Here is a 143,354-nt window from a genome sequence, read left to right as displayed (position 1 = left end):
AGAACCACTGGAATGTTTAACAGTTATTTGTTTTGAGACCTCCCCACTTTAAGAAACCATACAACACATACAAGGGTAAAATTAAAATCTGAAGTCTGTAAGCATGACTTACACAAAAAAGGACACACTGACAAAAGTCAAAAGCTACCACCACTTATTCTTTCCATGTACCATACAAACTATTACAATCACAAAATTTAAAAACAATGATTTTTTGTTTTGTTAGGGATTTAATTCCCAAGTAACCGAGATGAAGATGTTCCATAATTAAATTCATGCTAAAAAAACCTGCATTTATAAAATAGTTGATAAAAATATTCCTCTCTGTTAACAATACAGCATGGAGGTACGGATACCAAATGATGGAGATATAGGGCAGGGTTAACATTACTCGGACTTGGCTTCCTTATCATCAGATGCTTCAGCAGCTGGTGCCTATGAAAGCATTTGGGAAGAACAGAAATATTACATTTTAACTAATAATACCCCAATCTAAACTGCATCATGGAAAGGTTAGTTGGCAAATACACAAACATAAACCCTTTTAAGTGACTAGACAACAATACAAAATTACTAAGGAAGACACGAGCATGCTAGAATTCTTGTAAACAAATTAAAAAAAAAAAGAATTGATGAAGTCAACACTTTACTAAGGTAAATTTAGAGAAGTGGAGGTTTGGAATATTTCACATAAAAGTCTTCACATACATGGGCTAGAAGGGAAGTTTAATTATTTGTGTGTAAAATATGGTAATCCTCTATAGTTTCATCTTTTAAAAAACAGATCTTAGCAACATTTGTTTAATGTTCCTATGATTGGAACAAGTATAGCTACAAAGAGATTCCACTCTCCTTCTACAAAGTTACTCAAAGCCTACAGTCTCTAGCACAGTGCTTCCCAAACTTTTCTTCAGTGTGACCTCATTTATGGCCCCATTTCCTCAGCATGGCCCTCACTCCCAACTTCCAGCCCCTAACCCCCACAACTCCATCTGCTGATGTTGTGACCCCATTTGGGGTCACAACCCAGTTTGGGAACCACTGCTCTAGCAGATGCATCCATTAATGCAATATTCAATTTTCAACAAGCAAACTTTTTGAGTCTCGGAGGGTTTCCATCCCCAGACCTCCCCCACCATTAAACTCCCACCCACAAAAAACCCACAGAAATCTAACACCAGAAGCAAGACCTTTCTGAACTGAAAACTTGTTTATTGCAACTTGGATACCACGATAATAAAATCCTAGCACCTATCAAATCTATACCCATATCCCTCCTCCTTCTCTACTCCAAGCACCATGTTAAAATATTTCCTTCACATATACAAGCATGCCCCTTCCTATGTAACAGGCTCAAAATAGCACAACAGAAACTCCACACTGTCACAAAATTATTTCCCCTTCAAGGATACATGTGGGACCAAGGCTAGACACAACTGTTCAGTTATCAGACCCAGCTGGAATGGTAGTGACAAAGACGTTTCAGGTGGTTCTTACAAAAGGTTGGGAGAGCGCCTAGGAAAAGTCTACAGGAAACAAATCAGTGTCTAGCAAATCCTGGTGTAGGCCGATTCTTAGGTAAATGGCTGCTGGAGTAGAAACACACAGGGAACAGAAGACGCTCAGTCAAGGGATGAGGCTAGGTTTGCATGCAGAATGCATGCTGGATTTTTTTTTATTATTATTATTATGAACCAAAAGGTGTGCCCTGAAAAAGAAGATCTGAATCAAAGTGTGTGTGTGTGTGTGTGCGCGCGCGCACGCGAGAGAGAGTGTGCGCGCGTGCGGTGTCAGCCCTCCCTGGGCTGTGGAAGCAAACCACCAGCCTACAGATGGTGGTCAAGGCCCAGTTCAGGGTAAAACAGGAAGCATGTCATGGGGGTCTGTGGCTACCTAGGCTTTCTAGTCCTTCTGTATGCCAATGCAGGGAGCAATGCTATGAGACCAGCTGTGAGTTTCACTACCCACAATAGAAAGATGGAGGTCTTCCTCAGCTTCCTCAGAAGCCCCAACTTTCAGCATGGCTACTTCAGTTGGCCTTCATATAAGCATCTGAACTGGGCTACCCTCAAAAAGGTAAGGTGGAATATTTGTCCCTACGGTGGCTTTAAATATTGAATAGTTTAAGACTCCACTTCCTCATGTACGCACTGTTGTTAAGTACCTCATTAGTTTTGGTATCTCCATTTTCAGAGTGGTTTTCTTCTTTAGTGTCCTCTTGCTTAGCTTCATCTTTGCCTTTGGCTCCCTTCTTCCCTTTTGTTGCTGCTTTTTTGTCCTCCTTCTTATCATTTGCTGCTTTCTCTTTCTGATAAATTACATGAACAAGAATGCATGATAAATACAATCCCCAGTTTCGACGTACATCTGTATGTCAGTATTCTGACATATTCTGACAGAAGTTTTGTCTAAAAAACCCACAAAAAAACAAAACCAAAAAATCTTACTGCTACTTATTGGAAATAAAATTAACACAAGTGGGTGCACATCATGGAAGTTTCTATCACAAAGTTCTTTGTTCTCTAGTCTGTCCTTCATGTGCTACTATCACAACATATGGACAAAGTTAAAAGCATGCTCTTTACTTGGGGTTAAAAAAAAATCCTATTTTAAATACACATTTAATTAAATTAGCTACAATGTTTGATTAGGACTAAATGGCAATTTTGCTGTGCAGCCACCCATCAAGGCATGTGAAAGAAATGAATAACTTGAGTATGTGCATCCAACAGAAACACAGAAATTCTTTGGGTATTATAATATGATGCCTTTTGGCTCAGATCAAGTGTATTTCCTATTCAGAGAATTATAAAAAACTGAAATCAAAGACCACTTTCAGAAGTAGTCCTTGCAATGACAGCAGTATATCTATATTATATACAACTCAGTACCACTGCAGTTAAAAAGAAAAAGAAATCTTAAGTGTGGAGGTGTAAAACTTCCTTAAACAGGAATCAGCAACTAAGTAGGAAACCATACCTGACACTAATTTTACAGTAACAGCTTTTTGCACTTTTGAATCAAATGCAGGCTATGCTACATAAATAGTAAGATTATTAACTTTGATTCTGAGGATCTACATCTTAGTCCCAAAAACTCCACTTACACTAAACTGAATATTCTCAACCACTCAGAGATAGAAGTATGTGTACTTGCAAAATGTAATATTCCTAAGTATACAGAGGTAAACAGGTAATTATAAAGAAATTTTGCATAACATGGAATGAATATCCTGGCTAGAAATCAAGAAAATTTTGCTAGCACGGAGACCAAAAAAAAGACTTTGGGGTCTTGACTGACCACAAGATTAACATGAGCCACCAATGCGATGCTATGGCCGGCAAAGCAAACCAAACTGTGGCATGCATCCACCGATGCATCTGAAGCAAAACCAGGGATGTCATCCTTCTGCTTTACTCGGTTTTAGTGAGGCCGCAGCTGGAGTACTGCAATGTTTTGGGCCCCCCACTTCAAGAGGGATGTGGATAAGCTCGGGAGTCCAGAAGAGAGCCACCCGTATGATCAAAGGCCAAGAGCAAGCCTTACAAAGAGAGGCTGAGGGACATGGGACTCTTCAGCCTGGCAAAGAGAAGGCTCAGGGGGGATTTGGTGGCTGCCTATAAATATATAAGAGGGGTGCATTAGGATCTGGGAGAACAGTTATTCACCAGGGCTCCCCAAGGGATAACTAGGTCCAACAGACACAAACTTATAGAAGGCCGATTCTATAAACTTTACAGTCTGAGTGTCCAAGGTCTGGAACAGATTTCCCCCCAGAGGTGGTACAAGCACCTACCCTGGACTCATTCAAAAGGCATTTGGATGTGTATCTTGTTGGGATCATATGATCCCTGCAGACCTCCTGCCTCTGGCAGGGGGCTGGACTCGATCTCACAAGGTCCCTTCCAGCCCCTAATGTCTATGAAAAATGTACCTGTTTCTTTAAACACTTAGCTTAACAGCATATGGCAATTACTTCATACTAAATCTATGCAACTCAAAACTGGGAACACTTGTACAAGGCCTAAAACACAGCTTCAAAGACTATACCTAAAGTTAATGGGTCAGGCTATTTGTCCATTACAAAGGGTAGGAAGATTTCCTTTTGGGTAACCTTTCTAATCAGTAGAGTGGTAGTTATCTTCCTTAGAGGTAGCACTCCAGTTGAGAAAGGCATCCTATCCTCCACCCTATAGAAATTCCAAGACAGAGCTAACAAAACAATATTAACTCTTCTGTTTCTCACTTTTCATGGATGGTGTCACCAAACCAATACTGTTTTTTTACTAATTTTTCTTGTATTGTTAATAACAAGAACAAAATAAGGTGCGTTTGTGTAGCACTTTTTGTCAGCCCTGATATTTAATTTATGGATAATTTTTGAAGTTAGGAAATATTCTTCCTGTTTTTCCCCTCCAAATAAAAATGCTGTTCACAAGGACATAAAAGTTGTAAAGTTAAGCACTGTGGGGAAAAGGCCAAACTTAGGGTAACTGGTTACACATTTTTATTCCATTCCAGTTGTGTATACATTCTGATAACCTTGCTTAGCATCACATAGGAACCTGTGATGAAACTAAGAATAAAATTCAGTTTTCCTCACTTGAAATCCACTGCCTTAAATGCAAGAAAAGTATTTTTCTTCCTGCAACCCACTGTGCAAACACTAAGGCACTGCTCCTACATAACAATATGTGAACAAATCATTACAGAGTTCATCGTAATGCAAATGCACTAGAGGACCAAATTAAGTTTGGATCGTATTTTGCAACATTAACAACCTATTAACACAGCTTTTACGTGTGGTGTCTGCAAAAGCTATGAAAAAAGCAAGGTGCATCATGTGGAACTGTATTGACCTGTGCAAGGTCATGAGCGGAGGATGAACCCAAGACCTCTAGATCCCCCAAGCACATCTACACCACTTGCCCTAAAAGAATCACTACCAGCCACTAGAGGGAGATATAATACACACTTTGCCAAAAGCTTACACAACAGAAGAATGTTGAGTACAGGGACTTCCAGGTTCTTCGACTGGCCCTGGAATGTTTTTGGATGGTTAAACTGCACAATCCAGTCTGCAAATATGAAACACTTGCTCTAAAAGATATAATAAGCCCATATGGATAAAACATGGGTCTACCATAAGAGAGAGCTAGGTTCTACAACCTGCCAACTCTGGAGACCCTGGGCTGTCTTTTAGATCATTCATGGGTAAATCAGAGAAATAGAAGACAATGGGTCCTCTTGGGGCAATGATGCCATCTTCAAGCAGAAGGACCACTAAATATATACAATTGTTTGATACCAACCAAAAAAACCTGGAATTCCTGTTTTTCTAGGCCTCACCCACATACTACTCCCTCCCTTTGCCAGGGCCACCAAGGGACTTCAAGCAGGCTCAGGGCAGCTGAAATATTCAGCTATTGTAGCAGCAAACACCTAGCAAAGCCTGCTGCATGCATGTCATCAAGCACCTGAAAAAAAAAAAAATCACTCTAATTGGATATAATCTGAGTGAAATTTTTTTTTTGGGGGGGGGCAACAAAACATTCTTGTCTCAAGAGCCTTCTAAATTTCAAGGTTTTTTTTGCCAAGGAGCTTTAAATGGTTGGATTAAAACAAAACAAAAAAACCCCAAAAACACTACTTTAACTGTGGTCTCAGAAATGGATGAACTACTCTGGCTAACCTTTCCAACAAACACCCAGCCTTAGTTTAATGAACGAGCTTTAAAGTGCCCCGCCTCCATTTTTCAATGCGGGGATGCAGATACACATGATGCTGGAGTCGGCTAGAGTGCAGTAATTCCTACACTTAAATTGAGTCTGCTCTGACACGCTGGAATTACAGAGCAGCCTCCCCTGCACGTGTATAGAAGCCCTAAGAAACTAAGTATAGAAAAATTTTAGCCCTAACAGTTAGTCTGACAACTGAAGACAGGGCTTTAAAATCAAAGGTCAGAGGCAACTGGAATGACAGGCCACCTATTGCTCTAGTTCTCCGATTTCTATTCAAAGTATAAATGCCCCAAGTTCTATCCAATTGTGGAACAGTCTCCTGAGGCAAGTAATGTAAACCTCATTACAAGTGACTTAAAATTGAATACAGATAAATCACTCAAGAATTTACCACAGGAAATGTTCCTGCACTTGCGGCAGGATGAAAAAGCTCACCATTTTAGGATTCTGTTAAAAGATGCCTCTAAATAAGCAAAAAAGCCTTAATACAACACTGATATGTTTAAAAGGATAAACAAGCCCATTACCTGCAAACTTTTCTATTACTACATTTTGGAAAGAAAACCCTTCTTTCAATTGAAGATGTCTTGATACTTACCTTAGGTGCTGCCTTTTTGGGCTTTGGCTCCGGTTTCGGTGGAGCAGGTTTCTGTACCAAAAGGAAATAAAGATAAAGTGTCAGATGAGCACCAGGACCTCAGTATGCTTATTTCTTATGCTAGATTTAAAACACAAGCAGAGACTTTGAGCCACGTGTTCCCTCTGTTGTGGTACAAAAAACTGGAACAGACTTAAAACAACTCAGTATTCCAGTAAATGTTCAATATGTTTATTCCACCCAGTTGTTTGTTTAAAATAATATATAAAGTACTCTGCATGGTGCAGAGCACTCTGCACTACTACAGATGTTCATTAAAAGACAGCAAATGTATCTAAGCTTCTTGCAGTCTAGGATGAAGCTTACCCCTGTCATTAGCAGACTGCTTTCTGTATGCACAGGGAGCTTGTTTTTACTAAGAGGAGCATTTCTTTGAAACTTAATGTACTTTCAACTTCCTTTCTAACATCAGCTGGACCCAATCTTTTGTGTTGAGGACTCCCAAACATGGAACACTTACAGGAGTGTCCTGCTTTGCCTTTGCTCTGAACCTTCCTGTACACTTTCAGATTACAAACACACTCTTTGGGGTGTACAGCAGCTCTTGGTTCCTCAGTTTTGTGACTTTTGTGCCTAGAAGCCACCTGTAAAAATGACTGGACTTATTGCATGAGTAAAGACTGCAAAGTCAGGCTCTTTCTGTATACGAGTGACCAAGAGTTTTTAAACTAGCATAGTGGTTTCATCTTCTGTGCATAAAATGTAGGAGCTGCCTCTGTAGTACACTGATACACAAGCCTTGGGACCATGTGGTACATGACTTGTTTCTAAGTATTAAGTTATAACCCTATGCAATTATATTATGCCCTTCAAAACGTTGCCTGAGAGCTACTCACAAAACTTTTTTTTTTTACCACTGACCTGAATTTTTAATATACAAATGTAATGTGTTTTGCTTTTAGAAAAAGATGATGATACTCACAGCAGATAATCTAGCTGACCTCCTCTTTGGCTGCATAAAAGAAAGATGAATGAATACAATTCAAGAAGCACATGCAGCTGTAAATTCTCAGAATTATAAAATCAGAAGTTGCAGCTAGTACTGAATGAAGCGTTAAACAAATGCTAAGAATAACCAGTCATTTCCTCCTGGGTATGTATTTCTTTCACTGCTTGCTCTCCTTCTAAACATACTCTGGGAAAGTGACAAGACCCCAGTACTATCAACTGCTGTGCAGTGGGGAATCTCCATTGCTATGAATGGAGCACAGTCTTACAGAAGACTAAGACATGTTTACCCTGAAACTGATGTTCCTCAGCCCTGAAACTGTAAATTCTCAGAGAAGAGGCTGTTTCTGTCTCAGTGTGTTAGTCCAGTAAAACTCCCAGTTACACAAAGCTTAGCAGCTGGGACACCAGTAAATTCTCCCACCAGTCTTGTGCAAAAGCCCCACTCACTGGACCCCAGCACTGCAGAGGGGCTCTTATGTCATCCTTTTAAGCCCTGAGCCTGCCTCAAACACCTGTCTCAACTCCTGTATGGTACCAAGGGCCCTGCTTAGTGCTTTTATTGAGAACTTCTGAAAACCCACTGCATTTTATTAATGACTCTGAAACAAGCCTACCTCCTCCTTTGCCTCGCCTTCAGCTGCAGCCTACAAGAGAAAGGAAAAAAAAAAAAAAGAGCAAACAAGGTTTGCAATGTTGCACTACACTGGGGTAAGGAGGCCAAATGCTGTTGAGAGACAGATGATCTCAGCAGTGACCAGATAAGAGGGGCTATGAAAAAAGGTTACCAGAATTCATGCTGGGGGAATTATTTTATTCCCCCCAGTGCGAGGCGGGAGCAAGTAACCAGCATGCAACATGCATGCGACTTTAAAGGCCCTTCCAAAACTTTAGGCAGCTCCTGGCCAGCTTTGGAGAGGACAGTCCTGGTCCCCAAAATGTTAGGCAGCTCCTGGCCAGCTTTAGAGAGGACCGTCCTGGTTCCACAGTGGAAGTGCATCCCCCCTCAGGTTGCAGATCTATTCCCAGCTCTACCCCTGGCTACTCCTCAGTCCCTCTGACCCCTGCAACCCTTCTCCACTCGCTGGAAGTCTGCTCTGCCCCTAGGCAGGCCTTCGTGCTACTCCCAGCCCCACGACTACAACTCCCACAATGCCTCGGGACCTCCCCCCTCGATTTTTTTCCCCCCTTCGGGTGTTCAACGTCATGACGTCACAGCGTCCCAACATTTAAAAAGTTCCCGCCAAATCACCTGCACCGACAAGGTCGCCGCCCGCCCTCGCAAGGACAAGCCCCGAGCGCGGGGGCGCCCCCTCCCCCACCCCCTCCCCGCCGCGCCTGCGAGCTGCGGCCGGGCCCCGCGTCAGCGCAGCGCCCCCTGCCCGGCGGGCGCGGGACCGGACCCCGCTGTGCGCCGGGGGCTGCCGAGTGACCCCACGCCTGCCCGCCCCCTCCCGCCGGCCGACGGGGGGAGCCGCTCCCGCGGCGGCCCCGGGGAAGGAGCAGCAAAGTTCCTCATGATGGTCGCCGACCGCCCCCCCACCGCTCCTCCTCGAGGACAGTTTCAAACTCTGCGCCGCCTAACGGCCCGGGCTCTCACTGCACAGCCATCTGCTCGCGGCCGCGCGGAGCGGGGGGAGGAAGGGAAGGGAGGGGGGGGGAGAAAAAAAAAAGGGAGAACAAAGGCAAACGCGGGAGCAAGAGGCGCCGCTCGGACCCCGACCGCCCCCGGGGGGTGGGGGAGGGCAGAGCCGCGCCCAGCGCTCCCCCGGGCCGGGCGGCAGGGCCCGGGGCCGAGCGGGCGAGCGCCACCGGCCGGCCTGCCTTCGCCGCCGGGCATCGCGATGGCTGTTTGCAATCCAGCATGGAGACGCGGCTCCGCCGCCTCCTCGCCCGCCAAACGGCCCGAAGTGAACTCCGAGCGCCCTCCCCGCCGCACGCCGGGACGCACCGGGGAGCGGGGAAGAAAACGCAAAACAACTCCGCACACGCTCACGCGCCGCCCGGAGCCGGGCACACGCTCCTCCAGCGCCCCGCGCCCCCGCCTCCCTCCCCCCGCTCCGGCTCTCCGCTTACCTTTCTTTTGGGCATAGTTGCACCTTAATAGTTGATTGCAAAAGCTACGGGGAGAGAGATTTAAAAAACAAAAAACCACCCCCCGAAATTAAAGACAAGCCTTCCCCCCTCCCGGAAAAAAAAAACCCCAAAAACTGTTTCAACCGCTCTGCAAGAATAATACAAATAAAAAGAAGAAGTGCCAAGGGACCAAGAGTTAATTGCAGCAGAAACTGAACAAAAAAAAAAAATCCCCCCCCCCCCTCTTTATTGCAAACAGTAAAATACACCAACACGCAACCAAACTGCATGAATGGGGAGCGCGAGACGGGTCCGGGCGGAGAGTGATGCGCGCGCCGGCCAATGGGAGGCTCGGGCGAGAGTGCGGGAGGCGGGCCGGGGCGGGGCGGCAGAGACGCTGGCTTTACGCTGTCTGCGCAGGGGACCGGCCTAGGGCGCGCGGTGAATACGGCTCCGCGGCCGAGCGGGGAGGAGAGTGCGATGGTGCCCCCCCCTGCCTGTGCTGCTGTGGAGCCTGCCCGACACCCCCTTCGCTGCGAGGCTCCCTGGAGGGAGGGGGTTGCCAGGCTGGGCCCCCAGCCCCGAACGCCCCGGCGTACACGCAACTGCACAGCCCCTGCAGCTGCAGAGCCCTCCTCCTTCTCGACATCCCCCCAGAGGCTGGGAAAGAAACTTCCCTGAAAGTTACCACAGGCAGCAGGACTGTGTCTGCTCTTCCCTGAGCCCGACAACATGGCTGCCTCGCCAGCTGCGCCTTCCCTCCCACAGCCGCAGCAGGGGCTGGAGCCCGGCAAGGGGCAAGGGCCCCGCTGCGGCCTGTGCGAGCCGTGGGGGTGCAGGGCCGCGCAGCGCGGGGAAGCCTGGGCCCGTCATTTCTAGACCGGGCTCGGCTGCCCCGGGCTCCCAGGGGGCTTCTGCTCCAGAGCTCCGGGACAACGCAGCAGGGCTCCCCTGTGGGGTGAAATGCTGACAGCCTGGCTGTGCCACACGGCTCTCCTATTTAATATTATTTATGGCAACAGAGCCCCCGTTAATGGCCTTTGCACATGGTACTTAACGGGATGTAGGAACCGCAATGCCAGTTGTGGCAACCGAATAATGTCATCTTGTTCTACCTGTTGGAAAGCATCACCGGGCATTGCTGTGTTATGCAGTATAGCCTCTCCCCCAGGTATACTGCATGTTTTTCAGGCTTGGCACCAGTCATGTTAGGAAGCTGGGAAGAAGGTGGTTCTAGTGTTGTTTGTTTGTTTTTAAATTGCATGTTAAATAGGCTTTCTGGATGTGAAAAAATTGCGTGTTAGGTTAATATGCACACTTGGAGTGGTGTTAGGTCCTTACAAGAAAAGTGGTTGTTTGCTTTAAGAAATATAAAATGTTTCTTAAATGCTGTAGTATGCGGTGTCATCACTTATCAGATATTCTGTCCGGTTTTTGTTTAAGAAATAGTTTGAGCAAGGTCAGAACTCGGGTCTCCTTGCCAGGCGAATGGCCTAACCGCTAGCTTATAGAGTCATGCTGCCTCCTATGTACTGTCCTGCTTTCAAGCCCTATAAATCTTTTAATAGTTTTTGCACAGTTACAGAGCTTCAACAGGTTGGAATAGTCTCTACTCTTGTGATTAGGGCAAAGATTGTGGGCAATCGAAGATGAGGGTTTGAATCCCGTCAGGCAGAGAAGGGACTTGAACTAAAAGAGAGTGGCCTGTGTCAGCTACAGCTATGTTTTGCAAGGATCCAGTCCTGTTGGTATATGTTAACCATGATTTTAGATTGCCTACTAGACAGGCAGAGGAATACCTTGTTTTTGGCTTCTGCAGGGGCTTGGGTATAAGCAGTCAAGATTGAGGCAGTTTTAGGCTCATGCTGAGGCATAACTAGGTGTGGATTTTAAATGTAAAAAAGTAAGGTGTCCCTGAAGGTTGGGTGCATCCAGGATTAGGTGGCAACTGAGCAATGGTTTTTTGGATTGCAATTTTAGACCTATGCACCTATATTTTCCCTAAACCTAAGTCCTTTATTAGATCTGGCCCTGAATGTTTAAGGATGTTTAAAGTCCTGGGGTCACATATATAGGCCAGTACTGTGATTAAATAGGATTTACTGTTGGTTCCATCATCATTCAGTTCAGGAATTATGCACCCTTTCTGTACCTTGTATCTTTCCTTCAATAGTAGACACACATAATTAGGACCTGAGGATCAATGGAGAATCCTTGTCAATCATGAACACTGCAACAGAGGCCTAAAATATATGAGGTCCTCTGAATATCAGAATCAACACTGAAACCACCTTGTACACATAATAATATCAAACTGAGACCTGAGGCCCTGTGAATGTTGTGGAATGGACAAAATACTGTAGCTGGTGGGAGAACTGCTACCCTTCACTTAAATAGGTAAAAAGCAGTTAATGTTCTTCTGTGAAACAACAGTAGCCTCCAAGTCAAGTCACATGTCACCACCCAAGGAATAGGAAAGGCCACTCAGGAATTTGACGTTTGAGAGTAAAGAGCAATTGCTGATTGTTATTTTTTGGTACTGATGTGGGTGAGGAAAGAGAGTCAGGAGAACTGCAGAAACATACATAGGAAAAAATTAAGGGAGCGCCTGATGTAGGAGCATGCACTTGGGAGTAAAAGTCTAAACAAAAGAGAGTTTTGGGTATAGTGCAATCTGAAAATGGCTTTGAAATTAAACCAAAAAGGTACCTTTTGGTCACAGAATCATAGTCGCGTACAGCCAGGAGGGGACTTCAAGAGATCAGCCAATCCATTCCCTGCTCTGAGGTAGAATTGGTTGTTCTTGTAAACCTCCAACAAAGGAGATTCCAAAACCTTACCAGGTAGCCTGTTTCTGTTTGAAAGCTTTTTCTAATATCTAACTTTTCTTTGATGCAAATTAAACCAGTATCTCCTTGTCCTTCCTCCAGTGGACATGGGGAGCAATTAATCACTGTCCTCTTTATAACTTTTTTTTACTTACAGGAAGACTCTTATTGTTTCCTCCCCTTTTATTCTCTTTTCTACATTAAACAAAACTAGTGCCTTCACTCTTTTTTTTTTCCATAGATCGTATTTTTTTTTTTAATCTTCTTGTTCACCTCTAGATTCTTTCCAAGTTCTTTCTATATTTTTCGTCTGGTGCCCAAACCAGATACAATGCTGAAGATTCACCAGCATCAAACAAACCAGAATAATTACCTTACACATCTTGTATATCATGCCTGTTTGTACATCCAAGAATGCAATTTCCCTGCTTTCTGCAACATCATCACGTTGTTGATTCATCCTCAGTGTGGCCCCACTCTAAGCCCTAGATCCTTTTCTGCAATACTGCAGCACCAGTGGTTCTTAACTTTTTCAGACTTGAGGCACCCCCTGATAGAGTCAAGGCGTTCCTCCTTAGACTCAAGTCACCCCTAGGAAAATGCCAGCTCTTAGTTTTCGCTTGTTTTTTTTTACTACAGATAGAAATTAGAGCAATTTCTTCTGATGCAAAGAACTCAGAAAGACCACAGCAGATCAGAATATTTTAACATTGTGGATTCCTTGAAATCTTTGTGTCTTGTGAATCATGTTTGCACACCTAACACTATGTGGCACCCTGCAGTGCCCCTGGAAGGATCTCAGCATCCTGGTTGAGAATCGGTGGACCTAGACAGTTTTTCCTATGTTCTTTTCCATTCCATTTAACTGTTCTTATAATCTTATCATGATTTAGGTGCTTATAAATTGGTAGTTTAATAATTTGTTCTAGTATCTTTCTGGCTCTTGAAGTCAGACTAACTTGTCTATAGTTCTCTGGGTCTTCCAATTTTCTTTTTTCAATAAAGGTGTTATGTTTGGCTTTCTCCAGGCCTCTGGGATATCTTGCCTCCTCTATGAGTTCTTGAAGATAACTGATAATATTTCAGAGATTACTTTGACTGGTTCCGTAAGTATTCTAAGTCAAATTCCATCATGCCCTGCCAACTTGAATAATTCTCATTTATGTAAATATTAACCTGCTTTTTTTCCCTATTCTGGTCTGCACTCCTGTTCCTTTGCTAAAATTAATTGCATTAACTGCCTACTCATAATTATTTTTTTTAAAGACTGAAGCAAAGAATTTAACATTTCAGGCTTCCTTTTGTCATTCAATATTTGTTCTTCTCCATTAAGTAATGGAATTAGACATTCCTTTGTCTTCCTCTTTCTTTGATTTAGTCATAGAACATGGTGCATGCCCCTTGCTAGTTGTAACTCATTTTGTACAGTATCTAACCTTTTCTAATTTTATCCCTGCATGCTTGTGCTATTCCTTTATACTTTAGTTATTTATCCTTGTTTCTACTTTCTGCACAATTGATTTTTTTATTTTTCAGGTTCTAGAAGAGCTCATGGTGCAGCCATACTTGTCTCCTATGCTTTAAATCTTTTCCACATTGGGATAATTTGCTATTGTGGCTTTCATATAATCTCTTTAAGTAACTGCCTGTTATACATTTGTTCATTCCATATCTTATCTTCTTAACTAGTTGCCAGAGCTGAAGCCCATCATTCTTTTTCTGATGCTCTGAATTATTCCTTTTTTTGAAATGAACTCATTTTTGATCACATTTGTCCAAATTACCTTCCATCAAATTATTTTCAACAAGTTCATCTCTCTTGGAGGCAGTTACATCTAAAATTGCTGCTCCCCCAGTAACTTTCTTTACCTTCTGAAACAATGTTTTTTTTTTAAAGAGTTGGATCAATAGTCTATCATACAGTATTGCTTTTCCAACTGATATTCAAGTAATTAAAGTCCCCCATTACCAAAGGTCCTGTCCTTTGGAGGCTTCTGTTAGTTGCTCCAAAAAGTCTCCTGCTCCTCCTGGTTACTGTTTGATTCTTCCTTTGTTCAGAGAAAGAGGACTTTGTAAATAAAAGGACCGCATAAAAGGGGCAGTGGGTTTCATCACCACTTTCTCCTAGCTGGAACAACCTGCAAGATCATTTTTTGGCTAACTACTTGAATCAAAAGGAAGTACAATATCTTCATGTAGCTGACTCTTTAAATTATATATTAAAGTGTAATACCACAACTAAATTTTACATTATGTTTGCTTTCCCTTTCCTTGATGCCTTTGTATTTTTACAAAATCTTCTGACCCCTCTAAAAATGTTCATTAAACAAGAAATTTCCCTTAATAATCATTAGATTACCCTATTGAAAGAGAAGCAAACTTTTGTATTATTATGCTGAGAAGTGTTAGTGGCTACCATTAAATAGGTCCTTGATCTATAGATGATTACAGACCTCATTAAAGCTGATGGATATGCTAAGTACCCTTCCTTCAGGCTAAATGGAGGGAGCAATTAAAATCTTCCTTTATATAGGGATGGCTAGGAACAGTAGGAAGCTACTGTCTAAGGATATTGGCCATATGACAAGGCCAATAAGTTAAACCACATGGGATGAACAGTTTCCCGATGGTTACAAATGCTGGACTAGTTGCAGCTGTGCATGTGTTAAAGACAAAAAACTAACAGAAAACAAGAGAAGTAGTTATGAATATAGCTGTGAGAGAGACTCTTTTGGCACAGAACTTCCTGGAAAGGCAGCTTTGGATTTCTGAGTAAGGAAATTGACTGTTGTTATTTGGGTTTAGGGAAGAGGAACTTTGTATACACAATTTTTAAATAAACAGGATTGCGTATGAGTGCCGTGCTGCCCCCCCCCCCCCCCCCCCCCAAATCGTCATTCCTGTCATCAATTCTTTCTGATAAAAGGAAATAACTCAGAAAGATGTCAGATCACTCGGGCCAAAAGGGAACAAAGATATAGCTATATGCATGTATTCTGTCAGGTATTGAACAAAAACAATTTCAGATTAATGAGGCTTGGTGCTGAGGCTGTCTCTTTGGCTATGAACAGGTATCAGCACTTTTTCTCCAAGACAAGGGTTTCTCCCAGGACAAAGCACGAGTGTTCAAATGTCTTTGTCAGTTGTTGCAGGACAAAGCCCCAGAATGGTTTGTGGGTTAAGAGTTTGTCCCATGCTATCACTAAGGATACCTGAACGGTTGTCCTGCAATATGGTTGTGGGACAAGCAGGCTGGTTGGTCTTCCAGGCATCCTATGGTGCATCATTTTAGCCCCAATCCCTGCTCCTCTTGAACTCTGTGGGTGTCACCCCACAAGCGGGAAGGAGAGCGGGAAGGGAGCGCATGTGCGTATGTTTCCCTGTCGACAAATAGCAGCAACACAATATGTGCTGCTGCTACTTGTTGTCCCCAGGGAATATCCGTGCACGCACGCTCTGGTACACAGCCCATTGCCCCGGGTGGGGTAGGGTAGGCTGGGAGCAGCCTTACCCGGGATCCTGGAGGCTTCCTGGGAGTCCAGCAGTGGTGATCTGGTGCATGGAGCCTGGCTAGCAGCCTGTGTGTGGTTTCAGCTGGCCAGGCTCTGGTTTTGGGTACTGCATGCTGCTGCCATGTGCACTGCATTTCTTGGGCATGTTTTTTTGACACCTGGTTCTCCTGGTCTCAACTCCGCCCACCCACGCTGCACCTTAGCAGCACAAAAGGAACACTTGCATGTGCAGCACATATCGTGTGTGGCACCACAGACAAGCACAGCAGCAGCTGAAACAGGGAGAAGGTAGTAACTGCCCATCACTATCTGGGATGAGATACAGTACCAGCAGGCACTCTAGTCCAGCCACAGAAACAAGGCAGTCTGTAAGTGGATCGCAAAGGAAATGGTGGCCTAGGGAGATGAGATGTCCAGGACTGGGTCTGATCATGGTCCAAATGCAAGGTACTGAGGTAATTGTCCATGTAACCCAGGTGTCCACAAGTGAGCACCCCCTCTCACCAATAGAAAGGGAAAGCTGGCAAGGCACCTGTCCTGGGGGTGGGAACTGCAGTCTACTCACAGTTCCCTCCTACTATCATGTCTCAGTAGAGGAGGAACAGAAAACAATGTCTTAACCAGGTACAAGTTTAATATATAAGAAATTAGGTGAATATTCACAGGTTACATATATATATAGAACTACAGCTGTGTACATACCCATATACAAGCAGGTAAAAATAATGATCCAACTGATATGAACAGGTAAGTACAACAAGTGACATGCTAAAAGACAAGGCACAGAGTTAATAGTTAATAAACACTCCAAAGATACACATGTGCTTCAAACAATCAATAAAACACTGCAAAATATGAGGTGAAAGAGTTCTGTAGGGGTCCCCCTCCTTCAGAGGGTCCCTTCCTCCTGCCTGTCCTAGTTAGGCTATCTCCTTATGAGTGTCACTCCCCGGTGAGAGACCTGTTGCCTACTGACGCACGGGGTTGTCCATAAGCTGCCCTGGCCTGGCTAATGTTTCTCCAAGGGAGGGCTCAGTTCCAGGCCTCAGGGGAGCAGTGTAACTTGCACACGTGTCCCAGTAAGAGGGCGTTTTGGGCCTGAGCCGCCTTGTGCATGCCTAGGGCCATGCCACTCTGAATACTGCTTCCCACGCTCAGGGACTGCTCTGTATCTGGGGCCCTTGCAGACCCACTGCAGGGAACAGGTCCCAAACTGCCCAGCCCTTCCTTCTCCAGGGTGTTATGCCCCATAATAACTCACCCTGCAGTAGTGCTGGCTCCCGTGCCCAGCCTCATTCCATGGTTGGAGACCCAAGCCACCTCGCCACGGGTCTCAGGGCACTAGTCCCTCAGGGACCCTTCAGGTAGCGATGCCTGCATCACAGCCTGGCCGTGTGCTGGGTTGGAGACCTGAGCTGCCTCGCTGCGGCTCCCAGGGTCCTGATCCCTCATGGACCCTGTGCAACGATGCCTGCACCACAGCCCGGCCTCGTGACAGGGTTAGAGACCTGAGCTGCCTTGCTGTAGCTCCCAGGGTCCTGGTCCCTCATGGAACCTCTGTGCAGTGATGCCTGCACTGCAGCCTGGCCTCGTGCCAGGGTTGGACAAGACCTGAGCCACCTTGCTGCGGCTCCCAGGGTCCTAGTCCTTCGCAGACCCTCTGTGTAGCGATGCCTGCATCACCCACCACCTCCATCCAGCAGCGGAATCATTCTGGCTCCTCTGGGCAGCTGGATACACCTGCTGGGCAGCTCTTCCAGTTCTGCTTGGCCCCGGGACCTCTTGCTGCTTCTCTGTCCCTCACCAACTGCGCTACATGCTTAGCATGCAGCTCCTTATATCCCCTTCTGTGTCTCTGCCCCCAGATTGAAAATGAACCAATCAGGGCTGCAACTGCAGTTCCCAATTAAGTCCTCTCCTGCCCCCCACCCCTTTGGAGTAGAGGTGGAGCAGACAATCTTCCTGGCTCCTCCCTTCGCTGTCTCTGATTGGTGGGTTTTGTCCCACCAATCATATTTGTGATTTCCTAAGCCCACCCACACCCACTTAACATCTCATCTAGCCCCCTACCAAAAACACAATAGCACAGCGACAAGGACCCTGCCTGGTTCCCCTAGTAAGGCACTATTCCTGGCTTCAGGCCCAGATGTTAGGACAATACACCACTTTCCTCCCCCTTTTGCCAGCCCTTGGCTTTTTGCCTTAAATACTGCACTTAGAAAGTAGCTGTGATGGCTTTCACTCCCATGCAAACAACTCATTAGTAGATAAAGGCACTTTGTTACAAGCAGTGCATTGCAAGCCAGCCAACTAGGAAGGGAGAAAGCAAGCAGCTTTCAAAGCATCAGGTCAGCCACTTGGCCTGTTTGTGCAGACTACCATGGCAGTTCAGGTTTCCCTCCAAGCAGCCACAGCATTGCTTGTCCTGTCGCAGACTTCTAAAAATGTTGATGCCAGCCCCAAAAGTCAGTCCAGGCTCCCTCTGGTCCTCCATTGTAGTGAACTCAATTAATAAAATCATAGAAAATTAGGACTGGAAGGGACCTCAGGAGGTTACCTAGTCCAACCTCCTGCTCAAAGCAGGACCATCCCCAACTAGATCAATCCTACCCAAGGCTTTGTGTAACCGAGTCTTAAAAACCTCCAAGGATGGAGAGTCCGCAACTTCTCTGGATAACATGTTCCAGTGTTTTATTACCCTCCTAGTGAGAAAATTCTTCCTAATATCTAACCCAGGTCTGGGCAAAATACAGCCCACCAGACCATTCTGTCTGGCCCATGTAGCCCCTCTTCAATTTAGACAATTATTAACTGACAAGCGCTGGTAGCAGGAGCCACTGGCTGTAGCACCAAGCAGTTCTGGATCTGGTTGTGACATGACCAAACCCAATCCCAACCCGACCCACCCAGCCTCACCCTACCTTGCCACACACCCCACCTGTGCTTAGCAGAGCCTTCTTCCCTGGCACCCCTGTGGCTGTTCTCTAGCCCTCTCTATGTCCAAGAGTGGAAATTCAGGTAAGAATGGGCCAGGAGGGAAGGAGGTGGACCACCAGTGATTGCCCCACTCCATGGGGTTCATGGGACTCTGGTTCTGTGCCTCCATGTGCCACTCCTGACTAGAGTGCCAGGAGCACCATGTGGAGGCATGGAGCTGGCCCAGCCTGATGGTACGGGACTTCCCGTGGCTCCTGGCACTCTAGCACACTACCGGGCCAGGTTGGTCCTGTGCCATGCGGTGTGGGTCCTGGCCAGGTAGCCAGAACTGTGTTCTGCTGGGATGGGCTGGGCTGGTCCTATGCCACATCATGTGGGTCCCATCCTTGCAGCTGAGGAATGCACACCACAGCCAGGATGGGATGGACAGGACTGGCTCCATGCCACGCTGTGCAGATCCCAGCCTTGCAGCTGGAATCATATTCTCCAGGGCCGAGCCAGGCTGGCTTCATGCTGCACTGTGCAGGTTCCAGCCTTGAAGCCAGTAACCATGTGCTCTTGGGCCGGGCCAGGCCAAGCCAAGCTGGCTGTGTGCCGCACCATGTGAGTCCTGGCCTTGCAGCCAGGAACTGTGCGCTGCAGCCAGGATGGAATGGGCAGCACTGGTTCTGTGACTGTGCCATGCAGGTCCTAGCTTTGCAGCGGAGAACTGCATGCTGCCAGGATGGGACAGGCCAGGCTGGGCTGGCTTCATGCCCTGCCACGTGGGTCCCAGCCTTGTAGCCAGGAACTGCTTGCTGCAACCTGGATGGGGAAGGCTGGGCCAGCTCTGTGCTGTGCTATGCTGTGTGGGTCCCAGCCCTGCAGCTGGAACCACATTGTGGCGGGACAAGCTGGGCTGGCCCTGTGCCTCGCCGTATGGGTCCTGGCCTTGCAGCTGGGAACTGCGCACTGCAGCTGGAACAGGACGGGCAGGGCTGGCTCCCCACCTCCCACCATACCCCCAAACACACACCCACACTCTCCCACGACCCTACATACACTCCCACCACCCCACCATAACCCCACACAAAGCCACACATACTCCCACACCCTCCACCATATATATCCACACACACTGATACCCTCCCACACACACCTACACTCCACCGTACCCCCAAATACACCCACACCCTTCCAAAACCCCCACACACTCCTAACCCCTACTATACTCACACCCACATCCTCCCACACACCCCTATATTAACCACATACCCCACACCTACACCCCTCCACACCCACCCCCAACACTCACCCACACACTGCACCCACCATACCCATACCTCCCGCACACCCCCAACATCCCACTACACCTTTACACTCACTCTCCAACCACACAGCCCCCACATACAACTCTTTACCTCCCCACACAATATACAAAAGTAAGGCTGTGTTTGAGCTATTATGCAATTGCCTCCAGATACACTATGGAAACACACATAAATCAGGCCAAAATGACCACACATTACGACGAGGGACATGCTCAGCTGGGATGGGCTTCACCTGTCCCCCAAAGGTAAGCGTGTGTTTTCTTCTAGGCTGGCGGATCTCCTCTGGCGGGCTTTAAACTAGGCTCGTCGGGGGGAGGGGAATATGAGGGCGGGGGAAGCTGTGGACCACCAAACCATGTGGCACCCACAAGGACAGCCCAGCCTGAAGAAAGAGAGCATTGGGAACCTGAAAGCCATGGGGAGACCAGCACTACAGCACAGGTAAGAAACGAGAAGGTAAGAAATAAGGGGCCCCTTGGGACTCAGAGCAGGGGGGCAGCAAAGGCACCAGTCGCAGGGCTCAAGTGCCTATATACTAATGCTAGGAGCATGGGAAACAAGCAGGATGAACTAGCGCTCCTGCTTGCACTAAACACCTATGACTTAGTGGGGCTAACAGAAACCTGGTGGGATTCATCCCATGACTGGGCGGTACATATTGAGGGCTACAGATTGTACAGAAAGGACAGGGTGGGGAAGAAAGGGGGAGGGGTTGTGCTCTATGTCAGTGAGCAATATACATCAACCCTCATCAAGACAGAATCCAAGGATGAGGAAGTAGAAGGATTGTGGGTTAGGCTACATGGGGGGCAAGGAGAAAGGGATTTGGTGGTAGGGTTCTGCTACAGACCCCCACATCAAGGGGAAGAAAGAGATTCGGGGCTCCTGAGGCAACTCTCGGAGACCATAAAAGCTAAAGAGGCAGTAGTCATGGGGGACCTAAACTACCTGGAAATCTGCTGGGAGTCACAGACAGCAAAGTCCCACCGCTCACAAAGGTTCCTAACCTGTGTACAGGACCTCCACCTGACACAGGAGGTACACGGTCCCACTAGGGGGAATGCCATACTGGATCTGGTATTGGCAACGGGGGATGACATGGTAGGGGACCTCCAGATCGGTAGCCATCTGGGGGACAGTGATCACCTAATAATAGAATTCACCATAAGACGTTGAGCGGGTAAGGTAACTAGTAGGGTGAAAGTGCTAGACTTTAGGAAAGCTGATCTCAATGAACTCAGGCGAAGAGTAGGAGTTTTGAAGGGATGGGAGCCCAAGAAGGGTGGCTGTGCCTTAAGGAAATGATCCTTCGGGCACAAAGCAAGACGATCCCCGAGCAAGGCAAAAGAGGGAGAGGGGCCAGGAGGCTTCCCTGGCTGACCAGAGAAATCCAGGGCAGCCTAAGGGCCAAAAGGGGAGCACATAAAAAGTGGAAACAGGGAGAGATCACCAAAGACGAATATACCTCCTCTGCTCGTGCTTGTAGGGAGGCAGTTAGACAGGCCAAAGCTACCATGGAGCTGAGGATGGCATCCCAAGTAAAAGACAACAAGAAATTGTTTTTTAGATATATAGGGAGTAAAAGGAAGACTCAGGGAGGAATAGGACCCCTGCTAAATGGGCAGAAACAATTGGTGACGGACAGGGGGGACAAGGCTGAACTCCTCAAAGAGTTCTTTGCCTCAGTGTTCCTAAGCGAGGGACACGACAAGTCTCTCACTGGGGTTGTAGAGAGGCAGCAGCAAGGTGCCAGACTTCCATGTGTAGACCCTGAGATGGTGCAGAGTCACTTGGAAGAACTGGATGCCTTTAAGTCGGCAGGCCCGGATGAGCTCCATCCGAGGGTGCTGAAGGCACTGGCCGACATCATTGCAGAGCCACTGGCGGGAATATTTGAACGCTCGTGGCGCACGGGCCAAGTCCCGGAGGACTGGAAAAGGGCCAACGTGGTCCCCATTTTCAAAAAGGGGAGGAAGGAGGACCCGGGCAACTATAGGCCAGTCAGTCTCACCTCCATCCTTGGCAAAGTCTTTGAAAAAATTATCAAGGCTCACATTTGTGAGAGCCCGGCAGGACAAATTATGCTGAGGGGAAACCAGCACGGGTTCGTGGCAGGCAGATCGTGCCTGACCAATCTAGTCTCTTTTTATGACCAGGTTACGAAACACCTGGACACAGGAGGAGGGGTGGATGTCGTATACTTAGACTTCAGGAAGGCCTTCGATACGGTATCCCACCCCATACTGGTGAACAAGTTAAGAGGCTGTGACTTGGATGACTACACAGTCCGGTGGGTGGCGAATTGGCTGGAGGGTCGCACCCAGAGAGTCGTGGTAGATGGGTTGGTTTCGACCTGGAAGGGTGTGGGCAGTGGGGTCCCGCAGGGCTCGGTCCTTGGACCGATACTCTTTAACATCTTCATCAGTGACTTGGACGAGGGAGTGAAATGTACTCTGTCCAAGTTTGCAGATGACACAAAGCTATGGGGAGATGTGGACACACCGGAGGGCAGGGAACAGCTGCAGGCAGACCTGGATAGGTTGGACAAGTGGGCAGAAAACAACAGAATGCAGTTCAACAAGGAGAAATACAAAGTGCTGCACCTAGGGAGGAAAAATGTCCAGCACACCTACAGCCTAGGAAATGACCTGCTGGGTGGCACAGAGGTGGAAAGGGATCTTGGAGTCCTAGTGGACTCCAAGATGAACACGAGTCGGCAGTGTGACGAAGCCATCAAAAAAGCCAATGGCACTTTATTGTGCATCAGCAGATGCATGACGAATAGGTCCAAGGAGGTAATACTTCCCCTCTATTGGGTGCTGTCAGACCGCAGTTGGAGTACTGCGTGCAATTCTGGGCGCCACACTTCAAGAAGGATGCGGATAACCTGGAGAGGGTCCAGAGAAAGGCCACTTGTATGGTCAAGGGCCTGCAGACCAAGCCCTACGAGGAGAGACTAGAGAAACTGGACCTTTTCAGCCTCCGCAAGAGAAGGTTGAGAGGCGACGTTGCGGCTGCCTATAAGTTCATCACGGGGGCACAGAAGGGAATTGGTGAGTATTTATTCACCAAGGCGCCCCCGGGGGTTACAAGAAACAATGGCCACAAGCTAGCAGAGAGCAGATTTAGATTGGACATTAGGAAGAACTTCTTCACAGTTCGAGTGGCCAAGGTCTGAAACGGGCTCCCAAGGGAGGTGGTGCTCTCCCCTACCCTGGGGGTCTTCAAGAGGAGGTTAGATGAGTATCTAGCTGGGGTCATCTAGACCCAGCACTCTTTCCTGCTTATGCAGGGGGTCGGACTCGATGATCTATTGAGGTCCCTTCCAACCCTAACATCTATGAATCTATGAAAAATATTTTTAAAATAAAATAAGTTGCAGTGGCTGTTTGATTTTTTTAGTATATGATTTTTTTTTTTTCCAGTTTCAAGATGGTAATCTCCCCACCCCCCGCAAAGGAGTACTTCCAGGGCAAGGAGAGGGACCTTAGGTGGAAAAGGTGAGGGGTTAAGGGCAGGACTGCCTATCCTAAGATGCCTGTCAAGGGGTGGAGCTACCCATGTGGCCCTCAACAGCTCACCAAAATCATTAAGCCCTCCAGCCAAAATAATTGCCCACCCCTGATCTAACCCAGTGGTCACCAACCGGTCAATTGGGATCGACCGGTGGATCCCAGAGCCTCTTGCAGTTGATCCTGGGCTGGGGAGGCAGAGCACATGTGCATGTGCGTGCACACTCCCACCCCCAGCCCTGCAGGTCAGTTGTGGGGGGTGGGGGAGGGAAGGGGCAGGGGCCTGATCAAGGCCCCTACAGTGAGGGACAGAGTGCAGGAGCAGCCCGGTGAGTGGGGCCCCGGCTAGGCATGTGGTGTGAGGATCGAGCCCAGGCAGCTCATCCAGGGGTGGGAGGTAGGGGGTGCCTCTTGCCATGGTGTGCACCCCAGTGGAGGCCCCAGGGGGCACGTGCCCCCCAGTCTGTGCCCAGTGGAAGTGGCTCCCGCTGTGGGCTGGGCTTTGCGCTGCGAGCCCCACTGCAGCTGGCCCAGGAGAGGCCTGACGCCATATGCATCCTTCCCTGGGCTGAGTCTTGTCCCCTGCCTGCCTGCAATCCAATGCACATGGCCAGGGCAGGACACAGCCGCAAGCAACTTGTCCGGAGACGGGGGGGGGGGATGGGAATGCAGCCCAGAAGGGCAAGGGGAGTGGGAGGGGGTGCATGCCCTTCTTGTTATCCTTCATATCCCTTGCTAGCTGCAATTCCAATTGCACTTTGGTCTTCCTGACAATTCATATATTCCAGGGTTGTTTTACAGCAGAAGATGATGAAGTGTAGAATGGATGCAGGGAGGAGGTAGTGTGACTTGTACATACTGGAAGGCCCCCTGTACCCCAAAAGGTTTTTGGGCCCCCCAGCATGATCCTTTAGTACACCATGTACAGCTTGTAGAGTTGTGGGCTCTTTCAAAGTACAATACTGGCTGGCTGATCCCCTCAAGACAGAAGAGGTAGGGGAAGGATGCTTGTTCCCTTTGTATTTTGGGTGGTGCAGTGGTCACCTCTGCAGCATTTAGAAGTTTGTCTGACTGTTATCAATCACACCCCTTATAGAGTCCCAGTTGAACTGTGCAAGGTGGTTGTAGCAGGTTGTGAGGTACACCATTACATGTTCCTTGACATTCTAGGGAAGAGCCAAATGCACTGTTGAGCCATTGTAGTATGCCTGCCCTCTCTATAAAAAAAAGTCATCAGGAACCATCATCTCTTGCTGTAAGGGGCAAGCAAAGACCATTGGACCACCTTGCACAGCAATGAACAGGCACCACCTCCACTTTGGGATCAGATGGATGAGGGTGACATTAGTCAGGTGCCAATGCAATTATAAGCAAGAGGCATTAGGGTGTCTCAAGGCAACAGACCATGATCAGTGCTAGCCTAAAGAAGCAGCACGTACCCAAACCCATCTGCCTCAACTGGTGTGCTGTGTTTCAAGGCTTCTGTGGGAGTTAAGGGCTCTGGCCCCTTCCTGTATCCAATGACTTGTGGTTGCCCAAGAATGCCTCCCTTTTCTCCAGGTACCTAGGAGCAAAGGGTAGACCAAAATTATGTTCAGAGTCAGCAGAGTGAATGAGGTTTCCCACTGGCCAGATGACTTTGTAAGATGCAACTTTTCTTAGGGAGTTATTCATGGTATCGGGGCTGTGGCAAGGAAAGCAATGAAGTTCTGTTCATCTTCCTCTACTTTCAGGCCTGACACCTTTAAATGCCAGTGATGGCACCTCAGGACCAAATAATGAGCCAAGGATGCAATCAGAGCCCTGTGTCAAAAAAGCTTCCAGAAAAAAATAAAAAAAGCGTCCAAAAAACCCATGCCCACACAAAAATGGATCTGATTGTATTTCTGGTGGAGCCCACATTATCCTGGGTCACAGGCAAGGCTTAACCATGGCCAGGCAAAGGATCAAGAAGTCATGGTCCTCTGTTATGAGGCATGTCAGGTGGTATGCAGAGACCTCAGTGTTTCCTTAGCTTGTTGCTTTATAGTCAGGTTACAGCACCAGGATTGCTGTTGCTTCCAAGAGCCATTTAGGTCCCACCACATGGTGATTCAAAGAAGCATGCAGCTATTCAGGGTTAGGGTTAGGGTTTAGGTAGTGTAACCTTTATTCTTACTATCAGTAAGATTATCAGACTAGTTGACAGCAGGGATATTGCAGCATTAAACACACATCTAAAGTGTGTTTTTATTTTACCCTTTCTATTTTACTTGCTTTTACAGGTGCTTACATAAAGCTCACATCACTGGTCACATACAACCAATCTTGTATGATGTCATGCACCTTACAATTTGCTTCTGATGATGACTTATTTAATTACAACATTCCTACATACCTTTTGTATGTATTCTTCTGAGCTTGTTTGTACCATTTTCCATGCTTTCCTTATCTATGATATCAGTTTGTACTGATGCTGTCCATCTTCGGATGTTCCAAATGTCTTGGTGCTTTTCACCAAACTTCTGCCCTGTAGGCTTTTAACTCCTACTGCTGCAGACCTGCCCTTTGATGTACAAGGATGAACATGAACTTTATTGGGAACCATTTTGGATCTGCAAAGTCACGGTAAGCTGCCAGTGTTGGGTTGCATATTTACTTCTTGAGAAGCTGATCAGGGGAATGTGCCCTGCCCTTTACTTTGCTGGACAGTGTCTTCTTCTCTAGGTTGTTGTTTAGACCAAACCCCAATATTCTAGTGTAATAATAGTTAATTGTTAGTTAGTGCTATCTACATGACATATAGGGGTGTACCCAACTTGAGCAGCCAGCTGGCAATTTGTGGGGCTGCCATTTTCAAGGGGTTATCTTGGTGGGACCCTCCCCTCCCTCTGATTGGCTGAGGGGCCCTAGTGGCACCACCCCCACCACTGATTGGTGGAAAGGGGTGCCTGTTGTATGGTCCCACCTCTTGCTGATTGGCTGAGAGGGTTGTTTGTCATACGCCTTCCCACCTCTGATTGGTGGAGAGGGGCAGAGCTGCACAACAGATAGCCCTCTCAGCCAGTCAGTGTTGGTGGGCTGCAGCCATCTTCCTTGCTTTTATGCCAGCAGCTTCCTTTGTGTCAGGATGCATGACTAGGAGGACTACACTTTATTTTTAGTAAGTTTTTTTCCCTGCAGATTTTGTGGAGATTGCCTAATTTCATGATTTCTGTGAAATCCCTGCAATCATGATTTGGGTAGTTCCCTGATGATACACAATGATATTTAAGTATTTGTCAGTTCATTATACCAAGTAACCAGGACAAAGACACATCTCAATTTTTGCTCAAGATACCTCAGAAAATCTGGAAACAATCATTGGTTCCAGCTCTGATAGTGCTTGATGCCAGTCTTGAAACAATTACAGTGGTGTGCATAGAAATACTGAGAAGCTGGATTCTCACTTGCATTGCAGTTTTTACTATCGGCTGGTCTTATCAGGAAAATGTAGTGACCACTACAGTGTTTAGATCTGGTGTTATGCCAAATAACAGCACCAGCTTATTGTGATAAGAGATGAAGGAAACTACTGTAGGGCCATTCAGATGCCACAATTTCTATATAGCTACCAAGTTAGATAATTTCAGGTCTATGATTTAAATATTCAGTAAAAAAATGGCTAAGATTATGAAGACCATGTAGTGCAACTGGAACTTATACATTTTTCTTCTGTATTTTCATTCTTTCTAACACATTGTCTAGGTAGAAGAAAACAAGACCTATGCTTTTCTCAATTCCATATTTCAAAACCGCTGCTTTGGAGCTTCAGGTAGGATGTGTAGTTTGTCCACCAGAGAAAACTAGATCTCTAGCATAGCAACTTCTCCAGGAACAGCTTTCTATTTGCAAAAAGTGTCAGAAATTCAGTAATCATATCCCACACAATCTGAGGAAAATCATTTTTTGAGGCCTTGATATACAGATATTACCACTTCAATTCCTTCTTAGTTTTTAATGAAGGGTAAATTTCATTCAGACACTGTGATTTGCTCCAGGTTTCAGTTTCCATTAGATGAACCAAAATCATGTTCAGATTAGCTGGTTGAACCTTTTAGGTAAGGCACTAGCTATATAGCCACTCAGTGGTGCATAGCTTGGGCTACATTCACAAAAAGAAGCAGCTCCCTCTACTTGTTATGCTTAAAAGAATTCGGTTGATTGTAAACTATAAAGAAGGGAGTATTCCAGGCCAGCATGGCACACCTGGCTTCCAGCTGTTTATTTTTTTTTCAAATTTAAATTATTGAGCTCCAGGCTAATTGCAAAAAAAGCCTCACACTTAATAATGCATTCAAGGTATGCACCATCAATTTATTAATTCATGCCAGGACCTGTTCAGCAAATATCTCTAAACATATTCCTGCGAAGAAAATCAACATTACAAAAAAAAGGCAAGACATGTCAAATGTAAGGAAAAAAAAACATTATTAAAGTATTGTCTCATGTACAACACAGTAACGTCCACTTTTTAGCTAATGTGAAAGCTGTCATTAAACTACTGCAGTAAGGTAATAGTGTTGTTGGTACAGACCCATGATGGTACAAGGAATATGCAAGAAACAAGGTTTATTTGGTAGTAACTTTTATTGCACCAATTGTATAGTTGGGAGAGATATTAAACAAGCTTTCAGGCACAAATGGCCTTCCTCAAGTCTGGGGAAAAAAGCAGGTACTTTATCTGGTATTCAGGTTAGGCTGTATCTAAGACATTTTAGCATCTCTCCTAGCTATGCAGTTAATCCAATAAAAGATATTAACAAATAAGCCTTGTTATCAATTTACAGGGTCATCTATCAAACAAGGCATCACACTAATCAAGCAGTGGTGATAAAGACACAGATTAAAATCTCTGTATCGTTTTTAGTGAACAGAAAGATATACTCTAAAATTGGAAAAAAAGTCTTTCTACAATTTTTATGTACTCTGATAGTCATCCTTGAATCTAGTCTAAAATACAAGTTCTTAATAGAAACAGCTAATGTAATGACCATCAGAAAACAGGGGCACTGAGTGTAGTGATTATTTGAGACCAAGAAGAAGCACTTGAGATCCAGTTGTCTCTATTTTTTTTAATTCAGTGACAATTACAAATTCATAAGTGTAAGATGGAAAGCTGTATCTCAAAGCACTGGAAAGTGAAATAAGTTGCCACTGGTTGGCAAATCTTTCCAGACACAAATGGTTGATAGTCTAGGGAAGGTGGCCTAGTCTAAAGACTGACTCTGAAGGGAGACTAGTAGGATAAATGAAGCAGGGACTCTGTCATTGCCTTGTGAAACCTGTACACTTTTTTAAGGAAAGTATTTTTATAAGAAATAATAAGGATACTGTGGTGAGTCAGGGAATGAGAAACTGACATCCCCTTTCCACTAAGTCTGTAACCTAAACCAACCTGAACCAAGCTTAAAGTTTTATAAATCATAAAAAATAATTAGTTGAATATAATTCACAAGTACTGTAATACTGTTTTTATGCATTTATTTTCATATTTGTATATGTGAACATTAATTTTTTGACATCCGTAGAACTGGAAAAACAATTTTTATTCAATTATTAATTTAAATAATTTTGTCTTGTGATCTCAAATAGTCTATTTGCTTACAATTTTTGCAGATGTAGTCAACATTTGGTCTTTTGCTCAAGGATTCTGACATAAAATGCTTGGGCCACAGATTATGTATGAACAGTTTCTTTTGAGTATTTAGATCTTGAGCAGTTTTTACTGAAGTCACACAACACCATATTTTCTCGCATACCACATGCTCCCAAATAAGATGTGTACCTTGTTTTGGGAAGGCAGAATTGAAAGGAAAAAAAATATTTTTTTTTCATAATCTTGACTGCCACAGCATGGGCTCGGCATGGCTTAGTACTAGCTGAAGGCAGGAGGGGCAGAGTTGACTGCCAGTGTCACTCACTCTCTAGCTGCACTTTCAGAGCTACAAGCTTAACCTAGTCACAGCCACTGCCAAATTGGTAGTGGCATTTGCCTGTTCAGCCAAAAGCTATTGCCAATTTAGTACTGGTTGTGACAGGGTTAAAACTAACTGTGATGTAGTGCAGGCCCACAGGGCTCCCCATGGATCTGGAAATTTGGCAATGGGGGAGCTATGGCACTGCTCTCCTGCTGACAAATCTCTGCACTCATGGGAAGCCCCAAGCCCTAAGTGCTGGATCCAGTGCTCAGTCCCAACACACAGGGCTGGACTAGGGCAGCGCTGGGCCCCAGGGCCCAATCCTGGCATGTGGGGGCAGGAAGAAGCAGTGCCAGACCCCAGGATCCAATTGTGATGTGAAGGGAGTGGGAGGGGGCAGTGCTAGCTCTCTGGGACCCAATCCCAACACATGGAGGGGAGGAGGTGGTGGTGCTAGGCCCCAAGGGACCAATCCCAGTGCACAGGGCAGGGAGGGGGCAGCACTTGGCCTCAGGGCCCAATCCGGCTTGTGGGGCCGCAAGGTTGAGCACCATTGCTGTAGTGTACTGTGACCTTCCTTCCACGTGGCTTGGAAAGGACAGCCCATGGCAGTTATATTATAGCATCCCAAAGCTTTAGTTCTGGGGAAAAAAAACATCTTTTTTGGTAAAGACAGGGAATTTTGGAGGGCTGATTTTGTGGAGAAAGGCAGCATGGTATGCGAGTAAATACATTGTGTTTCTTTCCCCAGACTTGGGAAGCACAGAGAGTTTTGTTGAATCCACTGAATTAGACAGGCACAAAATACTCCATTCATAGTTCCCTCGTCCTGAAAGCTTTAAGAGTTTTAAGTTCACATGGTATCCTAATTTCCCTTGTCTCTCTTGATCCTTAATCTGGGCTTTTCCCCTCCAGACCCTTTTTGTATGTTTGGAGACACCCTATACAGGCATCAAGTGAGAGGGGTTTATTTGGCCGAAGTAACAAAACAACACAAGAACCACCGACAATTCTGCCTCCTGAGAAGTCCATAAGTGATTGTAGTGTACAGGAGAGGATGGAGGAACAGGGGCTTGAACTGACGGAGTTGCCTGATTAAGACTTGATATTGTAAGAGACATGGACACTCAGACTTGTGCCAGAAGCTGTGCAGAGACCTGGACAGGACACTGCCTAATACGGCTGTGCGAAATTTTGCCGGCAGTTCCGTTTCAACGCTGTTTTGACTTGTTTCGAGCTCAAAACAGCAAAATCAAAATGAAACAGAGCTTCGAAACAGCCTCAAAACAAAAGGAGGTAAGTTGAAACGTTTCGTAATTTTCGAAACATTTCAAGTTTTGAAGCTCAAGCTGGGCTTGCCAGCAGGGAAACAGAAACTAAAGTAAGGAGAGGGAGGGGGAAGATGGAGGAAGGGGGGCAAGGAGCTGACCAGTGAATGTGGTCCTTCCCTGAGGTCCCTTCCAATCCCAGTGCTCTGGGGGAGGGATGGAAAAACTGCAAAGCAGGCAGCATTGTTTGAACTGCCCTGCTTTCCGCCTTGGCGTCAGTTGAGTGAGGGTGCACCTTAACACACACAGGGGGTCACCCACCCATGTCACAAGTTTTGCCTGTCAGCAGCTAGAGATGCAGGGCCCCAGAACCCAGTCTCCCCCTGCACCTATCTCCTTGACAGCTGGCAGGCTTTGTGGCCGCAGCAGGGCCTAGCAGGCCTACAATTGTCACCCCCCTGTGCCTCAAGACAGACACAGTCCCACAAGCACCCATGTCACGAGTTTTGCCTGTCAGCAGGCAGAGGTGTGGGGCCCCAGAACCCAGAAGCCCCTGTACCTATCTTCTTGAAAGCTGGCAGGCTTTGTGGCCTCAGCAGGGGCTAGCAATCCTGCAGCTTTCACCCTGCTGCGCCTTAACACACACAGTATCATCCATGTCACGAGTTTTGCTTGTCTGCAGTTTGAGGTGCAGTTTCCCCCAAACCCCTCCACCTAACTCCTTGACACTTGGCAGGCTTCGTGGCCTCAGCAGGGCCTAGCAAGCCTGCAGTTTTGACTACTGTGGCTTAACGCGTACGTGTGACATGAGTTCTTTGCTTTCAAGACTTTGAGGTGCAGTTTCCCTGAAACCCCTGCACCTATCTTCTTGAATCTTGGCAGACTTCATGCCCTCAGAAGGGGCTACCAGTCCTGCAAGTTTCATCCAAATCAGGGTATTAATGACAAAAGGGTATAGGCTGTTTTGAGCTTCCCCATTATAGCCTATGGGCGAAACGTCGAAACAGCATTGAAACAGCAAAACTGTTTTGACAAAACAAAACGGAACAGCAGTTTCAAATCAAAATGAAATTCGAAATGAAACACTGTTCCATCAAAACGTTGAAATGCAAGTCGAAACGGAACGGCGCTGTTTCGCACATCCCTACTGCCTAAGGACCTGCTCTTAAGTCTTCATTGAGTCATATGACCGCAAAGGGACTTGTTGTTGCTCAGACCTCATTGTTACCATTCTAAATAAGTGCACCATGTGCTTTCACTCCCATTCCCTTTCCGTGGCCTTTCTTACCATTATTTTCTCTAAGATTCTCCGCTCCCATCCTTCTCGTGGTAGTAACAGCTGACATTCCATCTGTCTCTCTCTCTCGCATCTCTGTGACAATGTTGTCCAAAGTACACTTTCCTTTTCCCTCCAGTTTGGTGTCCATGTGCTCAAGGACCTGGGCAGACTGGCTCTCCCTTCTGGTATAGGAGTCCCAGCAAAAAGAGAAGAAAAGAGTACATTCATTACATGATTTTAAAATATACAAAATTAAATCCTTACACACTGCTACTTTATCACAAAGCCAGGTTTGTCACTTTCACCATTTTTTACGTCATCCTTTCACATTTTCAAACGTGGCCGTCTTGAAGTTGCAGGTTGAAATTTAGTAAAACAACTAATCACATCGTAGTAATTCTTTTCACCTCTCTGTTTTAGATTTTTAAAAATAGTCACTAACTTGAAACAGATAGCACAGAGTTGGGGATGAATGATGAAGAACCTCTTTTGCCCTAAGTTCCCTGCTTATTTTAGGCTGGCTACACACTGAGAACATAAACATGTTGGAAAACAGAGATGACTTTCCAGGCCAATTCCCCCAACTACATGCAGGAGCATGATAACTGAAAAGCATGTAAGAGCATGACAATGGCAAGGCATATAAGAAAACAGGGATCTAGGAAGTCAGGGATGTCAAATGTAAGACCCATGGGCCAGATCTGGCCTGAGCTGCTGTTCTCTTTGGCCTGGGTGATGGGGCTAGTGGGTGTGGCCTGTCATAGAATTTGGGGCCTCTGGGCCCTGATGGACATAGTGGCAGGTAAGGGGGAGGGGGGGGGGGACGGACGAGTGAGGGCTGTACAGATAGAGCCCTCGCTCGTCCTGTAGCTGCCAGACTCCCACTGCTGCCTGTGGATCCCTGTTGCCACTGGACCCCTGTCACCACCATTTGGCCGTGCCACTGTACTTAGACCCCTGCCACCACTGCTAGAACCCCAGCACTGCCCCTGGAGCATTGCCACTGCCACCAGATGTACTGTAACTGCCACTGGGTCTGTGGATCCAGCTCAGGAGGAGCCTTAGGATTTGCATGGTTTGATACTCCTATAGTAAGTTATAGAGATTGACCAGCAAAGTCTGCCTTACCAATTCACGTAACTGACCAAGTAACATTTCCAGTGCATGACAAATTCATGTAACAATTACAAATTCATAAATGGAAGACAGAAAGCAAAGCAAAGCTGCAAGCATCATGTCCTAGAAGTGGGGATCCAGAAGAATATTCATAAGCCACTGAAGTGAGTGCTGTTTGAATGAGAGCCTCATACCATCCACCATTCCTTCCCTTCCTGAAAAGAGAACCACCAAAGGAGAAGAACAATAAAAAGGAATAGTTTTGGCTTTGCCAGTGAGGGCATCAGTGATTTAACTCTGCAGAAACGAAAAATCTTCCAAGGACATTTCCAAAAAATATTAGTTGTAGCTTCCTTCTGCTGGTGGGATAGCTTCTGTAGAAGCAGACAAGCAAGGACAAAACAGTCCTCAGATGACTTTTGACACTGACAAATGTCATCCACTGAAGATGCAATGTAGCTCACTGGCAGAGCCACAATTTCAATGTTATGAGTTTTCTTCAATTCTAATCCACAATGTGCTTATCGAGATTGTGACACATCATTAGGAAAATATCTTTAGTCTTTTATAACAAACCCCAAAAGGACTGTGACCAAGTAAGCATAGCTGAAGTTAATATGAGCATAGTAAGAAATACGTAGTGCTTGGGCTTGTGCATCTACAATTCTTCCTTGCTCCCTATCCTCTCCACTGTCCCCCCACTTCAGCTCTTCAGACACACACACGAGTCACCTTGGGATGTATGAGATACTGGGAGGAGGAAGATGAGAAAGAAGGACACCAAGCAGGTGCATAAACCCCTTATGTGGTTTCCCCCCTTTAACCAAAGATGATTATACCCTAGGGAACCTACATTCTCCTTAACTGAATTCATCGGTCATTCACCAGGTAATCCTTTCCCTTTTATACAAAATTTCCTTAAAACACAAAAAACATGATAAACTGTACTTTTTGACCTGAGTCTCTAGTTGCTCTGTTCCTTCCTGAGCAGTGATGCATATGACTTCTCTGTCAAATAATCAGAGAAGTCTCCTAGGTTGTCCAGCAGGAGAAGCATGCTGTTATAGGTTTTCTGTGGGGTGAGCTGCTGTATTTGTGGTCACATCCTAAAGATTCCTGATGAATCTCATCTCTCTTTTCATCTATGTAAGGAAGGTATCTGTCTTGAAAATTGAGGGCTGACGAGGTTACAGATCTCGCAGCACATCACTGATATGTGAGTAGAGGGGGTAATGAAACAGGGACATTTCCAAACCCTTGATTTGCATCTTGGTTTTTTGGTACGGGTGCCTGAGGTGCTTGATATGCTCTTGGCACTATGATCCAGTCCTGTGAATGCAACTGCTGAGAAAGCTGACTCAAGATGGCATTTTAACAATGAACATTCTTGTTCCTTTGGATAACCAGCTGCATTTTGGGAACACGTCATTGGCTTGGCAGAGCAGAAATTAGCCAGCAACCTGGAGCTTGGTAGAGGCTATTTTGGCAGTCTGCAAGAAATATGAGGGTTTAAATGCTGAACAAAGAGTTATAAAGTGCCATCCAGCCTCCAAGATGTAAAGTGTAAAGGAGATGTCTAGAAGTGTTGGAACATAGAGAGACAGGGAACTGGAGGAATGCCAGTGGAGGACTGTGTTTATTCAAGCCCTCTATCTTGCAGTTATGCTGCTACTAGGCTGCAGATTGGCCAAGTAGAAAGATACACCTGGAACTTGAGCAAAACCTGTGGGCTGGGGACATAGTAGCATAGGGAAATGACTCTATGGACTTTCAGTGTGGATGATTAGGTGGTTTGTCAAAAACATGAATTCTAGAGCATTTTTACCTAGCTTTGTGATGTAGCCGTTGAGTAACTCCATTACACATAGTAGTGTTACACCAGGGAATATATTGGCTCTACAAATGCTCAGTTATGACTATTATAATTTTGAGAAAAATGAAAAAAATTAATTTTTGTTTTACTTACCTGCCATTAAGTGAGATCCAGATCTTGTGTATATCCTTCAGGCAGTCATGGCATCAGAACCTCCTCACAAAGCATTTCCTGCACTCTTTGGTAGTAGTGAGTTAACTAACTGTTCCAGAGGAAATACAGCTCTGTTCCGAAGTTTTGGTAAGTGAAAAAGAAAATGCTTCATAAGTACTTTTTAATTTGACAAGTATATTCTGGGTGCATCTACGGGCTCCATTAATGTAACACAATAAACTCCAGAGCTGTTTGCACCAGAGTCAACTGCTCCCAGGCACAGCATCTGCACATGTGCCTGGGACAGCAGCAGGTTCATCCAGTACAGAGTAATCCCAGGCTGGCAGCAGGCTCATGGAGGTCAGTCCCAGGCTCTGTGTGGCAGTGTCAGGTGGCAGAGGGGCTAGCTGGGGCATGAGTGCACTAAAGTACAGAGCTGTGCAGCAGGCAGCCCATGCACTTTAGTACCCTTGTGCCCCAGTCAGCCTGTCCCTGACAGTACTATCTTACGGCAGAATTAATTAATTTATTGCACCTCAATATCAGTGCACGTGTAGACAGTGATGCATTACTGTGGAGCTAATTAGTCAACTGCAGTAAAGCGCACATGTAGATGCACCCTCTAGTAATTTCATTGGATTCCTTTCCCCCGCTCTGCCCCCATAGTTGTTATACTTTTCCTTTATAGGACTTTGTGGCCCATTTACACTTGGAATTCTTTGTCTGAAACCCTGTGCAGCATGCTGAAAATATTTTCACATGCATTTGTATTTCATTCCAATGGACATCCAGGTTTAGACAATGGTAGTTCTATGTTGATTGATTCTACTGTTAAGTTTCAATGGAGACATATATGTTTTTAAGTTACGCTACTTACTGTAATTTTTAATTACAGCGTAATTAAACTTCCTCGCTTGGAATCCTTGAAAGTCTCTAGCTATTCCAGTAGGTGTCTCTGTTTAGTTGTAAAGTTATTCTTCAACTGTACCCATCAATTCACAAATTTCTGACTTCTGTATTCAGAATTTTATTTCTCTCTATATTAGATTACGTTGGCTGATTCACTCCTTGGATGGCAATGGCCCATTAATCTCTCTCTAGACCCAAATCACTTAAAGAAGAAGTAGAACTACCTTTCTCCAGCTATCAACCAGTAAGCTCAGAGTCTAATAGCTATTCCTCCTTGTTATAGAAAGGGGATAGAGTGGGCCAGATCTTGAGCTGGTACAATCAGTGTTGCTCCTCCATCTTCTCTGAAACTATGTTGGTATGCACAAGATTTCCGGCCAGCTTCCCATATTAGTTTCTTACACTAGTGACTATGGTGAAATCACTTTTTACAACATTTAATATACTTTTCAACAGCTTTAGAATTCACCTTTATTCAAATGGTCTCTAAATTTTCTGAGTCCTGCTGTACTTTAGATTGGGCTTTTGCTCAGAAGTCTGTTGAGGGACGATTAACATTCATAGATATCTAAGACCATGACCAAGATATTTCAAGACTGTTTTGAAAAAAATAATTTTAACACATACTTATGTTTATTTAATAAATACTTTATGTATCCACAATGGGTCACTAAGGTTTTCATAATTTTTGGAATGGACACATTCTGTGAGGAAAACAGAATGATCACAAAAACAACACAAAACTGTGTTCCTACATTTCTCCTTTTGTGGCCTTCTTATTTTTAGACATTTCACTATTTCTTTCATTCCTGGATGTAAGCTTTGAGCAAAGGTATCAAATTCTGGTCTTCCTCCAACATTCTTAGAGCAAATTTCTCTGCCTTCAGTGGTTATGCTACAGACAAGCTTAGTAAAATAAATTGTTATATTACTTAATACTAGTTCAAGCTGTAACATAAGTAGGTATTGCTTTAGGATACCTTTGTTTGTTTTAGGTCATATCTAAATATAGATTTATATTCTGAGCAACTGACTTCAAATCCATCATCAGTAGATTCAACTCATTTAGCTCTGTGACAGTAAAGCAAAACAGCAGGGGCAAGGTCAAGGATATACAAAGTGCATCATACTACTCTATTCTTCATGGTTCTCCTTCTCATATAGACATAGGCTTTCATAAGAAACAGCTAACTACCTCTCTCCACTCATATAGGAATAAATTATGGCCTGTTTTACAAAATCAGATAAGATTAATTTGCTATTCATTCATTTACTTCAGGGACAGAGGCAGCAGCTTGTTGGGAAGGAATGGCCTCTACCTCACCCTGAAAGGGAAGAAGCTCTTCTCAGCCAGAAGGGCTGATCTGTTTGACAGGGCTTTAAACTAGGATTGCTGGGGGATGGCCAGTCAATTAACAGTTCTAGCCCAGGTCATGTCAAATACAGTATTAACAGGTTAGGTAGCCCAAGGGAACCTATTCTGATGACAGCCCAAGGAATGATCACGTCCCAGCCCACAGGGAAGCCCAGGGCTTCCCATGGCAGGTTCAACTGCCTGCACACAAATGCCAGGAGTTTGAGAAACAAGCAAGAGGAATTGGCCCTTCTCCTGAGTGTCAAAGATCATGATCTTGTAGGGATAACAGAGACCTGCTGGGACTCCACCTATGACTGGTCCATAGGTATACAAGGCTATACCTTGTACAGGAGAGACCATGTTAGGAAGGGGGGTGGGGGTTTAGCTTTCTACATGAAGGAACAGTACACTTCCCTTCAAACTGAGTTTAGCAACCAAGGAGGGCATCTTGAAACCCTCTGGGTTAAAATACAGGGAGAGCATGGGGAAGGGAATCTAATTGTAGGAGTCTATTACAGACTTCCTGAGCAAGAGGAAGAGCTGGATCATGAATTCAATAGGGAACTGGCTGAGGCTGCATGCTCCCAATGCATGGTCATCATGGGGGACTTTAACCTCCCCGACATCTCATGAAACAAGCACACGGCCAAATCTGACCGGTCGCGTAGCTTCCTCACTTGCATTGATGAGTTCTACCTAATGCAAGAGGTCTATGGGCCAACCAGGGGAGAGGCACTTCTGGATCTGGTTTTGGCCAGAGGGGATGATCTGGTGAGCGATCTGAGGATCAAGGGGAAGCTTGGTAACAGCAACCATGAACTGATCACCTCCTCTGTCCAACGCAGGATGGACAAATCTCTCAGTAAAACAGAAATCCTCAACTTTGGGAAGGTTGATTTTCCACAAATTCAGGAGACTGGTCAGTCAGGCACTAAAAGACCATGGCCCCTTAGAAAGGGAGTCCATGAGGAATGATTGTTCCTTAGGAACACAATCCTGAAAGTACAAGGAAAGTCCATTCTGTCCCACAGGAATTGCAGTCAGCAGGCTGGGGTACCCCCTTGACTCAATAGGAAACTTTTGGACCTCCTGAAACTAAAAAGAGATGCTTACACTAGACGGAAAATGGGAATCATCATCAAGGAGGACTACATAACACTAGCCCACATCTGTAGAGAGCAGACCAGAAAAGCCAAGGCAGAAACTGAACTCAGGCTAGCCACAGGAATCAAGGACAACAAAAAGTCCTTCTTCAGATATGTGGGAAGTTGGAGAAAGAACAAAGGCAGCATAGGACCCCTGCTAAATCAAATGGGGCAGCTGACATCTGACACTTAAAAAAGGCCAGTCTCCTAAATGATTACTTTGCATAGGTCTTCCACTCACCGAAGGCAGTCACCCTATCAGACAGGACACAAAGCATCCAGGGGTGGGAGATGGGCCCACAATTGATGTAGATCAAGTGAAGAAACATCTTGAAAGGCTCAACCTTCATAAGTCTGCGGGCCTGGATGGAATGCATCCGAGAGTCTTGAAGGAGCTGGCAGACATCATAGCACACCCCATGGCAAAGATATTTGAGAACTCATGTTGCTTGGGAGAGGTACGATAAGACTGGAAAACAGCCAACTTTGTCTCCTTCTATGACCAGGTGATGCATTGCCTGGACAAGAGAGATGAGGTTGATATCATATATCTGGATTTCAATAAAGCCTTTGACTTGGTCTCCCATGATGTCCTTATGGTTAAGTTGGAGAACTGTGACCTCGACCATCCCATGGTCCAGTGGCTGGGGAACTGGCTTTGGGGTCAGACCCAAGGAGTATTAGTCAATGGGAGCAAACTAACATGGCACAAGGCGACCAGTGGCATCACTCAGGGCTCAGTACTCAGGCCAGTACTCTTCAACATCTTCATTAATCATCTGGATTTGGGCATCAGATGAGGACTGGCAAAGTTCGTGGACGACACTAAACTGTGGGAGAAGGTTGTCACACTGGAGGACAGGCTGGGGATACAAGCTGAGCTGGCTAGGCTCGCAAGGTGGGTGAGCCAAAACCTGATGGCATTCAGCACAGACAAGTGCAGGGTGCTCCACCTTGGGAAGAAAAACCAGCATCATACTTGTAGGCTTGGCAGTGCTACGCTCACTAGCATGATGACCGAAAGAGAATTGAGGGTGACTTGATTGACTACAAGATGAACATGAGCCACCAATGCAATGCTGTAGCTGGCAAAGCAAATGAAACTCTGGCATGCATCCACTGATGTATCTCAAGCAAAACTAGGGATGTCATTCTCCTGCTTTACTCAGCCTTAGTGAGGCCACAGCTGGAGTACTGCATCCAGTTTGGGGCCCTCCACTTCAGGAGAGATGTGGATAAGCTTGAGAGAATCCAAAGGAGAGCCACCCACATGATCAAAGGCAAAGAGAGCAAGTCTTACAAGGAAAGGCTGAGGGATATGGGACTCTTCAGCATGGAGAAGAGAAGGCTCAGGGGGAACTTGGCAGCAGCCTAAGTATAGGGCACCAGGATCTGGGAGAACAGTTGGTCACCAGGGCTCCCCAAGGGATAACGAGGTCTAACGGTCACAAACTTCTAGAAGGCTGATTTAGACTGGACATAAGGAAAAACTTCTTTACAGTCTGAGTGTCCAGGGTCTGGAACAGACTCCCCCCAGTAGGTGCAAGCACCTACTCTGAACTCATTCAAAAAGACCTTTGGATGCTTATCTTGCTGGGATCATTTGACCGCAGCAGACTTCCTGCCTATGGCAGGGGAGGCTGGACTCAATGATCTCACATAGTCCCTTCCAGCCCCTAATGTCTATGAAATCTATTTATTCATTTACTATAGCTACCTGAATTGCAAGTGGCAGTCCAGCTAGGAGAGCAGCCTCCATGGGGCTGTTGTGCCCCAGTGTTTTATATGGGTGGAATGGGATAAGAGATCATGAAGTCCCCATTTGTGCAATCACCAGCTAATGTAGCTGCGCTGGGGGAAAACGTGCTGCACCAGGTATAGATCTTGTGCACAGTGCCTCTTCCATTGAGCAAAAGGCAACTGAAACAGCATATTATGATTTACCATTTGCCTTTTGGGTCAAAGGAGAGGCTAACGCAACAATTTTGGAATGGATTTTAAGAAGAACAGATCTTCTCTTCCTGACTGAGAAGGTTAAGGGGGCATCAAGTGTCCCCTGAATTACAGGGCTGTCCAACTTCCTAGTGACCAACAGCCACACCAGCATGGGCCTTGTGCTGCAGGGGGCACTCCAGCAGGATCTATGGCCCTCCTTGCCTCCCCATCTGCAATCTCTCCTGGCATTACATGGATGGATAGTTCCCCCCACAACCACTGCACATGTAGGTAGCTGGCCCCTCCAGCCTTTCCTGTGGGGTCCCCCGCTGCACTCTGCTGCAGGCACCCCTGGCACTACAGGCTGCTCTTCCCCATGCCATGATACCTGCCCTCCTCTAACCCTTGCCTCCGTTGGAGTAAGAGGGAGCAGCAGCCAGGAGTCTGGGGCTACAGATTAACTCTTTGTAGGCTGCATTAAGCCTGCAGTTTGACAGCCCTACTCTCAGCACGTTTTAACAATTCAGAGACCTATTATTATTTTTCTAGTAATATCAAAGACAAAATAAGGGAATGAAACTTGACCTGCTTTTACATTACTTGCCAAAAAAATTAAAGATCAAATACTGGAATTATTTCCATCGGCAATTCCAAGAAGTTCTAAAGCACCTGGCATATAGGCACTTTCTGATCTTTTGTGCAAGATGGATTCCACTCTTTAGTCAGATATTTTGTTACTATATTTCAGCATGTCTGTTTGTAACCCGGGTGCACCCAAATAATGTGCTCCCCTCTCCAGATAGAAGGAATGGGTGGCAGGCAGGAGTACTGCAATAGGGATCTGCAATATGCAAGCCAGATCATTCTACTCCCTATAGAAGTTAGGCCAGGAGAAAGAGATGCATATCTAAAAAAAGAATTCAAAGGAATGGATATTAACAAATCATATGCCCTACAGATAAAGGCTGAAAGATTACACTTTTGTAGGTAGCCCAAGCAATGCATTGATAATCAGTTTATTTAAACTAGATAAATAGGTAGGTACAGGTGAGCACATATAAATACCATTAAACACCAGTCAAAAACACAAATATACACCGGCAAGTACAGATAACTATCAGGGAAGTGGTCCCAGAAGAGTCCCTTTGCAAGTTTATATTTAACACTCTATTGAACTATCAAATACAAAGATAAAAAATGTTCACAACATACAAGGCAATCTCTCACATAATATAAAGACACTTCAATAACAGGTCAACCTCAATTCTATAATTGCCCCATGGCCCAGACTGAACATGGGGCATAGGCTGCACTCTGGCCTGCAGGGGGAGGGGAAACCCTGTGGTTCCCAGGCCCATGGCAGGCCCCAGGGATGCATCCCCAAGGTAATTCCAGATCCTGGGAGCTCCCTTCAGCTCAAGCTTCCCCAAGGATAACTGCTTCACAGCTGACGTAGCTCCCCTCCCCTGTGGGAATCCATTCCTCAACAACTCACGACTCTGTGGGCATGCATGGGTGGTACTCGTCCCCTCGACTGAGGCGCTCCTCCCAGGCCACGGGCTCTCTTTGGGCCGATTCCCACAGGTGGCCCCGTGCACTGAGAGCTCCGCCTTCTGCTCTCAGCTGGGGGCTAGGGCTGCCTTCTGTGGCTCCCAGGCCCAGGTCCCTGCCTGGGAGCAGCCGTGCACAAGTGTGCCCGGGAGTCCTGGCCGTGTGCCAGGAAAGGGTGGACCCAAGCCACCTCGAGAGGTCAGGGTCCCTCTGGACTGTGCCACACTACATCATGCTGCTGGCTCTGGATTTCCAGCCTCACACTGGGGGGGTTGCAGACCTAAGCCGCCTCAGATGGCTCCGAGGGTCTGGGCTCCATGCACCGAGCTGTGCGCTGACACCATGTTCCCCGCGGTGGAGCTGGGCATGCTGCTGCTTGCTGCTCCCACTCACAAAGAGGCATCTTCAGGCTCTTCAGGGTGCTGGTTCCACCTGCTGCCAGCTGTTCTTTGCCCATCCTCTTCTGTCCCTCCATGCATCTGCTGCATGCCGAGTACGCTGTTCCTTTTATTCGCTCTGGAGGCAAAGTGCAGCCTATACTCAAGTCGGAGGCTCTTTGTCCTCACCCCCCCCCCCCGGCAGGGGCGGGGCAAGCCCCTTCCTAGCCTTTACCCGATTGGTGGATGGGTAACACCAATCACAACAAAGATTCTCCAAGCCCAGCATGCTGGGCTGTATTGGTAAGTCCATGTGACAGGGGTAAGCTTGCATGCCCAATATAATTGAGAGAATTGGGTGGGAGGCTGCTCGTTATACACCCCAGTATTGGGGGGGGCGCTATCTGCAGCTCCATTCCACCCCTATACCATGGCCCAAGCCCCACAGATGGCATCTCAGGCAGTCAACTCAACCATCCCCTTCACCCATTAGCTGTGGGCCCTTCCCAGGGACTTTCAGCTTCCTTTTAAGCCCTGGCCCCATCTCGGGCCAGTCAGGACCCCGAGCTTCTCTGCTCTATATGGGCATCCCCTGTAGTGGGCCCCTGGCCCTATCTGGTTCCTGGCCCCAGCATTAACCAGTTGATCCCTGAGTGCAAGCATGAGCCTTAGACCTAACCTGAGGGACCCAAGGTCCCCCATTCCTGGCTCAGGTGCTTCACAAAGCATGCCTGGCCCCGTGGGGTCACTCCCCCCAGTGGGCTCAGGCACTTCAATAAACTTGGCCTTCCCTGGATTAGATGGATCATATCAAAGGCAGGGGCTGGGGTTAAGGCACCCCTACCCACCTTTCACCAGGGTGGTAACAGGTCTGGCATTTTCTTGGGGTTCCCATACCACTAGGAGCCCCACCAGACCACCCACTGCTAGCAGGGTGCAGTTTTAGGTCATACCTAGGACTAAAGCCTTCTGCTCTTACCTGCAAGATGTTCCCACGCAGTAACTCAGCCAAGCAATGTTGCCTGCCTGCCTGCCCGCCCACAGCAAAATGTTCTCCTCTCTAAGGGCAGCCAGAGTTCTAAAATGGCCACAGCAATCAAACACCTGCTGGGTGTTTGATCTAGCCCTTAAAGTGGCAGGCACCACTGGTGCCCTGCCACAGTCTGCCACATTTTACAGGCTAAAAGTCAGCTTAATTTGTCTGTGCTCAAAGACCCTAAGCAGGCTTCTGGCTTCAGAAATGGGAAGTGTTTTTTCTTTCACTAGATATAAAATTGCTATCTTAGATAGTCATGGAATAACACTCAGCCAACAAGTCTAACAGGACTTCTGGCCTTGTCAAAAAAAGGTCAAATGCCTGCTGAGCCAGGAGACCACCATCCTAGCATGGTGTGGCTCACCGGTTATCTCCAGCTAACAGCTCACCTAGCTAATAGCACATTTAGCTCTCCAGCTTGACTGACCATGTACCCCTGTGCTGTCAAGTTAGCTGACTAGGGAAGCAATCGACAATCTTTTAAGTCTGTAGGTCTGATTGATCCAGTTTGGGTCAGTTTGGGTAGGTAGGGGGATGGGCTGTGACCCAACTGCCACTGCTGCTTTTCTCTGGAGCCACAAGGGGAAAAAGCCAATGATTTTTCTTCATCCCAGCATGGGAAAGCGACTGCTGCTGAAGCCCTCTGCAAACAAATACCACCGAAGCCCTATGTCAGTGGATCAAATGGCCCCTATCCCACAAGCCATAGGTTGTTGACCCCTGGAGTAGGGGTAGGCTTTAGCACAAGCTTGGAACAAGGTTCAAATTCAAACCTTTGAAATCACAGAAATACACCTTAATCACTCTTTGCTACCACATCCCTCTGCCTTACAGGAAGATCAAGTTACTGAAGTAGAATTCACGACATACTTGGGTTACAATTTTGCTTTCCCTTAAAGCAATGGGAGTATTGCTACTAGGTTTAAGAGGGAGTAGCATCAGGCCCTTATTTCAAAATTGTATATATAATATAAACTAAACATCTACTAAATTTTCCTTTACTTGCATCTTCTGGTTATAGTGAAATGGGCTGTATTATAAGACAGGGAAGTAGCCTAATCCAATAACCCTATATTATATATACATTATATATACATATGTATACATTACAGTACCAAAGCTGTGGAATCGGGGAGCTGACGTACTCTGAATACTTTATACAAATGAAATAAATGTTTGGTGATAGTAGGAAACATTTAGAAGTATAATGTCAAAATAATATCACTTGACTAGCATAAGAAAGGTAATTAAACACTTCAACAACTGTTTAATAGGGAAAGCAAAAATAGCATGGGTTTTAGATGGATAACATGGGACTAGAAAATACATAATATTCTGCCATAATGCTGAAAATGTACTATTATGATTCAGGAGCACCTAGCTACCATAATAGGCAGTTCATTCATTGCTGTTCACTTAATACATCTTCTTTCATGAAGATAAAATGTCTGTTAAAGTACACTTTTGAGACTGATGATCATAGCAGGTTTCTAGTAGGCAAGAAAGAGAAGGTACATCCCAATTCACTGGCATCTCAGGATAGAAAAAGAGTCAATATGAGGGACAGAACTCATTAGAAAATAGTTCTAATTCTGTTCCCACTTCTACAGTAGTGCTACTTTGTCACAATTTAACTACCTCAGACTTTATTTTTTTCTTTTTTATTAATTAGGACGTCTTTGTGCTAGACAAATATAAAATAAAAGACAATCACTACTGAAAAGAGCTCCCAACTGGTATTTGTATATGGATGCATTATTTCATGGTATTTGTACTCATCCTGTTCCTTCCACTCATATCTGTGAAAACATACCCTCCAAGTTATTCCATACCATCTGGAATATATTTTATTGTGAGCTTTGGTAGAAACTTCCTACTTAACGTGAGACAATTACTATTATGAACAACATGAGCCAGAATTTTCCTTCTCCTTGAAGAAATCTCTTATTTCTGCCTGAAATTTTATATATGAGGGATGTCTTTTGGCAAAGAACATTTTTGGGGGGATGGGAAAAAGCATTTCAGAATCATGAGAATTTGAAACTGAGAAGTTTATTATGTTTGGAAAAGTTTCCTAAGGTTTTTTTTTTTTTTTTTTTTTGGAACAGTATATGTGATCTTAAAAACTTCTGGAACTAAAATCTCCATATTCATTTTAATCCTGCCCCCATAATAAGAGTGCATAAAACTATTTAGATAGTTATGTGTTTAATTTTGAGGTTACTCATGATGCCTATGTGAACCTTGGAAAGTGCCTTGAGGGCTTATGTAGATTTTAAAATTTCATATACCAAACATCTTATTCAGAATAATAACAAATCACACAAGAACATTCTGTGTAGTCTGTATATTTTATAAGCCAAGAGAGCTGGTTCTAGGAATTTAGAAGCTTAACAAAAAACTACTGCAGTAGTTTCTGGCCTCTGTAAACCTATTTAGTTCCAAATTAGAACATAAATTCTTCACAGTGTGTTTTTGTCAGATGTATTTGTACCTTTGCAATGGGGCCGTGATGCTGACTGGGGCTTTGGTTAGTTCAGAAATACAAATAATAATACATAAGAATTATAATTCGTACAAACCTCTGTTTAAGCACCATGGTATTATGTACACTGAATAAGAAGGAATAAGCAATCATAGAAAGATCAGCAGCCATCTCTCAGAAAGACTAAATAAGCACAAGTAGAAAACCTATGAGATGCGTTTTATTTTCTCGAGCTCTCTGATTCCACAGTTGCCTTTAATTCTGCACAAAGCAAATGTTGCCTAAGAGGGCTTAAGGGCTGCTATAAAGAAGAGTATACTTACTATGGTGAAACTGTTTAGAATGATGTTCTATCATTCTTCAACTGTGAACTTTCCACTGAACTTTTAAAATTTGTTTAGGGCAATTTACCAGAGGGCAACTGTTTTAGTGGCACTGTAATGTAATCTGTGGACCTTTTATTTGGATATAAACTGCAACCATGTAACCATGAATAGCCACAGGATGATCCATTTTAACTCTTTATGAAATATGCAGGTAGTTCTGTGTTTTGACTAGGGTCAACATTTGCTCTCTGAAAGAGGAACTATTGCATTTGGATACATTTTAGGAGAAAGCACTGAAATCTGAATACTGTTGCTCCTTCTGTGACAGCAGCTGTAAAGTCCATGTCTTTCTTTCTATCCTCAGCATCTGTAGCCTCTTGTCTGACTTTCCAGTTCTTTCCCCTACAGTCTAACCAAGAACAGCTTTCTGTGTTTTTGCCCTCCCTGCCGGGTTTTTTTTTCATTCTTCAGTGCCCATCATGTTACCTTCTTTCTTCTCTCCCCTCCTTTCTTTGAAACTTCACCCTGGTTTCTGCTCTCAATTAATATTAACCCGTAGCATTTTTCTTACCTTGTAGGATCTGCCCCACCCATTCAGGTTAGAGAAGTGACATGTTAGAGAGAGACCTATACCCTCTCCCCCTGGGGCCTGATCCTGCCCCAGAGTTTTGCTAGAGATTCATATGGAAATGGAATCCTTTATCTCTGTCATCCGCTCCTGACTTTGAGCCTTGTTTCATGCCACCCTTTATGACTGAAAAATCTCTCCCCCCCCCCCCCCATTCAGCATTGCCTAGCTTCCATCCTCACTCTCCTCCTTCAAGAAGTTCTGGAGATCCATCTGTTCCGTGAGAGATTCAGATGTAGAGATGAACTCTCTATTGAGCTTGTTGTGTATTTCATTCTCTTCTCTTTGCACCTGTGCTTTTACAATCTAAGCTGCTTGGAAAAGGGACTCCAGTTTGAATAGCATGTTTAATTATTTGAATAGCACTTTGTAAGCAAATCTCTTCCGCAACAGCAAGGGGAAGACAGAAAATTACAGGCAGTACACAAAAGCGGTGCAATTCAAAAGCAATGGCAGCATTGAAAAGCAATGCAGTGCAGTGTGAGGACAGCATACAAAAGCATTGCACACTGCCCCCTCCCTGTTGTGGAACATAGGGTCCCTGTGCCTGAGGAACAGCCATTGCTGCGAGGTGCTGAGCCTCCTGGGGCCTACCGCCTTCCATGTGAAGCTGAAGGGAGGGGACTCAGCTTCTCCCAGGAGGAGCTTTTGTCGCACAGGACCCGGCTGTTGAATGTTTCTGTTCTCACAGCTCATTTTGCAAACGAATGCTGCAAGAAAATTTTAATCCGGTGTTTGTGATACCGTGGGAAAGGGGGTGCAACGATCATCACTAACAAATCCTGATTTTACTTCATGAGCAAACAGGACTGACCTGACTGACTATGGGGAAAAGCCCAGAGCAGGGGTTGTGGGGGCATCTGTAAAGATGCCTGGTGAGTTATGCTAATAAAAGGATACCGCAAACTAGGTGTGTTGCATTTCAGGGTTTGGTCTTTAATTGGCTGAAGGAATTCACCAGACTATTACTAACCTTTTTTTTTTAAAGGACATTATGGGGGCATCTTCAAGGATACCTGCCCAGTTCAACAGATAAGAAAAGGATACTATACACTGGATGAATTGGGTTTCACGATTTCATTCAGATTTCTTTAACTGTCTAGAAGAATTCATTGGGCTGTTACTAAATAAAAAAAAGCCTTACGGGGCATCTTCAAAGATGTCTGCCCAGTTCAACCCGTAAGAAATGGATGGGGCAGACTAGGTGTGCCGAGTTGCAGGATTTGGCTTTGGTGCTTAATTGGCTTTGGATTTAACCGGCAAGTGAATTTGGACTGTGATGGCATTAAAAAAAAAAGGAAGCTTATTTAAATAAACCCACAGGTCTTAAAAGCGAACGAGTCAAGGGCTCCGTTTGATTTCTGTTGCCTCCACGGGCGTCCGGAGCAGCCTGGGAAGAAACCCCCGGCGCTGAGGGCAGCCATTGCCGGGAACGGCAGCGAGCGGGGTGCGCGGCATCTCCCCCCCCCCCCGTGTGCGTGTGTGCGCACGCTGCCCGCGGCTTGGCCGTGCTACGGGCCGCAGCTGCCGACGCAGCTCTGCGCTTCCCCCCGCGGGGAAGGCTCCCGCCAGGCGGCGGCGGCGACCACATCACTCCCGCGGACGCTTCGCGGCCCGGCCGCCTGCTCCATGTTGGAGTCCGCGGGCCGGGGCGCTCCCGCCGCCGGGGGGCGCTCAGGGTCGGGGCGGGGCTCTGCGCGGCGGGGCAGAACCGCAGCCCCCGCCCGCCCCTCGGCCCCGCCCCCCGCGGCCACGCGCCCTTCCGGGGGTCGGAGCCAGCCCGAGCCAGCGGTGCCGCCTCGCGCCCCACCCCGCATCTTCAGCCGCCGCCAGAGCTGCTCAGGCAACGTGCGCCGCGCTCCCCACCATGGTCATCAAGGTCTACATCGCCTCCTCGTCCGGCTCCACGGCGGTAAGGCGCCCTCAGCCGAGGGGGCTCGGGCTGGGGTCCCTCCCGCGGGGGGGAACGGAGCGGTCCCTCTGCCTCGGGCGGGCTCCGTCCTCCGGCTGTTTCCTTTGCCCCGCTAGAGCGGGGAGCCGCACCGCTCCCCCCGTGCGGGTGGGTGGAAGCCCCCTGATGCCGCCGAGGTGCTGGGCTGGTTCCCTGCGCGCCCTCAGCTGCCGGGCTGGAAAGCTGAGGAGGAGGGGGACTTGCAGGGGTCTGTGTCCAGCAGGCGCCCACCTCCTCTGTGAGTCCGAGGTGCGAGTCTGGTCTCGGAGCCGAGGGAAACGCCGACTCCCCTCTCTGCTTTGTGGCACCCTCTCCCCCCCATGCCTGCTGCCATTTCCCCCATCGCCCTGTGTCTCTGGACTTCTGCTCCCAAAGGCAGGGCAGTGCCAGCCCTGCCTCACGTACGTGGACTGCAGTAGCCAGTGAAGCTGGTGTCTCTTTTGGCTCTGAAAGTGATGTTCGTTCCCGCCACAACATCCCTTCCCCCTGGAAAGGGGAAATCTAGCTCTTCTTTCATTTATGGCAAAAGGGAGAGATGTTGGAGGGAATCAGAAAGGTCTGTAGTCCCCCCCTCCCCCGTATTTTAAGGAGGTCCCATTGTATCAGTTCAGCAGTACTTTCCCCTTTCTTTGTCTCCCTAAGGAGTCCAAATAGCTGCATCTTGCTCTGTCCCACAGCCATTTCGCATTGTTGAAATTCCTCTAATGCTGTCCTGGTGGAGTCTAAGTCCTTTTTAAGTATTACAGCAAATGCAGTGTGAGGTGGAGATGAGGGGATCAGGGAGTTGGGTTTTGTTTTATTTTGGCCATGAAGCAGAATACCCTTGCCACTTTCCTCCTTCATTTCTAGCTTGTCCCCACGAGAAGCTCCATTATTTGTAACTGGGGGATCTGCCGCAAGTTTTTACTTCGCCAGCCAAGGCTCCCCTCCCTCCCACTGCCTGGGAGTAGGGAATGCCTGATTAACAACTGGAGAAAAATCTACAGATAAACCTCCTGGCCTGATCCTGTTCTAAATCTTCTCACTTGTGCTTGCAGGTGGTCCTGGTTGCTGCTTCTGGTCATCAGAAAGAAGCATTATTCCCTTTCTGATGTAGAGGCTTGCAATTTATCATGTCCATAGTTTTTTTTCAATGACTTCCTTTTCTATCAGATGATTAATGATGACTTCAGAAATTCTCTCTGGCCGCTTGGGATAGTAGTTGCTGTATCTTTCTGTACCATTATGGAAATACTGTTGATTCTTAGAGATGAGTCTTGTTTCTCATCCAGGGCTGCATAAACAAATTCAGTTTTTAAAAACAATTGAGTGAACATACTTTTTGGGCTTATGGCTAGGTAGTCAGTTATTAAAATTGATTTCGAGCTGGTAGTGAGCCTAATAGATTTTGCACAGACTTCCAGCATGCATAGGCCAGGTCTCCATTTGGCAGGCTCTGGCAAAATAGCTGTATCATGTCCTTTATCAGAGAAGGATGTGTTTAGGACATTATATGTAGACAGACATGGAGAAGTTGTAGTTAGTTGGTAAAACTGTGGTTTTGCTTGTATAATGTGTCCCAGCTCCCCACCACTGGCTTTTTAAAAAATTTCTAGACTCTTAGACTCTTAATATTACTTTTCTGCAAAAGCATCTTGTGCTTGTGAATTTAGGGTTGCTTATCATTTTGAGATGCACCTTTAATTGCCTTTGCATCTGTCTTTGCCTTTTTGCCTAGCATTTGAATAGCTGTGCTAGCATAGTCAACTTTTATAGGTGAAATGTAATGTGTTCATCCTACACAATAATTGCATCTGATTTCAGACACAAGCATGTGTATTCCTACATACTATAGTAACACTGGCGCTTCAGTAAGGTCTAATCTTACAGCAGTTAATATTACTTGTATATACATTCTCTGCTGACTGTAGGAAAGGTGTTTGCATTGGCATGAATCAGTTGAGTACCTCATCCCTTGGCCACTTTCTAGAGTAAGAATTTCAATAGGCATTTAACTCTGACATAAAGCAAATGGATAGCAGCCACGTGTAAAATGGTTCTGCAGGGACACTGTTCTTTATGGAATGTGTATTTAGTAACTGTGCCACGTATGTAAGTGTAATAAAACATGATGTGAGATTTGTGATATAGTTATCACCTCTAAGCATCTTAAAGATGCCTTTTTATGCCTGCCTGTCGACTTGTTAGTTTAAGATAGAGTGCACTTTAAACATGTGACTTGCACTCTGTGGGTTGGTACATATGTTATCCATGGCCTGGTGGGTGGTGGTGCATTTACTGATGAACAGTGCTGTTATAAACTTCATTTATCTAGTCTCAGTGACTAAGCCAGGGGTGGCCAACCTGTAACACTCTGGCACATGTGCTACTGGAAGTCTCTGTGTGGTTCAGAGGAAGGGGACTGAAGTGGCACTCAGGGAAGATACAGGGCTTAATTTGTAGCATGCCTGATAGAAAGGTTGGCCCTCACTGAGTTGGGCATTGATAACTATTGATATCTTGCATTGCTGGTGGACCACCTTTGTGTGGCTGTTTTAACAACGCCTAGTGAGCCAATGACTTAAACCTTGTATATCAGTAGTTTTCAACCTTTTTCATTTGTGGACCCCTACAACATTTTGAATGGAGGTGCAAACCCTTTTGAATGGCAAGTGTGGGCATTCATGTACTTCTGATTAATCATAGTCATCTTCTGTGGACTCCCAAGAGTCCATGGACCACAGGTTGGAAACAGCTGTTCTATATAGTGTAGATGACTTTGCTAGTACTGACTTATTGCTGGAGTTCTCCCAAGCAAATCTGATGAGACCCTATCATTACTGTAGGGTCTGATATTAAGTCAGACTAACATCATTCAGAGTCTTGGAGTCTGGCCACGCATTATGGTTTCCTGAGTGTAATCCAAATCTAAGAGATGTAAAGTACAAATTTCCTGTTGAATGTGGAAGACTTGTACCAAAAGGAGGTGACTTCTCTACTTCTCTCAAGGTTTCTCCCCCAAAGAAAATTAAGCACTTGTAATGCATGAACAGGGCTGGACGGTTGACCAGAGAAAAGAATGGTAAATGATGATGGCTATGAAGATAAACTGTAGATCTACAATTCTCCAATCTTCTACAGATAGAATTCTCCAACATGCTCTATCCCATGTAGAGGTTAGCTCATATTTAGGGGTTTCTTTAAACTGTTATACAGTGTTATAGCACATCAGACTATTGTTCTTTGGTGATGAAAGGGGCAATGAGAAATGACGACTGGAGCAACAATGGGTTGGTAAGGTTATTTATTTAGGATAATGAGGATTGGAAAGAAGGCAATAGGTGTATTTGATGGTGGTCATTAGTGATAAACAGACAGCCCTTTCTAATGTATTCTTTTTCACATCTTAAGGCTGTGATAGAGGCTAATGGGATGGTACCAGACTACTCCAGCCCAGAAGGTAGTGAGAAGAGGGGTGGACAGTAGTGTCCTGCTAAGTAACTTTAATTTTTGTTTTCTACTTCTATAAGAAAAAAATGAAAAACATGCATTTCTCATGAATTTGAAAGAAGTTAACTTAAATGTTAACTTTGTTTTAAAAACTTGAATAAAGGGTGTATTTTTGTCTTGTATTGTTTCATTTGAGGTTTTTGGTTTGGGTGGCTTTGTATGTTCTGGCACTACAGCAGTACAGAGTAGCATAGGAGAAGATGCCATAATGCTGAAAGCAGATGGTACTTAGCTTTGCAGGTACAGTGGTGTGAACATTTGCTTGTAGATTTGTGTGATTTTTATGGGTTGCTGTGTTGACAGTAGAGGTATAAGTACCGATTTTAAAAACTATCTGTTTCACCTGTTGTAATTACAATGATTAAGCGAATAATCAGTATGGCAACCCTGGCTTGGTCCATGTGGGGCTACTCAGGCATGGCCTGCGGGGTGTACCAGCAGGGTGTTTCCAGTCCCCTGAGATGCAGTGAGTACTCAGCAGCTTTCTGGGGCCCCAGGGCTGCACCTCACAGTGAGCCTGGTGGGCAGGTCCCCTCTGAGCCCAGGTGTAAATGTTGTTCGTAGGTGGGATGTGTTGTGTGGCTGAGCCACAGGTGGGGTGGGGGGGAGCTGCCCTGCGCTCCATTATCTCCATCTTGTCCCTGCACAAGCTGCTTTCTCTGTGGACAGCAGGGGAGTGGGAAGGGGGACTAGCTCCTAATAGCTAGCCACAGATGCCAGTGAAGCCGTTTGCAGCCTCCACATTAGCTAGGCTGCTTGCAGCAGACATAGGTACTAGTCCCCCCTTTCCCTTCCCCCCCCCCCCTCCCTGCCATGCTTCCCCCCCCTCCTGCCTGCCATGCTTCCTTCAGGTTCCTACTGGGACACTGCATGGCTTCCCTTCCTCACCTTCCCTGCCAGACTGTGCCCTGTGCCATGCTATCTAATTGGTAATCTATAATTGGTAAAACGATTAATCATTTAACTGTTCACATCCCTAGTTGCAAGCTATTCACAATGCACTTGTGTTGATAAGCATTAGGAGTCAACGGCTTGTCATTCCAAAGGTCTTAAATAGCTGAAGCATCTTTGTTGGAAATGCTTATATTCTTTTCTGGGTGTTTAGTACAAACAAGGATAGCTGATTGTTGTGAAGAAGAAAATACTGATGTATGTTTAGTTCTGATCATACTCTGACTAATCTGGCACAAGTTTTGTGTGGGAGGAAAACATCTGCATTTATAGTTTAAACATGATTACTGAAAATAGATGCATTTAATATTCATCTTGTTGAACACTGACTTAATGGCCATGTTAGTGAATTTAGACACATGCTTTATGTAAATATTATTTGCATGAGCTATTCCTTTTTATCTTTTATGTCTACTAAACTAAATATCGCTCTTGAAGGAATGCTGTTAATTGCTCTGGGGTTTTTGCATAGCAGAAACCAGAATATGTGGCATGAACATACCTGAACAATAACTTGGGACATGTTCTCTTTTCCACTATTCATTAATGGCTTATCTGACTTCTTTAAAAAAAAAGTTTTTCAAAACTCTGGGCAGGGGAAAGAAATTGAATTCAGACATTACATTCCCATTTTTTAAGTGCCAAAGATCAAATAGGTTACAGTTGTTGCAAGACAAATTAAAGTAAAAAAAACAGAGTGGTAAGCATTTTCTTAGGCTAGGGACAGAAATTGGTTCACATCTGTAATGCAACAGAAGTTCAGTGCACATAAACCACCCTCAAAATGGCTAAAACTAGTTTAAGATGAACCTTGATGGATGTAGTATCAGACTTAATTGATTTAGGTTAAATCAGTTTGAATTTCTGTCCCAGATCCCCTCCAGATTAAAGTTTAACTCGCAAAGCATCCTGGGATGTTGGGAACTGTATCTCCCCCTCTCACTGGGTGGGCAGACTAGCCTTGCCCCAGCTGTTTGCTCCAGCTGAGCAAGAAGGCATGCTGTAGTGCCCCCTGGCGTCTGGCTGGGTCACTGCAGGCATGTGGCTGCATTTCTGGAATCAAAAGTGAATGCATGCTCACTTGCTTTTTGGTTCAATTTATGCAGTTTAGACTGACCTGTGAAGATTGAATCAATTCAGCCTTGGGCTTTCTGACTAGCTGTACTTAACTTTGTCAGGTCAGGTTTGTTTGCTATCATGACTTGCAATAGACAATACTACCTGCAACTGTTAATGCTGAGTGCTGACCAGCAGTTAAATAACCTGGCTACATCAAGGCGCATGTCCAGATGAGAGTGCACATGCATTTCCCTGGGAACAAATAGCAGCAGCACATAGTTGTGTCGCTGGTACTTATTCCTGGGGAATGCTCATACGTATGTGCTCTGGCATGTGACAAGTTGCCCCAGGTGGGGTAGGGGAGGCTGGGGCCAGTACCTGAACCTCCTGGGACTCCAGTGGCAGCAGTCCGGCTCGCGGAGCTTGGCTGGCAGTCGGAGCATGGCTCCAGCTGGACAGGCTCCAGTTTTGGGTGGTACACGTTGCCATGATGTGTGCTGCCCCACTTTTTTCAGGTGTGGTCTTTTTGACACCAGGATGTCTGCGTCTGTCTTGTCTGGATGTGCCCTAGGGTGCCACTGAAGTCTACTCCATGACAGAGTAGACTGGGCTCTAACTCTGGTCTGCAGTCAGTCTAGGAGTGGAGCCCTGACAGGCAAATGGATGATCTCGTGCAGCCAAGCTGGTGCCAAATGTATTGGCACCTACCTTTCCTTTGGATTAAACCAGCAAGGCCAAGGAGTGGACAATGGTGTGTGGACAACCTAGCGTCTCCGTAAACACTGCTCAGGCTTTTGCAACCTGGAGAGGTTGCTCCAGTTTTGCTTTGCTCCAAGGATGATTCTGCCACAGGCAGGGGGTTAGACTAGATGACCTATGGAGGTCCCTTCCAGCCCTACTTCTCTATGATCTGGATTCAGCTTCAGATGCTCTGCTCTGCTCAAACGTAAATAGTTTACCAAAAACATGAGTCATGTAATTTCCCATATATGCATATATAAGGTTAGGAGGGGCTTTCTGATTAGAGTATTTGTATACTGTATATGTAAGTATGGGAAATGCCTACAGTGTTTTGAGGTGGGGCCCATTCCTGCAAAGTGCTGAATGCTCATAACTCTTTTACTTTGGTCGGAAGGAAATGCTCAGCAGTTTGCAAGACCTTATCCATGCGGTGTCTGTAAGTGCTTAATTTTTATTTTTAGGAATATTTGCAGAGGTAAGCATGGGCCTCTTCATTTTCCTTGAGGCACTGAGGAGAGCTTATGGCTACACTTGCCAAATTCCCATAGAAGTCATTGGAACTGGTTATATGTAATGAGGATGGAGGATGCCAGAAACAAAATTACCTGCAAGGGTGATCTCATAATTTACCAGGTTGCTAGCCCCCATTTCTCCTTTGTGGAAGGAGAAAGTTGCAGAAAGTCTTGATTGAAACCAGCTGCTTAAACAAAACAACAGAACTAGCATAAATGTTTCCCTGTGTAATAAATAGGAGATCCAAGGCTTTGACATTATTTATAGCAGGGATATATATTGCCTCTACCATAGCCTTATGTGGTTGATGTCATGGTTCCAGAAACACTGTGTAGTTCTGTGACATTGACTAGTTCAGTCGCTCCAGAAAGCAATGACTTGGAAAATTTAATTGTTTGTAGAAGATTGTCACTTTTAAAAAAGTTTATTTTGAAAATGAAGATTTAAACATTAAGAGTGTTTGCACATCAATTCAAATTATGTACATTTAGGACAGGTCTTCAGCATATGTTTAAACTGCACTGACTTCAGTAAAATGTTTTGCTTCTTGGCCCCTTCCAGGCTAAGAACAAGAGCCGCCCCAAATAAAGATGCATTCTTAGATTGATGCCCTTGCACTAGAAGAGTTAGTGATAAGTATTACGAGTAGAAACTTTTTCAGAATTGCTTACCATGATAATGAGAGTTCATTGACTTACTCCAATTTGTCTTATTATATTGGCAATTTTAATCTGAATATTAGCTGTATAAATAAATAAATACGGCTTTGCATTTATTTATATCACTATGTAAATTTGTTTATAAATTACAGGTAGAATGAGGAAATGTTTTACACTACCGGGGGGGGGGGGGGGGGACTTGAAAAGTCTAAATATTATATTGCCGTAATTGTAATGTATTTTGGCTAAGAAGTGATTCTTTTTCTTCAACCTCTTCAAAGCAGGGAAGCTTTTAGCAAGAGATTCTGGACACTGCAATGGACCACATTTGGACTGTTGTAGAGATGTTTGCAAATGTGACTTTCTGCAGAGCTACTGTTTTTCTTGAAAGATTTTTTTTTTTCTGCAGACATGCTCCAATTGTAAGAACAGTTAAGAATGTAAAATATGTAGCTGGAATTAATTTGCTTTGATAGTGTCACTCAGATGTCTTCCTATGAGTAATAATTCTGTCTATAAGTGGGTGTATTAGTGTTCCTTTAGCCATTTGAAGTGTTTGGATTTAATGGGGTCCTTTTTCTTTAAGTTAAATGATTAGCCACTCTCCCAAAATTGTATTGCCAGTCAGTTGAACTTTTTCTTAAGGAGGTTTTGACCAGAAACAAGCAAAATAAATTCCATAACTCTCACAAGATATTTAAAGTGTGTATAACAAATGGGACATTTTCTTGATGGGAGTGAACTTTGATTGCAGTTCTAATCAGCTATATAAAATGGACTTTTCTGAGAAGGTTCCATCTACAAGTTGGAATATTATAAAACATGGAAGCAGGAATGCTTTTATCTTGTTTACTCTATTTTTAGCTATTGACCGAGTTTCCCACTAATGAATCAAATGTGAATTCTATTAGGGCTGTACCCCGCAAATTTTTCCCCCTTTTCTTTGCAAACCACACAAGGTTCTGAGAGAAGTAGCAGGGGGTGGAGAAGCAGTTGACTCTGCTTGTTCGTTGCATCTTCGGAACCAGAAATAGAAAATAACAGTTAATAATACTATCTCCTCGTGGTTTCCATCCCAACAACTGTTCAGATCTGGAGGTGAAGACCAGATTAAATTAGATGTTGTGTGGAAGCTGCTTATTAAGTAATAGGAACAGATGAACCCCCAGATAGATCCTCAGTACTTGTATTGGCAGACAGGCTCTGAAATCTCAGCATGAGGAAGCCTAAGTAATCTCTGCTAAAAGCACAGCAGTCCATAGAGCTTTTATTTCAGGCTTTATAATTCAGTATTGCCCATGCGGGTCAGAGTGTGACTTCATCTGCTGAGTCCAGGATGGGGACAGTGCAAAGAAGGAATGCTTGTGGTCTAAGCTCTGCTCGTGTGTCCTATAAGGGTCTATTTTAGCCAGACTCACAGTTTGGGTTCTTGGCCTGTAATGTTTGAAACGTTGCTGGCAAGGAAGAGCTGTCTGCTTTCTGAAGCTAAAATTTCAGCTTCAGACTCTTTTTGCCCTTGGTTGGCGGTGAGATGTGTACTTTATCTACTGGAACTGAAGGGGAAGAAATAACAACTCTTCACAGATCTGACCAGTAGCAAAACTATCTACTCTGAATTTAATTTACCCTTTCCCTGCCTTAAACTTCTCCTTTATCAATGGATTAAGCTCACATACAGAGGCTGGGATTAGTTTTGTAGCTCACTTGCATTATTTACAGAAGTGGTATCATTTAGATTTAAACAATTCAGTGTAAGTACTGTGGTTATTGATAACATCCATTGCCCTAGCTACATGTCAAAATAAATTGACAAAACTCTGTGGGCAGCCTCCAGAAGAAAAATACTAGTTTTCATTTACTACCACACATTTAGAGTAGTCTGATTTCCTGGAAGTTTGTAATGCAATTTTTTTGTTCTGTTCAGGGCATGAACTCTTAGCTGTGTTGTAGTCATTCAGAATGTTGCCTTTTACTTCAGTGAGACCAGGAGTTTACCAATAGTAAGTGGACTTAGTAGTTTTTCTAATGATCTTTACATAAGATCGTTCCTATATACATATGTAGGTGTGTGTTGAATAGAGACAGTAGCCCCTGGGCCAGAGAATTGTAACTCTTAGGTAGAAGAGCATAGTAAATAAAAGGGAAAAACACAAACTTCCTTGGTTGTCTTAGATATCAGTGAAGGGTGGGTTATACTTGTTTCTTCATAAATAATTAATGCACCCTTTCTTTCGGTAGGGAGAAAAGGAGGCAGTCTCTTTGACTATAAATAAATATGGGGACCAAGCTACTTTGCAAATGTTTTGTGTTCATTCTTTCTTAATGTGTATTGATAATCTTAGTTACGTGCTGGAGTTGACCTATAAGACAGATAAGTTCAAGTGGTACTAAACGTGAGGGGTGCACTGATAGAGATTTTGAGGGCTGATACCGATAGCTGATTTTTAAGGAGGCGTATAGGCCAATACCGATCTGATTTCCGATACAGCTGTGTCCAGCTGGTAAGTCTTTGGTGGTGGAAGGGGAGAGGGGAGGGAAGAGGTGGGGGGGGCCAGACCAGTGCCCCCCACAGTGAGGGAGGGAGTGGGGCTGGGGGTAGGTACTGCCCAGCTGAGGCAGGGTGGGGTGCAGCTCAGCCATAGTGCATCTGGGGGGCATGCGGGGTGGGGGGGGGGGTGAGTGGCTCCTGCCACTGCATGCACTCCAGGAGGGCACAGGAAAGGGGGTATGCCCCATGATCTGCGTGGGGCAGGGCAGGCTACAGCTGCAGGTTAGGGTTGGGCCAGGCCATGCTGGGCTTTTTTCCCAGTTGCAGCCTGCCCCGCCCCACGCAGATCTGGGGGCACATGCCCCCATCCCCCATGCCTTCCCAAGGTGCACACAGTGGTGGGAGCTGGTCCCTGCCCCCCCTTCCTCTGATAAGCTGCACCTCTGTCCCTTGTCTGCCCCGCACCAGCTGGGTAATGCCTGCCCCAGCCCCGCTCCCTCCTTCACTGTGGGGGTGGGCCTTGATCTGTCCTCCCATGCCCTTTCCTTCTTCCCTCCCCTTCCACCACAGCAGGCTTACCAGCTGCTCCCAGCTCTCCAAGCTGCAGGGGCCTTTATCAGCTAAATTATCAGTCACATCAGGCCAATTTCCAATATAGTCAATTTGCTTTATATTGGTGCTGATCTTATATTGGACTGATGTATCGGTGCACCTCTACTAAAAGGCAAATTCATTATAACCTTTGTACTTGGCCAGTTTTTCTTTGTATCTCTACTGACAGCCATACCTTTGTTTTACTCGCAGAAGATAAAATTTTAAGTTGCAGGGCTGTATAAAGATCAAAGGAATCTTGCAAAGCCATTTCACTGTCTGTTTTAAGGAACTTACACCACTGTAAATAGAGAAGGTACAAATTGTGCATATTATATGAGGATTTGGGGCTATAATTACCTGTTTGGAAAACCTTAGAGTACTTTTCAGTAAAACACCAGGTTGAGACACAAGCTTGAGGAAGGAAAAAGGTTGCCTAAACCATACTGAAGAACTCTCTTGCAACATATAAAGGTTGCTGTGGAGCTTAATTATTATAATTAAAATCTAAATGCAGAAATCCTCTTGCTTACGTGCTTAGCATGCAGGCTATTTCAGTTCTGTGGGGCAGGAGAAAACCATGTTTAAAAATGAAACCAGGTATTTGGACACCATAGTGACAAACGTCAAAAAGGTTATGAGGAATGCGCACTTCAAAAGTGACCTTTAGGTAGTTGCACTGTCCATGATCTTGCCTGTAAGTTGAATCACCATGGCACACCAATAATGAGCCTGATTAGTTGATTTCTACCTTGTATAGAATGTTTTCCTGAAATTAAAAAGACGTACAGATTTCCCTCGCTTTATGCGGTACATGTGTCCCTTGGAAAACAGCATATAACTCAAATTCACATAAAGGAACCCCACTTTACAATGTATCAAATAGGGATACGTTCCAAGACCTCAACTGTACTGAGCCCCAGCCCAACTTCTATCACTTCTACAAGACAATTTTTGTACTCATCAACAGCAGACAGTACACACAAGCACAGGGCACTATCATAATGGTACAGAAAGATCATTATGGTACAAGGTACAAAATGGTACACAACTACAGTAAAATGTGTTGCAGACAACGAGAGAGGAGCACAGATCCACACGGGACTACATTTTGGTGCACGTCACTCCCACAATGCACCGTACAAAGCAGCTGACTGTGGGCTTCCACCACTGATCGCATAAGACTGAATTTACCTCGCATATACCAAATTTTTGGTATAAAAGGGTCATTTCATAAAAGTACTTTTGCACATACAGAGTCTGCGTAAAGTGAGGGAAACCTGCAGTGAATTAGACTACAGTTCTTGGTTTATTACCGAAGAAGACTTTATGTATGGAACAATTCTCCTTGATTCATTCAAGAAGAGTAATGGTTTCAGTAGGATGGCTTTGGCCTGCAAGTTGTCCTACTGAAACCAAGTCCATGAGTGGTTGTGTCCTTTTGAGTGGGCAAAGTCTATTTGGTCTCAATCCCCTGCCTCAGGCAGGGGGCTGGATTAGATGACCACCAGAGGTCCCTTCCAGCCCTTTTCTGTGAGCATTTATAGATGTGCTCCAGGAGGCATTGAATGAGTTTTAGTTTAAAGTGCCCCACTGCCATTTTTCAGTGCAAGATGCTGATACATGTGACACTGGAGGCTGCTGGAGCGCATTCATTTACATGCTCCAGCAGCCTTGATTAATCGAGTTTGCTCAGAGAGGCTTGAACTGCAGCATGTTGGAGCAGCCTCCCTGCCCGTGTATAGGAGCCCTATGATTCTAAGCAGGATTTGTCCATATGTCACTGGCTCCTGAAAAAAGCCTGCAACTTCCAGTGCTTCCAGTTCTTGCAAGGCTGGTAACAAACATCTTTTTCATGAAATATAGTCTTAACTTCTACCAAATCTCTGCTTTGATTTAAAAGAAAAACAAAGTGTCTAGCACTCATGATTATATAGGGTAAATCAGAGTATGAGTCGTATATTTCTGACAGGTTCAAAAACCAGGAGGCAAGTACAGAAATTGGACCAAAAAAGCCTCTTGTCTTTTTGAATTCTCTTGGAGTGGCTATATTGACCTTGAAATCTCAACTACCCTGTTCAGGAAGACACTATATATATTTTTATGGCCTTCTTTTCAAACCTCTTGCTCTTAATAGATTTAGTAGAACTCTATCTGTATTTAAAACCAAAACTAAAATAAAGGAAGCTTCCTTTCCTGGATATCTCTGTTTATTTATAGGGACAAATTATTAGTACAAGCTCATGTAACAGACTTTGCAGTATTGGAGATACTGTTTTAATTCTGTAAAATATGAATCCTTTATAGATTAAATGTAACTTGCAGAAACAATGTAATTTACTGTAGATCCCTAAGTACATTTTTCTTAAAGTAGATGTTCAATTTTGAAATGACTTCTATATAAAATATGTTCAGTAAAGCAATGACTAATACTATAAATGCAAGATCTTTCAGTCTTGTCAGTGAGTTTAGCTTCTTTATTGGCTCCAAGACCTACAGGAAATACCCCTCCCCCACTTTTTCTTGCATGGTTCTTGTGGGAAGTAAACTTACTATATTTTTTAGCTCTGTTGGTAATAGGAGTAAAGCAGTCCAGTTCACCAAAATACCTTACTTTTCTACCCCGCTGCCCAGGATACAGAGTTACTTATTACTTGCATAAATTTACAGATCCTGAAAAATAGCCTGGTTCTCTGAAGCTGTTTTAGGGGTTTACTGACCATATATTGACAGAGGCTGTTGGTTTTAGAACATGAGGAAATGGAATGCCTTTTCTCAAGCAAATAATTTGATACCACAGTCTGAACAGGTATTGGCTGAAATATCAGTGTAGAGTGAATTTGACTTCCTCCAACATCTTTATTTTTGCCTTCGGTATCTTGTAATTATCCCTCTCCAGGACTTTAGCTGCTACCAATTCTGTATGTGCTACAGGGGTCCTTTGCAAAATATAGATTCATGGAAAGAGAGAAATAATTATGACATTCGGGGTCTAAAAACACGATGTGCAGAAGTACTCAACAACTGGGACCAGATCTTTAGAAGCACAGTTCTTATTTAATCTCAAAGCAGTATCTGGGTCAGTGATTTTTTTTCTTTTTTTTTTTTTTCTTTCAGTTGGAGCTCTGAGATGCTGTAAAGCAGGGGCGGGCAATTATTTTGGGTGGAGGGCCGCTTACTGAGTCTCGGCAAGCCATCGAGGGCTGCATGACAGGTAGCCTGGGGCAGATCAATATTAATTTTCTAAATACTTTAGGGGCCCCGCGGGCCAGATAGAATGGCCTGGCGGGCTGCAAATGGCCCACGGGCCGCATTTTGCCCACCCCTGCTTTAAAGGGTGTCTTGGGATGCTGTGTAATGTTAGCGCTGTGCGATGTACACAATTCGCAAAATAAACCCAGAGATTTCACAAGGAATCCATCCGGTCAAAAACATTCTGAGCTTTTGTGGTCTTACTGAGTTCTTTGAAATAGAATAATAGAAGCTATTATTTTCCCATTGTCAGAAAAATAAATGAAAGCTAAGAGTTAGCATTTTCTGAAGGAGTCCCTTGAGGCTAAGGTTGAGAACCACTGAGCTAGGTTTTCAGTAGGGCACAGTATCTAGCCTAGTGATTCTCAGCCAAAGTGCTGGGGCACACTGGGGTGCCACCATCTAAGATCCTTTGGAGGCTCCCTCCAGGTGTGAAGAGTTAAGCAGATAAACAAGCCAGGCTTTTGCCCTGTCTGGACAATCCCCTACCTTATTGCCTGGCCTCTCTGCAAGGAGGTCAGCATTTTAATACATAAATTAGTTGTTGAAATTGCATGCCACTCATTTCACAGAAGTTATGGAGGGGTGCCTCGAATCTAATGAGGGGGTATCTCAGGTCCAAAATGTTTGAGAACTACTGATCCAGCCGCTTCTGTTGTTTTCATAAATAGCATCTGTGCACTGAGCATTTTTGATCATTTAAACCTGTTGTTGTTGTTTTTTTTTTTTTTGTCATCGCTCAAGAGTTTGTCTTGTCCAGGATTGTTCATATAAATTTGAGCCAGATCCTTTCTGAAGACCATTCCCATGTATTTATTTATCTTACAGTTATGGTTAAAAGTTGCAGGGGAGATCGGGCTTCAACGTGTTAGATGTAGGTCTGCATGCATAAATAGCAAGAATCAGTCTCTGTTCCAGGAAGTTTAGTTGCAAACCACAAAGGGTTTGAGAGAAGAAATATCCTTACTACCAACTGCAAGTTGGGGAAAGGAAACTCGGAAAAACTGCATGACTTGCCTGAAGTTACGGAGAAAATTTGTGGCTAGATTTACAATTCAGGAGGTCTTTGTCTTGTATTCAGTACATAAGACTGTTTCCGCCTTTCTTGCTTATCGCACATGGGTCTCAGTCTTGCAGTCTGTAGCTAGAACTGTACACCCTTAACTTGGGGCAACATTTTTAAGTATCAGGGCCCCCTTGTTCTCTTGGGCACTCTACCAAGATCTGGCAGAGTTGGGAACATGGCAGTATCTGAACAGCAATGTATATTTATTTGGATACACTTGTGCGTTGTCCCCGGCATTCTAATGGCTTAATATAGTCCGACTTGCAGTAATGATAGTAATTTATTCTGTTCTTTGTGGGGAAGCTGGCATAATTAGGTTTTAATTTTAATACCATATAGTACTTGGATACTATGCCCTAAAATATTTTAACAATAAATTAAATAAAATACACCTAGCTAACATCAAAGCAGATCCATAGGAATCTAACACAAAGAGAACTGGAAGTATAGAATGAAAAGTTTGTGTTCTTCTGTGGACTGTTTTGTTAATGGATAACTAAGATAATGGAGTTTTGTACTCTGAAAATGAGGAGACTTCCCTTTTGTTAATTTTGGACTAGACAAAAGCAGTTTCTGGGTTTTGTAAACATAAAATGTCATTCAGCTGATTTATGACTGCCAGGGGACAGGCTCCTTCATACTATTATATACACATTTTGCTATGGCTGTAGTAATTAGGGTGGTGTTCTGATCTGTGTTTTAAAAAAAAGAAAAAAAAAAGCATATGCTGAAAGGCAGTGGTTTTGCCATCTGGTATTTTCGGCTTGCAAATCCTGTTTGTTTAAAAATCGCGTGCAAATAGAAATATTTGGAATAATTTACATACAAAGGTTTTTTTATATTTGGATTTCTATGCAGAGCTCCAGGTATCTATGTGGGAGAAGAACACAGGTGGAGGAAGAGTCTTTACTTATGTCAGAAAGCAGCTTTTAAGGATTACTTACAGTAACAGTAGGTAAATACATTAGGGAGGAGTCTTTGTGGGGGTTTTTGTTCAGTTTATACATTTATTTTCAGTCACATATGCAGGGGTGGGGAGCCTAACTGACACGAGCTCTCAAGAACCAGGGGATAGGCAGTTCACAGGGATAATTAGATTTCATTATCTTGTTGATATTAGAAATTTTGAAATTTAGAAATACCCAGGCTTCTCAAACAGTTGCTATTGATGGATACCAGGAAACAATAGGCTACATTCACGTGTAAAGTTCAGCTTAATTAAACAGTCTTGTTGGAGTCATCTGTGCAAGTCACAAGACTGGGAGGAAGCAACAGTGCTGCCAAACCCTTTTTATAAAGTGATACTTCAAGTCCAATGTTAATAGAGATAGTGAACAATAGCACAGGGTGCATACTTCTCTGTATAAAATGCTGAGGTTTTAAAAGGTGTCATGCTGCACAAAATGCTGTGTCTGGCCTCTTTGTTGAACTGTGCTTAGGTTGTGTAATGCTGCATTAAAGTTGTAACCTACCTGATTAGTTCAAGCAATGTTTGTTTTCCTTGTATTCATGTATTCTTGTTCATTCTGTCTGGAGTAGAATACAGCTCATTTTGTTGATTTAATTTACATTACTCCAAATTGTGTGAGTTAGTCCCTAAATTAAGATCTATGGAAATGTATAGTTGTGTTGTGTTACCCTGGTACCTTCCTGAATGAAATTCAAGCCTTGCCCAAGATCATCACCTCAACCCTTGATAAAGTAATATGGACCCAAGAATAAGATTTTATTAGTCTATAGGAGAACGTTGTGGTTTCTTAATTTTATAACCACCTTTATTGACCTTCATTGCTCAGTGAGGTCCTTTGCTTTTTATCTCATCAGTTTTGCAGCTCTTAATTATACACGTTTATTTAAATTTTGCTGCTAGTGTGAAAAGTGTGTAAGAAACTGTTCCGTGCAGCACCTTGCTTGGGAGGCTGAATAATTGTTTTATCTTTCCACAGTCCACAGGACTGTTGGATGAGTGTTTGAAACTCTTGCATTTCTTCTTTTCTTTGTTTAGGTTTAGATGTGCTATAAAAAGTATACATGGAATGGGATTCAGTGTCGTCTCTAGTAGCATCTCTGATATTGAAATACTTGGGTTTTTTGGAGTGACATTTTTATTTTGGTTTCTCCTTCCCCCTTCTTGCTTTTGTTTTACTCTGAGGCTTTTTTTTTTTTTTAAGCCAAGCCTAAAGCATAGCAGACCTCCTGTGCACTGCTGTCATAATCTGCATGGCTGGAAAAGATAATACCTTGAAATATGGAAGCTCTAAATGTAGAAGCCTATGACTGATGGTCCTCTTTTGCAGTGGTTGATATACAGTGCATTAAGGTATATGGGAATATTGATGTTCCAGGAACAACAGTGACTAAAAATTCAAATAATTTACTGTGGCTGTTCATATTGTATATACATTGTGGCTTAAACTATGCTTTTCGGGATGTGTGTACATATTCAAACGCATAGTGGGAATGGGATTACTTAATGTTTTTTAGATTAATATCTGCTCTTAGCTGCCCTAGATCCTATAGCCTGAATTCTGTTTAAAAAATCAGTTGTAGAATTGTCTGATGCAGGCTTTTGGTCATCCTGCATTCCCACTGGCTGGAATGAGGCACTCATTACCAGGCAGTACTGTGTGAACAAGGCTGCTGAAACTCTCACAGGCCTGACAGAGGTTTTCTGAGCTGTTGCTGATGCTACTTCTCTCTGTTTCACTTAATTTTATTCTTGGGAGCAGGCCTTCCTCTTCTTCTTCCCATCCCTCCGCAAAGTCTGGGTCATACCTTTTTTGGCTTCCCAACTACCCTAAGGGGCTTGATTCTGAGCTTGAAAGTACATGAAGCTGTGAAGCAACATTAATCATGACTCTCAGGTGGCATCTCTTCCTCCCTTTAAGGGAACAAACTTTTTAAAATTTTGTCTATCAGTTGAGTGTCAGAAAAGACATGATAGTTTGGTCTGTGGTCAACAGAGTAAACTAGATTCCTAAGTTTTGTTTTTTTTTTTTTTTCTGTTTCTTGCATCAAGAAAAAAGTTGCACTTAATGTCTAATATTTAATGTGTCCACATTTAATAACATTAGTAAATGAAGAACAAGCCATTCAACATAATGTTAACCACTGCTTGAAGGGCTAAGAAGACTAGCACAATTGCAGTGAAGTGGGATTTGAGCCCCTTGATTGTTTAGCCCAGGGGTGGGAAAAATATGACCCACAGGTCAGATCCAGCCTGCCAGGCCATTCTATCCAGTTTGCGGGGCCCCTAAATTTAGAAAATATTCATGTGCTCCTGGCTGCCTGTCAAAGATGACAGGAGAATGGGGGCAGTAGTTCCCCGGGGAAGCAGTCAGCAGGACACGGGCAGCCCAGCCCAGCCCTGCCTCCAGCCATTTCCCTGCCTTCTTGCCCCTGCACAGCTCCAGCACCATGTGGCGCTCAGCTGCATCACCAGACCGTGGGAGCATGGGACCCATACCGGTATGGGGACAAGGAAGATAGGGAGGGATTGTATCTGTGTCTGTTTGTAGGGTTAGTCCCACATGTACACCCTGCCATACGCATGCACCCACAACCCCCCCACACACACCCCCTCACACACACCAGCCAGCCTCCACCCACAACCCCCCCCCACAATATATGTGCGTAAGACTTCATTTTAAGCTACTGTGCGATCACCTCTATGTACACTACACAAACACAGGTAAACCAGGACAAAAAAAAAAAAAAGATCAAATTAATGAATGTTTTAGATATTTGCTTTTTAGAATATAATTTAGTATTTTTCTGGTTCGGAGATGTCAAAACCCCTTGCTGAAAGGAATACTTCTGGGGGCAAGGGGAGGGACTTCTGGTGGCACAGGTCAAGGGTTAGTGGGTAGAATTTCTAGTCACAAGATGGCAACCAGGGGGCGGGGCACCTGTCAAGAGGTAGGGCTACCCATGAGGCCCTCAGCAGCTTGCCAAAACTCAGTAAGCGGCCCTCCACTTAAAATAATTGCCCACACCTTGTTTTCCCCAAATTAATTCCTTGGTTACGTCTCCTTTAACAATTCATTTCTGCAAAGGAAGCTATGACATCACTGGTTTGCCAGTCTTGACACAAGGAGGACACTTTATTTTTTTATTTTTTTTTTTTTTAACCCTGGGTACCTGGGGAAAAAAAATGTACGTTAATTGTATTCATCTGTCTCTCTTTAGTAGGAAAGCACAGAAACCATGTGTATTTTTATACTAGTGATCTGTTTTTTAAACTAAAACTTTTAGAGAAGTTGTGAAGAAGAGATCTTCTGTAATTAAAATTGTAATGAATACATAGTACTAGTGGTTTGGCATTGGAGAAGAGCCAAAATCCATGTTTAGTTTTATAATTGTGCGCTGTAGAATTTGATTTCTGTGCCTCCAACTTCTTGCCACCATTTTGGTTATTGATAGCTATTTAATTCTCTTTTAAGCAGGTTTGTTTTTAGAGAGAGATTCCCATTGAAGAGAAGAGTTTGGAATTAACATGTATGCTACATCTAGTTTGCAAGGCTATATGTACAGCTGTCTTGGGTTTTGTGCATCTTCCTAATCCAAGTCTCAAGATGAGCAAATAGAATTCTAGTCATGTGATGACTATGAATTGATGGTCTGGGGGATTTTGAGCAAGACAACTGGAGCATGGGAGATCTGCCTGGATGCTTACATGGGAGGTGGCAGGCAAAGGGAATCAGGGACAGGGTTCAGTAGAAAGGTGGAAAATATTCTCTTCAGCTGTGTTGCTTGAGTGAGGAGCTTGATTTTGAGTTTTCAGAGTGCTTCAATGTCATAGATCAGCAAAATTAGTGGTGTATTAGATAACATCTTGTTAGTAATGCAGCTCTGCTTATGGAGACAAAAAATTCTTCCAGGTGTTAAAAATCACATACTGCTTCAGTGCCTTCTAAAGGAAAAACATGAAAGGGCAAATGCTTTTCTTAGTTGGACTGGTATAACTACTGTTGACTTTCATGGTATTTCATCCTTCTGTGTTAAGAGCAGAATTTGACTTGAGCTTTAATAGTTCCCTCAGTCTGAAGAAAGATGTCTTCATATAGAGAAGATTTAAAAATGAATCTAATCTTAGTGCTGCCACTATTCATAATTTCAGTTCTCGTTTGCAAATTAAGAATTGTGTAAATAAAAATACTGTCTGATTATGGAGTTTTTTGAGTTTGAAACTGTACCAGGGTTTTCAGCATCAGTAATTTAGCTATACACCATACTAACACATGTACATTAGATATGTGTATATACACACAGACTGCTGCCACTGGAAGGTCCTGCAACAATCTTAAACCCAAATTATATAAATATTTGAATGAACTAATCTTTACCTTCCAGGCTTGAGTTAACAGTTTAGATCGCTGATATTTAAGAGCCTACTTAAATTGTGGTTTCGTGATTTTCATGGAAACCACAGAAAATGGCATTGGCTGTGATTCCCCAGGAAATCAGCTAAACCCCCCCCCCTTAAATAAAATGCTGGCTCCCCAGTGTGAGACAGTGGTCCTCACTGCTGCTATGGCCTGGCCTTGCAGCCTGCCCGCAAAGGAAAGATGCTGGGCTGGGGTTGCATAAAGAGCAGCCAGCAGTTAGGATAGTGGCCACACCTTTGTTCTTCTCTCCCTTCCCCCCCCCCCCCGGCCTCTCCACCAATCAGTGCTAAGGGGTGGTACCTCTCTACCAGTCAGGACCAAGGGGCGGGGTTGCAATGAAATGACTGCAGAATTGGCTTTGAGCCATGACCAAGCTGCTAAAATTGCTTTCTATTGCCTCAGCTTGGGTAGGTTCCTATTGATGTTTGTGTAAGATTGTGCAACACTTGTAATTGAGCACTTTAAGGCATTTTATTTCTGTAGGACTGCTCATATGACTATTTTTTTTTTTAACACCATGAATAAAGTTTACACTATGTAATAACTCATAAGAAATTTTCATAGCCAGTTTTGACATGCAGCATGTTGATTTGGGATCGGTAAAAATGCTATAGGACTGTACTACTGAGAAAATTTATCTGCTACCATATTGTCTGCAGCTTGCAGAATTATGCTGTGTGTATCTACATTTGCATAAATCAGTGAGGTTAGCAAGTATTTGCCTGGACTTCTACTGAAAGTTACGAAGCAAAAACCTATCCTCTAAAATCATAAGAAACTATATACTTGATTGCTGATGGAAAAATAAAGCGTTCAATATGATTTATTTATGTAATGCTGTAAATGTATATGGTACTTGACAGAACACTCAAATAATACACACCTCCTGCAGTCTGGCTCTGAACAAAACAAAATAAGACCTCCAGACCCCAGTACTGATGTGTCCTGAAAGTCTTCATACGTAAGGGTGGAGAAGAAGGCATGGCTAGGCTTCGTGGAAAATTGGGTTTTGAAGGAGGAACTCTGAAGGACTAGAAAAGGACATCTTGGCAAGATGGGCTACTGTTTCACTGGAAAGGGTAGTACAGAAGAAAGGACAAAGTGGAGAGTAGTGAAGAAATCATGTGTTGCTCCATGCTCTAAAACCCTTATTTACACAAGTGTTCACTTCGGACAACTTGGAGCAGAATCCACGGGAACTGTAAAACTCAACTTGCTACAAACTGGGATTTATTTTCCAAAATTCTTGTTTTCTTTCATTTTTATTTTCCCCACCTGTGTATTTAATTTTTGTTCTTTACTGGGAAACAATAGGGAAACCTCTCTGTCACTTTAACATCAAGTTAGTGACAGGGCAGCCTGAACTATTTGGTACAGATAAAGCCATTCAATCGGGTGTTAATACTTCACTCACTCTACGGTAAGGGCAGTGGATGGGACTTGTGCTACACTTTACTTGGGTTCATTACTTATATCTATGCCTGGACTTTTCAAGCCTAAGAAATGTAAAGGCCAGAGTCCCATTGAAATTCATAAGAAAAGTGGCACCAAACTGCCCAAAGCTCCTTTGACAATCACATTCTATACTGCTTCATTTTTTATTTATTTTTTCCTCTGCTCTTGTGGTGGACAAGTCAATATAATGTAGTTTAAGCTTGCATTGCAGGTGTTAGCAAGCACCTAGGCCCTGGTTTATCAGATGAATACTTCCAAAAGCATTGTAATCCATATGAGAAATGTTTTCATCTCATGAGTCAACTTTCCATTACCATAATTTCCTCCTGTTTTGGGAGCTATTTAGCAAGTGTTAGGATAAGGACAGATTTCCAAGCTGTTTCATTGTTCAGGGTGTTGGCAGTTTCTCCACCCTCAACTGTGTACCTGGACTGGTCTGTTTGTTCCTGCATTCAGTTTTGTGTTGGTGTATGTAGGTCCTCAGTATGACAATAAACTGCATCTGACTGGAAGGCCTGGTAGCAACTTGGTGGGGCTTCTTGTGGTGGGGTAGCTTCTACAAAATACAATAATGTTGCAACCTCCCAAGTAAGGTGAGTATAGGACCCTCAAAACCCTAGCCCCCACTACCTTGTGTTGTCTACAAATGTCCAACTCGGGATTCTTAAAATTTTGGTTTATTAGGCGGATTGAAACACTGTAATGAGTTAAAACATAAACCTTGGGGCTGGTCCTTGCACGCAAGCGCACACACAGTAGCAAGCTACAAGAGTCTAGTATACCTATCCCACAGGTGCTGGAGTCTGTCGTTGAGGCTTCTTTCAGCATGGTGTTATCTTCCAGAAGGGGGTCGCCGGCTGGTCCTTCTGGCTGGACAGGTCGGGTGCTGGTCAAGTTGGAGATCAAGAGGGCAATGCTGAGGGTCACTTTTTCACTGCTTTTTATCTGTCCTTGGCAGACTTTGACTCCCCAGTTTTCAGGTTTGCCCAATCCAGGGGTTGTTGACCCTCGTGGGACTTCCCCCCTCGGTGGCTACTGGATGGCATCTGTCAGCCCCAGGGGTCATCCGCATGTACGTGCAGGCTTGGGAGTCTGTTGATGAATTTTGAATAGGGCTCTGGGAGCGGTTGATCTGGAGATATTCAGCCCAAAAGTTGGTCCCCCACATTGATTAACTCAGGCCAGGGCTTCTAGCCTTTGATCGGTGATGTTTAGAGATTTCCTGGTCATTACATTGTCTTCTATTGAGTTCTTCCATTGGTTGATCTGCAGTTTCCTTAGGTGTTAATTGCTGCCTGCTGCTACAGTGTAACACATTCAATCACTGATTCACTGGCTCTTTCAGGGGCCAGCCTGATACAGGGAAGGGCAGTTTGATTTCTGCCCTTGTTAACATTATTACAATGTATAACTTACTTATGAAACTAAACATATTTAGTTGAAAGGTGAGGAGTGTAAAATATAAGCTACAAAAGTAATGCCATGGCACACAAATAGATAAAAATACCAAAATACAAGGGGAGATACAAATTTCAAAACACAATTCCTTATCTTAAAGTGAAAGAAAGAGGAAGGAAGGAAGGAAGAAAAGGTAGAAGAGGAAAAACATATCCAAGGAGGGGAGAGCAACTGCAGGCAAGAGGAAAAGGGGCTTTCTGCTACAGTGGGTACTCCTTGTTTAAAGAGAGGCTAAGGGATATCACCCTGACAAAGACACCCTTGCTGAGGGGTTGGGTAGTCAGCAGTAGTTCTTATCTGCTGCTCTCTGGCAGAAGCTACAACCATTGCAACACTGAATGTCTGGACTGGGTTTGGCCTATGCATTCTGTTTTAGTAGTCTAAAGGGGATGTCTTGGACAGCCTCTACTCCTCCATACTCTTGCCTAGGCATATGCGTCAGTGTATTGGTGTGATGGTCGCAGGACAAGTGGATTCATCAGGCACCCGACTAGACCTCTTATGCATACACCCTGATCCAGAGATTGATGGCTGCCTCTTTTATATAGGATAATGCCAGTTTATTTTTGTTTCTTTTCCCAGAGGGTTTAGACACTTGGATGAGTCTGTCACTTGGGCCTGAAATGCCATGCCTTGGCATTGCCTGTCTAATCCCTGCTTCACTCCTTTCAGCTCACTTTGACTAAAAGTTCTGGGGTGTCTTGTGGATCTTGCATTTGAAGTTGCAGACTGAGTCTTTGATCTAGAAATGCTTATATTACCATGGTGTCAGTAATCTATGGTGTTTGATGGCTTCTGTTAACATACCTTGTGTCTGAACAGTGTGTGATGTAAATGTGGACATGTTTTCTTGTAGAGATGATGCAACACAGATTAAATTGATAAAACTTTCAATAACCTGGATTTTTCTCCTCACATTGTCATGAGGATTAATAGCCTTTCTTTTCCATCTACTTGTTGCTGCATGTTGTAGTCTTTTGCCACATGGGTTACTGTGCTGTTAAAGAGAGATGTCTTTCAGAACCATATGTTTGCATTTAACCAAACAGCTTCAGAATATTCATTGATTAAAAAATACATGCTGTGTTCTTCAAACATACTTCTATTCTTCTATATATTATGTGCATTATCTTAATGCCTGACTCTTTTTTTAAATTTATTTTAATGTCTTCAAGACAGCCTGCTGCTTGATCTGTAAGGGAGTAAGATAGGGGTACACCAAAAGAGATTTTGGGGGCTGATACCGATAGCTGACTTTTAGCAGGTATATCAACTGATACTGATCTGATTTCCGATACAGCTGCATCTAGCTGGTAAATCTGTGGTGGGGAGGAGTGTGGCAGGGGCAGATCAAGGCCCCTGTGCTGAGGGAGGAATGGGGCTGGGGCTGGGACAGGTGCTGCCCAGCTGGGGCGTAGGACAGAGCCATAGCTCGCCTGCGAGGCATGCACCCAGGGAGGGCATGGGCGGCATGTGCCCCCAGATCTGCGTGGGGTGAGGTGGGGCAGGGTAGGCTGCAGGCTGGGGCTGCACCAGGCTTTTCCTGGTGAGGGCTAGTTTGGGCTGGGCCATGCTTGAGGTAGGCGGTAGCAGTGCTGGGAGAGGGCCATGGGGGTTGGGGGGACTGCAGCCACCTTAACTCCCATCCCAGTGCTGCTGCCCACCTTGACTGCAGCCCCAGCCCAGTGTGCCAGGAAGAGCCCAGTGCAGCCTGCCTCACCTGTGCCCCTCACAGATCTGGGGGCACATGCCCCCTCCTGGGGTGCATGCAGTGGTGGGAGCTGCCCCCTTCCCAGGCCCCCCAGACAAGGCACAGCTCTGTCCCACAGAAGCACTTGCCCCAAACCCAGCTACTCTCCCTCCCTCACTGCAGGGCGCCTTGATCTACCCTCCCTCCTCTCCTTCCACCACAGCAGACTTACCAGCTCTGTGCAGCTCTCCAAGCTGCCGGGCTTTGCTCCTCGTTGTTTATGTGGTGCGCTGTGGCTGTGCGCATGCACAGGCTTTTATCGGCCAAATTTATCAGCCACATCAGGCTGATTTCTGATGCAGTCAGTTTTTTTTATATCGGTGCCGATCCGTCATCGGGCCGATGTATCGGTGCACCTCTTACTCTAGAGGTGTAAATTGTAGCTAAGGAAGGACTGGGCATTAAAAGTTTTTTAAATATTTTTTTTATTCCATATATTAATTAAGGTACTGTCACAACCCAAGGGTGTGATTTTTGTTTGTGTGTGCTTCAGCACTGCTAAATTATTTCCCGCCACTCGTAACTTTCTTTGTAGGGTGCATTTCTAGGTTGCAAAAGAGAAATGCATGGTGCAAGGAGTTCCCGCCATTCGTATTCAAATTTGTGTCCCACTATTGGCCAGTTCTAAATTATTCCCATGTGGCGGCTAGCGATTGGCTTGCTAGCCGTATAAGAGGCTTGAGCGGTTTCCGCCCAAGTTGGAGGACTCCACGACTATCAGGAGGAGGAGAACTTCACATTTCGTGAAGATCTCTAAGCGCTGCGGAGCCTATCGGACCCAGCGTGTATATCAAGAAGGCTATAGGGGTCTGATCAGCCTCTCGCCTCTCCCCGTCACTGCCTGATCCCTCGACGTACCCTTCCCTGCGCGCAAGTTCCATGGAGCCTAGCAAACTTCGTGTGAGTGTATTCAGAGCTCTTTGCTTCGAGTTACTTTCTTCGGTTGACATGACGGGCTCGTGGTTTAGAGCTCTCAACTGGATTGGGCTAGAAGGTTCATGGGAAGGAACTCTAGTCCGCCTCTCTTCTTTTCTGTCTGTAACTGCAACTCAAGCAAGTTTTCCTGCCTGCACCACGACCATCTTCGGTGTAAGTAAAATAATCTTGAATCAACCACTAAGCGTCTGTGCCTAATTCTAGCGTGCCGCCTGCCTTCCCTGACCCGGCGTGTCCGGGCTGCTGGCCACAGCCCGCCGTGCGAAAAACCCCCCCCGAGGGCCTCGGACCGCTCCCAGCCCGCACAGGTACTGTCAGGGGAAGCAACAATAGCTGTAGCTGAACATACAAATGATTTAGATGAGGAAAAGCTCTGGATGAAGAGAAAGATGAAAACTGCCTTGTTGGATGGATCCAGCTGGATGTTACCCAGTTAGAATCTTATTTAGATTATGACCAGCTTACTGACTTGGCTCTGGGAGAGTTGATTGTGTAATGTGTTATCCCAGTAATGAATAGGGCTGCTTCATATCATTCATGCTAGAGTCTGGTGGTTTTTTTCCATTCACTTAAATCCTAGACCTTATTTATTACAATAATGCAGCATGGATGTGATGAATGCCTGTTAAGATCCACTTCCAAGATAAATGTACCAGAAAAAAACAATCAGGAAGCAATTGTTACATTAATTGGGAGGGGGGGGGGGCAAACTTCAAGATCGCACTGGTATAGCAGCTATGCAAAACACCATGTTGATTTGCCTTGGACTTCCAGAAGGACCCTGTGGGGAGAGAATGGGTTCATATGGGAACCATCTGGACTCTGCCTGATTTTTGCAAAAAATAAATACATGAGCTCTGTAGAGTTAGGCTGCTGCCTTTCACTTAGTTTACAACCTTTCAGTGCTGACTTTGTGGTTCCTTTTATGGCAGGGGTGGGCATTTATTTTGATTAGATGGCCACTTAATGAATTTTAGTGAGCTGTCATGCTGGGAAGAGCCTAGTTCAGCCTGCAAGGAGAGGCTAAGGGACCTGGACCTGTTCAGGCTTCACAAGAGAAGGCTGAGAAGGGGATCTAGTGGCCGTCTATAAACTTACCAGAGGGGAATGGGTGAGACCCTGTTCCCCTGAGCGCCTCCTGGAATAACAAGGAATAATGGCCACAAGTTGATTGAGAGTAGGTTCAGGCTAGACATCAGGAGGCACTACTTCACAGCCAGGATGGCCAGGATCTGGAACTGGCTTCCAAGGGAAGTGGTGCTAGCTGCGGTCACGTGAGCTTATACTTGCTAGGGGTCATATGAGCCCAGTATTCATTCCTGCTCAGGGCAGGGGTTCGGACTTAATGATCTGCTCAGGTCTTCTCTGACCCATCATCTATGAATCTGAGTGTCAAGGGCTGCAAGGGTATACCCCTTATCAAACTAATAACCCCCACCCCTTGAAAGGTGCCCCACCTGCTGGTCACCATCTTGGGACTGGAAGTCCCATCCCTAGCCCCTGACCTTTGCCACAGGAAGTGGCAGCTGTGAACTGGACTGGATACACAGTTAATTGGTGGGCACCTGCTCTCAGGCCAGATTCAATCAGATGGTGGGTTGGATCTGGCCCATGGGCTGTATTTTGCCCACCCCTGCTTTCAAACCAAGCATTAGAGGAAATAATGGTGACATTGGTATGTGGAATAGTTGGAGTTTTAAGTGGCTAGACCAAATTACTTAAAATAGCCATTCTGTAATGATTATCTATTTTTAGACCTGGGCACCTGTTCTACAAGACAGAATGAAGTGGAATGGTGAGATTTCTAAATCAACAGAGATTCTATGGGACTAGTCCTGCAAATTTCTGAGCAACTGCTGAGAAGGGCTGAGTGAATGTTGCAAGATATTGAGCGAGTGCTGTCTCTCTTGCTAGAGTTCATGGAGGTCCTAGATGGTCACCATCTCTGGTGCTTGCTTTTTAGGCCCACGTACTTCTGTGAAATGTATGTAACATCTAAAGTTAACTCAATTAAACAAGTGTGGTTCTTTGAAGATCATCATTAAATGGAGAAAATTCTAATGGAGGCAAGGAATGAGCTTTGGTTCCTATTCACAAGGGAGTCTTGAAGTTGCAACTTTGTGGGTGGAGGACAGACCTAAAAGGGCCCTCAGGAATTCATGACATTTTATATGCTTAACTCAGCTGCCTTTCTTCTTAACTCCCACGCCTGTGTTGTACTGAAAGGCAAAATTATAAACTTTCTGTAACTGATTGCAACCATTAGTCTCCTCTTTAGCCACCTACATGAAAGCAGGGGATATTATAGTATCAGAACTAGAAGCAAAGTAGAAGTGTTTTAAAAATACAGATTTGACTAACTAGTCACGGCAGCATTCGCTGTGCAACATAGACAGCCGAAGCTGACAAGCTGTCATTGATGATGCTAGAAAGTCTGTATTGCTCTTTCATGAGAATATTTGGCTTTGTTTGTGCCACGCTGGTTAATTTCTTGGGCTACTTTTGTGCTGCCCTTGTTGAGCCATTGAAGTAAGACTAAAGCACAACAGTTGTTCTCAGCTGGACAGTTTGCCATTTGCTTTATTGACTTGGATGTCTCCATACGTTCATAGCGCTCTGTGGAATGTTAGACCAAGGCACCAACGCAGTTAAGACCTCACCCTGGCTTGATTCCCAATGGCAAATTAATTTGTCTTGGCAGTGGTACAGCATTCTTTGTGTCGCCCTGCTCCCTGAAAAGGAAAGCTCTTTTGAATATTATCTCTTCAATTGCAGTGACTGGAAGGACAATGCAGTTGGTAGGCACTGAGGATTAATTGAAGGGGGTTTTTTTTATTCTGGTGCCCTTTTATTCTTTTGTCCAATTTTTATATTTAAAATTAAACTAACTCTTACATTTTACTATCTTGAATGGATACATTTTAACAGCTGTTGAATTTACTATAAATAATGTCAGTTAGGGATTTAGGAGCTTTTTCACCTTTTTGCAAAACTCCAAGGACTTGGGCTTTTTAAAAGCTCCTTTTCAAAAAAGAATGTTCTGAAATAGTTTTTTTAGCAAATGCTATAGGAGACATTCATCACTGTTCTGACACCGGAAAGTTGGACGTGCCAAGCATGGTGGTGGCTAAATTTTAAAATAGATTGTTTCCATGCAAAGTGTGTAGTTCTGGGTGAACCTGAATAGTTTTCTGCATAGCACATTTTCAAAAGTTGTAAAGCCTGCACAAGTGCTTTCCGAACTTCCAATTTTGGGGAATTGTGCAAGATCAGGGTTCACAGTAATGTTTGCAGTTCTATAGCTTTATTTTTATGATGGTGGTAGAAAAGTGATGAACAAAAATTGGGTGGGTTAAATAAAAAGAAATTATGTGAACTGTAAGGTGTTATTGGCCAAATCTTCAGCTCCTGTAAACTGACCAAGTTTTACTAGCTGATTATCTAGCTCAGAGATGAAAGGGAATTTCTGGTGTTACCAGAACCAGTTACAACATACCATATTTTGATGTAAAGATATTAAAAATGGATCTTAACTTGCTTGTACACATTTTAATCAGTACTCTGAATTTTAGTGTTGGGCTATTTCCATTCATAACAGTCCTCCTAAGAATAGGATAGATGCTAAATGCTTTAACTAAGGCTCTGGTCCTGAAAACATGCACCAGAGAAACATTATGGACATCACATCAGTATTTCCATTGAGTCATCTGTGGCTAACTTCAGTGGTACTACTTTGTTTTATAAAGTTACACAAGGTTCCCATGGTTCACAGACAGATTTTAAAGGTACTTGGTGTACCCTAGAGAAATTCATTTATAAACAGAGAAGCCAGGATTTTTTTGGATGGTATCTTTTACTGGACCACCTAGTTGGGATAGAGTTAGACAAGCTTTTGAATGCAAGACCTTCTTCCTCAAGTAAGACTTTGACAATGGAATGCTTTATTATAGTGGTATAAGTCTAGATTTTTTTTTCCCTGGTGTACTCTCCACATGTACAAAATCAGCATCAGACTAGATACAGATAGAATTATTGTGCAGCTCAATTCAATAAATAAATATTTCAAACAAGTGGAAGCAACCTTTTTTTTTGCAGCAGGAATGGTTCAGTCTTCCATGGCCAGTGTAATTCCCTGGAGAAAACTGTAATCCATTTTTTTTTTTTTTCCTATGTGCTAAACACATTTTGCAGAATCATCCTTTTGCTGTATTGGTCTGGAGTTCCTTCACAGTCGTGGTTTTCTGGCAGCCACAACTGCAGCTACAGTGGTATAAAGCTTACCAAGAATTCAGCTATCCTAATCAGTTTTATACTGTTTCCAGTTCCTTGCCTTCCCTCCCTGCTAGCACATGTCCTTCATCACCCATTAAGGGAAGACTTTTGTGAAAGGATTTTATTAAAGTATTGGCAGCATTGTTGGTTTGTTCCAACTCTTTAAAATTTACTGGTAAGTACAGTTCTTTCAAATGGAAACACTTCTCTACAGCAAATACTTCAGGCAAACCCTGGCATGCATATATAATTAAATTGCAAATAAATCCGTTTTGTAAGAAGTCTTGTCTAGAAAACCTGGGTAGGTACTAGATTATTTTTTGTTTTAGTGGTTTAACTGAAAATGTGGTGGGCGAGAGAAGGAGGATTTTATTTATTTATTTATTTATTTATTTATTTATTTATTTTTTATAAAACAACCACCACAAAAAATTTTTATTGAAACATTGTTTACCCAAAAGTGAAACACTGTATTTAAGTGTTATACAAAAGGTATTTAACCTTTTTGTATAGCCTTTCTTTTAAATGTAGATTTTTTAAAATGAAAAATAAAGTATAAAAGCTGTCTTGTTTTGAAAATATCACAATAAAATACTAAAATTTCAAAAACTAAACACTTTCCCTTTCTTTCAAACTTACACATGTCATCTTGCAGCATTGTAATTAAAGGCCCTTCATATTCCTAAGGCTCCTAAGACTTGCATGACTCCTCTGGACAGTTGGGTAGGGAGGGTTGAGTGCGCAGGTTATAACATTGTCAAAGCCAAAAGTTGCATTAATACATTCCAATCTTATGGTAACCTTATTTGGTTTAATATGCAGATACTTAAAATGATCTACTACAAGGATATTTCCATCTCTAGAAGGGACACCACAAGAAATCAAAATGGGAAATTGATTTATGTTGTTAAAAGCTTTTTTTCAGCATTACCTTAGGAATGTGAGCAACAAGTATAAAGTTTCTCCTGACTTGTAATTCTAGATATTATGCAGAATAAGTCTCTCACTGGAAAGATGCAGTGATGGTATTGTAAGACTGAGGAAACAAGGAAAGTAAAGCTACCAGTAACAGGAAGTGTTAGCTATAAAATGGTCTTTTGTGAGAGCAGTATGCTCCATCTATCCAGGAGTCTTGTCAGGTTTTAAAAGGAAACAACATAATAAACCACTTGTTTTCCCTGTGGATTTTCCAAGTCTTCAGGGAAATATCCTTGCCCCCATTTTATGTATGATTATTTTAGACTTCATATTTATCCAGGATCAAACATCCACAAAGGCAGGCCTCCATCCTGCCTACTCAGAGATGGATTTTACTTATTGTCATTATTCCTCTAACTTCACTCTAATTTCAGTCTGTCTCCAGCCTGCTTCCTATGTCCATGCCTGCTCCATGTGTGTCTGCTCCTGCCCCCCACTTATGCCCCTTTACCAGCTCAGTCTCCCCTCTTCTTTAAGTTTTGCTTACATTCATGTCCTGTCTGTCGTGTGTCGCCCCCCATCCCCTCCCCCCCCAAATCTCCTCTATGGCCAGTCTCCCTGGTTTTGCCCACATTTGTGGCACCTTTTTAATTTCCTACTCTACTTGGTGTTTTTACAGCCATCATATTGCATCCAGCTCTCTTGTCCCTACCATTCAGTTCACATTCCCGTGTGTGCTCCAGGATTGCATATACTGGGAAAATCTTGCATTCAAAATGTTAATTAGTGCAACACGACGCACAAAATACGATGTAGCACTTGGTAGACAAGGACTTCCATGTTTAAACTCATGTTAGTAGGTTTTTTAACTCTGATCAACTAAACTTTTACAGCTCTTGTGTGTGCTACTGTCACAAGTTTAAAGCTGTGAAGTTAGGTGCCTCAGTTTTTCTTGGAGTGCCCAAGAAGTAAGACTGCTTTACAGCAGCTGCTTTTTCTAAGGGTGGTTGCTCATTTCCGATTTTATTTTCTAACATGGTGCACTTTCACAGTTTACAAGGCTCTTACCTGGGCCACACAGAGGAAGAACTGTAACGGTCATTAAGGGCCACTGGGCTCTTGTTTTGCTGAAATCAGTGAGAGACTGTGGTCATTTTAAATAATGAAAAACTGGGATCACAGTAGGAGGATATTCCTGTATCTAGGTACTTTAATCACTGTAGAGATGAGTGCCTGAGGTAGAGAAACTTTCTAAAAAGCACATATAGAAATCATGATAAATCACAAGAGCTGGCAGCACTGCAAGAACTATGCCCAGCAATTGCTCCTATCTTTTGCAGGAACAGGGTAGGCTGGCATTCATGCAGTTGTGTAACTGCATGAATTACCAAGATGGGAAGGTTTGCTATAGAAAATGAAAAGAAGAAATTGATCTTTCTGACCAAAGAAATAAAACAAATTGTATTTCAAAGACCTGTGCTACTGTGCATTGCTTCCAGGTAGTACCAACCTCTAGCATCAATTGCATGCTAAAATTACTTTAAAGGAGAGGAGCCTTTGAGTCAGCTGCCTTGGAGATGGGATTGCCTTCCAACTCTACAGGGATGATTGGGAGCAGAGCTGAGAACACAGCCCTTTGACTCTTTGTCCCATGCCTAGCCTAGCCCAATAAATAAATATACTTTTTCACTGCATTGGTTCTAGGAACTGCAGTCACGGCCTAACCCCATTGAGTCAGGCACCCTAGGAAAGTGGAAAGTTCCTGCGTTAAAAAGGTTAGTCAGTGTAGAAAACAAGAGACCATGGAGAAGCAGGAGAGCAGTGAGGCAATAGAAAAGGAAATGGATACATCTGTCTCTCTAGGTGCATCCATACTTTGAACAAAATCTCCTTTGCTAGTTACATGACAAACGTAAGAGTCTGGCCCTGCAAGACTTTGTACCAGTCTCATTGACATCACAGTTCAGCTGGGAATGGCTCATTGATGTTGGTGGGAATTCTAGGAACTTGGCACCTCTCCAAGTTGGGACTTTCTGTGACCTACAGGTCAGTTGGATGTATTTGGTGCTTAATGTAAATAACAGTGGCTCCACTCAGGAATCGGGCTCCATTTTTTATACACGGGGTTGTACAAAAGAATTAAGGAAAGAGTCTCTGCCCCATGGAGACCACAGTTTTTAAATTATGACAAGACATTTGAGTGGGTAAATGGACCAACTCTTTAGGTACCAGGGGGAGCAGAGGAACAGTTCTCTCCCCAGCCCCACCAGGCTTTCCTTCCTCTATTTCATACTCTGGTGGCTCTGTTTCATATTTTGATAACTACAGGGGCCAGACATGTGGTGTTACCTAGCTCTTCACTATGCTGTGTCTTATTTGGCATACAGTCTTGAGAGAATGGTACACCATTCTCTGTTGCACAGATGCTTCCTGCATGGTTTGCTGCTTGCTCTGCTGCCCTTCACCAGACCTAAGAGCAGGCTGTTGTCCATCATCCAGCAGATGCAGCCAAAGAGCTTCCTCCTTATTGCTTGTGTTCTGCACCAGACTGCAAGCAGTTTTCTTCAGTGGTTCATTCAAAGGCTAGTTGTCTTTGTGTTGCCTGGAAGGTCCGTTTCACTAGAGCATATAGCACAGAACACATGCATTTGAGCAGCCTGATTTTTCTGCCTAAGGAGATTCTCTTGTCTTGTAAGAGAGTGGCACATTTGCATAAATTAGTAGTCACAGGAGGCCAACATCTTAATGACTACCAGATGGCAGAGATTTGTTGGCATTGTGGCAGAGGTAGATTTTAATAGATTGGAAAAAGGATAAGCTAGTAGCTTTGTGATTTTTTTATTTTTTTTCCCCCTAGGAGATCTTAAGTTACTCCCTTCATGTTAGACTGTTTATATTTGAGTTTATGGCAGATTAAGCAACTGAACCTAATGGAAGATGGCTAGATCTTTTTTTGCAAATGGGAAATGCCTGAGTCTATGGACAGTCTCATTAAAGAAATGATAGCTCTGTTTTTCCCTTGGCCAGGGCAGTGCATAAGGCACTCTTCACTCATTTTACAATACATAGTTATGAAGGCTTCTCTTCTATCTTAGTGCTGTTTGAACTTGGAACATTGTCAGAGTTCTCTTTAGGAACTATTTATAGGGGAAAATGCATCTTTTAGAAATGAAGGCTTTATGATACAACTGTGAAAACTATCTTCCCCCACTATTCCTACTGTAAGCCCTGCTGTTAGGAGCCGTGAAATTATCTTTTCGTGGCAGATGGGAGCTGGTTGGAAAATGATCTTAAGTTTAGCCTGTAATGTGAGCTGCTGCTTCTGCCTGGCATTAACCTGTCCTTTTTATTTATTTATTTTTAGCAATTATTGTTTTTCATTAGATAATTTTCATCCTCCTGTTCTTACTCTCCTGTCCATATTTTAATCCAGTCTAGAAATTTCTTGCATTGAAATTCTTACCATGCCCCATACTTACTGCTTTGGATCATGCAGATTCCACACAAGCAACACTTTCACTGAAATCAAGGGAGCATTTTTAAGTTAGTGTTATATCCCTTAATAAATACTAAGCTCTCTTGTGATCTCTAGGTGACTTCCGAAATTGTTGGTTTTTCTTAGGTGGTATCTAGTTTGACATAGAACAACTGTATTCTGATTGATGCACAATTAGCTTTAATGGCTCCAAAGAGACCACTAAGGAATTAGCAAATAGATGCTTTAAAAACTATTTAGATAAAGGTTCATACAGCCAAGCCCTATGACTTATTTTTTCTTGTCATCTTAACTTTGTGTCAATAGCAGCTCATTCTTTAAATACATCAGAAATTTGACCCAATGTGCTTTCCTTGACTCAAACTCCCCAACAGGATCTATAAAATGTACTTAATTCTGCTGTTAATGTAAATGGCCTAATAGTCCAATCTGGGATCTAGCAGTTAGCTTGTGGCTGTTGCTTTCGTTTTAAAGGTCTCGCAAGCCAGGGAGCTCAGCTACCTTATTTGGAGCTCATATGCCTGACCACTGACCTCATATCTGCTTGTTTGAGTGTTTTTACTTGTCTATATATGGAAAGGCTGCTTGGAGAGTAGTTATCTGACCTGAATTAGAAGTAATGCAACATCTGTATCAACAGCTGCTTTTGTCAGGGTGCACTAATTGGGTTAAATCCAGGATGTTAGCTGGTTTGTCTGAAAAGGGGGAACTTGAATCCTGTTGTTTGTTTGGAACTTTATGTATTCTTGCAAACAAGATCCTTCCTTCTGGTGAAGTCAGGAAGAAGAAAGTCAGAACATAAACAACAAGTCTGCCTCAGGAAGCTAATGTTTCATGTATGACTAATTAAATCCAACTTTCCTGTAGTCATGGCAGTGAAGATCCCTGTTTTCCCATTGGTGTCATGGGTAAGCACAATAGGGACACTGGATTAGATGTGAATGGGCTATAAAGAGCAGGGGGAGAGGGAAGGAGGTGGAATAAAAAGGAAGTGCAAGTCAGTAATCCCCCTTCCCTGCCACCATTATGGGACTACTTCTGTTGCCTGAGGATGTGGGTGTAAGATTTCTTTGACTTAAGGGTGTTTGTGGAATATCTGAGGAATGATGATAAACAAACATTAGGTGAAGTCTTTGGTCTCAGTGAATTCAATGGAACAACTTTTATGGAAATGAGTAGAGCTAGGATGTTACCCTGTGTCATGTGTATCATCTCTCATTGTAAAGCCTCAAGAAGCAATTTACTGATGATACCTTGAGCATATCTTAAATTCAGCCAACTCTAGAACACTTGGCCAACTAGTGCATTGCACAACAGCAGTGGGAAAAGAGCTTGTCCAAGAAAACTTGACCTAACATCCCTTATGAAAATTTCCATGGGATCAGTCTTCTTTCTTAACACCTACTGAACAGGGCCTCTTTATAAGGTCTCCCTGATAGACTCTCTCCCTCCCCTTCTCCCCTCCCCGAAATACATTAAGCCAAGTGGTCATTGTTTGTCTGAAGCCTTCCTTCTGAGATTGAAACCTATTAATCTAGCAAGTTCTGGAGTGTGATATATTTAGGGGTTTTAAAAAAAAATTTTGGGGTGTTAAGCCAGCAACTTAAGACTGTTCCCTAGCAGATTTTATTGTAGTTAGTTACAGTTACATGGATAATTGTTTAAAAAATAAAAATACAGGCACTGGTTCTGCAAGATGGTTTCCTACCCTTTGGTTTTTGGACAGAAATTGTTAACAAAAACATCAATGGAGAAAGTTTCAGTCTTAAGTCCCAGTTTAAAAAATACTTTTTGGTATATTAGTCCATGCTTTAAGAATCTGTTCTTCCATTGCTCAGGAGCCTGAGGGAATACTTTGGTTGTGTCCTTGAACATGGATGCTTGCTACTTGTATGAATGCTACTTTTTAAAAGAATGAGTAGTGTCAATCATATGGGGGGCCAAACTGAGTGATTCCTTTTGATAGAAACTCAACCCTTGGCATAACAAGCATGGGGCTTAGTCAAGCTTGCTAGATAGACCGCAGCTGTTTGCTACAGGCCAAGATTGTTAAATTGCTTTGCATTCTATGATAGTGCAGCACATACCTTGATTCTCAAACTTTTGAAACCTAGCAGGAAGAAGGGTTCTGAATTTTCTGAGCTTGTGGCCCTCTGAGAGCAGCTCATTGATTTACATTCTAGTAATCTTCTCTGTCAAGTCAAACACATGCTGTGTGTAGGATACAGTACAAATATCCACTTAGCTTTTAGATTCCTCTCTCCTTTGGAATAATGAGCTATTGTGACTCCTGCTTTCAGCCCTGGAGAGATGTGTGCGCCCCATTGTTTCTGTTGTTTTTGTGGGACTCCATTTGTTTTGAAGGGAATAAGGGGGGAAATGTAAATTCCATGCTTTCATTCTGCAGAAGGATCTGTAATGTGCTGGTGCTTACAGGTGTAGCAGCATTTTGAAGGCATGCCATTTCAGCAAAGAAATTGGAATCCTAAAATCAGGGGATAAAAGCTTCTCTCTTATTTCTTTACTTGAACCAAAGGAGAGAGTCTTGACTGTCAATTGCAGTAAAACTTCTATCCATACAAGATTAGCAACCCTATATGGCAGTCTAGAGTATGCTAAACTTTGGGACACCCAGAAGAACAATATCTCCTCCCCCCCCCTATTAGAAGCCAGCCCTCTAATTTAGGGTCTGTTGCATATTAGTGGGGCACTGGGAAGATGTTTACACAGCTGTTTCACATACCTGGGCTTTTCTATGGAGGACTCGGCTCTCTGAGGGTATTGTTCCGGCTTGTTCCTAATGCCTACAAAAAGTAATCTGAAAGGGCTAGTGAGGAAGGTGCCATGGGGTAATGTTTTTGCTGGAGAAAGTGAACACAAATTTTTAAAGGTTATTCAACAGCATGAAGTTGCCTGCAACATTGGACTTGTATGCATAGAATGTCAGAGGCAGAAAAACCTGCTTGATCACTGACTAGTTTTCTTTTTCTTTTTACCCTTTTATTGTAGATTAAAAAACAGCAGCAAGATGTGTTAGGTTTCTTGGAAGCAAACAAGATTGAATTTGAAGAGAAAGATATCGCAGCCAACGAGGAGAACCGGAAATGGATGAGAGAGAATGTCCCAGAAGATAGCCGACCAACAAGTGGAAACCCATTACCACCGCGACTGTTCAATGATAGCCGATATCTGGGGGTAGGAAAGGGTTTTAATGATCTCCTTTGCTTCCTTGTTCTGCATTTTTCTGTCTCAGTTTTTGCAGCTTACCAGAACAGTTTCTGCACTGCACTCTGTTTTAGCTGTTCTATTTGCAACAGAAAAGAAGAATGCTTATAATGTAGCTTTTAAGTTTGTATAGTATTAACGCAGAAGAGCTATTATATATTTCCTCTTGCCCTGTGGAGTCTTTAATAATATTTATTTTTGCACATTACATTTCTTCCATTATAGTGGGGCTAGAGCCCATGGGTTTTTTGCTATCTAAAAACCATTAGCCTGTCTACTAGAGAACACTGCCTAGTAGCCAATAGGAGTATTTTTTTTTTTTTCCTACTGTTCCTTTTATCTTGATTTTTTTTTCTATAAAAAACAATAATTTTAAACTGTAGATATTTAAAATAATTTTAAAAAGCTCTGGAGATGCACTTTGCAAATACAGAATCTTGCAGTGCTGTGACATCCCTTCCAAATGGGGTTTTCTGTAGATGAGAGATTCTTCCCGTATGGACTAAGTCTGTCTGTCATTCAGCTTTCAAAGGAAATGCTCAAATAGAATGACTTTTGCCATGTCAGCACATGAGCTTTCTTGAACTCGGAGGTAAAAGCTTTCTTGGGTTTAGCTTTTCTGGGTTCTGTTTACAAAATCCAAGGCAATTGTGGTCTGTCTATTCCTGTGTATAGATTTAAAAATCAGGTAGTAAATATAATGTTGATTTAGTTGTTGACTATTTTGAATGCTTTTTCTGAAGTATGTTGTTCTACACTAATGATGCACATCACTGCTCAGCAGGCCACATACTCTAAAAGGTGTGAATTTATTCATAAGTGTGAACTTTTTATTATTGATAACTTAATGTGTGTGGAAGACTGATGAACATACTGACTAAAAACATACAGAGCAGGCTCTTTTTTTCCAGCCTTCTTTCATAAACTTCTCAAGTGCACCTGGGCTTTGAACTGCAATTTGTTTTTCTTTTAATCCAAACCTGAATCTCTCTGGAGCATGTTATCATTTGCCACCAGGAGCAAGAGGGTTTGCTTGCAACTCAGTCACAAGTGGCTACATTTTCAGTATTTTAACGGGGGTGTACATGTAATCCATTGCACCAAATGTCCCTCAAATATAGCTTAACTACCTTCTGTTATGACTAGGACTGTTTGTTGGGAAGGAAATGTTAATAAATATATGCAGGTTTCTATGCAAACATCTCTCTTAGAGAGTACTTCTTTGGCAAAAGTGAAACTGACATTCATTTATATCTAGTATTGCCTGCCTGCCTTCCCACAGTACTACATAGCATTTGCTTTGGTGGGCACATTACTGTGCCAATATCCTTTATCAATTAAATGTAGCCCGCTTCCTGCTGTAGTGTTGCAGCTGTCCACCAAAGTATAACATTTCATGGTAGTGCAGGGCAGGAAGTGAAGAAAACTGCATGCATGCAGCTATGCTGAGAGGTGTACTCATTGCAAGTATTTCTAATGCACCAATGATTATAGTATGATAGTTTCATACAGAGGTAATATATGATGGGCTTAGAACTACAGCTAGAGCAAGCTCTCTTTCTTAGCTACTGCCTGCTTTGGTAGGGCTTGCTTGCTGCGTTTTCTTGTAATTTGTTGGAAAAGCAAAGGTTTTTAAAATCAGTTTTACTGTCCTCTGAAAAATGGCCGGATTTGGGGATGTTTTATCTGCGCTTGTAGGCTTTTCATACTTGAGCTTTGGGGACTGTACAGGGACGGTACCATGCTGAGTACACTTGGCTCTTTAGTTGCTAGAATCTTTGAGCAAAGAACTGGATAAATTTGTTGCATGTGGCATGAAAAAGAGAGGGAGAGGCCAGAACATCAGGGGAGAAAATGTGATTAGCGACTACATGGACTGCTGCAGGAAAGGAAAAGCAAAAAAACAACAAAAAAACCCCACTTCCCCTTTAAGAGAATGGGAGACTTGATTTCGAGACCACAACAAGCCTAATCCCTCCCTTGAACCTTTTAATTACTGAATCCTGAATTGCTGGTGGCATCCTGTCGCTTTTTTGTTCTCTCACGTTGCTTTATATGAGGCAACAGGCTGTGGAGGTTCTAAATTAGAGAGTCCAGAGGGCAAAGAGGGGACCCGCTTAGTCATGGGGCTTTGGGCTCTGTACTGGAGTTCTGCAGTATTTACTAAATATATGCATGTGTATACAGTCGCTGGACGTGTGTGTGTTTGAGGTTGAGGGAACTCTGAACTTGCTTTTGCTTCAGGATATGTAGGGCATCGTCACCTTGTTTTGAGGGACCTGATAGCATTGTGCCCTGTGTTGTCAAAGGAAAATTGTTTCAAATATCTTTACCTATCGGGCTACAGTGAAGCAGCCAGAGAGCACTGTCCTTTCAATGAGGTCTTTAATTTTGTAGTGAGTGTATGCAAACCAACTATGTGTAAGATTATCCTTAGGATAATTTTAGTGAGTTTTTCAGGAGCATTTGTTGATGTAGTCTCCAGCTGCAATGTATATGAATGCAGTCATTCAGGAGCAAAGCAGTATGTCATTTCATGGGGCATTATGCATTCCTCACAGCCTGTCAGTCTGATATTGAATGGGTCAGGTGGCAGACGAGCAGATTTTTCACCAGTCCACATCATTGTTTCTATAGAACAGTGATTCTCAGCCAGGGTATGTCATATCTTTTGAGGCGTGCCCCTAGGTGTGAGGAGGTGTGGAGAGATAAGTAGATAATCACAGGCTCCGGCTTGCCCCTGCCTGGATGATTCCTCACCCCTGCTGCCCAGTCTCTCTGCAGGGAGGTGAGCATTGTAATATATAAATTAATTTTTGAAACAGAGTGCCACTTAATTCACAAAAGTTATTGAGGGATGCCTTGAGTCCAAAAAAGTTGAGAACCACCGATATAGGGTTTTAACCCTGCAAGGTGCTGAGTACTTTCAGTGAAGTTAATGGGAGATAATGAAACTACTTGGGTCCTAGGGTAGATGTCATTTTGTTTTTGCATGTAAAGGAAGTTCAGCTGGGACAGAAATTCCAGAAAGCAGTGTTGTACTGCTTCAGAAAGTCTTATCAAAGACGAATAAAATTAGATTAGGATCTCTCAATCAAGTTGAATTCAACTTGAGGGAAAAGAAAACCTTAAGTGCACATCCTTCCTTTGGTATCTTTATCAGATTCACCATAAACATAAACTCTTTCCCTTCTTATTTTACCTTGGTTAGTACCTGCACATACCAAATGTGTAGTGTAAGTTCTGCTGACCCCAATGCAATTACAGACCCTGAGCATTTATACCCTGGCATGCAAATGATACCCTCTTCCCTTTGCTGCAGAGATTCTTGTCCTAGAAATGGTGCTAGAAATTGGAGCACTTGCCCATTCATTAGCAGGTTAGCTAGAACCCTTGTTCAGCAAGCCCCAGAGTGTGTCGTTGGCACTGGATATCAGGAACGTGAGTGTTTGAAAAATCTGTACATGTGAATTCAACTAAAATCTGAGAGTTGGTATTTGAATTATACAACAGCTAAACAGCTTTGAACTCCAGGCTCCCTCCCTCCCCTTCCTAAACTCAGTTACTTGTACTTATGGTCTTGTCAACTTCTGGAGAGCCTCCTGACCACAACATTCCCCTGGAGACCACCACACTGACTTTGCTCATTTCACATGTTTTTGTTTTTTTTTTTTTGTTTTTTGGCCGTGTATATGTGGGCATGTGAAGCAGCTTGCCCTTAATGGCAGCTCCCTCAGTAACTTTAGCCTGCAACTGAGCATGCTCCACATAACTGGCATTCTCTAGCTACATGTTTTGACCAAGATTTCACCTGTCAGAAGAATGCCTGTTAAGAAGGAGCACAAACCAGGGTAATAGCATCAGTGAAAAGGGAGGGAGAAAGGAGAAAGACAGCCCAAGTTGGGTCTGTAGTGTGAGTTTGGAAATGAGAATTAGGGATGTGAATGTGGTAATCCAAACAATGGGTGCCTTGCACAATCATTCTGTGATTCAGTTGGATAGCATTGAGCAAAGCCACACTTTCATTTTGTATCTTTTTCCCACACGCAGCAGATACACATGCAGATAGCTGTGTGCTAGGACAAAAGGCTGTTTTTTTTTTTCTCTTAGCAAAACTCAGGAAAAGGAGAGGGAGAGAGAAAGTACATGTGTACATGTGCACTTGTCCCACCCTTTTTAGCTTCCTTTTCCTTCGCAGTTCTTGCTGTGTGCGTAGCTGTCATCTAACTTTAATAGAGCATCCAACGTGAGGCCTATACTGTTTACCAGGCTTCTGCACAAATTACGATTATCTGGATGTATGCACGCAATGTGTAAATACAGATACTAGCCTCTTACTGTGAAGAATATTTATTTGACTTATTCATTTGCACTAAATCATTAAATACAATGCTAATATAATAGTAAGGCTATGAATTAGTAATATAAGAGTGCAGCTTTTCTTTTAAGCATCAGTTCTGAATTGATTCCAGATCAGAGGTAACAACTGACATCTCGTCTGATTAGAATAGGTTAGGGGGCTCAGTCCATTCTAGTTTACTGGCTGCCATGGATACTGAAATTTACCACTTCTGGTACTTTTTTCAAAATCTGTTTTTGTGGGTGGGTGGGTTTTGTGTGTGTGTTGTGTTTTTTATTGTTGTCTTCATTTAAAACATTTGAGTGCAATGGATCTGAGCAGGTCTGACTTTGTTTTAGATTACATGAGCCCCGGTCGGCTCTTGCTTGGGTAATCTATATTAAACAGACTTCTTACACTTTTTAGTTAGCTCATGATCTTTCTCTTTTTCTGATTGTAGGATTATGAAGCTTTCTTTGAGGCAAGAGAGAATAATGCGGTGTATGCTTTTTTAGGCTTGACTGCGCCACCAGGTTCAAAGGTAGGTATGTTGGGTAGGTGAATTGCATTTCGGACCAGCATATACAACTTTTATCTACCAAGGGATGTCTGTCACTGTGGTGTGTTTTTTCACACATGTATTTCTGTGGATCAGGAATACATCCTCCCTTTGAAGACTTCTGCTTTCAGACTTTGATGGTATATACTGTCACATGTCCATTTATCTGGTGGATTTTGCATTCCCCAAAAGGCTTGTTCCAATTTAGCGCATTGACCTATAACTGCAGTAGTTAATACTGTCTCGGTATTTTCACTGTGGGACCAATCCTACTGCTGTTTACATTATTGGAAAGTCTTCCGCCAATATCAGTAGCAGGCTGATCGGGTCCTTTGGTGGTATTGGTTTCCTCGTGGCCTTGGCTGTTGTTTTGTTTAGCACCTAAGGCAGCATCCAGATGTGCATGGACATTTGGTTCCCTGGGGACAGCTAGTGGCAGCACACCTTGTGCTACTGCCAGTTGTCCAGGGGGAATGCCTGTGTCAGGTGTACTGGCAGGTGGTTACCCCAGGTGGAGTAGGGGTGGCTGGGGCCAGAAGCCTTGCTGCAGCTCCTGGGGGCCTCCCAGAGCTGCAGCAACAGAGATCCTGCTGCACAGAGCCTGGCCAGCAATGGAGTGTGGCTCTGGCTGGCCAGACTCCGGCTTCAAGTGGTATATGTTGCCACTGTGTGTGCTGCTCTATTTTTTATTTTTTTTTTTTATCATCAGGTTTTTTTGATCCCTGGATGTCAAAAAACCTGTCCGTGCTGCTCTGAAAACTTTGCGTTCTAATACTTTTCAATGGAAAACTTGGTGAAAAAACACTGAAATAAATGGAAATGGATTACTTTTGAAAATAAACCATTCATTAAAAATATTTGTCAACAGAATGCGTCTTGCCAGTAGTTTTTGCAAGAGACTTGTCACAGATTTTCTTTTTTCCGCTGTATGAAGCTGTGCATTCTCTTTACCAGTTATACACTTGATTGCTGTAAGATGGATGCACCAAAGTGGAATTCTGCCTTTGATTTTGATAGAACAGGACAGGAATGTTTTATGCATTTCACTTGAGGGTCTTAGGAGCCCTGAGTCACCTCCAGTCTTCTCATTCCCATGGGTAAACATGCCACCTTAAACTTTGTAAGGAAACCTGAAATGCTCTGTTTTGCACATATTACTCAGGGGCCTGAGTTAAAAGTAGTTCATGATCAATTCTTATTAAAAGTTGCAAGTTGGACTGACTCAAATCTGGGGACCAGATTTTTGCCCCTGGGCTAACTGCATTGGTATTAATGGAGGTACAACAGTGATAAATAAGGCCTATTTTTTCTTTGGTACTTTCTTTCTGAAACCTAACCTAACTCCAGTTTCAGAGCAACAAAACAGATACTTGGATGCAGTTGTGGGGAAAAATGGTTCTCTTGGTCAGTATAGCTGTTTGTTACTGTAGTATACTTCAAGGAAAAGATCACTTAAAGAGGAACAGACTTTTAGTTTTTAACCCTTACGCTGCCTTTTTAGGGTTCAAGGGAGTGTTGATCACAAGTTTAATCTCCAACTTGCCAAAAGTTTTGCTGTTAGCCTGACTTGGCAATTGGGCTATCACTAAATGTTAGCAAATCAAACTGACTGTTGGCTTGAAGGCAAAGCTTGTTTCAAAACATCTCAGGTTTGAGCACATTGCAGGTAGAGAATTGCTCCTTGCAGCTTGGCTGTATTTTCTGACAGCTATCTATGTAATTCCTGTGAACAGCATTCAGTAAAATGGAAGGAGATAGATATTGAACCAAGCTACAGGCAGTCCTCGGACTTACGACACAATTAGTTCCTGAAAACCGTATCTTAAGTTAAAACGTTGCAACTCAGAACCGATTTTCCCCCCCCCCCCCATAAGAAACAGTGTTATAAATGGGGGATTGGTTCCTGAACCAAGGCCTGATACCTTATTTTCACCAAAAATAACGCAGAATTTTGTACTGAGTCAATTATAGATGAGTAAAATAGCTGCATTAATGTGTGTGTGTGTGTGTGTGTGTGTGTGTGTATATATATATATATATATATATATATATATATATATATTGTAAATAGCAATCCTATTGATTTGGAAAGACTTCTTTGAGATGACTTTGCTGGACTTTTTGAAAGGTTCTTGGCTGGAGTCTGCTCAGGAGTCTTGGCTGCATGTTTTTCTGGAATCTTGTCTGCTTTCTTAAAGGCAGTGTCCAAGGCAACACGGCATACTTGTTTGCTGGCATGGCGCAGTGTCAGATCAAACGTTGTAAAGTCGAAACTGACGTCATAAAGTTGAAACAGGGTGTCAGTTTGTAAATATTGTAAGTGCGGAACGTTGTAACTCGAAACGTAAGTTGAGGACTGCCTGTAATGCTGAGGAGATGCACATTTTGATAGCACGCTGTAAGGTTTTATGAGGTGTCTGGAAAATGTGTGATGGGTGGTATTGAGTGTTGTTTATGAAAAAATTAATAGAAGTTGGAGCCAAACTCCAGAAATGGTATTGGAAATACCAACAGGTATTTACTGAGCATCAGTGATTTGTTTAGTGCTCTCTACAGTAAACAGAAATAAGTCAAACAAAAACCGCTTGATAAATACTGTAATTAACCAGACTTCCAGGGGTTCAAGTTTCTTAAATATACAGAATGGACGAGTTAAAGCTTACGGCTAGACATAAATAACTGACAGTGTACTCAGCGAGTGTCCTAATGGGAATGTTCTAAGGAAGGATTTGAAAGGAAAGAATATCGTACCTTCTTAGCACCTTGCAGAATTGGATTCAGAAATAAGGAATTGATATAGTCTGTAGGAGAAATGGATCAGTATGTTTACTATGGAGGGAGCTTTGGGATATTTTTCTTTCCTTTTTTCCCAAGAGGGCTGCTGGGAGGTAGCTTGCCCTCCCTCATAAAACCCTGTTTTTGGTGCTTTTTTACCCTCTGAGAAGAGAGGCTAGATTTCATTCCTGTAACCTGTTTGGCCACAGGGACTTGATTGGAAGGGGCAAGAATCTCACTTGGCTCTGCATTGCAGTACAAGTAACCCTGCCCTATAGAAAACATGGCCCATCATTTTCCTTCTTTGCTTCCTTGCCCACCTCTACTAGTGTCACACCTTCCTCTCTGCTTTCTTCATAAAAATATCTTTGTGTGAGTGTACTGCTTGGGTAGCTCATGTCACGGGATGATTTGATGTGTACCTTTTTGCCTGTAACATGTGGCCGTTGTAGCAGAATGCACTCCCTCAATTTTTTGTAGACCAGTTGGTGGTTGGAGCTATGGTATTCCCACACTCTAGGACTTGGAAGCTGCAAGATGAGATGGTCTTTTTGCCATTTGTCTTAGTGACCCACCAAATACAAGTTAACAGAGATGTGTGGAGTGTTCCTCCTTCCTCCTCGGGTAGAAGTCATTCACTGTGGTTCATCTTTTTATTTGAGAAATGGTTGGTTTGTTTTGTTTTGTTTTTTTTGGCTTACTAAAAATCCCATGTTTTCAGACTATCCACTTACTTATTTTGTGAATTTGTAAACCACTTGTAACTGTTCAGGTTTGGGATGGTTTAGATAGGGAGCCTTGAGCAGAGGTTTGGACTAGACCCTCCAAGATCTCTCCCAACCCCTATTGCATATGATAGTCTGGACTTGTCAAAAGAACTCTGTGAAATCTGGCCCCATTTTGATGCCCAATAGAAACAATCACACAGCACACTAAATGCTGGACTTTTTTAGAAGAGTATATAATAGTTAACCAGCCTCTTCTCACTACCTTGTAGCATTAATTCGAGAAGATTTGTAAAATTTCTCCAAAAACCTGTTGATATTTTTTTTCCACAGTGCAATTGCTTTAATTTTTTTCTACAGTTTTTTTCCTAAGCATCTTGGCTGACCATTGTACCTCAAAGCCTTTGTAATCATCTTAGATTGTTATTAAAATACAGTTTTGTAACCTGACATGAATTAAAACAATTCACCCCCCCAAAAAACAAACAAACAAAAAACGTAATGTTACATACCATTTTTTATTTTATACTTGCATGGTCAGACCTCACCTGTTTTACCATGGTCTGGAAAGCACCATAGCTAGTTAGTCAAGAGACTATGAATACTTGTAACTTCTATTTCAGTTTAGTAGAAGTTGAGGATACCTAGAACTTTACAAGATTGGACCCGTAGTAATTTAGGGCAATTTAAGTCACTGGAAGATATTTGTTTGACTTAAAAATTAGCAGCACTGAACTTTTTGGCCATGTATTACTAGGGCTTTTTATTGCAGTACAGATGTCCACACCTAGTATGTAGCTATATAAAATGTACCTATTTAATTTTCTGGGAACGTCTTAAGCAGGGGTAGGCAACCCCTGTTATGTGTGCCATGATCATTTTGCTTGGCATGCGCACCTTAGGGAAAGGGCTGGGGCTGCACTGCCACAAGGACTGGGTCCCTCACAGCTTCCTCCTCATCTGACCCTGGCATGCCAATTTCTTACAAATCAAGGTTCAGAGTGGATTTTGTTTCGTTTTGTTTTTTTGGCACTGTGCCCAAAAATGTTGTTGACCCCTGATTTTAATAGTAGTTGTATGCACTGGACAGAAGTCCCTGAACTAGGCCCTCTCCAATCCTTCCAACTATTTTTACCTGCATCCATTATATAAAAAGTATGGGTTGTAACCTCTGATAAAATAATAACATTTAATTCTTATTTTATTGTTTCAGGAAGCTGAAGCACTGGCAAAGCAGCAAGCATGAACATCAACTGCCTTAAATGTTCTGTAAAGGGAATTTTCACAGCTTTTTATAAAATAGTAAAATTGTTTCTGCTTCAAGAAAAATGGATATAATTTCTAATATTTTGATTGATGCTTGCAGCATCCATGATATTAACATAAATTTTGAATACAAGAAAAAATGTGAAAATTAGGGTAAAGAGCATGGAATACGCTATTACAAAGTTGAAGGTATAACAAAATGAAGCAACTGGTTTAAAGTGATTTAAAAATCAGGTCTTGGCAATGGTGTCCATTTTGTACAAATTTAAGGGGAAATCCTGATTTTTTTTTTTTTTTTAATATGAACAATAGAGATACAATTATACCCAGTGGTCCAACTATTTAAAAACAGGGAAAAGGAACAACAGACATAATCTTATCTGATAACTCTAGTGCCTGAATTGCCTCAAATGTTACTGAACAATATATGAATACAGTAATTTTTCAATGTCTTTTTAAATTGTGGTTGAAAATTTAATTGTAGATGTGTAGTATAGTAACCTTCCTAAGCTCTTAGATGTATTTTCTTTTTGTAGGATGGATATTTTAAATTGTATTGTGGCACACTGTACAGATCTAGAAAATGTTGCCATGTACTTCATTTAAGTGACCAATGTGGGCCCTTTCCACAAAATAAAGATTGGAGCAATGAATAGCATTTCGACTAGCAAGCTCACCAATAAGTTGCCTAACCCATGACTTGATTACATATTTTTGTGCAAGATTTAGTGCACCTCAGTGAAATATCCTCTAGTTCTTAGGAAGTGTTGCAAAGAAGCCAAAAGGGCCAGAAATGGCACTTCCTTACATGTAAGAGTTGAAGCCTTTAATGTAATACTCCTCAAAAGTACCGTTTCACACAGCTTATAGCTCTAGACGTTTGGGTGCACATTCAAATAATCACCAGGTGTATATAGTAATCCTTCACACAAGAACAAAAAAAAAAAGTGTTTGGGTAGTAAGGACTGTTGTAATTGAAGAAGGCTTTATCTTTCAAAATGTAAAAGTGGATTTTGTATTGCCATGACATTGCCACTCCATTGTTGGAATTTGTGAATCCTATTAAAGAACAGCATCGTGTATTGATGAACTCACTGTGTGCAATATCAACCTGTTCCATGCCTCTGGCATACCTCAGATAATCAGCCAAGAGACATTCACATACCCAGTATTTTTGTGGCCATACTTTGCAGAATCACAAGCACCCTATTTAAGAACATAAACTTTACATCCACCTGTCTGCAACTTATACTTTCCAAATGCATCAACATCAGTTGAAAGTGGTACCACAGACCTTACATCAGTTGGAAAAGTATTCTAAGGCTATGTTAGATAAATTACCTAGCATAGCCTAAGTAGAGACATTCAGGCTAGGTACAGAAATTACACACAAATTGGTATAAGTGATTGGAAAATGGTCTAAATCTGTAACAGGACAAGCTTAGTGCATGTAGACTGGTTTAAAAATGATGGAACCTGGTTTAAGATAGTTGTGGATGGATGTAGTCTCAGATTTAATCAGACCAGTCTATTGAACTTCTGTCCTAGATCCCCTCCTGACTCGGGTTGAATTCCCCTGGCATCCCAGGATGCCTTGTGGCCTGCTAACCTCTCACCCCCCTCCCTTGCAGGGTGAGCAGGCAGGCAAGCCTCTGCTTGCACTCATCTGCTCTGGCTGAGCTGGGCCAGCCCTGCCACCAAGCTGCCACAGAGCTGAGGCAGCAAAGCCACTACACCCCCAGTCCTATGTCCTGCCTGCACTTGTCAGCTGGGGGGGAGGGGAGTGGAGGGCAGGAGAATGAAGGCTGTGGAGTTGGGGGGAGAAGGAAGGGGAGCAGTGGAAGGATTCAATTCCCTCACACCACTTGGAGGCATCAACTTTCATGGGGAAGGGGCTATGCATTCTAGCCAACTGGTCAGACCAAGCAGGCAAGGACAGCAATGGGAGAAAGCCCTGGCCATGCAGTTTCCTGCAGCTGTTCTGGCTGGGTGTTGGTGGGGCGGAGGGGAGCCATGTGGCAGGAGTCTCTGCTTTCTCTCTCTCTCTCTCTTTCCCCCTGCTGCCTGGATTCTGCGCTAGCTCTCCTCCCTGAGGTTGACAGCAAGGTTTTGGGGGCATGTGCTGGGCAGCCAATCGGGGATGGCCCCTGTTCAGCTATGGTTGGCTGCCCTTGGCAATGTTCACCAGGCTGGGAGGTGTGCAGGAGCACCCCCTACCTTCTGGTCTTGGCCATTGCAGGCAAATACCTGCTTTCCCCATTTGAAGGGTAGATGCGAATTTTGTTCACCCCAATCCAACCTACACATTTTACAGAAACCCACATAAATTGAATTGATTCTGCCTTGGGCTTTTTTAATGTCTATACTTAGCCTCAGGAGGATTACAGTTCTCCCAGTAGAAACTAAATGTCTGCACACTGACATTTGGGCTTTTGCTCCTGGAGCAAAAATGGCTGATCCAGGAAAAAAAATAACCTGGGAACAACCAGGTTTAAATTGTTCTCAGGACAGTTTCTCCCAGGAGTCAGGATGTCTGTACTTTCCCTAACAGCATTACACATGCATATAATTTCATCAGTTTAATAAAAATACAGAAATGGGTGGCACAGATCACAAAAAACTTGTAGAATTATATGCAGCTGATAAGTTGAACCATATCCCCATCATCCAGTTACTTAAAATGATGTAGTAACATTAATGCCATGCTTCTAGAAAGTGTATACTTTTAAGATCCAAAATTCATAACAAGATAAGAGCAAAGATTTAACTTTCAAATTATAGTCTAAAACAGAGTAACTGTTTTCTTGTTGCCAACACATTTGCTTAGTACTCTGTTACCCCGCTACAAATAGTGATTTCATCAATACTTAAAACACTAAAAAAGAGATGCTGTTCATTTCACTGTTGAGACAGTAGTTCTCCCACAGAACTCCATGGCAATATTTCCATGGACTTCATTGTGGCAAGATCAAGCCTGAAATGGAGCTAGTGACCTAGCAAGTAAAAATAGCGGTTAGTTCATGTTCTGTCTCTTCTAATTTGGGAGCCTAGCAATATATATTTTGTAACTCATGCTTACAAATGCTTTTGTCCTAGCTTTTGTGTTACATCAACATACACAAAAATAGTTGCCTAATGATGAGGATTAACATCCATCATATTGTGCTTTCTTTTTAGCGGGAGATATATGACAGATGATCTGGCATATATTGTACACGCACGTATATGTATGTATTTTAAATCTAGTGTTTGCCTTTTAATAACCAAGCATGACTTATAGTTTTTCTAAACTAAGAGTCTTTTGTTATTGGTAGTGTCTTCTCTGTGCCTAAGCCCAGTAGACTGGTTTTGAAGAACCAAATGGGTATATTGCAGGGAGTTTTGTGAAGGAAGCGGAATTTGACACAAAAGTCACTATACTCCTGCTGATTTGCCCTTTTCCTGTGCAAGGAAAGTATGGTGTGACGTCTCTGAATTGCATGCATTTATCTTAAAGAAGTTGTAATTGACTGACTGCCAAATTGCATCACTGAGCTGATAGAACCCATTTTTGAAACAAGGTCATCCCTATTTCTGATTTTCAAGAAAGTTGCTAAGTTTAAGAATGTTACAGCAGTTCCCCCTTTCGGTCCCCCAGCTCTACCATATGGTAATGCTCAAACTGTATCTGCATTCCTAAGGAAATAGTGCTAAGACAGGGACTGAATTATATCATGTGTCAGGGGGACAGGGCATGAACCCAAACTGAAAAACATCCAAGCGGGTCTGTTCTTGTTGTGAGCAATACTTAAAACTTGAATTAATGTATTCAAGTTTCTTGCATGCACCAGGAAGTAAATATATACCATGTTCTCTATGAACCACAAAATGGCTGAATATAATGATTTTAGATTAAACCTGGGTACTGCAGTGTAAGAAGACTTCATGTTTTTTCCCCCTCTCTTTGTCCTATGTAAAGGCAAGGCAATGAGACCTCAAACTGCTGCTTATTAACCACTGGTATATCATTCCAAAAAATTGTTTCAGAATGCTTTTCCATCATGTTAGTTTTACTTTTTGGTTTGCTATTTTTGGGGGTGGGGGGAGGGAAATCTATTCCTTCTGTCTTGCAAGAGAGATGTGGAGTCTTTTGACCAAAAAAGGCTGTGTGGTTTTTTGTTGGGTTTTTTTTAATTATAATATCTGTAACATCCACAAAACATGGCACAAGCATTTTTGTCTGTTAAAACTGCTTTGCAAAATCCCTTTTCTGTTGAAATTAAAATGTATTTGTCTTGGGATATATAACTATGAGGAAAATGGGGATTGACTATGCTTCCTCACCCACATCCCTACTTCCTACCCAAACCCAAATGTCTAGCTAATATTGATAAATCAACTTCAGCACCTGTTATTATAAAGTCTGCTTAGGACAGCCTCACCTACTTTGCTAATATGGGTAATGAATTTGATTGACCTTGTCCACAGCAGAGTTTTTAACACTAACTACAAGTTGGGGTGGGGGGGGGGGGGGTATGTTTTGCCACACATTCGGTTAAAATAAAGTTCATTTTTCTAACGTAGGCATTGCTAGAGTGATACTAAGTTGTTGGAGCAGAAATTACTAACAATAATCTGCTAGAAGATTTATATTTTATATAAGATTTTTAAGATAAAATGTCCACAGTAGAACCTGGAAACAATATATTAAGGTCCTGGTCTTGCCATCTTTATTTGTTATCCCTTATTGGCCCTTTTTTAAGGCCAATAAGGGATAACAAGGTTTAATGGCCATAAACTCCAGGAAGGCTGACTTAGAGGTGGTGCAAGCACCTACTCCTTCAAAAAACAGCTGGATTTACTTCTTGCTGGGGTCAATTGATCCCAGCTGACTTCCTGCCTATGGTGGGGGGGCTAGACCCAGTGATCTCATGAGGTCCCTTCCATCCCCAAATGTCTATGAAATCTGAAAATCTATGAAGAACAACCCTTGCTCATAAAGCACTGCTACAAAAGTGAGGTTGCAGGTTTGGGTCCTAATTCACTATAATTGTCTCTGATGATCTGGTATGACAGATGACACTCCTACAATCTTTGACAGATCTACAAGCTTTCCAAACTAAGTTATGACACCAGCTAGCAACCTTTCTACTTGAAGAATAAAGTATGTTGTGAGCATGAAGCTGAATTCCCAGTCCTAAGTTGGACTGTTTTGGTACTCACCAGAATTCCAAATTACATTTAAGTGCTCTGAAATAAAGCTTTGTTTTGTTAACCTTATTAATGAATGGTTCATGAATGAGAAGAGGGAATATTTACTTGCCTATTTATAGGATGATTTTTTCCTTATGTCTAAATGGGATAAAGCACAACTGGGAACAGTTATCACGTCTTCTAAATAGTGTTTTTGTTCAATTAGCTTTTTTTTTTTTTTTTATCTTCCACTCTTGCTTTTGCTATGATCTGGTGTTTTTTCTAAAGTGGTTCATAAGGTCCATTTTGGGGAAAGCAACTTTTGATGGAGTTTGTCCTGACAAGAAAACACGTTTGCCTTTTCCTAATATGTTTCACATGTGTAATACAGAATCATTAATGTTTTATTGACTGTTTTAAAAAGTAGTCTTAAAAGCAAAGAATATTGTCATTCAGTAATGCAAAGCTCTTAAATAAAAACGAATTCCAAAAATCTGTAATAATTGCATGCTTGCATTTAATGTTTACTTGCTGTTCCAAGTTACAGTGGTGCGCACTGTAATAATAAACTTTTTCTACTGATATACAAGGAATGTTACTTATTTTTCTTTTCATGTTTTTAAACTTTTACTTTTTGTTATTTAAAGCATCTTGGTCTCATTAAATATTCATGTATTCTTGAGTAACGTGTTTGGAAATAGACCATAATATTGAAGTATAACATACAGTAAACATTAGGTGGGTTGCAAATTCACTACATGTTTGGTATAGAGTTCTTGCTAGAAATTAGGGAAGTTTGTGGGTCATGTTTGCAGCTCCCAGTTTGTGCAACTAGAAGTAAAATCAGCCGTGTGCTAGAGGTAAGGACTTTTGTGTATGGCCAAGACTTGAGTTAAGAACATGTGTTCTCAATTGGCATTCTCAAACTTTGGAAATAAAACTATAGTTTCGATACGAGTTAGCAATATGTATTAAAGTCTATGGGGCAATGCAGTTTCTTTTCTTGATAACTTCTGAAAATTGTAGCCTTACTTTATCTTCAATATAATTTAACCTGAGGAATACAAATTGTTTTCTGATTGACTGGGGAGAAGGGGGGCAGGGTGTTGTGGGCAGGGAACAGGGGGTTGTTTTTATTGTGTAAAAGTCTCAACATCTAGATAAGACACTTGCTGGAAAAGCTGTCTGCAAAGATTCAGTACCATAACTATTGAACTTCAGGGTCCACCAGTTCTGTGTTGTAGTTGTAAAGGCAGACATGAGAAGAAACCTGTCCCTTGTGCTCACCTATCCTACTCAAATAATAAACCTAAAATGCTTGCCCTCAGAGAGAAGATTCTGCAAGACTAGCATGAGGGTAATATTACTATCTCCAAGCTTCTTCCTGGTGTCTGCAGTGGTTACCAGTGTTGGTCCTGTGCTGGGGGAAAGGATCATTGCACTTTTTCAAGGAGTGACAGTATCACTCTGTGAGGCCTTGTATCTGAAATGAATGTAGTACCTTCCCATACAGGGACCCCTATCAATTTATAATGTTACTCCTCAAAAAGTCATTGAAACAAATGTATTTGATTTTTTTTTTCCTTCTTTTTTTCCCTTATGTCTTTTCTTAATTATGTGCTTAATTTCACTACAGGTTATTTTTTCTCACATAGCTGAAATGTTAAGCGTTTTGCCATCCCTAACTTTGAGAGGGAATACATAAGTGTGGCAACAATTTAAGGAAACCCTATACTGATGTTTAAAATTCATATTTTTAGGAGCTGAGTTCATTCACATAAAAGTGACTTGTAAATGGAAGATCTGGTCCTCCCCCCAAAAAAGCCTGCCTTGAACATTATTAAAATACAGAGCTCTATGCACCCCATTGAGAACAGTAAGTTTCCAAGAAAAGTAGCTCCTAGGACAATAATGCATCTGTTATGATAATTTATTCTATTGGGGTGGGGGAGGATTTATGTATAAAACCTATGTGGATGGACAGGAAAGTTCTATCTGAAGAAAAGAAATCCACTTTTTAAAAATTAATGGGTAATTAAAATACTAATTACTTGCTTTTAACTGTCTCGGGAAATAAAGCTGTTTAGACAGTACACTGATCATTCTTGGTGGCCTAGTGGTGTTAGGATTAAAAGATTAACAAAGATCTAAAGATTACAAGTAGGAATTATTTTATTTGAGGTTTTTTGAAAAATATGGACAACATTGTAAACTCGCTTTTGGAATGAAAGATGTACAGTGTGCTAAAGGCCTCTAGCTTTCTTGTGTCCACTCTATCATGAAGGACTTGACCCAGCTATACTGTAATACTAAAAATAAATAAAAAATTATTAGATTTACCCTGAATAACTAATGAAACCAGAAAGGAATAAGTATAATTAGTAAATTTGGCATTTGAAGCAACCTGGTTCCAGAACCAGCTGTCAGATAACAATTTCCTCTCTAACAGTCTTGTCTATTGATGTCATCTTTAAGAACTTAGAAACTTCTTCATTTTCAGTTGCTTCATATAACATCTCAAAGTCCTAAAAGAAATATAAATACATTATTAGCAATCTCAAATCCCAATTATGGTTTCACTATCTATGAAACCTGAGATTTGGTGGACCCTGAATTTCACCTGCACTGTGAGCAACTGTTATGAAAAACTGCATTTTGTTTGGTTTAGTATCTCAAGACCATCAGTCACTAAGCACTTCAAACCAAGCATGTCTTAGTTGTACAGTGCCAGTGAACAGGCTCGGAGTTTTGCACATGTAAATGACAGCAGAACAGTCCCAATAGCTAAATATTTTCATGAGTGGAAACATAAGGAGACTGGAACCAGAGCTGCAACCATCCACTTCAATTGGCACGGTAAGAAAAGTACAGAGCAGGGGTGTCGGCTTCTGTGACCTAAAGCGCACTTCATGACCTCTAACGGAGTGAGCTTCAGCTCAGAAGTTTGTGATGCATAGAATCACGCCTGCAGTGGCAGCTTTCGGTGAAACAGTTAGCCCCAGTAGGCAGGGGAGGTTTGCACATTATAGACTAACTACAGGAGATGATCCAGAGATAAAATATGTCTCTCATCTATGTTTTAGCTTGTTCATGTCCAAGAAGGATGCATATGATGTATAATTACACGTGTGTGTATGGTATAACATGTCATGGTCAAGGAGAGAAATGTAAATACAAGATTAGCCATTTCAAATCCCAATTTTGTTTTTATTAGCTATGAAACCTGAGATTGGGTAGACCCTGAATTTCTCTTGCCCTGTATGTTCCCAGCCACAACACTTGCAGGTACAGCTGTCTGCTAAACCATTTTTGGCCTTGTGCAAAGAACATTCATTCTCTGACATCCCGATTATGAAAATAAGATGGTCTCCCTAAAAAAGGTGACAATCTGTATGCCTTATCGTACCTTGTCACATAGCTTACTGGTAACAACCGGATGACTAGAATTTTCATAAGAAGCCATAGGTGGTTTCCAAAAAAAGGTGACAATCTTATCTTCAGAGTTGGGATGTCAGAAGATGCTCAAGTCAAAAAGGGTTTAACTGAGGGCTGAGCGTGCAAGTGTGTTTGCTGGGAACCTACACACAGGGCAAGACAAATAAAGGGCCCACCCGATCTCTTGTTTCCTAGCTAATGAGAGCAAAAGTGGGATTAGAGATGGTCAACAATGTACTTAAGTTTTTGTTGGGACCTTGAGATGTTATACCGTGTGTGTGTTTAGATTCAGCTATTACATATACATTTCATCCTGGGTATGAACAAGCAGAGGCAGTGGGGGCGTGTCGTGTTGGGGGCGGGGGCTGCAGACAGGCTGCAGGGAGCTCCATGTCCTCGCTACAGCTACTCTTGGGCGTTTCTCTCCTGTGCTCAGCCCATGCGGTGCGCCCAGGAGCAGAGCCCGGGCGGCCCCGGCGTCTTACTCCGCAGTAGTTCTCGCCGTTGCAGATCTGCGGCGGGACGGCGTCTGGGTCTCCCGCCCTGTCGCGCATCTCCTGGAGCAGGCGGTCGCTGACCGAGACGTCGATGAGCTCGTACTTCAGCCTGTTCCCGTCCAGGATGCGCAGCACCTCGGCCTGGCGCTGCTTCACCTGCGGGAGGGGGCGCATGAGTCGGGCCCGCGGGGCCCACGGCGCGTGCGCGCCCCCGCTGCCCCTCCCCTCCCCCCACGCGCGGCCCTTCGCAGCCGTTAACGGAACCGGCGCGGGGGAGGGGCCGAGCCCGTGGCACAGCGCGAGAGGCTGGCTGGGGGGGGCGCCCCGCTCACCTCCCGGGAGCCGCTGACGCTGGTGTAATAGACCCGGATGGTGCCCATGGCGCGCGCGCGCCGCTTCCCTGTCGGTTGCTACGGCAACCAACTGTCACCTGGCGGGGGGAGCGGATTGGGCGGGGCGGGCTGTCAATCAGCGCCGGCCCCGCCCCCCGCACGGGAACACACCCCGGCCTCCCTGCGCCTCGAGCGGGGGCTGAGACGTGTGGAGCCCCGGGCGAGGCCGGGGCTGGCTTGGCTGAGGCCCCCGCGCTCCTGGGGCTCCTCGTGCAGCCCAGGCCGTGCTAGGGCAGGACCAGGACCAGCCCTGCCTCACTGAGCCCCGCTGCCCGCTCCTGAAAGCTGCCAGGGGTGGAGGGTCCACGGCTGCCAGGCAGCCTGCCCACCCTCAGAGCCCCCTTAATCTCCAGCCTGCCTTGCCCCTGTTGCAGGTTCAGCCCCTTGCTCCTAGTCCTGTCCCCTACAGGCACAGAGAAGAGCCCACCTCCATCTTCCCTTCAAGCATTGGTGATGTGTAGGGGGTGCATGTGGGTGAACGTGTACTTGCTGAGTGTGGTGGTGCACCACCTGCAAACAGGCATGGCTGTCACCCTCCCACACCGTCAACACAGCCAGCGGCATCTGCAGGGGGACCACAATTGCTGGAGGCGTCTGCGGGTGGTCACTGACTGCCAGTCAGTGCTTGCCACCCCCTCCACGGCTGACAACACTGCAGCTGCCTGCAGAAGCTCACTGGTTGCCACCGCCATGATCCCGCCGCCAGCAACACTGCTGCTGCTGCCTGCAGGAGCTCACCAGGCCCTCCCAGCCTCTGGGGGCACACAGTGTTCATGTCTGCAAATAGCCTCTCAGGTATTTGAAGACTGTTATCAAGACTTCAGCCCTGTGGCTCTCCCAGTGCCAAGCAAACCTGCCCGTACAACACCTGGTTGGTTTTGCTCAGCAGGAGTGGGGGCTGCTTGGCCTGGTTTTAGAGTTCACCAGTCACTGTCAATGACAGTCTCCACAGCGCGCCTGGAGATCTGCAATACCTGAGTGTTACCAGCCTTGTGATTCAGGAGGCCCTGTTTCCATGTTGTGTTTTTTTACACACTTATGTACAAGGGACTGTTGTGTGAGTCAAGAAGACCTCTTGGGCTGCTTTTTCCAGCTGCCCTGCAGGCTTCAGGACAAAACCCCTGTTGGCTTCACTTTGTTGGCTGCTTTTGCTTTGGGCAGCTTGTTTGACCTCTCTGTGCCTCGTGTTCTGTATCGCTCACAGATTCACAGAAGTTTAGGGCTGGAAGGGACCTTGTGAGATCATGGAGTTCAGCCCCCTGGCTTTGGGCAGAAAAGACTGCTGGGGTCAAATAACCCCAGCGAGGTGTGCATCTCAAATGGTAATATCATCTGTCTCGGCCGGGCTGAACCAACTCGAGGTGATTCAGAATTTACCCGTTCGTCAGGGTGGGCTGGTGAATAGAGAGGCTGACAAAGCTTAATGGTTGCAAAAAACTTTACTTATGTCGCTGCTGGCTGCGACGGAAACGGTTCGGTCGTCTGGACAACAATGTGAGTTGCTCCAGCTGGCGAGGCCAATGCCAGTAAACTCGTCCGTAATTCAAGCCGGCGGGAAAAGGGTACGTCTGGGACTGCGTTCGGCGACGGGAAGAGAGATCGATAGGTGATCAGTCTATCGATCAGCTAGCCGTGAGTTGGATCTCTTAGAGGCACTCTGCAGCGTGCTCAAAGCTCTTCGACTTGGGCGGAAGTCGCACTAATTTTTAAATGGCCAGCAAGCCAATTACCGGCCGCTATGTGTGAATAATTTAGCACTAGCCAATTGCGGGGCACGAATTTGCATCCGAATGGCGGGAACTCTTTGCACCGTGCATCTCTGTGCTGCAAAGAGAAAATGCATCCTGCAAAGACAGCTGCAAAAGTGGCGGGAACTCTCTCCTGCACGCGGGTTCTTTATGCAGCAAAAACCCTCGCTGTGCAAGAGGCTCTCGTGTCAAGAAAATTCCATAGTGCCGAGGCACCAAACTCACTGGGTCGTCACATGCCCCCTTGCCGACGGCACAACTGGAACTTTCGACACATGAGTACATTATACGGATTCACTGACTTGGCAAAGCCTTCGCAACCAATATAGATATAAATACATAAACAAATAACTTTTGAACACATAACAACAACTGTTGATCATTGTCTGATTGGAGAACAGCCGCTTCAGTCCGTCTTCTCCTATAGCAGACAATGTCAGTAAACACTTAACAAAATAAAATAATGCCATAACAAGTCCTGAGTAGATGGGTTCTTTGCCGTCTCAGTGCCTCCCTCGCAATTATCACTTTCTGGCTTCGAATGGACTGCAGTCTGGTCTCATAATCAGGTGGTTGTGGATTACCGCTTTTGCTGGGGTCAAACCTGTGAAGAAAACAGAATAACAAGACAAAATACAACAAGAAAGAATCATAACTGGCTTCACTGTAAGGATACTGGGTGAACATCAGAACGGCATGTCATCCAGTTGTGATGAACGATAATAGGGGGACAATCAGGCTTCTCTTCCAGTTGGACAGAATAGGTATTGGGATATTGTCCCGGCCATTGAACTGTCCCTTTGTGAACTTGTGGATGAGACTGATGAGGGTGAGGTATTGAAATCCACACTAACTCGTCAGGTTGGAACTTGGGCTCCCAAGGTGGGGGTTTTTGGACATTAGCTTCGTCCCATAACGGTTTAGCAGTGTTTAGTGAAATAAGGACATCGTGATTAAATTTAGTCCAATTTTTAAACGTCCCTCCTCCTCTAAGGCGAAGCTGCTCCTTGTATAGACCTATGTGTCTCTCCACAACACCGTTGGACTGCGGGTGGTACGGCAGATGAAGATGCCGTGCCACATTGTGAAGATGAGCAAATTTATCCAGAGTATTAGAGTTAAACGGAGGTCCTCCATCAGACTGAATTTCATGAGGAGGCTGCCAGGTGGCAAACACAGCAGTTAAAGCAGTAATAACAGCAGTGGCATTGCTTTTCCATAAGGGAATAACCTGCAACTGTCTGGTCCCCAAATCAACCACAACTAGTCCTTTATTTGGCGGTTTAGACCCTGGGAGGGGCCCCAGCAGGTCCACCTGCCAAACTTTTCCTGCCAGAAACTGTGAAGAATCGAAAGCTCCGATCTGATGCTTGGTTTTATGACACTTTTCTTTAGCACACGTTTCACAGGCCTGAGCTACCTTTTCCCAGTCCCGCTGGGCTCCATATGAGGCCGGCTCTGTAATGGTTCGGCACCAACGTTGATGACAAGCCCATGGTCCTGGGTGACCCCAATTTTCATGAAGCCATGCAAGAAATGGATTTACTTCAGGATCAGTGGTAGATGTGACAGGCAAAGCTATGTCAGTCCGGAGTGGATCCTCCAAGTGCTTATCAATTACCTCATGCACTGGATCAGTATCTGGACGATGGGACTTAGTGTGCCTAATCAGCGGAAGGCGTACAAATCTAGTTAACGTCCTCCAGATGTCTCGCCAATCATTCAAATTTTCGGTGGGAAAAGCTGTGCCCGTAAGAATTTTGTAGATATACTGCGAATCAATTGCGATGATCGGAACTGGGAGTGTATCGTTATGATACATCAAACAATGTTCCAGTACCTTCAGGAATCCTAATAATTCACATTTTTGGGATGAATTATCATCTAGGTCAGCTTGGAAAATTTCCTTATCATGACAAGCTTTACAGTAGTATCCATAGGCTCCTTCATGCCGGGAGGTTCCATCTGAGGCCATCCACGCTGGAGCTGAAGTTCCATACAGCGTAGGAACCGTTTCCTCATCTTCTGGGCTTGGATCAGGTACCGTGTCTTCCAACCTCCAACAATGCCAATTATAATGGTGAGTTAGTACTAGCTTATTCCAGGTCCTAGACTCCCCTTGAAAATGTGGGTCGATTCTTCCCGCGTCCAGCAAGGGTAACAATGTGGCACCAGGAGCGCGTAACGTCCCATGCCCCCTTGCTAACAGCTCCACCAGTTGTTCGGCTAGGAGAATCTTTCCCATAGCTCCATATCGATGTTGTGCCACTTGAAGCGTCTTATGGGCCGTGTATACTAACTCATCGCGGGGGTTGTGCATGACAGCCCACACGTGATTGGTGGTGAATCCAAGGGTTATGGTTAATGACTCACCCAGATCGATGGCATGGAGTTGTGTACCTTTAACCGTGGTTAGCAGGCGAAGCAGATTCTGCTGATCCCCTTCTGTCCAGGGTGTGGACTTTCGGGACTTGTCGCGAATCTGTCGCTGTAATTTAGTAAGGAGTGCCAAATCGCTGGGTTCAACATAATGTCGATACCAATTTAAATGACCCAAAAGCTGTTGAAAATGCCTCTTAGTGACAGGGTGGAATGTTTTTAGCGGATCGATGTTAGGACCCTCATGCGATACTCCGTGGCGGATGGAACCGGTGTATCGAGTGCCAAGGAACGTAATGTCATCTACAGGATGTAGGCTTGACTTTTCCTCGTTGATTGTCCATCCCTCACTTTGAAGGTGAGCAACTAGTTGGTTTACTACGCTGGTAACTACAGAGCTATCGCGACCCATGATGGCAATATCATCCACATAACTCCAAATTTTTAATTCCTTTTCTGGGGGAAGAGAGTGCAAGGCTCGAAAATTCTTCAGGGTGTTATTCATGGCACCAGTGGCTAATGATGAAGCGTTGCGATATCCTTGCGGACAAACTGTCCACCTGTACATGATGCCATCAATACACATATTCAGTATTCCCTCCGGGTCAGTTATTGGGATAGAAAAGAACATATTTTTCAGATCTAATGTAACTCCGACCCACGGACTTTGCTGGAACTGTGCCATCTCAAACATACACTGTGGCAAAGTAGACGGATTAGGTTGTTGAAGTACTTGGCATCTTTTATTGACTTCTCAATAGTCCACGACCAACCGGGCTTCATTAGGCTTCCCAGGTTTCGCAACTCCCCATCCTGATGATAGGTAGGTGCTGGCTGTTACGGTCTTAATACAGCCTCGTCGCTCGAGTCGCTGCAGAAGGTTAGTAAGGGACTGTTTCAGAGAATCCTTAGTTGGGATTGGCCGATAACGCCAGGTGGAAGTGTCACAAAGCGTTGGTCGATGCCAGTCCTGCTCTGGGATAATTACGGGTAATGCCCGTAGCACTTGCTCCTTGAGGTCAAGCACTTTTATCCCTGGGATTCCTAAAATATTGATGCCCCCTAGAACAGCCTCTAGGGGATATCGGTGATCCTGAACCCAAAACTTGACCTTCATTGTGACAGCGACAGCGTTAAGCCCTTGTACCTTGATCGTCTTGGTGGTCTTTTGATGAGGTATCGTTGAGGTGATCATATTGGTCTGAGCTCCAGTATCAAGAAGAAAGAATACCTGTTGTTGGTCATCCGGATCGGTAGGGTTGTAAACAGTGAGTTCAGCGTATGGTCGAGAATCAGTAGGATCAGGTTTGAGTTGAGGAAGGCTGCCGGCGGAGCCGACGGCCATTACTCGTTTTTTGACGGATCCTCAAAATTAAATCCCATTGCTTCAGCCATACTGGTCTGGGCCTTGTCTCCCAAAAGTCTCAATTGAGCCTTTGTTAGTCCGGAGTGAGCAAGAAGAAATCCGAACATAGTCCTTTCCTTCAGAGTTCTTTCCTTTGAGGTTCTTTCTTTTGGGGTCCTTGGAGGTGATCCCCATGGCTCTCGTCGAGGGGTATACCCTTGATGCCTAGGCCTCAATGTTGCAGCCAGGTACGCTGAAGGTCGATCCCTTATGTCATTAGAAGCTTCCTCATCTTGCTTCATAAGTGCCTGCAATCGTGGGAGATGGCCTAAAAGACTTCCCACTGGTTGTCCTGCTATCGGGTTCAAGAAGAGTCGAAGTGTAACAGCATTCGCTCCTCCGTACACCTCCACGCAGGCATCTATGGCTTCCAAGGGTGTTGGAATTGCCCCAGGGTCTGATAGGTGACGATGAGCCCATCTCTCTTTACGCTGGACTGCTGTTAGTCCCATTGGATTTGTTCTTGGGCTCCATGACAGATACAACACTCCAACTATAGCCAGGAGAAGTTGTTCTGCAGTAGCCTTCTTCGGGCAACCCTTGTGCCAGGTGTGAAATTTGTGGTTTACCTGTCCTACCACAAGCGCCGGGAGCAGGATGGGCCAGTGGGCACTATCCGTGACCACATTCAAATCAGTAGCGCGCCCTCCGCTCCACGCTGCTTGTCGTGTCAGGGCACTCGCTTCTTCTTTATCCAGAGTGTCAGATCCAAATTCCACTATCAGTCTTCCTAACCATATGGCCAAAGTTTCTTCCGGCCTGATTTTGGATTCTTTACAAAGCTCTTGAATCTCTGGTCTGGTGCGTGTACGAGAGATAGCGGTGGTATGTGTAGCACCATCTTCATCCTCAACATGCTTCGTCACAGCTATTGGGTAAGCTGCGGCAGAGAGAGGGTTAAATTCTGCATCTGGGAGCATTGGGTACATCCCTCCTCCCATTGCCCCCTACCTGTGGTAAAGAGGCGTGGTTGCAGGGAATGATGTCACTTCAGGGGGTGGAGTCATTAAGGGAATCCCCGCCCGGTCTTCCAAAACTCTCTCTCTGTGCCATTTTCTGCTAGCAGCATCATGCGGCCGGCGCTGTTAATAAACGCTGCTCCGGAGCCCTTTGCTGTCCGCTCCAGCGACTCTTTCCCCGCAGTATACATCTGATCCTCCAGATTCGCGTATTCCCTCAGTAGGCCAGTTACTGCACGGAACAGCACATTGATCATCTTTCCCTTTTTCATTTAATTAGACCCCACTTCGGTTTGTGATGGTCCTTAGTTTCTAAATCCTCCCGTAGCTGAACGAGGAGCTCATGGCCCCGCGACTCGGGCACCAAATCCGGACAGTTGAACCAATCCGCGGGGGTGGGTTCCCCCCCTCCTTCAAGTATCGGGTGCATTGAGCGAACTCCTGAGCGGGGGTCAGCTGCTCTGCCTTCCGCGCTTTCACCCCGGCTAGGGATATTGTTGATGTTTTCTCTGGGGGCCGATAGTAAACCCGGTCGCTCCCCATTATGCATCCGAACTCCCCTAGGGATAACTTTGTTCTCCATTCTTTTACCACGGCTTCTTCTCTTTTTACGGAGAAGTAACCATCAATACTTCTTTCCTTCCCTTGTACCGCCTGGTGGTAAGTGATATGCGCCCATAGATCGTTAGCGTTCTCTACGTGGTGGTTCCCGGTGCTCCGGGGCAGCACCCAATTAAGTTCTTCTTCATCACCGTGCCCTTTAATCCCATCCTCGTCGCCATGTCTCGGCCGGGCTGAACTGACTCGAGGTGATTCAGAATTTACCTGTTCGTCAGGGTGGGCTGGTGAATAGAGAGGCTGACAAAGCTTAATGGTTGCAAAAAACTTTACTTACGTCGCGGGTGGCTGCGACGGAAACGGTTCGGCCATCTGGACAACAATGTGAGTTGCTCCAGCTGGCGAGGCCAATGCCAGTAAACTCGTCCGTAATTCAAGCCGGCGGGAAAAGGGTACGTCTGGGACTGCGTTCGGCGACGGGAAGAGAGATCGATAGGTGATCAGTCTATCGATCATCTAGCCGCAAGTCGGATCTCTTAGAGGCACTCTGCAGCGTGCTCAAAGCTCTTCAACTTGGGCGGAAGTCGCACTAATTTTTAAACGGCCAGCAAGCCAATTACCGGCTGCCATGTGTGAATAATTTAGCACTAGCCAATTGCGGGGCACGAATTTGCATCCGAATGGCGGGAACTCTTTGCACCGTGCATCTCCGTGCTGCAAAGACAAAATGCATCCTGCAAAGACAGCTGCAAAAGTGGCGGGAACTCTCTCCTGCACGCGGGTTCTTTATGCAGCAAAAGCCCTTGCTGTGCAAGAGGCTCTCGTGTCAAGAAAATTCCATAGTGCCGAGGCACCAAACTTACTGGGTCGTGACATCATCTATCTTAGAATCATAGAAAATGAGTGTTGGAAGGGACCTCAGGAGGTCATTTAGTTCAACCCCCTGCTCAAAGCAGGACCATCCCCAACTAGATCATCCCAGCCAAGGCTTTGTCTAGCTGGGTCATAAAAATATCCAAGAATGGAGAATCCACAACCTCTCTGGGTAGCCTGTTCCAGTGTTTTACTACCCTCCTAGTGAGAAAGTTCTTCCTAATATTTCACCTAAACGTCCCTTGCTGCATCTTGAGACCATGCTCCTTGTTCTGTCATCTGCCAACACTGAGAAGAGTCTAGCTGAGGGATCCACAAGTATTGGGAGCCTGGGGACCACATAGGGAGTTTTGATGTGTTGTCATGGGCTGGATCAGCACCCCTCCCCTCCCTCTGCAACAAGTCACTAAAACTCCCTATGTGGGATGGGGCTGTGGGTAGGCAGGGAATGGTGTTTGGGACTGAGACAGGCGACCAAGGCCAGGATCATGGGGTAGGGTCATGGTTGCAATGGGAGCAATCCAACTGGAAGCTGTGTGTGCTGGTCAGCCTGTGGGTGTGAACTGGAGCATGGCATGGGCTGCCCCGGGCTGGGCTCTGCCCTGTGCAGAGCATCATGAGGGAAGCTGTGGCCTGGATCGAATCAATTGGCAGGCATCTCCCTGTGTGCCAAATCTAATCAGTAGGTGGGCTATATCCGGCCTACAGGCTGTATTTTTCCCAACCCTAGTCTAGCTCCATCCTCTTTGAAACCACTGTTTTGGTAGTTGAAGGCTGTTATTAAATCCCCTCTCAGTCTTCATTTCTCCAGACTAAATAAACCCAGCTCCCTCAGCCTCCCCTCAGATGTCCTGTTCCCCAGCCCCCTAAGAATTTTTGTTGCCCTACACTGGCTTCTCTCCAATTTGTCTACATCCTTTCTGTAGGTGGGGGCTGGACACAGTAATCCAGATGTGGCCTCACCAGTGCCAAAGAGAGGGGAAGAAGCACTTGCCTTGATCTCCTGGCAATGCTCCTACTGATGCAGCCCAATATGCTATTAACCTTTACAACAAGGGCACACTGCTGGCTCATATTCAGCTTATTGTCCACTGTAACCCTCAGGTCCTTTTCTGCAGAGCTGCTGCTCAGCCAGTCAGTCCCCAGCCTGTACTGGTGCATGGGATTGTCCTTATTGAATCTCTAACCTGTTCTTTTGCCACTGTCAGCTCCTCAGCTCCTCCCCAAACTGTGCTGCCAGGTGCCGTAGTCTGGGAGCTGACCTTCCCTGTGAAGACCGAGGTGAAAAAGTCATTGAGTACTTCAGCCTTTTCCTCATCACCTGTCACTAGGTTGCCTCCCCCATTCAGTAAGGGACCCACACTTTCCCTGATCTTCCTCTTGTCACTGACATATTTATAGAAAACCTTCTTGTTACTCTTCACGTCCCTTGCTAGTTGCAACTCCAACTGCACTTTGGCCTTCCTGATTTGATCCCTGCATGCCCAAGCAATGCCCTTATACTCCTCCCTAGTCATTTGTCCAAGTTTCCACTTCTTGTAAGCTTCCTTTTTGTGTTTTAGCTCACTGGAGAGTTCCCTGCTAAGCCAAGCTGTTCTTCTGCCATATTTGCCACTCTTCCTGCACATCAGGATTTTTTCTTCCTGCACCCTCAGTAAGGTTTCGTTAAAGTACAGCCAGCTCTCCTTAGCCTGGCCTCCCAAGGGATCCTGCCCATCAATTCCCTGAGTGAAGCTTGCAGGAGCATCAGGAAGTTTGAGTTGCCAGCAGTTATAAAAACATTCTGGGATACCAAATGGAAGAGTACTCTTCAAATGCAAAAAGTTTAAATCCAAATTATTTTTTTTCTATACATTTCTGATTTACTGAAGTTTAGTAATAATTGGAACAAATACATGCTGCAACCAGATCCCAAACTGTAATGAATGGTTGTAGAGGTTGAAGCATCATAGCCAGAAGGTGGCGCACGTGAAACATGATTCTGTATCACAAAATCATTGAAAATCATTAAAAAAATCAGGGGTATCCTGTAGTCATGTGCTTATACTGCACCCAAACAGACAGAGGTTTATTTGTATTAAACTGCTTTTATTTCATATTATTACTATTCTTGTGGCAGTAAAAGACTGCTATACTTTTAAAGCATAACTTCATATGGTAACGGGGAGGGATACAGAGGTGTATAGTCTAAACAGGAGCCATTGAAGGGATTGTGCTTCAGGTTCCAGGAGCACAGAGCGGTGTCATCAAATTGGCCTGCAGCCAGGTGTCAGATACGCCTTCTGGAGAATTTATAAATTGGAAAGGAACAAATTGATCACTCACTAAAGAATCATGTTTTTTATTGGGTTGCAGACAAAGCAGAATCATAAACAAAATGTATACCGTATCTGCTTCTTCCTCCTTCTTCCTCACATCTAGCAGTAAGTAGTAATGGGCAAATACAAGGGTACCTGAATTCTGCTCTGCATGCTTGATCTGAGGTATCCTGACCTTAGCTCTGCTCAGTTAGAGTTTATTTTCACTCAAACAACTTTTCCAGGTTAAGGACCTATGAAATAGGTTGCTGTCAGTGTGGATGAGATCCAGAAAGAGATCTAGCACTGCAAAATTGAATGCAGTAGCACCTGCCTTTTAAACACCTTGTTCTCTGAGTAGAGAATGAATGCATGGGGAGAGGCAGGTGCTTCAGAACTTCTAGTGCTCTAAGAAAGGAACAGTAGGCCTTGTCATATGGGGCACAGTAGGTGTTAAACCTGTTTGGTATTAAATTTAGAACATGTTCTCAGCAGCTGCAGAGTTTACACCCTCTAAAATGCATAGCTCACTGATTGTTGGTCCCAGTCCCAACACAGTCTTGAACTAGCTTCAGTGTGGTGTCTGGGCTGGGACCAGCAATCATTTGATTGTAGGTTCTAGCACTGGGACCCCCTGGGGCTACCGACATTTGACTTTCAACTTGATCCTGGAAGAACCTGGCAAATGAAAGATCTAGGATCCTTCCTCTTGACATTTGTGGCTTTCCTCATCCCACCTGGAGGCTTGGTACAACAGAGGGGTTCCTGGCTGATGTCAACTCTTGGGTGAGGACTGCAAATTGCTCATATTATCTTTGTGGAACAGTTCAATAAGAGCTGAACACATGTTACTTAACTGCAATCTGGGGATATTCCTCACGCAAAAATTTGTAATACTGATATGATAAAAGCCCACTTAGCACATATTTTACTGTTTCAATGCACAGTTGCTAACATTTTAAGTGTATTTAGCACATGCTAAGTGTAACTTCACGGGCAACTAGTGCCTCCCGAGTCGGGGGTGGGGGGAGCACAGGTCCCCCAGCGGCTGATTGCTGAGCAAGCAGTGAAACTGGAAGTGCACTTCCGGTTTTGTGGCTGGTGCTTCCAGGGGGTGCACAGCCAATCTCAGGGGTTGTGTGTGCACCTGCATGCACCCCCTCTGTGTTGCCAGTGTGTAACTTGCAACATGGCCCTAAGGCTTAGTCAGAAGCCATCTAGAATGAGCTATGGGATGTATCTAGGAATCAGGTGTGCCTTAAATTCAGTCTCTCTCAGGAATTTAGGTGTTTTACTCAGGCTGTTGGATTGTCCTTCTGCCTGTCTAGGATCCATAGCCCAATCCTCTCTTCTGAAGGTAAGTGCCTACAACCTTTCTTTCACAAAGGCAGTGAGGATCATTCGTTTTCTCTGTTTAAAACATAAGGTAGGGAGACTAGGAAGAGGTCATGCCCCTCTCCCTTGGTGGTTAATGTACCCAAGATGTGGGAAATCTGGTTTTAGTTTCCTCCTTGGCCACAAAGGACCACTCTCATCAACATGAAGAATGCCCTAAGCACCAGGCTACAGGCAGTCCTGGGGAACAGAGGCACTTTTTGCCCCTCTTTGTGAAGCTGTTCCACGGTGCAGAAAATAATTGAATGTTTTTTGGGCCAGAGAAAGAGCAAGCGAGAGAGCTCCAGCTAGCGGGAGACGCATGGCTGTAGATGCAAGCTATGTACTGAACTGCTAAGAAGTTTCAGGACTGACCTTCAGGTTCAGAAGTTGAGGTTAGGTGGCAATTGAGCAATGGTTTTCAGGATTACAGTTTTGGATTTTGGCATCTAAATTCTTCCTCAGTCCCATTTTAGGTGCCTGTGAATCCCTCTTTGCATATAGGCCCATTTAACTTGAATGTGGTGATTTTTGGAACCTCAGTTACCTTAGTTTTTAGTATTTGAATGCTTTATCATATTTGTGCTCAATATTCACTTAGCACTTAGTCTAATAACCTACTTCACTTTGCTGAAAGGGAAAATGGAATGCATTTTTTTTTGTAGGGCTCTTGTTAGCTATTTATGATTTCATCTGAATCAGTGTTTCCACATAAATATGCTACTTTCATGGTAGTTTTTATTATTTTATAGCAGGTCCAAGTGTGCTAATTACTTTATCATATACACAAAAGACACAGCCACTTCAAAGAGGGCATACAATCAGGTGACATAAAGGCTAGTATCTAATAAGAGATTAGACTGCTCAAATAGGGGGAGGGTATCAAAGTTAGATAGGACCTTTGTTCATAGTTAAGACATCTCATTAACAGTATTTTACAGTTTACAGCCTGTTAGAGGATGTGTTGTAATAATTGTTAGTGGTTATTCTCTATGATATGTCATCTTTATATTTCAATTGTCCATTTTGCATACATCAGTTAAATCTTCTTGTTTGATTGGTATCTATTAAAGAGTTTTAATCAGTGCTTGTAAGAGATTCAGATTCTGACCATTTCACCAAAAAGAAGGAAACTTTATACAGAAATTAACAGAAAACTCCTCTTGCTATGTGTGTGTGTTTATCTGACTAAGAAGAACCAGTACTTGAATGATTTTTATGTTTTAACAGACTGCCCTTCCAATCCACATGACCTGTCAGTCACTGACTGACTGGTTTGAAAACCAAAACTATGTTTGTCTTCTGTAGTTTACGTGTTGTTTTTGGGCTATGACTTGTGACCAGTGAGACTTTATACATTGCTCTATACTGTGTTTGGTAGGAATAATAGTCTCTTTATTAACTTTGTTTGCGTTTACCTGATGAACAAATTTTACCACATGAACTTGTTTCAGCAAATTAAAAAAGCATAGCTGTAACTTTGAAAAACAGAACATTTTAAATGTAATGCAGCATAAATCTTTTCCAGTATACCATTTCCCTCCTAATAGTACATTTTTCTGTAACATACCTGTATATCAATTGAAAAATGATCTGAGGAGCTGATTTTTTCGAATTGTGAGTATAGGCAACAAGCTATTCATGAATTCATTAAGCTTCAGTTTTAGAGAGTTTGCTAATGTGTCTATAGCGAATAAATTGTTTTTCTTATCATTTCAAACATCTAACATGCATTTCCATTCAATGACAGGTTACTTGGCTGAATCTGTGGATTAGCTTTATATGTCCAATAACCCAGTTACTGGGAAAAGGAGTCCCTCTGTTTCCCAGAATGGTATGTTCATTTCTAAGTGAAAAAAAATGTGAAATGATTAGTTTACTGTTTGGATGTTCAGTTTCATGAAGCAAATTACAATCCTTTCTCCTGAAATAGCATAACAAGCAATTACAAACAAACCTCCATTGTTTATACTGTTCTTTCGACCTTACCGGAAAAATTACATGTCTAGACAATATAAAGTGGTAGAAAACATCACTGAGTGCCTTGTCTATGTATAACATTACAGCACAGTCCTACAGGTTTCTCAGAGGCTAATATACCATTGAAGTCACCAGGAGTTTAGACTGTAGACCAAAATCTAATATGTTTGATTACATTCAATTAACACCCTATTCAGCAAGAAGCCCTAGTGGAATTATTTATGGAGTAAGGGCACAAGATACTCATGCAGTAGGAGTGTCAGAAATCAGCTCTACATGAGAAATTAACTTAGTTGTATTAAAGTATCATTCAGGAGCCCAGGCTTAAATCACAGTGCTAACAATGTATAAACACCTAACATAATCTCAGATTTTTCCCTAAAGAGTTTATAAATAGATTGGAAGGATCAAAGGGCCATATTTCCAAAGGAATTTAGGTACCTAACAATGTAGAAAAATGTTTAGCAATGTTTTTAAAAACATTGAACCTGTTTAGGCTCTAAATAACTTCGAAAATCTAGCCTTTAGGTCTTCAGAAGAACCCATATTTTAAGAGATTGGTTTATGAATAGTCATTATGGGACATTGAGAAAACATATGCAATATATATAGTTTTTTAGTGACAGCAGATGAGTTAACGTTTCAGACAAATATACAGACTGAACTGTGCTCTTAGTTTTATTGCTCAGGAGATAGGGCACAAATTTAATAATGAGGGTTTAATGCAGCTTTACATTCTAAGGAAGTCAGCAGTGAAAAAAATAGATGGATGTTTTTAATATTAACTTTTTTTTATACTATATTATACATAATGTATTTTAAATGTTCTCACTTTCTGATTCAGTGCACATTCTATTATTATTTGATTGTTCTTTTGACCTGTCTAACATCCTTTTATCCTGTACATATGAACAAAGCTAAGTTGCAAGGAATGGTTTTCAAGAGAGCTGAACAACTTCATTTTGAAATTAAGTGAATGGGAGGCACAGGAACTCAGCATCTTTGAAAAACAGTCCCTGAAGCAGTATGTCCATGTGATCAGCAAGTATGGGGAAACTCTGAAAATGGCTTAGGTCTCCTACTCTTCATTACAACCCCATGTGCCTAAATTAGGAATTATCACCATCAAAGTCTTGTTAGTTTCTTAAAAAGAATTTAACATTTTCAGAATAAGACAAAACCAAAAAGGTGTTGGCCAAAGGTACAAAATAATAGGCAAAAAGGAATGGTAGGTCCACTTTTGAGTGAGACAAGCAATAATGATGGGGAAAAGTTGATATATTTTTCATTATATGGTAGGAGGTTATATATCATTTGGAACCTGATCCTCAACTGATATAAATTAGCATTAGTTCATTGAAATGTTTCCCTAGATGTCTGAGACAAATGTTTAAATAATCTTCAAACTTCTTCAAGTTTGCTCACAGAAGAGGTAGCATATAGACAGCTAAGCACCTGATTATAGCACAGATTGTGTAGGTGGCTGTCTAAATGTTATCGTTTTTTCTGCTGTTATTTGCAGGTGCAGAAGTGGGTAGCATATTTAAAGGCCAATATAAAATTCTGCCTCAGCAGAACTGACCACAGTTAACCCAAGAGGTCTATAAATGCAACTTCTGTCATAACTTAGAGGATAGAGAAAACCAAAAGTGAAATGAATTCTTTTCTAGATTTCTTTTCTTGCAAAGATAATCTTGTTATTGCAGGCACATACAAGCTAATCATTAGCATTGTAAGCTTGTAATAGATTTTTTTCTAAAGATCACCTTAGCCTCAGGTGGCTTAACCTTTGTGGTCTGGATTGACTTTTGTCATGTATTGCTTGATTTTTTTCACATCTGAAGGAGTCAGGTTGCCCAGATTACAGCTCAAAGCTTTAGCAACTTGCTGCCAGCAGCTGAGACAGCCTTCTGCTAAATAGTCAAAATCTAGTGAAAATGTTAAGGTTGTTCTGGACTAAGCATTACATTTCATACATTGACATTCTATTTGTATGCACCCTTGGCACCTACAGACCAGTGCATTTTCACACCTGGTTTTGCCTGGAAGTGCGTGGCTACATCCCTTGTTAAAGCCATTGAGGAGAAGGTCCACCTTCTTTTCCACCTAATGCTTAAGCCTTTATATGCTTTTTTGTTCAGGGATAGTTGGAACAATGAAAAAAAACCATTGCCTGTGGTCTAGACTTCACCCAAGTGTGGGCAGTACTTGGGTCATAACTCCCAAGATGTTTTCTCTGGGTCTGTTCCTAATATGAATCTGTTTCTCATACATGCAAATGCAGGGTTAGGGTTCTTATTGAGTACCTATGTGTAAGAGAAGGAGACAGTGAAGCACAAGACAGGCACAGAATCTCTGGTAACATGGCAGGAAGAAAGCAGTAGGATAGCAGAGCCTAGTAAGTCTGGTTTTGTTGATTTTTCTCAGATTATATTTTATTCCAAAATACCAAGTCCACTTATTTTACTAAAATAATTAGATAAAATATAGCTTTTGTCAAACTGCTGGGTGGAATGGAACTTATAACTGTGAGTACAGGGGCAGTCTCCTGCTGTTTGATCCCTAATATCAAGGAAACAGGACTTAATAGTCATTCTTTGTCAATAAACAGGATCTCATCAATGAAAAGCTAGACTCCAGTATCATTTTCTCTCACCTAAAGGAAACAATGCGTAAGACCCTTAACATTGCCATGTGTTGGTGTAAATTAGTCTGACATCTAACTTAATAACTAACTACATATTTTTGTGGATGGAAAATGAGTAGCAGAATGCTTGATTGAGTCTTTGCATTACAAAATATATTATACTGAGTTTCATTATTAAGCAGCATGGCCAATGTTGGCCAACATAAATATACTTGATTCTGCAATCATTTAGTAAACTTGTTTAGTTTTAGCTAATTTTGTAGAATTAAAGCAGTCATGGTAATTATGAAGATTGTACCACAGTCATCAGCAACATGTTAGATGTATTTTTAACGTCCGTATTTGAATTTGTCATCATTCTGTATTGGGGAACCAGATAGCTTCCCACTGGGACCACTTCTGTTTTCAAAGGTACACAAAAAGAAGAACTAAAATCACATGCGATTCTGTTATTGCTCACACAGTGCACAGTGAGGAAAGAGCAAGCGAGAATTTATTCTGCATTTACTGCAGTCGCAGTAATGGAATTTTAGGCTATGCAATTATACATCTCTTTCAAAAAGGTAAGTCTGGTTTCCTTTATTTTTCTCAGATTGTGTTTTGCTGTACAATACAGAGTCTACTTACGTTACTTAACTTAAACGTCTTTTTTCTTTTTTGAGAGATATTTGCTAAGGTTGTATTTTTGAGATCTTGCTCCAACATTATGAACATTTACAAAAGAGTAGGTATAAATTTCTCTGTGTGTAAATGACTTGGGATCTTGTACTTAATTTTCAAAACCAAATTAGGCAAGTGGTAATGTAAATTCCATGGAGCATCGCTGAGACTTAGCTTCCTTAGAACCTACACATCTTTTGAAAATGGCATTTGGTCTTATAAGTAATATAGTCAGTTCAGAAAATGCTACCCTTTAACTTTGTATAGTACATTATCATCTTGCTTTAGTTTCCAGCCTCTCTCTCACACTGATTTCAATGCCATATGAGACACCAGAAAGGCAGAGGAGCTACTTTAAAAGACTATTTTAGCACAAAACAGGGTAAAATTGGCCTGGAGGAGGTTTCATCTTGAAATTAGAAAAATGTTTTTAACCATCAGAGGACTGAGATTGTGAAACAGCCCTCCATCTGGAGTAATGGGGGTGTGAAACTTAATAACTTCAAAGATGAAGCTTGATAAGATTTTGAATGGGATAGGATGGGGTTGTCTATACCAGAGTATATAGCAGAGGACTAGACATAATTATGCAGAAATACTTTTCCAGTCTATTCCTGTGCAAATAAGAATTTGATTTCCTTTTGTGAAATCAAAGTAGAATTTATTTTAAAACTTAGTTCTGGTATGACATCTGCTGTGTATAGTGTTCACTTTGCATGTAACAGCTATCCACTGACATAAATGGAATTAACCCTATTTAATCTGGTATCAGGGAAAACAAAATCAGATAGTTGGTGTCTTTGTTTTAAGTAGAACTCTAATCTGGACTCTCTTGCACATGAGAAAGGACATCTCTGCTGGGCAGTATACTTCCAAGGGTTTGTTATACCTTCTTCAATGTGTTTGCCTCACTCCTTGCCTCTTCCTCCTTTCTGTGAGGGAATGTGTGCCCCAGAGCTGTGCAAAGAGAATAGATTCCATACACAGAGACTACATTGCAAAGACATTCAAATAAAAAGGAGCCTTCTTGTATTCCTCTTTCCCATTAGAGGCTAATGGGAAAACCCTCAGCCTTTTTAGGTCAGACGAACTCACACTGAGGTTCGTGGAAAAAACTTGGTTTGATTTCAATGGAAAATGGATTGAGCCCAAAACGTTTGATCCTTCACTGAAACCATTTGGAATTTTGCTGTTGATTTTGACAACAGCTGCATCAAGACTTAATACAAATAAAAGGCAATGCCAAGGAATCACAACATGTAGTGGCTAATATGTACATGATTTTGAAACACAACATTTAGTTTTAATTATTCAAGATAACATTTCATGATGGATTAGTGTAGAGGTGGCCAACCTGCAGCATGGGTGCTATAAGTGGTATGGGGAGCCTCTCTGTGTGGCACACAGAAGATCAGGAAAGGGATAAGCAGCATGGTAGCAGATAAAGCAAGAAGCAGATATTAAAGCAACAAATGGGGCAAGGAACACAGGGAAGGAAGCAGAAAGAAGGGAGGGAGCACAGGGCTGGCGCCAGAAAGCAGAGCAGCAGATTGGACAGGGTGATGGGATTGAAGTGGCACTTGGATGCTGCAGGGCCAATTTGTGGTACACCTGCCGAAATATTGGCTTCCTATAGCTTATGTAGTGAAACTATGGAGCCTTAGTAATACCAAAGTTCAGTACAGCACATGCTGTATAGTGTTGGCTGATAGCTGAGAGGCTGCTTCTTTTGGGAGATGAATTGAGTAGTGCTGTATTTACGGTGGGAGGGGGAGCCCTGAGACCCTGGCTGCTGTGTGAGTGAGCGTAAAAGGCAATGGCCAGAGTGAAAAAAAGCAATGGCAGCCATGGAGACAGGAGCATGTTAACTCCTCATGTGCCACCAGTTGGACATCCCTGAGCCAGATTATCAACTGGTATGAACCGATATCTTTCAAAGAAATTATCTTGATTTGTACCAGCTGAGAATCTGGTCCAATCCAATGAAAATAATTCTGTGATTATAAATTAGTCCTTACAGGATCACAGTTCATGTGTATGAATTATCACAATTAGCCATCATTCACAAGTGATATCCAGGACTGAGCTGATATGGAAAAGTAAGGATCCAATTTTTAGTTTTTGGGGTTATTTTGTCTTTAGAATGACTTTTTGTTGCCAAAATAGTTTTACTTTATCTTGGAATAAAAATAGATTTGTGAAAAAGTGATCAAGGTGCTATTTATATACAAATCATATTCCAGTCTCCTTGAAACATATATTTTACTTTTACAATTTTACTTTTATAATTTCCTTTATTTTACATTACCTTACATGCCATGTTTGTTTTTGCAGAAATATACTGTACTGTGCTAGTTAGTTGGTCTCTAGCACCAGTCATAATGTTGGCAGAAGGCATCCTAACAGGAATTATATACAGAGAAAAGAAACAAAACAAACCCCACAGATGTGACATCAACAAAAAAGAGAAGAAGGAAACCTGGAAAGATCATCTTGTGGATAGACTGGCAACTGAAGACCTTGCTACAGAATCTAAGAAGCAGGACAAGATCATTGCAAAAGATAGCAAGAAGGAACACAATAAAGTTCTTCTTCCATGTAAATCAACAGAAGAGCTACCTGCAAAAGAACATAATAGTGCACATGTAAATGGAACCATGTTTACAGGTTTACATATACCAGAAAGGGAACACAATAATGAAAAACAGCTGGATTTGTATAGATCCTGGTCATGCCACAGCATTTATCAAAACTACCCTGACCTGCATATTGCAGGAGACCATGTAGGGGACTATATGCTTGATTCAGGTTGTGTTATGGATGACACATGTGATGAACTCCCTGATGGCCCTGTTTTAGTGTCAGTAGATATTCCCTTAGGTCATTCACCTCCAAAGGAGCCTCTTGAAAAACCTACTTCAAAGTTCTTGAATGGGGATGAAGGTACAGAAAGGAGTATGACACTCCACAAACAGCCTCTTTCAAATTCTGTGCTCAACAGTTACATGGATAGAAAGATGGAAGAGCTCTATAAACAGGTTTTTGAAGAAAACCTGACTAGATGTGGCTCTGTAACAAACCTCCAGACTTCCAGTTTGATAATGAATAACTTAAATCTGCTAAGTCTTCAATTGTCCCAGGAACATAATATAGAAAAATCTAAAGCCAAAGAAGTGCTCTTACATTCTCTAGCTTTGTTTAGTTGTCACAATGCTGCCACTGGAAACAGTTCTGAGTTTAGTACTCCAAATTTACAGATCTCAAACCCTGTATGCAAAAAAAAGAGCTTCCAGATGAAGTTAACATCATGAATGAACTGTTTGGTTACAGAGTAATCTTCAGCCACAGTTTCTTCACTTTCAAGATAAATTGGTGACATTTACAGAAATTAGACACTACAGACTTGTTAAAAGATAATTGGTTTTGCAGTCTAAACCAGGGCTATTCAACTTCTGAGTGGCTGAGGGCTGCAGGACTGCGCAGACTAGACACAACCTTGGGAAATACCATGGGTCGCACACTGCATCGTTCTATCCCACCCTGCGCCACACCACACAGTCTGCTGACGTGCCATGAAATCCCTGCAAGCCACAAACTTCCTCCACCCCTTCCCATTGTGGATGCACTGTGCAGACAAACCACACACAGCCCTCCATCCCCCCATGCTGTGCAGATGTACCATACAGCCCTCCTTGCTCTGTGCTACATGGATGCAATGCAACACACTGCCCCCCCACCCCAATTCCCATGTGGTGGGTGACTCTACACTGCACCAGCAGGGAAGGTTCCATGAGCCCTATGGTTACAGACTCCCTCAGCCCTGCAAACTAGTTTACCCTGTCCCTGCCCAAGTGACAGGGGCAGGGGCAGGGATAGGTGGCAGGCAGAAGAAGCTTGAGGAGCGGGGGGGAGCCCAGGGACTCTGGGTATAGAGAAAAGCTAGGAGTGGAGCCTGGAGCAGGAGCTTGGGTACTGCATGTGACTTGTGGGCCACCAGTTGAACAGGCCTGATCTAAATCATACCTTGTCTATGGTGCTACTTCATTGCTTATTTCAGGACTGAATCACTGACTTCATTGTATTGTTGAATATAACACCTTAAAATATTTATTTAGCCAATTTTTTTTAAGTGGCTCATGCCCAGCTTCTGAGATTCCAGCTCTGCCAATATCTATATGACACTTTATTAATGTATTTTGGGGCTACTTAAACAAGCAAAGTTTGCCATGTACAAAAAATATTGGTAAAATGTTACCCTGAGAAACTAATCCAGGACCAAATAAAATTAAGGGTTTAGACTCGCATTGACTTCAACAGTCGTTTGGATTGAGCTCTACTTAGGAACTCATGACCCTGAGCATCCAAATGTAGAATAAACCTTTACATACCTGAGTATTGTTTCTGAGAAGATGCATCTTTCATATGAAAATGCTGTTAGCAGGTGGGAATGTTCAACACTGATTTATTGTGTATAGCCTCTTATATGTGTATCATGTGAAATGTAGACTTCATAGTGAGGAAAGCTAATGAGAACACTCTATAGAAGGGATTGATATATGTATGTATGTGGTACTCTTGTTGCACATGCATATTTTATATTATACATGTACAATATGTTACATGGGAATAGAAGTTTTATTGGTTTCTAACAACTTATGTAATATATCAGCTTTGTACAAAGTTATTAAAATATTTTCTGTACTTTAAACATAAACTTTTTCTATCGATTTTGAAACTTATTTACCTGTATATCATTTCACATATATTACACTATAAAATCCACTCAGATTTTCAGAAGTTATAGAATGACTATATGTATCTTGTTAAAAATGGACTCCTTTTTATGCTTATTTTTCTGAATTATTCAGTTATTATGACTTCACCAATCTAAGAGTGTACTGCAATGTTACTAAACAGCAAAAATACTATAAGCTTAGTTCCTTGGTACTCTAATTTTTCAACATAGATTTCATTAAGAAATTTATTCACTTGGACTTCAGCCTTATCCATCCCCTGCTGGTCATTTCTCCTCAGGAAATGTTTTAAGTTCAGGTTAATCACTATGCTGCCATTATTGGGTGATGAATGAACTGAAGTGTGATATCTTAATAATCAAACTGAGTTTTTCTTTCAGTAGGCAAACTTATATTCTCACTCACATTAAGACCCTTGAGATCATTTTAACCACCTGCAACTATGTATGCAATCATGACTTAAACTCTTCTGCCCCAAAGCATCATCATTTCATATTAGTTAGGGTCAGAATGGACCTCAATAGATCATTAAGTCTGCCCCCCTGCCTTGGGCAGGAAAAAGTGCTGGGGTCATATGACCCCAGCCAGGTGCTTGTCCAATCTCCTCTTAAAGACCCCCAAGGTAGAAGAGAAGACCACCTCCCTTGGAAGCCAAATGGTGCCCTCTCTGAGGCTAATTGTCTTTTACTTACATTTGTGCACAAAGGCAGACTTCCAAAATGTATTTTTCACAGGTAGTTAAATGACTTTATCGGGACTCACTGTTGCCAAACAATACAGAGGGATATGATTACGTTGTAAGTGCTTCTCTGTGTAGCTAAATGTGAAACAGCTGATGAAGAACAAAGCAGTGTTTTGCTTCTGAATAACATCTCATAAACTATGCGTAGTACTTTTGTTCAAAATTTCTGTCAACCTTCAAAAAAGAATGTGAAAGATTTTGTCGTCATTAGGTAATAATACATCAAATACTAACATCTTTGTAAATCAAGGTCCTTGCCATCTGATCCGTGCTTTGCAAAGATCAAAGAGTCTCATACAAAATTGTCAGTGAATGTTGCAGTTTGCCTCAAAAGTACCAGCAGGCTTGAAGGAACATCAGACCATCAGATGAATATGAGAGAGACCTGAGTTTACACAGGGAACCATCCAGCCACAAAGCCCCAAGTCAATTGATTTGGTTTCATTAAGAAGAGTTACATTAGTTAAGGTTTCAGGACTAGGCTCAACTTTAACAATGCCTGGTAGGTATCACATAACATGCAGACATAATGTACTGGATCTGGGGAGGAATGGGAGCCATGTCTACTTAAGTGTCAGTCTTTCAAAAATGGGTTCTAGGCATTTCATGATGCTATTTTTTTGCATGATGATGCATGAAATAGCTGCCTCCAGTCAGAGTAAATGATGTCAAATAGGTTGCTAAATGTAGCTAAGTGAATAAGGAGAGGAATATCCTGAATATTTCCTATATCCTAAGATTTTATTTACCTCTTAAAATTCTGTTAGAATTTGGGAAACAATAAGAGGGCATGACTCAAACAAATTTATATACTCAATGGGCGCATCTACTTGAGATGCTAACTGCATGGTAGTCTAATGACACTGCACAGTAGTGCATCACAGCATAAACTGATAATATGCTACTGCACAGTATTATTAGGCTACTGTGCAGTAGGGCCACTAAAAAGATGTTCACAGACACTACTACACAATAACTCTGGTTACTGCACATGTATTTAGTACTTGATTATACAAATACTAAATTAAACGCGCAGCAACCATTGCACACTAATAAACGTGTAGATGCTCTCAGTGTCTACTACATCCATTCAGTTGCAAATACATACATTAGACATCTGATAGGTATATTCAAATTAATCACGTTGAAATTTGGTCTCAAAGATCAGCTAATGAATGTAAGCTGGAGTACTTTTCAAAAGCTACTTTTGTTTTGGTAGATTCATAAATTCAGAAATCATAGAGGTATATTTTCACATGTGCTCAACCATAGCTAAATAATTGCACCCAACATTTTGTGAAATAAAATTTATTTGTCTACCTATCTTGCAGTTGCTTACTGCCACCTATCAATGGCATATTTGAACAGCTTCCACAGAAATTCAGTAGCAATACTGAAATCCCTAGTGGATTTCCTGGAGAACAGAGTAGATTTACAGGAACTTGTGTTATAGAATCAGCTGAATTTTATTTTTAACTGATTACACACATCAAAATTGTGAGCACAAAACATATGATGCCATTGCGGGTGCTATAATCCGTAATCTCAAAAGGATATTACATGATCTTTTGTTTAAAATATGACTTGAGACAGCTCTTAGCCAATCACATTAAGCAATTTGTTGCCCTGTTATGAAATAAAATAAAGGCCTTATTGCTAAATAATACAACAGCATCCTCTGTTAAGAAATAGTTTTTAAATATGGCATGGTGATGAAATCTGAATAAAACTAAAAATATGTGGATCTAGTAGTAGCTTTTCCTAGTGATTGATTCTAATTGCTGGGAAAACTTGTCTGCTATGGCTTGTTTCCCCCCAACCCCAAATACTCTACTTTGTCTTTTCTATTTACAATTGAAGAAAAGAAAAGTAATTTCTGTGATCAAACTTTGGAAAAAGGTTTGGCTCAGTAACAAAGTTAATCATGTGCAGGGATCCAGGTTTGCTGTTTCCCATGGAAAAACAACCCCCCCTCCCCCAGTGAATTTTCCCTTTTACCAGAGAAAAACACGAATTTTTCATTCCAACAGAGAAACACATGTATTTGGTTCTTTTGCAAAGATCTCTCTGCAGGCTGGCAGAGTTCCAGCCTTCAAGGGGATGGGGGAGCGGGAGGAGGGTGGTGAGGCATGGTGTGCCATGTACATATTATACATTCACATGGCCCCAGGCAGCCTGGAGAGCAGCTCTCGCAGATAAGCCTGGTGGGCAGGGGAATTGAGGTCCCCATAGGGAGGGAGGGAGGAAGTTAGTTGGGCAGGGCAGGACTAGGACTTTTTCCTTTTGCCTCAAGACCAATATGGCTACAACCTGGACACTTGACAGAGGTATTCTTAAAAATCATTCTTACAGAGGATAGTAGGATGTGACTGAAAGCAAGAGAAGTAAGAGATCTTCTTTCTGTGTAGAAAATGATTTCCAAGACAACTCATACAGAGCACTAAGTAAACTATTACCTCCTGGACTCACTTAATTTTAAAATATCAGCAAGCTGATTCATAGAGCTCAGAGGCTGGCTAAGACTCCCATTGATTTCTGTAAAAGTTCAGGGGACATCAGAAAGGAATAATTGGGCGCTTGGTTCCTAAGTGGCTTATGGGAAAGGACAGTTTTTGCTCTTTCTTATTTCACATGGAACTTTGCAATCACCTTCTCAAGGTGAATAATAATATCAGGTCAAGCATCTTAAAAAGGAGGTGAGGCGTATAATTATAATCTTGCAGAGTCCAGAAGTGGGCAGCATTCTGAGATATTAGGTGGTACAAATGCAGAGAACATTCTATCCGAAGGTGAGAGAAGAGGGAAATTTAGCAGCAAGTAGCAACCCTAGGTCTGTAATTAACTTTATACAAAGCATCTTCTTGGCATTTGTGTTGCCATGATCTAGCCTTTTACCTCTAGTGGGGCAGATTTATTCTTTAAACCGAGGTCCTAAAAGAAATGAATCACATAGTTTGAGCTCATGGACTGTCTAAGTAAGAGATGAAAACTGAGGGTCAAATTTTGATCTCGGCTGCACTCTTCTAAATTGGGACCCATTAACTTCAAGTGTAAGTGAGATCAGAATCCAACCCTAAGAAATGCAAGGGGAGACAGTAATGCACTAAGGTGCATCCTAAGTAATGCACTAAGGAACCCATGCTCTAAGGTCCTGTCCCTTGCACTGAAGTCAGCGGGAGTTTTATCACTGATGTTAATAGGAGTAGGAGCAGTACTGTAACAGACTGATAAATCTTTATATTTCTGCTTATTCTGATAAACATTCAACGAATCAAAAGGTAGGGGAACAGCCAATATGGAACTTAATATACTCCAAGGGCAAATAGTTTGCTGGTTCTTTTTTCCTACCACTTTTTACAATGATATGTATTTTAACATTGTAAATGAGAGAGTGAATACATTTGTACTGTGAATTTTATTAGTTTGGAATATTTGTTGATTGTATGCATTTTGGCATGCAGCAAACCAGCATATAATCCAAAATTTAAATTACATCTGAAAATTTACCCTTCTATTTAGGGAAGAAGATAATCACAGTATTGCTTCTGAGTAGCATACATTTGTAAAGACAGTAATGTCTTAAAAGGTGAAAACAAATCTGTATGTATATATTTAATAATATCCTCTATTACCATCTTATATCACTTCAGATCTTTTGTCTTTATTTACATCTGTAAGAAGCAGAGCCAAATTCTATGCTTGTGCAATAGGCAAAACTTGACTAGAAGAAAAACTGATCCAGTAAATTCAGATTACAGAATAATTTAAAATCTGTGTTTTACTAAATGCTAAATGAGAACAAATGCAACTTATTAGAATGACAGCAGTGCTATATTTCACAGATCAGAAATAAAGACCAAATTCTAGCTGGCAGTTATGCTTCTGCATGTGCCACAAAATGTGAAACCTAAAGGAGAGATGCGAAGCAGATTTTTCCACTTTGGTTTCCAGTTCCCATTCCTTATACCAGTGGAGGACCAGAACCCAGGAGAGAGCTAGACTCGTAACAAAATGTAGAAAATCATATTAGGCACCTATCTGAAGATTTTAGGCATCTAAATAGGTTTAAAAATCAGACTGATGATGGCTACTTTTGCCCCAACGCTAAGTAGGGCCTGTGAAACAGTCCTTCAAGGGAAGTAGTAGAAGCCCATCACTTGAGCCTAGAGGCAAAGGAAAATTGTTCACTAAAGAAACCATTATTCAAATGATACACTATTACTGGAGTAACTTCAGGTAATTTTTGCATTGTTTGGGTGTTTATAGAAGTGCTCCAGGAGGTATGTGTGTGTGTGGGGGGGGGGGGGGCCAGGGAAGGGGAGGCTTTTTAAGAAGCACAGCTTTTGACCCATGCTAATTAAAAGTGCCCGGAGTGTCACACGTATCAGCATTTCCATGCTGAAAGATGGTGGCAGGGTGTTTTGAACTAAAGTTCATCCAATGAGCTGTCATTTTTCAGTGCAGAGGCACTGATATATGTGACGCTGCAGTCTGCTGGAGCATGGTAATTACCATGCTCCAGCAGACTCGATTAATCAAGTCTGCTCTGATGCATTGTAATTATAGTGCATCGAAGCAGCCTTGCTGCATGTGTATAGGAACCCATAGATTTTAAGGCCAGAAGGGACTGCTCTGATCTTCTTGTCTGATCCTTTCCATGAAAGCTTTCTCAGTCTTATGTTAGCACGTAAAACTGGACTAGAAAAAGCACTGAGAGAGATTGCATTACCTATATCCAGCCCCAGATATGGATGGACTTCAAGTCTGCTCTATTATTTCAACCCCATTGATACAGCAGACTTGGGAATGCTTAGCTGCTGTATTCTTCTTAGAGTCTGCATTTGTCATAACTTACTTCCATAATGAGACCCTTCTTTAATTGCCTAGGGACAACGTTTATTTGAGCTCTTTTGTGGAGGGAAGGGATGACATAAAATCTGATGGAAAGCATGGCTTCATGCCTTTCCATCTTAGCTTTCCTGACTACATAATAAAGAGGAAATGTGTATGTTTCATACTGAAGCAGTAAATGGAAGAAAATTGAAGTGAAATCAATGCAAGAACAATTCTGGAGAAAAAGAAACTGATAATAAAAGCAAGTCAAAGGAACAGCATTATATTTTTCTTCTCTGCCAAATTAACTTTTATAACTATTTTGATTTCCATACTGTAAAAAAATAATTATCAGTAATTTTATAGCACCATTCAGCCAGGTGAACATTAAGTATTTTCATGAACATTGAATAATTGTTATGAATATTAAGCTATGTTTTAATGTGTTATTAAATCATTAGGCCTCAGGTCAGCTGGTCCAGACCTTTGGAGATGTTGCCTACTGCAAAAGTTACCAAAGTACAAAGGGTGAACACCTGTGAGACACATTTAATATTTTGATTTTTTTCTATATGATAGAAATATGGGAGTTCAACTTTATATTCACTATCTTACATTTGAAAATGCAATACATATTTTTCATGTTGATCATACTTTATTTATAGATTTTGAACTCTAAACATTTGAATCGTAGAGGTCACTTGCAACCTCTCCTTTCCTGTAAGATCCACATTATTATCATTGCCTTACAGACTAGATTACAGTCATACATTATAGCTGTACATGCATTACAATTGCATTATACCTGCCTTAGAGACTAGATTACAGTCATACTCTATACTGTCTCTCCCTACTCTCTGTTGGTGCTGACTGCCCATAGATTTCCAATTGGAACTGCAGGACTTGGTCCTAAATGGCTGAGATATTCCTATATGAGAGAAAATCTCTCTCACCCTGTGCCACTCAGACCTACCAAAGTTATATAAATGCTGATGTAAGAGTGATATGAGACTAAAAACAGCCAGTCTGATTCGCATTAAAGTATTTTGTGCCACATCAAATCCAGACTTTATAGACAGTGAAATTCAATGTCCCTCATTAAGTACCTGTGAATTATTCAAATTAACTGTTTGCCTTACAACAATCATGGCTAATTTGATTTAATTGCCATTTAAGCCTAGTGTATTTTGGTGGAGTGATATCCCCCTCTAATCAGAGCTGCTTTAAACTGGTTGTCTGTTTTTAGCCTGAGACAGAGAGATCTGCTAGAAAGCATTCCCCAGCAGAGCTCCACTCCTATAGAAAGCCCTCCTTCTGTCACCCAAATTAGTGTGAAATGTGACTTTTAAACTGCTTTCTGTTTCTTAGGGAGCAGCAGACAATTCTTCAATAATTATGTAGTCCTGGCACAAAAGAATGGGGTGGGGATATTTGGTGACAACTGAATGAGCTGAGGATAGATTTTTACACTAATCAGCAGCAAGATCATCAAGGGTGGAGATGCCCCAAAGTACAGGCTGGGGGAAATCTAGGTCTGAGATCTTTTCTGTCAGACAGAGACATCTGGAATTCATTTTCATTTGGGATATGTGTCTGGTGTTCTCCCTCAGGAAGGAAGGAATTTGGGGCCACTCTTACAACTTTTTAAGTTTCCTTTTCAGGGAAATAGCAGGGCATGTTACCAGTTTTCTTGCAGCTTTGTTTATTGATACTTCCTATAGGTGCTGAGAGGCTGTCAGGCAGGGGTCTAGAGAATTTCAATTGATGAATATTATTAACTGTAGGATGTTCTGCTGGGAGTCAGAAGAGCTGCTGGAAAATAAGAGTTGCTTTTGGGATCATTACAGAAAGCTGTAGAAGACACAGTGACATTTTCAGAGAGTGCCTCCCCTTCCCCCCCCATTGCTCTTGGTAGGGGCAAGAGGAAGAGGTACCTCTCCTAAATGCTGCAATTATTTTTAAAGAGTGCAGTTCTGCATTGCTTTACCTACCCACTATGTGACTTTACTGTGGAGACGGGCAGTGGGTGTAGCTCAGGGAAACTTAGCTTACATTTTATTGTGAAGATATTGTTATGCAGTTTAATTAACCACAACTGGGTCATTAGTCAATCAGGGTGGTGATTAATTTTTATTTTCCTTTACTGCTAGACTCCCTCTTACATGCTGTGCATGTGCGAATTGCTAACATGAGGTCAGTTTTAAAAATACAAAACCAAATACTGTAGTTCTAATAATAATTCTAATATGGAAGTAAAAATGCTTGTTTTGAGTTGAGGACCTTACCTTGACACGAGCCATCATGGATTGCTAATGAACTTACAGTTTACTTATCATGTTTTTAAGTGCTGTGTGTTATTGGGATTCCTATTATGCATCTCCATTCTTTACTTGAAATATTATATTTGCTTTCATGAATTATATTGATCCTTGGAATAAAACAATTTAACCAAACTATAGTTAGCTTGCTGCTCTAAGTACTTTGAAGTTCATTGATCTCATAGGGAGGACTGTGATGTCATAAGAATGAACGCATTTTGACAGTGTAAGTATTCTGCTTGTTATTAGGGAATGTACAACCAATGACGCCATATGGCAGGTGGGGAGGGAGGACAGGACAAAACCCACCTGCTGTTGCACACTGTTGACAATACAAACTTTTGCTAAACTCGTAGACTTATTTTGCTAAAAGCTTTGCAATTCCTTTTTTTAATTCCTTTTTTACTTTTTTAGAACTTTCTTATTTTGTGCAACAACATGATTTACTAATATCCTGTGCTCGTGATTAGAGTTGGGGAATAGAAACTGCAACTTCTGCTTTATATTGCCAGATTTGCAACACTGTCTGTGACCCTGAACAATTTATTTTTATCTCTCTGTACCTCCATTTATAGTCATCTTATAAAATGGGTATTCTAATAATTACCTGCCTCAGAGAGGTGTGGCAAAACAACAATGCTTAAAGCAGTGGTTCTCAACCTTTTTAGACTCAAGAAGCTCCTATACATGTGTAGGGAGCTGGCTCCAACACGCAGGAAATCCAACACGTCAGAGCAGAATCAAGTTTGCTGGAGAACGGAAATAAACATGCTCCAGCAGACTCTGGCATCACATATAGTAGCATCCCTGCACTGAAAAATGGTGGCAGGGCACTTTGAACTAACGCTCATTTAAAGAGTGTTAGTTCAAAGCACCCCGCCACCATTTTTCAGTGCAGGGGATACTGATACACGTGACACGTGGGTGCTTTTAAGCTTGCTAATTAAAGCGCCCCTACAGTTCCTAGAGCATGTGTAAAAATGCCCAAGGTGTCCCTTGGAAAATGACAGCTCTTAGCTTTTATTTGTTTTTTGATTACAGAAAAATACAGTCCAGCTAGTTTTCAGTGGTCCATGGGGGATGCATGCTCCTCCACTTGCATGTTTATGGGGATGCACCTACAGGCCATGTCCAGATGAGCACAGCTATGCAGTATGTGGTGCCTCTGCAGTGCCACACAAAGCATATTCAGGTATTTCTCATGTTGCTATTTTGCAGCATGGGGGTGGTTTTTGGCCCCTGTAGATCCAGGGTTCAAAAATACCTGTGCAGAAAAAAACCAGGGCAGCACATGGAGGCAGTGTGCGCTGCCCAAAACTGGAGCCTGGCCAGCTGGAGCCATGCTCTGCTGGCGGCCAGGCTCCAAGCTGCAGGAGTGATGTGGCTGCAGTTTCCCCAGCCCTCAGGACCCTAAATGAGGCTGCTGGGGCCAGCACAGTTGCTGGTTCTAGCCTCTCCTACCCCACCCAAGATAACCTACCGTGTGCCAGAGGTTGGGTGGCATGGACATTCCCTGGGGACAGCTAGTAGCGGCACAAGCTACTAGTGTTCATCCCCAAACATCTGTGTTTGTCTGGACACGGCCACAGAGTGTTAGCATTTTTCACCTGCATGCACTGATATCAATTAAATATGAGACATGGGACAAATATGCCTCAAGCCAGGAAAAATGTTATTGCTTCTATTCATGTAATTCCATTTTAATTCGGTATGAGGGAGCCTCTTCTAGCTTGGATTAAACTGAAAGTTAAACTACAAGTTAAACCAAAAAATGATATTATTACACTGGTGTAAGAGTGTGCAGATGAAAATTCATGTGGATATAACACCGCAGGTTTAAATGCACATCATAGCTTCCATTGGTGTGACTTTCCTAGGTAGATGAGACCTGAGTTCTCCTCCACTCATAAAAGAAAAGGGACAGCAAAGTGATTGTCACATTTATTCATTTTGTATGTGCTATGTATGATAAGGCTGAGTCTGTTTAAAAAAGGGGACTTGAGCATATGATACTTATTAACACTGGGATAATATTGCAAACAAATTTCAGGAATTATTTTCTGGAAGTTTTAAATCAAATCTTTTTTTCCTTTTTTTTTTGCTCCTTATCTATGTGCTGAAATGAACAACTAAGTTTTCCTGAATGAAAGTTCAGAAAATGTTAAGTTCACAGTGCACCCAGACATGACTTCCTGATTATTTTATTTCTTGCCCACTAAAGATACGATTCTGAAAGCAGGATAACTTTTCATGTTTATTTTTTCTTGTTAAAACAATTATGGCACATAAGTAGATCTATTATTAGAGAGAAAGATTTAGTTAGCTGAATACATGAAATATTTTTCCTGGGCCTACCTAATACATGAATCCCTTTACATTTTTTATGAATGCTAATTGAATGCTCCTGTTAATTTTACTAGTAAAATTCTGTTGTTTGAGATTATTCCTAAGAGCTTTGAAACACTAGAGGGCAGCAGACTCAACAGACTAGCTCAAATACAATTCAAACTTTGAGACTACTGCTTCATATTTATCTTTTTGTCTTTCACTTTGATATTATGTACTATTTCTGCCATTGTAGTTCATATAAAAATTACTTCAAATCTTTTAGTCATAGAAGCAGTCCAGTAAGTTTTCAGTGTCCAAAGACATTTAACTCGCCTTGCCAGTTAAAGAGTAGTAATGGCTTACACTGCCATTTCAGATCTTGAGCCCCATTTCAGCTCTGTGTTATTCCAGTTTCATGCTGTGGAATTAGATCTTGATGAATCAGGTTCCTGGATTGTCTGCTTAGAAAACTCTAAAGTCTTACCCATTAGTGCTGGCTATATTGCTTTCCCTGTCTGATGTCTCCTCTGGTTCCTGTGACGATGTTATCTTTTTAAATTTAATTTCCTTTCCCTTGTTCACATATTGATACATTTTTGGAGGTGATCTTGCTATTACTTTAATCTTATTGGACTTGATTAGATATGATTTTGATCTAACTAGAACTGTTGTGGTTCAGGAGATACTCCATTGAATTATAGTGGGTAAAATCAATAAGTAGAAGGAGAATCAACCTAATTTCTGGCTGTATATAGTTTCTGAGTCCCCACTTTAAAGGATGCATGCTAATTATTTAAAAATCACCAGCATGTGTACAAAAGCAGCTGTAGACCTCATACTTTATATCGTGTACCTAGAAAATATTTTCAAGCATTGCAGCTAAACAGGAGCTGTTATTTTTTTAAAAGTCTGTTATATGACAAAATAAAATGAAAACTTTTAACGCAAAGCCCTGTGGGGTATGTCTGTTTGTAATCACTGTAATTTCCAAGACTTCTTAAAAATCTCTAAATGCTGGTATTGCTTTCCAGCAGAGACTGTGAATTATGCTTATCATAGTGACTATGTTATACAGTGCACTCCATTTAAGTGCTTAGCTTCTGGACTGAAAAAATGTCCATGCACTTACCCAGATTCAATGGAAATAATGCTTGTTAACTTCATGAATGGCCTGTGTGAAGGTTTTTCCTACCTTATTACGGATCTTACCTTATTCTGGAGAGCCTGTTGCCTCTAATGTCAGCCTTAAAATTGACGGGACCTAGTCAGTTCAGGATTACTTGAGAAGTCTTGAAATAAATGACTTCTAATTTAGTTAAATAGAGTACTGTTAGACTCCAAAGTAGACAGTGAAGCTGAAAGGTGCTATGTACTTATGCAATTTATGCACCTAACTGTGTATGCAGATAACTGATGTTTGTTACTATGTAAACACCAGGTAACAAGTATAAAGCAGCTAGACAGAAGTGGGAGAAAGCATGATTAGGGAACTACTTAATTTGTGATTTTGTAGTTTTTGTAGAAATCACAAAATCAGGCATTGTCTGCAAAATCCACACAAAAAATTATTAAAAATAAAATTCTGGCTCCCTACTGGGAATCAGCAATCCTCATGGGTACTGCAGCCCAGTCTTGTAGCCCATGTGGGGGGAAGGGGGAGAGATACTGGCACAAGGGGGAGCAGCCAAGATGGCAGTCACTCCCTCCCCATCCCTCATCACTGATTGGCTAAGAGGGGTGCTGCTGTATGGTCCTGCCCCTGTCCAATCAGTGGAGGGGGTGGGGCCACATGATGGACAGCCCTCCTGGCTAATCAGAGGCGAGGGACAGGATCACATGATGGACAGCCTTCAGCCAATCAGCAATGAGGGGTGGATTCAGCATGAAAAAGCCACAAAATCAGCTCTGTGCACTTAGAGTGGCCCATCAAAATCTCTTTTGCTTGCTGTGGCTTAGATAGATCTCTACATAAAATGAAGTTGCCACACAATGATATGAAATCACTCATGGGGCAGTTTTGAAAGCGTTAAGCTTTCCACTCATGAGGAAGACTTGAGCTTGAACCTCTGCCCATTCTGGTTGTTCGTTAGTGAAAAAAGAGGAAGTGAGTTTGTGCCTACATCTTGAACACTGTATATACCTTTGGTTTCCACAGGCCTCTCAGAAGATGTACAATTAGAAAAGGTACAGAATAGGGCAACCAAGATGTTGAGAAGTATTGAGCAGGAGAGGGCCTTGTTACACATTAATTTTAGGTGGCTCATGGAGCTCTTAAACCCTGGATTGTGCACAAATTAACACCTCAAAATAAGCTGCCTAAAGTGTGCTTAAAACTAAAGTTATGTCACTCCGGGGCAGGTTTATCTCTGATTTGTGTTACCCAACTCATGTTCCATGTATCTGTGGCCACTCCCCACAGATGAACTGTGCAAGTTGCAGTCCTCCAGAATCCCAGGATGCAGTGTCCTGTCCCCTCCTCACCCTCTTGTTCTGTGTGGACAAACTTTCCACCCCCTGAACTCTATTGCCCAGGGGGGCAGTTCTGGCACCAAGCCAACTCCCCCTCTTTCCCCTGGGGGTGTGACCTTCCCACCCTGAGGGGTGCAACCCCATGCAAACAGCCTGCAGATCATATGCCAGCTAGCCAGGTTGCAGGGCATGAATTGGGTTCCCATGAGCTGGGGCTTCCTTCCTTCCTGGGGCAGGAAGCGCCTTCCCTCACTGCTCCCACTTCCCAGCCACCCCTGGAAGCAAAACCAGCACCCTCCCAATCCCAAATTCCAATTTATTAAAACATAAAACCTTATTTAATTTACTTCCTCTTTATTTCTTTTTGAATTAAAAAAAAATATTTTCATTTTATTTGTCTGTGGCTGACTTCTTTCATTTCACCATGCTTCCTCCCACCCCCATTTGCTTCCCACCTGCCATCCCATTAACCCTCTGCCTCCCAGCTTCATGTTCCTCTCCCCTCCGCCCCAACCCATCTCTCATACATCCCCACCTAGGCCAGGGATAGAAGCCTGTCCTGGCTCACCAGCCCTGTAGCGGCAGCTCACAGCTGTAGCTCCTAGTCAGGCCCCTGCTCACCAGTCCTCTAGTTGCAAGTCTTAAGGAGTCACTGCTCCAAACTCATGCTAGCACTAACACTAATCAACATCTGAGTAGCTCAAAGTGCAATGTGTAAACAAGGCCCTGAGACTCAAAAGTTTGGAAAGGAGAAAGCTAAAGGGGCGTGGGGGAGGGTGTATGATAGAAGTCTATAAAAGTCATGAAAGGTGTGGACAAAATGAATAGGCAACTGTTTTTCACCGAGTCTCAGAATACTAGAAGTAAAGGATACCCACTGAAGGTAGCAAGAGACATGTTTAAATCTAACAAGATCATAGGTGGATCCAGGATTTTAAAAGAGAGGTGCAGTGATTGGTGCTGCAGGCTGGCTGCATTCCACTCCCAGCTTATACCCCCACCCCACTGGGGCAGGCAGACCATGCCATGGGGAGTTTTTTTTAAGTTTGCAAATCAGGTAAGAAGCTTCCCCTTGCCCTGCTCACCCCCTCCCTCTCCCTCCATACTCAGCAGTACCTCCCCTCCTCTCCCATTCCTCCCCCTTTCTACTTATGCCTCTGGGCTCTGAAAGGGGAGACCCACTTGCCACTGTCCTAGCTGCTCCTGCCTCACTGTAGCTGGGACTTCAGGGAGCAACTGTGTAGGGAGTCAGGCTTGGCTGAGGACAATGGCAGCAGTGGGCACTGCCCACCTTGTCTGTGCCAGCTCCCGGGCTGGTGGGGAATACATAGGGAACCATTAAGGGAGGCAGGACCTGTCTGTCATTGCTGCTCCCTGTGCAATCCAGCTAGAGCAGGGCAAGAGCATCTCTGGAGTGTCCTCTGCTCTGGAGGCAGTCAGAAGCAGCAGCAGCAGTGGGTGTCAGGGTGGGATATGGGGGATGAGGAGAGGTGCCACTGAGCATGGAGGGGAAGGTAAGGAATGCTGAGAAGAGGGTGCTGCTCCCACACCATGGGCCAAAAGAATGGTATAACTGCACCACTGCACCCCTTCTGGATCTGCCCCTGAACAAGAGAGAGTCCTTTTTTATGCAGTGCATAGTTGGCTTATGGAATTCATTGCCACAGGAGGTTGTAGAGGCAGATAGCATAACCAGGTTTAAAAAGGGACTAGACAAATTCATGGATGATAAATCTATTAATAGCTATTAAATGGAACAGTCAGAAATATATCTGCTGGCATCTCTAAACCATTATTTGTGGATGCCAGTGACAGTAATGAACAGGGGATAGATCACTTGAGATCAGTGATTCTCAGGTTGCTGGATGAGAACCACTGCTCTAGATATACCCTGTTCATATGCCTTCCCTCTAAAGCAGGGGTAGGAAAGGTTTTTGGCCAGAGTCCTGAAAAAAACACAATGTCTACTTCCTAAGGTGCTGGAGTGCTAGCATGCCACAAAAACAAAACTGGGGCAGGGGGTACATGGCAGAATGCACTGCATATTAATATAGTTATTAATCATAAATGTTGCTTTTTTATGGCAGATGCCAGGTTTTCTAAAAATTCTAAACATGGTGGCAGTAAATAAAACTTCATATACTACCTTTGTTCTTGTCTATTTCTTTTTTGTTAACCATGTTACAATGAGAAAGAGAAAGAGAGAGAAAAAAGAGAGAAAGGGAAAGAAAAAAGAAAGAAAAGAGGAGAGAAAAAGAAGAGAGAGAACCCCCCCCCAAAGAAATAGAAAAGAGAAGAGAATGAGAAAGAGAAAGGCAAAAAAGAGGGAAGAGAGACGAGAGAATAATGAGAGAGAGAGAGAAAGAAAAAGCAGAGAGAAAAAAAGGAAAAAAAGAAGGGAGGGAGGCAGTTACACCCCAGCAGCAGCCACCAGGGCTGAGATGCTTAGGCCTCCCCAGTAATCCCGGAGCAGGGGAAGCCCGGGCCCAGGGCTGGGAGGGAGGGCCTGGCCAGGGCTCGGGCAGACGGACGCCCCATCCCACCTGCGTGGGGGCAGAACCAGGTGACTGAGGACCAGGGCTGGGTGCTCAGGGTAGGGTCTGGGCCAACTCTCCATGTAGCCTCTCCCTGCACTTGTTTCTCCATGTGCTGCCTGGACCCTACCCCAAGTGTCCAGGCCCTAGCACTCAGAGCCCCATTTCTGCTGTCACCCAGGTGGGGCCGGGTGTCTATGTACCTGAGCCCCAGGTTCACCCATTCACTGGAAGCCTCCAGCACAGCAGCCTTGCACAGCACCTGCCCAGACCCCGGCCCAGTCCACTCGCAGCTCCCCTCCAGGGGCCGGGCTGGGCTGGGGGGTGCAGCCTGGGGACAGGAGGTGGGGTCAGCAGAATGCAGACGGCGTCCCTGCCCATGTTCTCCTGATTCCACCCCTGGTGCCTACCATAGTGCTGGGACCTGTGCCTACTCTGGAGAGCCTGGAGCAGCAACTTAATTTTTTTTTTTTGCTTTAAACAATTTCCTCAGATGCCTCCTGGTGTGCCAAGGAAAATATCTCTGCATACCATTAACTGGCACGCATGCCAGGGGCTGCCTATCCCTGCTCTAAAGCATCTACTCCTGCCACTCAGAGACAGGATACTGGGCTCAGATGGACCATTGGAGCAGTATGGCATTTTTTATGTTTGTGGGAGTTGCTCATGCTTATACATTACTTAGCCCTCAGTCTCATTGCTTGATCCATTGTGCTGCATTGATGCAGGGTGCATCATCAGTTGACTTGACAAAACAAGGAGGACTAAAAAAAGGTAGCTGAGAAACTCCCCTTTGTACTGTTTTGGGTTTCCTTCTGCTATACATAAAAAGTTTAAATG

The 143,354-nt window shown here is 43.4% G+C and overlaps 4 protein-coding genes and 2 long non-coding RNA genes across 10 annotated transcripts in view; 3 read left to right on the top strand and 3 right to left on the bottom strand.

Annotated features, from left to right (window-relative positions):
- HMGN5 (high mobility group nucleosome binding domain 5) overlaps nucleotides 1–9,643 on the bottom strand; it is a 9,873-nt gene extending 230 nt beyond the window's left edge. Inside the window, exons 1-6 of one of the 2 annotated variants that reach the window (XM_059732749.1) lie at nucleotides 9,424–9,633; nucleotides 7,965–7,994; nucleotides 7,322–7,351; nucleotides 6,340–6,390; nucleotides 2,165–2,308; nucleotides 1–435 (exon numbers count right to left, since the gene is read on the bottom strand). The exon at nucleotides 1–435 is cut by the window's left edge and continues 230 nt beyond it. In XM_059732749.1, the coding sequence (XP_059588732.1) occupies nucleotides 388–435; nucleotides 2,165–2,308; nucleotides 6,340–6,390; nucleotides 7,322–7,351; nucleotides 7,965–7,994; nucleotides 9,424–9,438 (318 nt within the window). In that variant the 5' untranslated portion in view covers nucleotides 9,439–9,633 and the 3' untranslated portion in view covers nucleotides 1–387. Of the gene's footprint in view, nucleotides 436–1,444; nucleotides 1,590–2,164; nucleotides 2,309–6,339; nucleotides 6,391–7,321; nucleotides 7,352–7,964; nucleotides 7,995–9,423 lie in introns of those variants that run through there. The other variant, XM_059732750.1, reaches the window with a different exon arrangement.
- A 191-nt stretch (nucleotides 9,644–9,834) lies between these two features.
- LOC132252154 (uncharacterized) lies at nucleotides 9,835–14,499 on the top strand. 2 transcript variants are annotated; one of them, XR_009463969.1, is made up of 3 exons: nucleotides 9,835–12,266; nucleotides 13,280–13,357; nucleotides 13,788–14,499. It is a non-coding gene; the product is annotated as an uncharacterized LOC132252154 (long non-coding RNA). The 2 variants fall into 2 exon arrangements; XR_009463968.1 differs by having other exon boundaries at nucleotides 9,835–13,357.
- A 27,410-nt stretch (nucleotides 14,500–41,909) lies between these two features.
- On the bottom strand, nucleotides 41,910–43,446 carry LOC132252226 (uncharacterized). The gene is made up of 2 exons (XR_009464127.1): nucleotides 43,344–43,446; nucleotides 41,910–42,503 (listed from the first exon to the last, which is right to left on the bottom strand). It is a non-coding gene; the product is annotated as an uncharacterized LOC132252226 (long non-coding RNA).
- Nucleotides 43,447–48,592: 5,146 nt separating this feature from the next.
- SH3BGRL (SH3 domain binding glutamate rich protein like) lies at nucleotides 48,593–101,921 on the top strand. 3 transcript variants are annotated; one of them, XM_014607237.3, is made up of 4 exons: nucleotides 48,593–48,751; nucleotides 86,281–86,466; nucleotides 91,296–91,376; nucleotides 96,108–101,921. In XM_014607237.3, the coding sequence occupies exons 1-4, from the start codon at nucleotides 48,707–48,709 to the stop codon at nucleotides 96,138–96,140; spliced, it is 345 nt and encodes a 114-aa protein (XP_014462723.1). In that variant the 5' UTR covers nucleotides 48,593–48,706; the 3' UTR covers nucleotides 96,141–101,921. The 3 variants fall into 3 exon arrangements, with proteins under 3 accessions (XP_014462723.1, XP_059588731.1, XP_059588730.1); XM_059732748.1 differs by lacking the exon at nucleotides 48,593–48,751 and adding an exon at nucleotides 84,126–84,179; XM_059732747.1 differs by lacking the exon at nucleotides 48,593–48,751 and adding an exon at nucleotides 85,975–86,049.
- Nucleotides 101,826–105,682, bottom strand: LOC102559309 (SH3 domain-binding glutamic acid-rich-like protein 3). Its single transcript, XM_019487910.2, has 3 exons — nucleotides 105,597–105,682; nucleotides 105,253–105,420; nucleotides 101,826–103,857 (listed from the first exon to the last, which is right to left on the bottom strand). The coding sequence occupies exons 1-3, from the start codon at nucleotides 105,642–105,644 to the stop codon at nucleotides 103,756–103,758; spliced, it is 318 nt and encodes a 105-aa protein (XP_019343455.1). The 5' UTR covers nucleotides 105,645–105,682; the 3' UTR covers nucleotides 101,826–103,755.
- An 8,935-nt stretch (nucleotides 105,683–114,617) lies between these two features.
- LOC102564742 (TLR adapter interacting with SLC15A4 on the lysosome) lies at nucleotides 114,618–127,275 on the top strand. The gene is made up of 3 exons (XM_059732746.1): nucleotides 114,618–119,083; nucleotides 122,341–122,439; nucleotides 124,871–127,275. The coding sequence occupies exons 1-3, from the start codon at nucleotides 119,032–119,034 to the stop codon at nucleotides 125,845–125,847; spliced, it is 1,128 nt and encodes a 375-aa protein (XP_059588729.1). The 5' UTR covers nucleotides 114,618–119,031; the 3' UTR covers nucleotides 125,848–127,275.
- The last annotated feature ends 16,079 nt before the right edge of the window (nucleotides 127,276–143,354 follow it).

The sequence above is a fragment of the Alligator mississippiensis genome, chromosome 8 (assembly GCF_030867095.1).
Source record: "Alligator mississippiensis isolate rAllMis1 chromosome 8, rAllMis1, whole genome shotgun sequence".
In the NCBI taxonomy this organism is placed as follows: domain Eukaryota; kingdom Metazoa; phylum Chordata; order Crocodylia; family Alligatoridae; genus Alligator; species Alligator mississippiensis.
This window is presented reverse-complemented; position numbering and strand designations above follow the sequence as displayed.

Excerpts from the sequence above, each read along its gene's own strand:
- SH3BGRL (XM_059732747.1), top strand. The coding sequence starts at position 85,990 with ATGTTTACACAGCTGTTTCACATACCTGGGCTTTTCTATGGAGGACTC. Across the intron at positions 86,050-86,280 it reads GAGGACTCGGCTCTCTGAGG|ATTAAAAAACAGCAGCAAGA; the intron begins GTATTGTTCCGG and ends CTTTTATTGTAG. Across the intron at positions 91,377-96,107 it reads CTGCGCCACCAGGTTCAAAG|GAAGCTGAAGCACTGGCAAA; the intron begins GTAGGTATGTTG and ends TTATTGTTTCAG.
- LOC102559309 (XM_019487910.2), bottom strand. The coding sequence starts at position 105,644 with ATGGGCACCATCCGGGTCTATTACACCAGCGTCAGCGGCTCCCGGGAG. Across the intron at positions 105,421-105,596 it reads GCGTCAGCGGCTCCCGGGAG|GTGAAGCAGCGCCAGGCCGA; the intron begins GTGAGCGGGGCG and ends CCCCTCCCGCAG. Across the intron at positions 103,858-105,252 it reads ACGGCGAGAACTACTGCGGA|GACTTTGAGATGTTATATGA; the intron begins GTAAGACGCCGG and ends TATTTCTTTTAG.
- LOC102564742 (XM_059732746.1), top strand. The coding sequence starts at position 119,032 with ATGTCCAATAACCCAGTTACTGGGAAAAGGAGTCCCTCTGTTTCCCAG. Across the intron at positions 119,084-122,340 it reads TCCCTCTGTTTCCCAGAATG|TGCACAGTGAGGAAAGAGCA; the intron begins GTATGTTCATTT and ends TTGCTCACACAG. Across the intron at positions 122,440-124,870 it reads TATACATCTCTTTCAAAAAG|AAATATACTGTACTGTGCTA; the intron begins GTAAGTCTGGTT and ends TTGTTTTTGCAG.